General features: G+C 36.7%; 10 protein-coding genes and 1 long non-coding RNA gene across 18 annotated transcripts; 5 read left to right on the top strand and 6 right to left on the bottom strand.

The window, feature by feature from the left end:
* The first annotated feature begins 30617 nt into the window (after positions 1–30617).
* LOC145789914 (uncharacterized) lies at positions 30618–31507 on the top strand. The gene is made up of 3 exons (XM_082867538.1): positions 30618–30985; positions 31062–31129; positions 31227–31507. The coding sequence occupies exons 1-3, from the start codon at positions 30919–30921 to the stop codon at positions 31335–31337; spliced, it is 246 nt and encodes an 81-aa protein (XP_082723664.1). The 5' UTR covers positions 30618–30918; the 3' UTR covers positions 31338–31507.
* A 10783-nt stretch (positions 31508–42290) lies between these two features.
* Positions 42291–43313, top strand: LOC145789912 (uncharacterized). The gene has a single exon (XM_082867537.1). It carries the CDS (start codon positions 42441–42443, stop codon positions 43101–43103), a length of 663 nt encoding a protein of 220 aa, XP_082723663.1. The 5' UTR covers positions 42291–42440; the 3' UTR covers positions 43104–43313.
* Positions 43314–45986: 2673 nt separating this feature from the next.
* On the top strand, positions 45987–47209 carry LOC145789913 (uncharacterized). 2 transcript variants are annotated; one of them, XR_014328408.1, is made up of 4 exons: positions 45987–46125; positions 46266–46387; positions 46703–46828; positions 46944–47209. It is a non-coding gene; the product is annotated as an uncharacterized LOC145789913 (long non-coding RNA). The 2 variants fall into 2 exon arrangements; XR_014328407.1 differs by having other exon boundaries at positions 46689–46828.
* A 711-nt stretch (positions 47210–47920) lies between these two features.
* Positions 47921–66423, bottom strand: LOC145789911 (granule-bound starch synthase 2, chloroplastic/amyloplastic-like). 4 transcript variants are annotated; one of them, XM_082867535.1, is made up of 9 exons: positions 65877–66388; positions 65636–65786; positions 53160–53661; positions 51974–52038; positions 51424–51501; positions 51221–51331; positions 50779–50823; positions 49944–50117; positions 47921–49179 (listed from the first exon to the last, which is right to left on the bottom strand). In XM_082867535.1, the coding sequence occupies exons 1-9, from the start codon at positions 65945–65947 to the stop codon at positions 48223–48225; spliced, it is 2154 nt and encodes a 717-aa protein (XP_082723661.1). In that variant the 5' UTR covers positions 65948–66388; the 3' UTR covers positions 47921–48222. The 4 variants fall into 4 exon arrangements, with proteins under 4 accessions (XP_082723661.1, XP_082723662.1, XP_082723659.1 ...); XM_082867536.1 differs by having other exon boundaries at positions 65648–65786; positions 65877–66357; XM_082867533.1 differs by having other exon boundaries at positions 65636–66423.
* Positions 66424–78155: 11732 nt separating this feature from the next.
* Positions 78156–81349, bottom strand: LOC145789910 (uncharacterized). The gene is made up of 4 exons (XM_082867532.1): positions 81029–81349; positions 79767–80879; positions 79131–79527; positions 78156–79017 (listed from the first exon to the last, which is right to left on the bottom strand). Exons 1-3 carry the CDS (start codon positions 81276–81278, stop codon positions 79250–79252), a joined length of 1641 nt encoding a protein of 546 aa, XP_082723658.1. The 5' UTR covers positions 81279–81349; the 3' UTR covers positions 78156–79017; positions 79131–79249.
* On the bottom strand, positions 78435–78998 carry LOC145824439 (uncharacterized). The gene has a single exon (XM_082924099.1). It carries the CDS (start codon positions 78996–78998, stop codon positions 78435–78437), a length of 564 nt encoding a protein of 187 aa, XP_082780225.1.
* Positions 81350–83097: 1748 nt separating the features above from the next.
* On the bottom strand, positions 83098–89323 carry LOC145789909 (beta-1,3-galactosyltransferase GALT1-like). The gene is made up of 8 exons (XM_082867531.1): positions 89007–89323; positions 86149–87309; positions 85745–85950; positions 85370–85651; positions 85084–85212; positions 84833–85012; positions 83971–84078; positions 83098–83671 (listed from the first exon to the last, which is right to left on the bottom strand). Exons 2-8 carry the CDS (start codon positions 86948–86950, stop codon positions 83456–83458), a joined length of 1923 nt encoding a protein of 640 aa, XP_082723657.1. The 5' UTR covers positions 86951–87309; positions 89007–89323; the 3' UTR covers positions 83098–83455.
* A 19870-nt stretch (positions 89324–109193) lies between these two features.
* On the top strand, positions 109194–110176 carry LOC145789908 (putative calcium-binding protein CML46). Its single transcript, XM_082867530.1, has one exon. It carries the CDS (start codon positions 109471–109473, stop codon positions 110044–110046), a length of 576 nt encoding a protein of 191 aa, XP_082723656.1. The 5' UTR covers positions 109194–109470; the 3' UTR covers positions 110047–110176.
* Positions 109378–113186, bottom strand: EMB2744 (Pentatricopeptide repeat (PPR) superfamily protein). Its single transcript, XM_082867529.1, has one exon. The coding sequence runs from the start codon at positions 112899–112901 to the stop codon at positions 110823–110825; it is 2079 nt and encodes a 692-aa protein (XP_082723655.1). The 5' UTR covers positions 112902–113186; the 3' UTR covers positions 109378–110822.
* A 1239-nt stretch (positions 113187–114425) lies between these two features.
* On the top strand, positions 114426–119928 carry LOC145789907 (uncharacterized). 4 transcript variants are annotated; one of them, XM_082867526.1, is made up of 6 exons: positions 114505–114565; positions 115635–115716; positions 116304–116542; positions 117195–117433; positions 117875–118023; positions 119489–119928. In XM_082867526.1, the coding sequence occupies exons 3-6, from the start codon at positions 116364–116366 to the stop codon at positions 119696–119698; spliced, it is 777 nt and encodes a 258-aa protein (XP_082723652.1). In that variant the 5' UTR covers positions 114505–114565; positions 115635–115716; positions 116304–116363; the 3' UTR covers positions 119699–119928. The 4 variants fall into 4 exon arrangements, with proteins under 4 accessions (XP_082723651.1, XP_082723653.1, XP_082723650.1 ...); XM_082867525.1 differs by lacking the exon at positions 115635–115716 and having other exon boundaries at positions 114426–114565; XM_082867527.1 differs by lacking the exon at positions 115635–115716 and having other exon boundaries at positions 114426–114565; positions 117875–118027.
* Positions 119929–124282: 4354 nt separating this feature from the next.
* Positions 124283–128841, bottom strand: LOC145789905 (uncharacterized). The gene is made up of 3 exons (XM_082867523.1): positions 128408–128841; positions 127242–127718; positions 124283–124846 (listed from the first exon to the last, which is right to left on the bottom strand). Exons 1-3 carry the CDS (start codon positions 128742–128744, stop codon positions 124485–124487), a joined length of 1176 nt encoding a protein of 391 aa, XP_082723649.1. The 5' UTR covers positions 128745–128841; the 3' UTR covers positions 124283–124484.
* Positions 128842–144179: the final 15338 nt, after the last annotated feature.

Raw genomic sequence — 144179 nt, 5'->3', positions numbered from 1 at the left:
CGTATACTGGATAGATCGGTCAGGACCTTGCTACTCGGTAGCTTGGTCCCAGCACACCATGGTTCATACAAGGGAGAACCGAGATAAGGCGTAACGAGAGACAGAACCGAACCAATGATAGTTCGGCTTATTCTGCGGCTGTGCATAGCCGTAGGTACTTCGGTCAAATGGTAGTTCGGCCGTGGTAAAAACCATCCCACTTGGTTTAAGCAGTGGGGGGGTGTAAAAGGATAAGCATTATCCTTTAGGAGTATGAATCCTAGGAGGACTCTGCATGGAGGAATAAAAGTCCTACTAAGATTGTGCCACTCGAAACCTATAAAAGCTCACAAGCATCACCTTGGATGAGGTAACATAACACAACATACAATTTTGCTTCCTGAATACATTGAGCTTTGTCTATTTGTCAAGTTTTCTGACTTAGGCATCGGAGAGGTTTCCGGCACACACCCGCCGGCTAGCTCACGTTTGTGTTTTCAGGTGACAAAGCGACGTCGTACGGAGGAGCGTGGACTTAGTCAACAGGATTATACGAGGAGAATTATTTCTTTCCCGTACATTTATTAATATTTGTCTCACTACCTTTAAATCTAATAATATCAAAATCTAAGTAAGAAATCATATAATTTCAAAATTTAGGTCAAATCATAACATATATTTCATTAATATAGGATGTTTTGTATAAATAATTTTGATGAAATGTAATTAAAGAAATACATACCTCAAATCGTCAACCCTTGATGCTTTCTATTTTATGACGCTCAAAAAAGCAGTTGTTGACCCTTTTTATTTTTTATTTATATTTAATAAATTAATAATAATATTCTCTTTTTATTTTCATCAGGTAAAACCTATAATATAATATGACATTCCAAAAATCATATTTTAGTATTAACTATCAACTCCACCTAGTGTGTTAAAAGTTAATATGGCATTAGGCATTAATCATTCATGTCAATTTTAATATATTTTTGTGGGAGCTGAATAAATAGAAGAGTCGGAAAGTGCGTACCCCAAAAATCAGATATTATTCGGCTCCATATTGCGTGACTAGGATGCCGAATACGTTAGGAAGGCCGAATAGCCGGAGATCAGTAGCTCCGAATAAATAAAAGGGAAATGGGATAAACGTAGGCTCAGGCCCCGAGGCCCAAAAAGTAAGTATAAATACAAGAACCACAGATTTAGAAAGGTACGTAAGAATCACTTCACTTAACTTAGTAAACAAGTTATCCTGAGTGTCTGAACTGACTTGTCCGTCGGAGTACTAATTCCGGCACCCCCGACCGGGGTGTTTGTATCTTTTCAGGTGACTAGCTGAGGATCACTAGCGTCTCCCAGGATCTGAAGAGTATTTCCAAACCACTTCTCCACAATTTGCGTCGTCTGTGGGAATACTCAAATACATCAATGGCAGGCGTGACTGAAGATCCTCCGATAGCTACTGACGAGACCACACAGAGAGATGACCTCACTCCAGCAAACTCGCTTGGACCAAAAACCATCGCAGGCAAACCAAACAGAGGTTGGACAACATCATCGCTAAGAACGAACGCCTTCGTCGTGATCTGGCCTCGGAAATAACAAAATCCAAACAAACAGTGCGCCAGGCTTCTGAACGACCCCCGAGGGCAGATGATCGACGATCTCGAGCCCGACAAGAAGAAACTGACAGCCACTATGCCTCAACAGATCATCTTGAGGAGTTGGCAAAGGACGAACGTCTCCAATAATGCGTCCGGAGGAATGCGACCAAAACACCTGCCTTTCCAAAGGATGCATTTCCGCTTGACACCGTCCACATGATATACAGCCTGCCAGCAGCCCCGGCCATGCATGCAATCCAATCACATCCAGGGCCCTAACAGCAAATCACACCAGCAAAGCGGCTCCGAGAAACGCCCAGTATCACCTTTGACGACTCTGATTTGATCGGTTTAACACTCCCTCACATCGATCCATTGGTTGTTGAGCTACGCGTAAACCGGTTCACCGTCGAACGCGTTCTTATCGACCAGGGCAGTACTTCGGAGGTTATGTATTATAAAACCTTCATCAAACTCGGATTCAACGAGTCAGACCTGACTCCGGCTCCTTATCTACTATTCGGTTTCAATGCCAATCCAGAGTACCCATTGGGAAAGATCAGCTTACCCGTTCAAGTAGGTTCCAGAACGGTGGATATGGAATTCTTGGTCGTCAAGCTGCCATTGCCGTACAATCTCATCATGGGTCGATCGTGGTTACATACCTTGCAGGCCGTCCCAAGCACCTATCATCAACTGCTACGTTTCCCAACAGAACACGACATTGAGCAAATCTGCGGCTCCCAGAAATCGGCACAAGCATGTTATCTCCTTGCCGCCAAAACGCCAAAGGAACTGCAAGTAAACTCCATTGAGGTGCCGAATCGAGAGATCCTTGATGACATTGGGCGGCATCCAAACGAGAAGGCCATGAAAGGTTTAGACCGAGTTGACATCGATGGAAGCCCAGAAAAGTTCTTCATGATCGGCGCTTCTCCGAATCAGGCCGACAAGCAGCAGCTGATCTCTTTCTTGCTCAACAACCTCGACGTCTTTGCGTGGACTCCGTACGAAATACCAGGAATAGACCCGTCAGTTTCACAGCACCATCTGAATGTTGAACCCAAATGTAAGCCGATCATTCAGAAAGGCCGACGGTCAGCTGGGAGCACACTGCCGCCGTTGTTGAGAAGGTAGACAGACTGCTTGAAGCCGGGGCAATTAGAGAAGTCACTTACCCTACGTGGCTCTCCAATACAGTGGTGGTGAAGAAGAAAAATGGGACTTGGCGAGTGTGCGTCGATTTTACGGATCTGAACAAAGCTTGCCCTAAAGACTGTTTTCCTCTACCCAGAATCGACCAGCTTGTCGATGCGACAGCACGACATCAACGCATGAGCTTCCTCGATTCTTACAGAGGCTACCATCAAATCGCCATGCATCTAGATGACCAGGACAAAACCGTATTCCTCACCCTAAGAGGAATCTACTGCTACAAAGTTATGCCTTTTGGGCTGAAGAATGTAGGGGCAACCTACCAAAGACTGGTTACCACCATGTTCAAAGAGCAACTCGGCCACACTATGGAAGTATACATCGACGATACGGTGGTCAAGTCCAAAGAAGAACAGAATCATATAGCCGATCTAGAAAAGACATTCAGCATCTTATGCACATACAGAATTGTAACAACCTTCGTCACTGTTTACCGATTAACCACTGATTACTGCTAAACTGAGACTGATTATGTTTGGTAACTGAATTGATTGAAGTACTGAACTGACTGACTAAAATCTGGAACTGAATTGATTAAGTATATCTGTTTAATTGTATGTCTATCTGTTGACTGTTTGATTATCTGTTCATGCCTTTGTGTTTAAATTATGAATTGAAGACCTTATCGGCAGTCGAATCTGAAATTGATTGATGATTTGTGATCTTTAGAATTTATATGATTTTATGGCATATTCAGTTAAAATGTAATTTGGTATGATTAAATTAGATTGAAATAAGCTTAATGTCAAGAGTTGACGTAATTACCATTCTGCCACATGAGTGGCCCACTACCTAGACTATATTTGAGCCTCACAACACTTTAACAAAACATTTCATCAGTCCATTTCTTGTTCTTGCTGACTTGAGAGAGAGAGAGGTAGAGAAAGCTTGAGTTCTTCACAATTTGGCTTAGAGTCTTGTAGAGATTGAAGGATTCTTGCATATTGAGCCTCTAGACTTGTAATTGAGGAACCTAGGTATGAATTTCATCCTCCTTATTGTGTATTTAAGTTCTTTCTAGCATGGATCATGGTAGTTTAAAGAGTTAAGTCAAGAATTGGTTCAATAGTGTTGAATTAGAGCTCAATTATTGCATGCATGTATATGTATTGAAGTTTTGAGGTTGTAGTCCATAATTCCTCACAGGCGTGTCCATGTTTTGAGAGTAGACCACGATTTCATCATGTTTTTGTAAGAGTTAGCTCATTTGAGCTTATATTGAAACTTTGAATTGGTTTTAACTCATGCATGTTCAATTGAAGTTATGTTCTTGAGTTTGGTTTGAAATTGAGTTGTTTGAAACACTCTTGGGCTTTGATTTTACAATTGAGCTTTGGAATCATGTTAAACTATGAGTTTTGGGATGTTTTCTGGAAAATTGGCCCAAGAGGATCGAAATTTATGTTTTAAAACTTGGAGTTGAGCTTGAGGTTCAAATCTGGGAATTCCAGATTTTGAACTCACGCTCCAGCGGGGTGACTGGCGCTCGAGCGTGAAATTCGTGCTCCCAGTACTTTGCACTGTTTTGAAGTCCGCTCGAGCGGAATAATTGATACTCGAGCGGGAGATTGTGTCTCATGCTCGAGCGCCCAATCGAGCGTGATTTTCACCTATCCAGCACTTTTGACTGTTTTGTAGAACGCTCGAGCGGGTAAGTCTACGCTCGAGCGGAAACCTTTGTCTGCATGTCCGCTCGAGCGGAGTAACCTACGCTCGAGCGTGACCCATGTTTTTTGAAAATTCTGAAAATGCTTTTAAAGTGCATCTTTGCATCCTCATCCCATCCTAGGCATTCTTAGGCCTAGTTTAAGACATCTTAATGAGGATATAGATGTAGAACACACCGAGGAAAATTAGGGATTAAGTTATTATCTTTCCTAACTGTGTAGCTTAGTGTGTGTTCAATCTGTAATTGTGTAGGGTTGGCGACTAGGGATGCGCTCTAGCTTTACTGTTGCCCAGAACTCTGTGAGTAACAACTGTGTAAAGATATGTTCAAAATGATTATCTTCTGAACAATTGAACTGTACTGCTTTCTGAACTGATACTGTTAATTGAATGAATGTATGTCCTATATTCTGAACTGTATTGTGGCATCCTTAGCAACTACTGTTTACTGTTACTGTTACAGAGATCTCTGTCGGTTCCCTTGTTGGAACCACTACTGTTACTGATTGATGGCCATCATTTACTGTTCGGTCTTTTAAGACCTACTGTTTACTGTACTGTTATGCTAATGGATGTACCACATATGACTGAATGACTGATATACTGAATTAACGAACTGTTTTCATTACTGTAAGGGCATTTATTCTTAACCTCTTTACGCATTACGTTATTCACTAGGCTTTAGCTCACTGCTTATATATATATATATATATATATATATATATATGTAGGTATATAGGCACCAGACCGTGGTTAGAAGCATCGGGGTAAGCTCCAGTTTTGTCAAGACAATCACTGTGCCTCACTACGAGGTTCCGAGCCCGTCAAGTTATGGCTTAGGGGTGTTTTAATTTCCCCGTCTGTCTCTGTATCTGCTTGTATAACTGTATAGACTGTCACCGTACTGTTTAATAGGGATTAGGTCCCTAAACTGAATGATCGTATATATGTACATACTGTTTTGTCTGACTGTATATATTTGAATGAAAAGTCTTTTTGCATACAGACTGTCACAGCTTATTGGACATTGGTTATTTACTGTTTTGGCTTCCGCCATGCCCCTGTACTCTGTTTTACTGTATTACTGTTAAGCAGGCCTTCGGTAATCTTGGATTACTGGCCGGTTACGGTGCTAAACCCATAGGGGCGGGTTTGGGTCGTGACAGAGTGGTATCAGAGCGATACTTACCACGAGTTATACCGCACACACGTGTCCCAATGAGCTATAGGATGTCCTAGAAAAGCGATTAGGGCATTACATAAGCGTGATAAGTGTGTGGCTATGACATGACTGAATGTGTGCTAATGTGTTAATCTGTTTAAACAAATGACTGCCTATGTTGATAACTGTTATAACTGCCTATAGTGAAATGGATAATGCGAGAACTACAAATGAATCTGAATCCTCATCCTCTAAGGCAAGAATGGCAAGACTGGAAAGAATGATGGAACTAACAACTGAAAGACTAGATCAACAACAGAATCAACAGCCCCCACCTCCTCCTCCGGTACAGCCGGAACAGAATGTGAATGTTAATGATGGGGACATAATTGCCCTCACCCATAAGTTCAGCAAAATGAAACCGCTATCCTTCCAGGGAGGCCGTGAACCGTTAAAAGCTGAAGCATGGGTTCTGGAGACAGAAAAATTGTTTGAGGTCTTTCCGTGCTCCGAAGCACATAAAGTGCTATTGGCCACCTTTACTCTGCAAGAAGAAGCTAGAAGGTGGTGGATGCTTATCCGTGATGACAATACTGTTATAACCTGGGCTCAATTAGCCTTCTTTGAAAAGTACTTCCCTCAGTGTGTTAGGGACAGAAAAGTAACTGAATTTGAACAGCTGAGACAGGGCACAATGTCCGTTGCTGAATATGAAACGAAATTCACCGAGCTTGCTAGATATACACCACATATGGTTGACACTGACTACAAGAAGGCCAGAAAGTTTGAAGGCGGCCTTAATGTTGCAATACTTGACAGAATAAATGTTCTGAAATTACCAAATTACGTAAATGTTCTTGACCGAGCCTTGATGGCTGAATCGAACATCGAGGCACTGAAAACTGAAACACCAACATCTGAATGGCGTGGTAAAAGGCAGGGTTTTAAATTCAAGAAAGGCAAGCATAACCCATTAAACAAGAAACAGAATACGGGGTCAACAACTAGCCCCAACTAAGGGAGTGGTTTCATACCACCCTGTTCTGAGTGTGGCAAGAAGCACAAAGGGGTCTGTTACAAAATATCTGGAGCCTGTTACAGGTGTGGCAAGGTGGGCCACATGGTTAAAAACTGCCCCTCTGCTCCACAAGCCAATAGTAAAGCTGCACCAAGCGTGGCAGCATCAACTGTTGCGCCAAAACTGAACCCCAAAGCTACCAGAAAAGAGCCCATGAGGCAGGGCTGAGTGTTCGCCCTAGTACCGGGAGACGTGTAGAATACCGAGACCGTTGTGTCAGGTATTCTCTCTATTTGTACTCAAAATGTTTATGTACTGATTGATTCGGGGTCTGCGCATTCATATGTGTCGCATGCTTTTTCGCGAAAACTGAATAGACCATTAGAACCCATGAATTATCTGTTAGCTGTATCATCACCCATTGGGGGATCTATGACCTGTGCATATATGTACCCTGCTTGTGAAATTATTGTTGGAGATGCACATTTGTTTATTGACTTACTACCCCTGAACATTGATCATTTTGATGTAATATTGAGAATGGACTGGTTAACGAAATACCATGCTACCATAGACTGTGTAACGAAACAAGTAGTTTTTCGTCCACCGGGTTTACCCGAATTTGTGTTTAATGGGGTTGGAGTAGTACCTCCTCCGTACTTGATTTCATCTGTGAAAGCTGTTAAATTGATTAGAAAGGGGTGTAAGGGATATCTGTGTTCTGTATTGACTGTGTCTACTGATGATAATGCTAACGTGAATAGTATTCCTATAGTCAGAGAATTCCCAGATGTTTTTCCAGATAATCTGCCAGGGGATTTGACTGACAGGGAGATTGAATTTACCGTTGATGTGATTTCGGGAACACAGCCAGTATCTAAAGCTCCTTGCCGAATGGCCCCAACTGAATTGAAGGAATTAAAAGTGCAACTGCAAGAACTGCTAGTTAAGAAGTTCATCAGACGTAGCACTTCGCCATGGGGCGCTTCTGTTTTATTTGTGAAGAAGAAAGACGGCTCACTGAGACTGTGCATTGACTACCGTGAACTGAATAAGGTAACTGTGAAAAATAAATACCCATTGCCATGTATTGATGACTTATTTGATCAGTTACAGGGTGCTCAAGTGTTCTCTAAGATCGACCTCAGATCAAGATACCGTCGGTTGAAAGTTAAACCAGAAGACATTGACAAAACTGTTTTTCGAACGAGGTATGGACATTACGAATTTTTAGTTATGCCTTTCGAAGTTACCAATTCACCTGCTGCATTTATGGACCTCATGAACAGAATCTTTAAACCATACCTTGATGACTTTATTTAGTATTCATTGATGACATACTGATTTACTCCAAAAGTATAGAGGAACATGAACATCATTTGAGACTTGCCCTACAGACCCTAAGAGAACAGAAACTTTATGCTAAACTATCTAAATGTGAATTTTGGCTTGATCATGTTATGTTTTTGGGGCATGTTGTTAGCAAAGATGGAATTTCTGTTGATCCGTAAAAAATTGAAGCTGCAGTAAACTGGCCTAGACCAACAAATGTGACAGAAGTCCGAAGCTTTTTAGGACTAGCCGGGTATTACAGAAGATTTGTCAAAGATTTCTCCAAAATTGCCTTACCGTTGACTCAGTTAACTCAGAAGGGGATATCATTTGACTGGATTGACCAAAGGGAATCAGCATTCCAAGAGTTGAAAACTCGACTTGTAACTGCACCGATTCTTACCCTACCTTCAGGTACGGATGGTTTTACTGTATTTAGTGATGCTTCTCATAAGGGTTTGGGATATATTTTAATGCAGAATGGGAGAGTTATTGCTTATGCTTCCCGACAACTGAGACCGCACGAAAAGAACTACCCGACCTATGATCTGGAACTTGCTGCAGTAATATTTGCACTGAAAATCTGGCGTCACTATTTATATGGGGTGACATGTGAAGTATATACCGACCACAAGAGTCTGAAATATTTCTTTACACAGAAAGAACTGAACATGAGACAGCGGAGATGGCTAGAACTGATTAAAGACTATGACCTACAGATTTTGTACCATCCGGGAAAAGCCAACACCGTTGCCAATGCACTGAGCCGGAAATCGATTGGAAATTTAGCCTGTTTGCTTACCGGACAGAAAGAATTACTTTGTGACCTTGAAAAATCTGAAATTGTAATTTTTTTACGAGAACAAGGTGGAACAATAGCTGCTATTTCTGCTCAACCAGTACTGATTGAAGAGATTAAAGAGAAACAGCAATTGGATGACTTCTTGAAGAAGATCATCGAAGAAAGGGAAACTAAACCGAGACCGGGTTTCAAATTTGAAAATAATGTACTGAAATTTCAAGAAAGACTGTGTGTACCAAATGATATTGAACTGAAAAAAAGAGTTCTGCAAAAAGGCCACAATTCAAAATTTTCCATCCATCCGGGAAATACGAAAAAGTACCAAGACCTGAAACTGAATTTCTGGTGGCCGGGAATGAAGAAAAAAATTACTGATTTTGTATCGAAATGTCTTCATTGCCAACAAGTTAAAGCCGAACATCAACGACCCTGTAGACACCCCATTTTTGACCGCCCTTAAGACTTGGGCACTACTGATGGTTTGCTCGGTGTTGAGAGATGTGCAGGGCAAAAAAAAAATCAGTTTCTTCGGCTAGAAGAGAGGCAAATCTTTCAAAACACTTTGTTTAGGGTTTTGGAGTTGAAGAAGAGAGGAAAGGAGAGGAGAAAACTAGTTTGGGAGAAGTTCGGCATGAATCCGGGTAGAAGCGAGTCGAGCAGCCCTCGCTGAATCGGGCTTATCTGTCTGTACACTTGGAGTTTATCTATGGGGCCACCACCATCGGAAAGCTTACTCCCGGGGCTTCATTTTGCACTAAAGAATCTCCTAGAGCCAAGTCCGGGTGGAGGAGATATGATTGGTTGAAGCTGGGCATCATCCCGATTTGATCGAGTCTGCGCGGCTTCACCGAAAAGGGCATAACGTTTTGCACAGGAGGAATTTTGATGCAAGGTTTGCGCCATTGGAAAGCTAACTTCCGGGGCTTCAATTTGCATACCCACCGGCCGTTTTTTGACCTTGGAATCATCTATCGGCAATCTATTTTGCCGACCGGCAAAATATTATGCCGACCGGCACTTTATTTTGGCCGACGACCAAATTTTCTGGCCGGTTTGCACCATTTGCACCCTCCAAGCCTGGTGCATCCCAGCTGTGCCAGTTGGAATGCACCAGCACACTCCCCCGTGCATATATGTTGCTATTTTGAGCCCTTGACCACCTTTGGACCCCTCTTTTGCACCCTTTGCTCAAGGCTTCTTGAGGAAGCCTTGACCCCTTATCTTGGCTTCCTCAAGAAGCCTACCAGCTGTCCAAGCTTCTCCAATAAGCCTTGAACCCCTTTGACCCCTTTCCCTTTACTTAGCTTGTAAGTTAAGTGCTTTCCTTGCCTTATATAAGCACCTCTCCTCCTCCTTTGTCTAGGTTAGAGATTTGAGGCAAGAAAAACCAGAGATATACCACATATATCTGATATACATACATACAAACCTCCATCTCTCTCCATATCTCTCTCATTCAACCATCAAACACCTTTGTTCTTGGGCCATTTCTTCATCAACTCATAGCACAAGGCATCCAACGCCCATTCCAGCAGCTTGAGGCTGTCCTCCAGAGGTTAAAAGCTCCCAAACTCAGTCCAAAGGTTCCTAAAGATTGGTTCTACAAGGGTGAGTCTCATTTTCCCTCTTTTGTGCATTTTCTTGGCCTATATCTTAGTTCCTTGTGGTTACATCTTTGGGCTCCGACCCAAAATTCAAATCATCATATTTTGAGGTCCTCTTCATGTTTGATTGAGGACCTCTTGCTGTTTGAGGACAGTAGCTTGCACTTGCTTCAATATCCTCCTTGAATGCCATAATCTTGCATAGAATTTTTGGCTTGCGTGTGATCTGTTTTAGAGCCTGATGTAAACTGAAAATAGGCTTATTTTGAGCCCCTCTTCAACATTGAAGAAGGACTCAACACTGTTTGGGACTTCCATGTTGTACTTCCCTTTATATCCTCTTTTTGGTCCCATTTTTGTATGTCTTGGCAGCCCCTGATGTTGCTGTTTTTGGACCTTGGTCCGAACTAAAAGTGGCTTTATTTTGACCTCCTGAACATGTTTTATTAAGGGTATTTTCTTGTTTGGTGAATTTTTTGTATACCTCATGTTATAGCCACTTTTGAGCCTCATTTTGCATTGTATTTCTAGCATGTTTGTATACTGATTTCGGGGCTGCCATGAACTGTAAATGTGCATGTTTTGGGCCCCTCTTCAATGTTGTTGAAGGGCCCTAACATGTTTGGGGACAGCAGCTGTGAGTTGCTTCATAATCTCATGTTTAGGGCCGTTTTTGTATGCCATTGTTGCCCTATCTTTGTTTGCTTTTTGGCCATGAGTTGTACTAGTAAAATGCTAATTTTGGGGCTGCCTTGCTACTGTCTATTCATTGCATATCCATGTTGTGCATGTTTGATATAGCTATAGGCCATTTCGGGTGCCAAAGTCCATGTTTCGGGACTATTCCATGCATCGGGTGTGCTTTCGCCTCATTCCGGGGCTGTTTTCCCGCATATTTCAGTGCTGAAATCCCATTGGCATGTTTGCATATCATTTTCCATGCCACTGCATTGCATATGCCATTGCCTCGGTTTGCGTGCCCGTGTGCACGCATTTCAAGGCACTTCATTTTCATCCATCGGCCTCTCATGTGAGTGTGGCTGAGGCTCTCTCATGTTAGTATAAGTCCATGTTGCATTCTATATGCCATTTTAGCCGTTGCATTGCATATGCCATTGCCTCGGTTTGCGTGCCCGTGTGCACGCATTTCGAGGCACTTCATTTTCATATTATGGCCACTGTTTTGGGCCTAACTAGAGCTGCCTAATTCATGTTTAAGACCATCCTTTGCTTATTTGCATGCTCATCTTGCATGTTTGCTTGTATCGGCATGTTGCATCCTTAACTCGTATGCCTAAGTTGCATTGCATCTTGCATGCATCACCTTGCCTCTTGAGATGAGTATGATAGAGGTTAGGCCTCCTTGTGTGTTTATTTGGTCTGCATTGCATTTGAAATCAAAGTTGCATACTTGGTTCTTTGGGCCATCATGCATGGAAATGCGTGATTGGTGGTCCGAGAATCGAGGCACATGTCCCTTTGAGTCATTACAATGATAAGAGACATGGTTGGTGCATATATGCCTTGAAATGTGCTGTCATGCTTTGCCTTGTCCTCTGTTGCTATGGGTTGCAGGTTCTGCAGGAATACTCTGCCGACTGGCAGTGTAAGGTGCCGGCCGGCAATCTTTTCTCTGCCGACAGCTTCAATTTTGTGCCGGTGACAACATCTCAGTGCCGGTGGCAATTTCACCCAGCCGATGGTGTCTCCCAGCATCCAAGGAAGCAGTCCTGAAATTTTGGCAGCCTCCAGAGGAGCACGGGAAAGAAAACAGAGGCAGCCTACGCATGGCGGCGCGCTTCCCGAGGCGGTTTACTGTTTTCTTAGAATAATTAATTTGTTAATTAATTTGTAATATTTAATTAGCTCGCGTAGTTAATTAATTTGTAATATTTATTTGGTCCCTCCGAGCGAGGGCAAACTTGTAATAAGTGTGGGTGTGTGTGTGCATGTCTTCCAACCCCCACTTCTTTCTCCTTTTTATTTACCTGCTTATGATGGTAGATTAGGGCACATTTATTTTAGCATACCTTATGCTATGCATGCGTGCATCCATACATTTGTACTGCATGCATTAGGCTCGGTACATCACGCTAACTGCATTCGTACTTCAATTCAAAAATTGACTATGTGATAGTTGATCGCATTTCATATGCCATGTTTAGGGCTAGCCGAGCCTGCCTAGATCGCATTTTGCATGTGATGCATTAGCCACTTTTAACATGAACTAGGACACGCACATTTTGCTAACTAGTTTACTGTTTTGGCACGGAGTACTAGGTAAGCTTTTATGCTTTAGCATATCGCATGCGTGTGAATGTTGCCATGATAGCATGATTACCATGAGGCTAGCTGCTTATGTGATATAACTGCTTGAATGCCTGTGGATGGAGGTTGAATTACCTAAAATGGAATAACACATTAAAACTGTGAATTTTAAAGCCCACTAGATAGTGGCAAAACCATCTTTTCTAAAAGCCCACTTGAGGGTGGCAAAACTTGCATTTTAGCCTACTTGCGAGTAGCAAACCATTTTCAAAACAAACATGAAATGTTTTGTTCCAATTTAGGCGATTTGGTCTATACTTGTTTGCTGCGCGCATAACATAGTAATTCTAGGCTAACAATTGGTTTAAGAACACATAAAGTTTTCAAAAACGGATATCACGGTTAGTAGAGGCCGGTCTTCGGACCGGGCGAAAGGGGGTGCTCATAGCTGACCTTCCCCGATCGTACCCAAGCTCCCGAGCCGAGACAACTCCGGTGATGACGGACATGTGGCCTTCAGCACCGAGTCAGGGTTTCCTAAATTCTCCTATAAAAAATATTTAGGTGGCGACTCTGTATCTGGCAAAGCAGTCCATGTTTGGCACTACTTTTTCAAAAATTTGTTTCTCAAAACGATTTGCCAGATTTGGACACTTTGGTTCAGATTAAGAACCGTGACACAAATCGAGTCCGAACTGTAGCATGAGGCCCACGGGCGCGTCTACAGACCCGCAGGCTTATTGCAGCCCTTACCCATACCGGAGTGGAAATGAGAACATATCACCATGGTTTTTATTGTGGGATTGCCTCGCTCCAGTAAAGGTATGGACTCAATTTGGGTTATTGTTGATAGACTGACTAAATCTGCTCACTTCTTACCTGTTAAGACAATTTATAATGCGGACAAATTGGCTATACTCTATGTTGATGAAATTGTTAGACTGCATGGAGTGCCTGTGTCCATTGTTTCTGACAGGGATTCGAAGTTTACATCGAGATTTTGGCAAAGCTTACAGACTGCATTGGGTACTGAATTGAGACTGAGTAGTGTTTATCATCCTCAAACCGATGGCCAGTCAGAAAGGACCATCCAGACTCTGGAGGATTTATTGAGAATGTGTGTCCTTGATTTTCAGGGAAACTGGGAAAGTCATTTGCCCTTAGCTGAATTCGCCTACAACAACAGCTATCATTCAAGTATTGGTATGGCGCCTTTCGAGGCATTGTATGGCAGAAAATGTAGATCTCCGATTTGCTGGGCAGAAGTTGGAGATGGGCCTTTGCTTGGGCCCGAGATTGTATACGAAACGACTGAGAAAGTGAAACTGATACAACAGAGACTGAAAACCGCACAGAGTAGACAGAAAAGTTATGCTGATGTCAGAAAACAGGATAGAGAATATGAAGTGGGTGATCACGTGTTTGTGAAAGTGACACCGATGAAAGGCCAGACTCGTTTTGGAGTCAAAGGCAAGTTAGTGCCGAGATACGTCGGACCATATGAGATTATTGAGAAAATCAATCCGGTGGCGTATTAAGTTGCGCTTCCTCCTGAGATGGAGCATATGCACAGCGTCTTCCACATTTCTATGTTGAGGGACTACCTCCGAGATCCTTTCCACGTGATAGAGCCTACTCGTGTAGTGCTGAGTGATAACTACACTTACGAGGAACGGCCTATTTAGATTGTAAACAGACGGATCAAGAAGTTGAGAAACAAAGAGATCCCGTTAGTGAAAGTTGACTGGCAAAACCATGGTGGCTTGTATGCCACTTGGGAGAGGGAAGATGACAAGGCTAAAAGATATCCTGAACTGTTCCCACTGAATCCTGTTTTCTTCCAAAACGAAAGTAACTCGAGTTTAGAAGATTAAACTCTTTTTAAGGAGGGGAGACTGTAACAACCCTCGTCACTGTTTACCGATTAACCACTGATTACTGCTAAACTGAGACTGATTATGATTGGTAACTGAATTGATTGAAGTACTGAACTGACTGACTAAAATTTGGAACTGAATTGATTAAGTATGTCTGTTTAATTGTATGTCTATCTGTTGACTGTTTAATTATCTGTTCATGCCTTTGTGTTTAAATTATGAATTGAAGGCCTTATCGGTGGCCGAATCTAAAATTGATTGATGATTTGTGATCCTTAGAATTTATATGATTTTATGGCGTATTCAGTTAAAATGTGATTTGGTATGATTAAATTAGATTAAAATAAGCTTAATGTCAAGAGTTGACGTAATTACCATTCTGCCACATGAGTGGCCCACTACCTAGACTATATTTGAGCCTCACAACACTTTAACAAAACATTTCATCAGTCCATTTCTTGTTCTTGCCGACTTGAGAGAGAGAGAGAGGTAGAGAAAGCTTGAGTTCTTCACAATTTGGCTTAGAGTCTTGTAGAGATTGAAGGATTCTTGCATATTGAGCCTCTAGACTTGTAATTGAGGAACCTAGGTATGAATTTCATCCTCCTTATTGTGTATTTAAGTTCTTTCTAGCATGGATCATGGTAGTTTAAAGAGTTAAGTCAAGAATTGGTTCAATAGTGTTGAATTAGAGCTCAATTATTGCATGCATGTATATGTATTGAAGTTTTGAGGTTGTAGTCCATAATTCCTCACAGGCGTGTCCATGTTTTAAGAGTAGACCATGATTTCATCATGTTTTTGTAAGAGTTAGCTCATTTGAGCTTGTATTGAAGCTTTGAATTGGTTTAAACTCATGCATGTTCAATTGAAGTTATGTTCTTGAGTTTTGGTTTGAAATTGAGTTGTTTGAAACACCCTTGGGCTTTGATTTTACAATTGAGCTTTGGAATCATGTTAAACTATGAGTTTTGGGATGTTTTCTAGAAAATTGGCCCAAGAGGATCGAAATTTATGTTTTAAAACTTGGAGTTGAGCTTGAGGTTCAAATCTGGGAATTCCAGATTTTGAACTCCCGCTCGAGCGGGGTGACTGGCGCTCGAGCGTGAAATTCGTGCTCCCAGTACTTTGCACTGTTTTGAAGTCCGCTCGAGCGGAATAATTGACGCTCGAGCGGGACATTGTGTCTCATGCTCGAGCGGGTGTCGAGCGCCCAATCGAGCGTGATTTTCACCTATCCAGCACTTTTGACTGTTTTGCAGAACGCTCGAGCGGGTAAGTTTACGCTCGAGCTGAAACCTTTGTCTGCATGTCCGCTCGAGCGGAGTAACCTACACTCGAGCGTGACACCTGTTTTTTGAAAATTCTGAAAATGCTTTTAAAGTGCATCTTTGCATCCTCATCCCATCCTAGGCATTCTTAGGCCTAGTTTCAGACATCTTAATGAGGATATAGATGTAGAACACACCGAGAAAAATTAGGGATTAAGTTATTATGTTTCCCAACTGTGTAGCTTAGTGTGTGTTCAATCTGTAATTGTATAGGGTTGGCGACTGGGGACGCGCTCTAGCTTTACTGTTGCCCAGAACTCTGTGACTAACAACTGTGTAAAGATATGTTCAAAATGATTATCTTCTGAACAATTGAACTGTACTGCTTTCTGAACTGATACTGTTAATTGAATGAATGTATGTCCTATATTCTGAACTGTATTGTGGCATCCTTAGCAACTACTGTTTACTGTTACTGTTACAGAGATCTCTGTCGGTTCCCTTGTTGGAACCACTACTGTTACTGATTAATGGTCATCATTTACTGTTCGGTCTTTTAAGACCTACTGTTTACTGTACTGTTATGCTAATGGATGTACCACATATGACTGAATGACTGATATACTGAATTAACGAACTGTTTTCATTACTGTAAGGACATTCATTCTTAACCTCTTTACGCATTACGTTATTCACTGGGCTTTAGCTCACTGCTTATATATATATATATATATATATGTAGGTATACAGGCACCAGACCGTGGTTAGAAGCATCGGGGTAAGCTCCAGTTTTGTCAAGCCAACCACTGTGCCTCACTGCGAGGTTCCGAGCCCGTCAAGTTATGGCTTAGGGGTGTTTTAATTTCCCCGTCTGTCTCTGTATTTGCTTGTATAACTGTATAGACTGTCACCGTACTGTTTAATAGGGATTAGGTCCCTGAACTGAATGATCGTATATATGTATATACTGTTTTGTCTGACTGTATATAGTTGAATGAAAAGTCTTTTTGCATACAGACTGTCACAGCTCATTGGACATTGGTTATTTACTGTTTTGGCTTCCGCCATACCCCTGTACTCTGTTTTACTATATTACTGTTAAGCAGGCCTTCGGTAATCTTGGATTACTGGCCGGTTACGGTGCTAAACCCATAGGGGCGGGTTTGGGTCGTGACAAGAATGAAATTGAATGCTTCCAAGTGTGCGTTTGGAATCGGCTCTGGCAAATTCCTAGGTTACATCGTCAATCACCGAGGAATCGAAGCCAACCCGAGGCAAATCACAGCAATCTTGGAACTCGGCTCCCCCCGTTCAGTAAAAGAAGTCCAAAAGTTGATGGGGATGGCTGCTGCACTCAACAGGTTCATTAGCCGGTCTACAGATCGCTGCCGATAATTCTTTTAGACACTACGGCAGGGTAAGGCTTTTGAATGGTCCGCCGAATGCGAAACATCTTTCAACGGACTCAAGACCTACCTCCGCTCAGTACCTCTCTTGATAACACCCGCCGCTGGTAACCCGCATATTTTATATCTGGTAGTTTCCGATAGGGCCGTCAGCGTCGTACTGCTAAAAGAGGAGGAGGGGGAGCAACGGCCAGTGTATTATGTGAGCAAGGCAATGGTTGATGCCAAAACACGCTACCTTCCACTGGAAAAACTCATCTTAGCCCTAGTCATGGCGGCAAGAAAACTGATGCATTACTTCCAGGGACATAGCATTGGGGTGCTAACAGATTATCCCCTCCGATCAGTACTACGGATTGCAGAAGCATCAAGACGTGTTTCAAAATAGGCTCTTGAACTCAGCCAATACGACATTCAGTTTTTACCTAAAACTGCAATCAAGGGGCATGTGTTGGCCGACTTTGTTGCCGAATTCACCGGCGAGCTTGCCAACCTCAAACCTGACGAAGCTAGACCAAAGCCGAACTAGAGAATTTATGTCGGGGATATTTGGCAATTATACTGTGATGGATCGTCTAACCAAAGGGGCAGCGGCGCCGGAGTTGTAATCATGTCTCCAGACGGCGCAGTAATTGAGCAGGCCGTCAAGTTTGGCTTCGAAGCATCAAATAACGAAGTCGAATATGAAGCCCTTCTAGCCGGTCTGCAGAATGCGAACCTTCTCGGCGCTCGGCGTCTGCTTATGTTTTGTGATTCAAAATTGGTAATCAGTCAGCTAAAGGGGGAGTATGCGGCAAGAAACGACCGTATGGCGGCCTACATGAAAACGGCCAATTCCTTGCTAGCAAAATTTGACCATCACGAACTGAACCAAATAACACGCGACCAGAACACACACGCGGATGCCTTGGCGTGCCTAGCCTCCGCCATCAATTCTGAGATCAAACGGACCATCGAAGTAGGTTTCATCCCGGAGCCGAGTGTTGGTCCTTCGGAGGAAATCCATGTCAATGTTATAGAATCCGCACCAAGCTGGATGAACCCCATTGCTGCATTCCTCTCTTCTGAACAACTCCCAGAGGACAAAAAGAAGCACACAAGCTGCGAAATAATGCCCTGCGATACTATCTGGATCTGCAATGAAGGCTTTATAAAAAGTCTCTCTCTGGTCCATATTTGGAATGCGTGCACCCCGACAAAGTAGAGGAGCTTCTGACAGAGATACATGAGGGCAGTTGTGGTGCCCATTCTGGCGGACGCCCCCTGGCCCATCGAGCTATAACACAGGGGTATTATTGGCCGACAATGAGAGCTGACGCGGAGAGTTATGTAAAAAAATGCGAACAGTGCCAAAAGTTCTCCCTATTAACCCATTTACCTGCCAAAGGGTTGAACTCTATCACCAGCCCCTGGCCGTTTGCTCAGTAGGGACTTGATATCGTAGGACCATTGCCGAGGGCCCTAGGGAACAAGCGATTCTTAATTGTCGCAACAGATTACTTCACAAAATCAGTCGAAGCGGAGGCTTTAACACATATACGAGATGCCGACATTAAACGCTTTGTATGGAGAAACATCATAGCACGATTCGGCATTCCAAGAGCTCTCATCTCAGACAATGGCACCCAGTTCGATTGTGGTGTATATCAAGAGCTATGTAGAAAATATGGCATTCGACCTTACTTCTCTACACCGGCCTACCCCCAAAGCAATGGTCAAGCCGAAGCCTCTAATAAATCCATCTTGGACGGCATCAAAAAGAGGCTGGAAAAAGCTAAAGGCAAATGGGTCGAAGAATTACGGAGTGTATTGCGGGCTCATCGTACTACGCCGAGGAGATCCATTGGAGAAACGCCGTTTGCTCTATGCTTTGGAACCCAGGCAATCTTATCCCTTGAAATCGGCCTCCCAACTCTAAAATCGCAAGTTTTTGATACGGGCCGAAACGACATGATGCTTGCCCTGGATCTGATTCTAATCGAAGAACGAAGAGACCGCGCCCTGGCATCCATGGCACGGTATCAGCAGCAGCTCGCCAAGTCGTATAATCAGCGAGTTCAGTTGTGCCGATATACGCCAGGAGAGTTGGTCCTAAATAAGGTACTTCTAGCCAATCGGAGATCAGCCGATGGAAAATTAGGTCCAAACTGGGACGGCCCCTATCAGATAGAATCCATCGCAGGAACAGGGGCATACTGGCTCTCAGACATGTCAGGAAGAAGCCTGCCACGGCCTTGGAATTCAACACATTTACGTAAATTCTATCATTGACCTGACTTGTGGGCTTGATACTTATACATATTCCACCGTTGCAATACAAAGCTTCTCGTTTTCTCAAGCTCGCTCCCAAGCCTTTAAAGGCCGATTAAGCCTTCTAAGGCCAAAATAAAGTCTCCGGATTCGGAGCCCCCTTTTAGTGCATGACACCTTAGGGCCGATTAAGACTTCGGATTCGGAGCGCCCTTCGTGGATATCACGATTGGCCAAATTAAAGTCTCCAGATTTGGAGCCCCTTTTGGTGCATGACATCTTAGGGCCGATTAAGTCTCCGGATTTGGAGCGCCCTCGTGGATATCATGATTGGCCAAAATAAAGTCTCTGAATTCGGACCCCCTTTTGGCGCATCACATCTTAGGGCCGATTAAGCCTCTTAAGGCTAATTAAGTTTCCGGATTCGGAGCGCCCTTTGTGGATATCACGATTGGCCAAAATAAAGTCTCCGGATTGGGAGCCCCTTTTGGTGCATGACACCTTAGGGTCGATTAAGACTCCGGATTCGAAGCGCCCTTCGCCAAATTAAAGTCTCCAGATTCAGAGCCCCTTTTGGTGCATGACACTTTAGGGCCGATTAAGTCTCCAAATTCGGAGCCCTTTTTGGCGCATCACATCTTAGGGCTGATTAAGTCTCTTAAGGCCGATTAAGACTCCGGATTCGGAGCGCCCTCCGTGGATATCATGATTGGCCAAATTAAAGTCTCCGGAATCGGAGCCCCTTATGGTGTATGGCACCTTAGGGCCGATTAAGACTTCGGATTCGGAGCGCCCTTCATGGATATCACGATTGGCCAAATTAAAGTCTCCTAATTCGGAGCCCCTTTTGGTGCATGACACCTTAGGGCCGATTAAGTCTCCGGATTCGGAGCGCCCTTCGTGGAAATCACGATTGGCCAAAATAAAGTCTCCAGATTCGAAGCCCCTTTTGGCACATAACATCTTAGGGCCGATTAAGCCTCTTAAGGCCGATTAAGACTCCGAATTCGGAGCGCCCTTCGTGGATATCACGATTGGCCAAAATAGTCTCTAGATTCGGAGCCTTTGTGAGAGATGCATTCGGACCACTTCACTGGCCGAATAAATATTCATTGAGAATTGTTCTTAATTCGAGCCGGTCAATGCATGTTTAAACATTCGCACCACGCAACACAAAACATGCCAGTAAGTTGAAATAATACGTTTAATTAAGCACTTAACATTTCAAGACCAAATACGAACGTTGAAAATAAAAGAAATTCTATTTGTTCGGTGAGAAGTCTGTTCTCGCGTTCCAAAGTCTATCTATTCGGCACCCTCATCGTCGCTCTTCTCAATTTCAAAATCGGAATAGGGTAAGTAGTGATGATGATATAGGGGTGAAGCCGAATCAATGCCTGCGGCTTCGAGAGCTTTCTCGGTTTGAAGGGCCTTGATCCAGCCGTGCTTGAATCCACGATTTTCACATCGGCAGACCTCCTCGGCAAGGTCTCGTTTGGTCTTCTCTATCCCGACCTTCAGGTCGTCCTGAAACCCCTTTTCATAACCCGAGGTCCGTTGGGTCACTCCCTCCTCAACGACCAATTTAGATTGACCGGCCACCACCGACGCACTCGTTTGAACATTCTTCAGCTCCCGAAGCTCACGCTCAGCCTTTTCCGCGCGAATCTCCAGACTGCGATTCCTTTCGTCCTTTTTCTCCCTCTCACGTCGCGTTTCCCGTAGATGCATGCCAACTTCGTAAGCAGTATATAGTCCTTTCACGGTCTCATGTATGCCGTCTCGAAATACTTCGAAATCTTGACGTCCGACCACAGATTATTGGATTTTCGACGGGAAAATCTATCGAGCAAACTCGACTGCCACACCTGGGTCTTTAATGATAGAATCCGCCTCCGTCATTGGTCTATTCCTCACAAAAACTGCAAAACTCAACGGTCGTGGCGTCGCATCAGGCTCGATTCTCGGTCGCGGGCGCGGAAAATTTCCCCGTTGTTGCCTGTCCTTTCGGGGTGATCTGCTTCGACGGCTAAGGGGCTGCTGTGTTTCCCGATCCTTAGACGTTCTTCTTCTCATACGCATAGGCTCGCTACTGCGACTTACTACGGCGTCTAATTCAATCAATCTTCGTCCCTCCCAAGATGCCTGAATAGAAATAAGTAGGGCCTGTAGCGTGCACCCGCCCCATTTATCCTTCGATGTATGCAGCTCTCCCGAGGCAACGTCAGTAATCCCAAACGTCAAAAGACGGATGACAATTGCCCAGCCCACGAGTTAGGCCCATTCGGTTTCCCAAGATTCGGCTTCCCAAGCTCGCGACCTGGCTAAGGCAAGGGCAGATTTACTAATCTGGTCGGCCATGTTTTCAAGCGCAAGCGTCGATCAATCTGTGCCTCAGCCAGCCCACGAGTTAGGCCTATTCGGCTTCCCAAGCTCGTGCCCTGGCTAAGGCAATGGCAGATTTACTAATCTGGTCGGCCATGTTTTCAAGCGCAAGCGCCGATCAATCTGTGCCTCAGCCAGCCCACGGGTTAGGCCCATTCGGTTTCCCAAGATTCGGCTTCCCAAGCTCGCGACCTGGCTAAGGCAAGGGCAGATTTACTAATCTGGTCGGCCATGTTTTCAAGTGCAAGCGCCGATCAATCTGTGCCTCAGCCAGCCCACGAGTAAGGCCTATTCGGCTTCCCAAGCTCGTGCCCTAGCTAAGGCAATGGCAGATTTACTAATCTGGTCGGCCATGTTTTCAAGTGCAAGCGCCGATCAATCTGTGCCTCAGCCAGCCCACGAGTTAGGCCCATTCGGCTTCCCAAGATTCGGCTTCCCGAGCTCGTACCCTGGCTAAGGCAAGAATAGATTTATTAATCTGGTCGGCCATGTTTTCAAGCGCAAGTGCCGATCAATCTGTGCCTCAGCCAACCCACGAGTTAGGCCCATTCGGCTTCCCAAGCTCGTGCCCTGGCTAAGGCAATGGCAGATTTACTAATCTGGTCGGCCATGTTTTCAAGCGCAAGCGTCGATCAATCTGTGCCTTAGCCAGCCCACGAGTTAGGCCCATTCGGCTTCCCAAGATTTAGCTTCCCAAGCTCGCGCCCTGGCTAAGGCAAGGGCAGATTTACTAATCTGGTCGGCCACGTTTTCAAGCGCAAGCACCGATCAATCTGTGCCTCAGCCAGACCACGAGTTAGGCCCATTTGGCTTCCCAAGCTCGCGCCCTGGCTAAGGCAAAGGCAGATTTACTAATCTGGTCGGTCATGTTTTCAAGCGCAAGCGCCGATCAATCTGTGCCTCAGCCAGCTTACAAGTTAGGCCCATTCGGCTTTAGAAGCTCACGCCCTGGCTAAGGCAATGGTAGATTTACTAATCTGGTCGGCCAAATACCTAAGCTAAGCAGCCGATCTAACCATAACCGAAAGCAATATCATTCATCAACAACATTTTCCCTAGCAAGTTGAGCACAACTCATGAAATTTTATATATGCAAATTACTAAACAAAAAGTTACAAGCCCGCATGAAAATGCCTAGCAAAAAACTATGACTGTAGTAACACATGAAAAATACCAAATTAAAAACTGTAAAAATACATTCGACATCCTAAAAACTATGTCAGTCGCCCAGATCAGTCATCGGAATCAGACTCCAATGGCTCAACATCCACTTGCTCATATGGTATTGGCATGATCAACAAAACTTTAGCAGCAGCAAAGGCTTTGTGCCAGCCATGTTTGAATCCCCGATTTTCAAACTTGAGGACTTGGTCCAAATACTCGGCGAGTCCAGCATTTTTCCCGGCCTCGAATACTTTGGAAGCCTCCGAGTCGGCTATTTCCTTCGCCGCCTTCATTTCAGCCAACTCAGCCTCGAGTTTGGAGACCGCCTTCTGGGCCAATTTGAGCGTATCTTCACTCGCGTCCGCCTCTTTCTCAGCATCCGATCTCAATTGATCCGCGCTACGAGCCCTCTCCACCTCGGTGTCGGCCCTTGAGGCTTCCTTGTTCGCCCTCAAAGCTTCGACCTTGGCCCTTCTCCTCTAGCCTTCAACTTTCTTTCGTAAACGACCAATCTGTTTGATGGCGTCACGATGGCGACGGCCCATATCGGTTATCCTTCCGACGGTCTGCAAAATAAGAATTAAAACCATAACTTCAACAGTATTTGGATTAAGTGAAGCAAAGTCCGAATATGTACCAAAAGTGCCGATTGGGCGGCTAGTGCTGTCGCATTCAGATCTGGTTCCATCCGGAAAGCCTCCTTGTCAGATGGCAATGACACGGACGTAGCCAAGCTGAATGCGACTTCTGGATCTTTAAGCGCCGAAGCATCAGAAGAAACCGGCATGTTTTTTATCATCGGCTGAATGATAAAAGGAACGATCACATTCGATCCCTCTAATCGAGGACGTTTGCCGCCTTGTTCTTCTGAGCCGGCCTCAAACTCGGCAGGATGTTTCTCTGCCTCTTCCTCAACTTCTTGGCAGGCCTGCACGATCAAAGTATATTCGGCATTCTGATTTTTTGCCATCTCCACCTCAATAACGCGCAAGGACTCTGATTCGCTAACAGGTAGGGAGAGTTGAGATTCGGTGGCGGGTGGTACTTTAGACGAAAGGGCCTCCGTTCTTCGCCGCGCGGCCAACCTTTCCGCATTCGCCTTCCTAGCAAGTTTTGTCAGGCTTAACCCGGCCATGTCTTCGGGGCCTGTGGCGAGAAGATCCTCTAAGCAGTGAAAAACACCGTCAAGTGAAAGATCCCCTCGGCCCGAAGTGGATAGAGGATCGGCCGAATTCAATACCTCGTCAAACTCGGTTTCGTACTGATCTGATTCGATAACATTAGCTACATCCTGCTCCGAATCAGACCCTTCAAAACCAACTTGCCTCAAGTTTTTGAAGTCGGACAAAATAAGAGCGATAAGAGAATCTTCACCCTCCGGAACCAGGATATTTTCCGCTGTCGAGAAGGTCATATATGTCGGCTCGTAACGAAGCAAAATGTGGGTCGCCCTCCCTTGTTTCTGAAGACTTCGACGGCCGAAATACTTGAGCGCGACTTTGATATTTGAAAGAACGGCGTCGTCAGTCGAAGACAGGACTTTCTTCAAATCGTTCCCTGCGCAAGCCAAGTCATAACATTTCAAAGAAGAGGTTTTACAACAAAAATGAACAAATAATAAAAGCGAGAAAACAATCGGCCACCTGGCTCGCCCCTCCGTCTAAGAATAGGGTTGACGTGATCCTTCCCTTCGCCAAATTCCCAGTTACCTTGGACAACGACCATAACATCATCAACTCGTTTCCCAGAATTGAAAAGCATAGTAATTAGCTGATGGTCGATATCCTTGGCCCTAAGGAAGAAACGCCCGTGTCGACTAGAAGACTTAGCCAAGTCATAGCAATGCTGGATGACTGGAATGCCAAGGTTAATTCTAAGGCGACGGTTGAGCACTATAACCCCCATTATAATTCTAAAGAAATTCACATTGAATTGGGAAGGGATTAAACCCCAATGGCGAAGCACAATCCTAAGAAACGGGTGAAGGGAAAAACGGACTCCACCCTCTGCGATTGACAAAAGAGGAAAGACAATCGTGGTTTTGTCCTCCCTCTCCATATCAAGAGTGCCGTCTGCCACAAACGACAGACGGGCATCATCAGGAATGGAGAAAGGGTGTTTAAAGCCAGCAATTTGATCTGATGAGAGAAGGTCTTTTAAATGTTTCGCCATACCCTACAGTTTATAAGAATATGCCAAGGAAAGAATAAACCAAAAGAGTCTTCGAAGTAAGGAATGAGAGAACTTACAAACGACGAAGAGGATATCGGAGAAGAGAGTTGCAGGGACGATTCAAAAGGCAATCTAGCGACGAGCGTCATAAAATACATACTCGAAAGGACGTCAAAATTTTAAATCGCAATAAATAGACACGTACGAGGGGACGGGAAGTCGACACGACAATCGAAAGTGGTGCGCTAAGATATCCGCATGAGGATGAGGCCCACCGCCGAATTTTGGCTCTGACATTTCGAAATTCGGAACCAAGCACTCCAACCAAACTATCGTTGGTAAAGTGCTTGGGGGGCAATTGTGGGAGCCGAATAAATAGAAGAGTCGGAAGGTGCGTACCCTAGAAATCAGATATTATTCGGCTCCATATTGCGTGACTAAGATGCCGAATACGTTAGGAAGGCCGAATAGCTGGAGATTAGTAGCTCCGGATAAATAAAAGGGGAATGGGATAAAAATAGGCTCAGGCCCCGAGGCCCAAAAAACAAGTATAAATACAAGAACCACATATTCAAAAAGGTATGTAAGAATCACTTCACTTAACTTAGTAAACAAGCTATCCTGAGTGTCTGAACTGACTTGCCCGTCGGAGTGCTAATTCCGGCACCCCCGACCAAAGTGTTTATATCTTTTCAGGTGACTAGCTAAGGATAACTAGCGTCTCCCAGGATTTGAAGAGTATTTCCAAACCACTTCTCCACATTCTTGCTTCATGCCTTTTTTTGAACTATAAGGGTTTCATATAAAATAAAAAAGTTTAAATTTAAAAAATAATAAAATAATAGATTTGATATATCAGGTTGAGAGTTTTTATGTCAAATTGACATATGCCAATTTGCTACCTAACCTTTCAAAAAAATATTGGGGATTGGGAGTGGGTGCTGTGACAGCACCCATGTTGTCACACCCCGTATGATTTATTCCGACTCTATTTTGATAATTCGAACCATTCATATTATAAGATTTTTTGAATATATTATTCTTATAAAAAAATGAAATTAATCAAACAAATAAAATCACATGATCAAGATAAATAATAACTCTAAAAAATTATTAAAATCATACTAACCGTTTATTTTTTTAAACATAAACATAGTCTTGTTGTAAGTTACAGATGTCTAATTAACTTGAATTTTTTCATAGATGATCAACTCAACGGACCCTACACTATGAATATTTCGGATCATTAAAATAAATTTAGGACATGCCTTTACAGGCTCACAACACGGTGCTATGCCTATAAGGCACACCACCAACCTCATTTCCCATATTTGGAGGTTTGGATGAAAATGCTCCCAAGGACATTTATTTATTAATCCTTCTTTATTTACTTATGTTCCATTTAGTCTAAATTATTATTTTTATATTTTAATAAATCTTATGGGTGACATAGTTACCAAAATTCTCATAATAATAATATTCACATTGACAATGTAAATATTCCGTGATGTAAACATTCACACTGGCAAATATGAATGTTTACATTATTAAGTTATTAGGCGTTCAAAAAATATTTGTAAGGGTAAAATTATTTATAAAATACCTAAAATATGAAAATTAAAATTAATAGATCACATATCCAAATAATAGAATTATTAAAATATAAGAATATGTTATAAACTAATTGAATACAAACATCTAAAAAATAATTTCTTATTAAATCCCCCAATCAAGAATACATATTATTAGGTCCACAAATAAAATAAAATAAAAAGTCAAAAGACAATTGAATTATTTTTAGATGTAAATTTTGAATATTATTAGATGTAATTATTATGTATTATTTTATTCTAATATTTTAATAACACAAATAAAATTCAAATTTTAATATCAAAATTTGGTCAACCTGAGGAAGAGTAATCAAAATTAATTTCAATTTCTCTTATAGACCCATATTTAAGATCGTGAATCAATTGAATTAGTTTAATTGGTCATGCACTCTTAATTGAGAATTTGGCAAAGTTTAATTTTGTTTTCTCATTATAATTTTGTTTTTATTTTTTTTATTGAGTTTATTTGAATTAGATGTCAAAGCACCAATAAATCTCAAATTTGGAAATGTTAACCCATTTAGTCCCGAAAGTTTTTTGTTGGACTAATAGGTCCTATTTTCCAAGAAGCTTACTATAGGCCTTTTTATGATTTCCCTTCTTTTCAAACATCAAACATTATTCATCAAACATCAAACATTAGCAACGTCCGGATTATTTATCAAACATCAAACATTAGCAACGTCAGGATTATTCGTATCATGTCGGTGAAAACATTAGCAACGTTAGAATTATTCATCCAACATCAAATATTAGCAACGTCAGAATTATTCATCAAACATCATCATCAAAACAACATTAAAAATAATGATTAAATAATTTTTTAAATAACGATTAAACATCAAAATAACGATTAAAATAACATCACACATCAAAAATAGCGATTAAACAATTTTTTCTGATCAAACATCATCATCATAACAATTTTTTTTGATCAAACATCATCCTAACAATTTTTTTGATCAAACATCATCATAACATCAAAAACATCTCAGATCGAAACCCAGATCTAGTTCGAAACACATCTCAGATCGGCTCTGATTCAGAACACATCTCAGATCTGATCCGGAACACATCTCAGATCGAAACCCAGATCTGATTCGAAACACATCTCAAAAACCCACATCTCAGATCGGCTCTGTGAGAAATAGAGAGAGAGAGAGAGAGAGATGGGTTTGGAACCCAGATCTGATTCGCGGAGTAGGAATGAGGCCTCGTACTCCACCGCCTTCATGTTGAGTGCGATTCGAGGCCTCATCACGAATGGGCTTGGCCATGCTCCCAGAACTTTCACTTCGCTTTTCGCCATTGTTTCCAGAGAAGAGAAGTAAACCAACAGTGGATGAAATACTGTTGACGATGCACAATGGTGTGTGCGTGTGAGATGTGTATTTGGTTTGCATAAGCAAGCATGTTACGATGAAGATTCAAGACCACATATGTTTGATGTTGTTTGATGATGATGTTGTGATGTTTGATGTTATTATGATGATGATGTTGTGATGTAAAAAAATGACTAAATGATTTATAAGAAAACACTCAGGACTAGATAGAGTAACATTTTTCAATACGGGATTTATGAGTAATTTTTCCGTTTATAAACATATGTTGTTGGCTTATAATTGTCCATATTGATTTAAATATATATATATATATCCTTGACTAATATGTTTGGTTACAACTAAAAAATCATATTTTTTTTTCTAAATTTTTTTTTTTTAAAAAAAGGGGGGTTTTTTTTTAAGGTCAAGGGGGGGTATTAAGATTTTATAGCATAAAGGACATCTAATATTTTCATAATGTCTAAGGTCCCTCAATTTGATCTAGAGAAATTTTGTCCAGAGAAATTCTGGACTTCCCAAGAATTTCTCTGGGTTCAACCCAGAGAAAATTCAAATCTCTCTAGTCCAGAATTTTCTGGAACTATAAAACTCTGATTTGATCAATTTGTCTTTGGTTCTGCTGCTGCTGATTCAATCACAATTTCCTGCACAAACAAATTAATAGTTCTTCTATGAGTTTGTGATAGATTTTCTTTAAATTTAATGCTATGAATTTCTCTGGGTTCAACCCAGAAAAAATTCAAATTTCTCTGGTCCAGAATTTCTGTGGATAGAATTTTTTTGCAGAGAAAATGAATGAAGAATTTCTTTGGATCACTTTAAGCCAGAGAAATTCTCTCAAAATCAATGAAATTCCTAAAGAAACATTTCCAGAGAAATTCTCTTTAACTCAGAGAAAATTCAGGAATCCACATCTGAATTATCTACAAAGAACGAATATATGTTGTCTTCACAATCTTCAGATTTCCTGATGTATTCAGAAGCTATCTCTTGTGGCATTTCAAATTGAAGTCTAGATCTCTTCAACTCCACTTCAGGTTAGCTCTTTGATTCTAGATTTGTAGAACTGGAGTCAATCAAATGAAGATCCATAGAACTGGAGGCAATCAAATATGAATCGGAGGAGCCGATTGAACAAGAATCAGAATTGCTGGGGTCAAATCGCACCAAAGTCAAAACAACAGAAAGAGGAATTGAAGAAGTACTCGACTTCCAGAAATGAACACAAGACTGAATTTCAGATTTGCAAATTCTTCACAATTTAAACCTTCATGACAACTTGGAGAGAGCAGCAAGTTTTCATGAACAATCCGGAAGAGTTCGTAACTCTAAAACTCAACTTTAGATTGTGCGGAAGGCTAGTTCGCACAAGATCAAACACCAAAATAAACTCTTCTACTTTCAGAGTTTGTAATCAAACCAAGAACAACAGCAAGTTGGACTGATTCACTCCAGGTCGTGCGTCTCTCACCTTCTTTCTCGGCGCTGTCCGAATCAGTGTTGAACAACCCTCTGAATCGATGTTGAAACGGTTCATGGTTGATCGAATTAGAGAGAGAGAGAGAGAGAGAGAGAGAGAGAGAGAGAGAGAGAGAGAGATTACATCTAATGGTAGAAGTGAAAAACTTAGAAATGTGTTCATGTGTGTAGAAGGAGAAAGCAAAAGACTAGAATTTATCTAGATATATGGGTGTAGGATTAAGGGACCTTAGACATCACAAAATAATATTGTGGATCCCTTCCATCACCAAAAGTAGAAAAGGAACCTTAGACTAATTTTCTCAAAAAAAAAATCAGTGATTTTTTTTTTTTTTTTTATTAATTTAGCCTGTTTTAGGTATAGGTTAAAAGTCACTTTTTTATTTTTTTATATGTTTTCTTCAAAAAAGTCAAAAAAAAAAAAAAAAAAACTAACTTTTAACCTACTTCCCAAAACAAAAATGTTACACATTTCCTATCCTCTTAATCTAAAAGAATCTAAAAATTTTAAAAACCCAAAAAATAGTTTCTAATATTTTTTAGCCTTTCCTTGTCTTCAATTAATTTTTTAATTTTTTTTTAAAAAATTAGAGTCTCCTAGTTTAGAAGAATAAAATATGAAACTTAAAAAAAAAAAAAAATCACTAAAACCAAAAAAAAAAAATAACAAACAAGACTGCTAAAAAACAATTATCAAATCTCCCAAAAAATAAAAAGAAAAACTGATTATTTAAAAAATGAAGAAAGAATATTTTAACAGTAAATCTATAGATCATAAAATAAATATCATGAAAAGTTTCATGAAAATAATCCAAGAATGATTGCATAACATATAATAAAACACGACAAACATTATAAACTAAACTAATCCAAGAGTAAAGAATCTTCATGAAAACTTTTCATAATATTTCTTTTATGATACTTAATATTAATATTATTGATATTTTAATTATTACTTTTTAATTATCAACTTAACTTATAATAACCGCACCAAACAACAGCATAGTAATAGGAGTGTCGACTATCTCTATCGTCCATCTTCAAAAGATGAGATTCTAGGGTTATTTATCATTTATCAGATACGAAATCAAGCTCTCTCTAGTGTTTATGAAACTAAAATATATATACTCCATTGGATCTGAAGCCATGGACGGGGGGGTTTCTATAAAACAGTGACTTGGTGGCGGTGCTTTTTCTGTGTTTTTTCAGCTCTTATCCTTCCTAAATCTCCGCCACAACCCACATAATCTGAAGCCTAGATCCAAAATCTAACACCAACCCATTTCCAAGATTTCCAAAAGAAATCATGGGTCGGTCTTTTTGTCTTCCTCTTCTTCTTATTTCATCTCTCCTCCTCCTTTCCTTCTCTCCTGGTAATGCTCTAATTTTTCTTTCTTTTCTCTGTTCTCTCTGTCTCTTTTGATGCTAATTCGTTCTTTTGATTTCTAGGGTCCGGTAGAAAATTGATGCAAACATTTGATAATCAAGAGAGCTCTGCTTCTACTGTTGTATTGGAGGTTTTTTTTGTTTTTTTATATTTACTTTTTTTGAATTTGCATGTTTTGGTAAGGGGGGAATGTAATTAAGTGATGTTGCTGTGTGTTTGTTTCTCAGGAAAATGTTGGATTGTCGAGGGAGATGATTGAGTTGGACTATGTTTACGCAGGGCCAAACACTAATACTAAATCGGGATACATACCCCCTTCTCCTCCTCCACAAAGCTAATCCAGAACGTTTTACATTTCAATAAAAAAAAAAAAAAAAAAAAAAAAAAAAAAAGGTTTTTCATTTCTTTTCTATGGGGTTTGTCTTTGTTGTTATTATGAGGATGATATATGATGATGGAATACAAATGTAAATTTGACTTCTTTGATTTGATTAATTTTCTTTGGATAGTTGTTGTGAGTTGTTTGTGATTACTCTTTACCTTTTGGTATATGCATATGTGTGCTAGTACATTACAAATTTTAATGAAATTAATTCCTTACTTTCCTATGAGCAAGTCCCTTTGATTACTGTTACAAATTTGTACAAGTTTTATGGTTACTGGTGTGTAAGGTTGTGAAAAAAATTGTCAAATTCAACATCTAAAAACTGAAATATTTTTTGGGTAGTGTAGTTAATGTTTCATATTTACTCCAAGGTTTGTGAATTAAAAGTTTGAAAATCGAATATGTTATTTGTGAGGTCAAGCAAAATTGATAACAAAAATAATAGGATGGAGTAAGCACCAATTTCAGTGCTCTAGTATGGCTACGCTGGGCATAAGTTTTTTGGGTTAAAATAGTTTTTAAAAAAAAAGATAAAATAAATTAAAAAATCAATAAGATAGAATGTAACATTCAAACTATCATTTCATTTTTTTTTTCCTCAAAAAAGTCAAAAAAATCGGAAAGTTCATCCCAAATAGGTCTTTTTAGCCTCAAAAATAAAAAATAAAAAAGTCAACTCATATCCCAAACGAAAGCTATATAAAAAATGAAAATTCTCTTGGTAGACATCCTTAACTTTATTTATAAATTACAAGTTATTATAATTTTATTTAAAAATTATATAATATTTACGATACAAAAAAAACAAAAAAAAAACATAATATGTATAAAAAAACAATGCACAACAAATATATATGTATTAAAGGTTCCCGTAAAGATAGAAGAAGAAAATCTATTGGTCACTATCATTGAATTCGTGCAATTCATTTACTCCGCCATTCCTCCGATTATATTTAAATCGTTTAATTATATTTATTAAATTAAATATATTTATATGTATATAATATAATTTTTTTAAATATAACACAATAAGAATAAAATATTAAATTTGACATTCATTTTCAGTTTACTTTTCATCTTACATTTTATAACTTTAATTATTTATAAATTCTTATTTGTAATATACTATCTCAATTTTTCAGTCTTTAAAGTCATAAAGTTTGTCTATCATCAATCCGCCCCTAATATCTATGAAGCATGGACACTCCAAAAATGGTGCCGTGGCAGTGTCCGACACGCGGACACGCCGGGGACACGGGGACACGCCGGGGACACGTACGGGACACGCCAGATGGCGTGTCCCTTTAATTTAATAATTTTTTTGGAAGGGGACACGGAAGGGACACGGCGGGGACACGCGTGTCCATATCTGGACACGCCAAGGGACACGGCGGGGTTCTTTTTTAAATTTTCTATATTTATTTGGGGTCAAAGTATAATATTTAACAAGTAAAAAAAAAAAAAAAAAAAAAAAAAAAAGAAAAACACTAACGGGCAAAGCCCTAATCGAACAACTGAGGTAAGAAATACTAAAATCAGACCTCTCAGTCGAAGTCGAAGCTCTCCTCTCTCTCAGTCGAAGTCGAAGCTCTCCGAAGCTCTCAGTCGAAGCCCTCCGAAGTCGAACGAAGCTATCTCTCTCAGTCGCAGCCCTCCGACGTCTATCGAAGCCCTCCGAAGTCGATCGTAGACCTTCGATCCACTCGTCTGTGTCTCAGTTTCAGTCGATCCAGAGTCTTCGACCTTCGATCTGGTCGTCTTCGAAGGTAAGCCCCTCTCTTGCCTGTCTCTTTCTCTTTCGCTCTCTCTCTCTCTCTCTCTCTCTCTGCTCTGCTTCGGTTCGACTGAACTGTCTTCATTTTTTTTTTCTTTTTTTTTTTTATACGTTCGACCAGACTTGTTTTTTTTTTTTTTTTTTTTTTTTATTTGTTTATACATTTACATATATAAGACCTTTTTTTTGTTTAATTATATGTAAAAAAAATTGTATTTAAAACTATAAGATTTTTATGAGTATATATTAAAAACTGTAAAAAAAAAATTTATACAATATGTAAACTCTTTTTTTTATTTTTTATATATAAAATTGTATTTAAAAAATAATAATTATAGGTTTATATATATACATATATACAGTATGTAAACTCTTTCCTTCTTCTTTGCCTCTTATTTAGTGCTTTTGTGACAAATATTGTTGGATGTTGGATGTTTTCCCCTTATATTTATTTCAAGATGTTGGATGTTGGATGTTGAATCTTTTGCCTCTCTTATATTTATTGAATTAATGATTACTATGTTAGTGTTTGTTAATTTACATAACACATACAAATATATATATTAAAAAAAAAAAAAAATTCGCCGTATCCCCCGCCGTGTCCGTGTCTCCCTTTTTTGAAAATTGCCGTGTCCCGTGTCCGTATCCGTATCCGTGTCCGTGTCCGTGTCCGTGTCCGTGCTTCATAGCTTAATATGATAGGAGGTTAGAACAGAACACTAGTATTATATATGCCTTTCAAAAGTCAAAACCAACCCAATTTGTATTAGAAACTTTGATATGAGGTAAGTTTGCCTAACATTATTGATTTGCTAGTTATTACCAACCTGATATGATTTGTCTTCTCATTGCCAGACCTGATTGCAAATTGCACTCAACAAAAATCTGTTTTGAGTTATCTCTTCAAGCCAAGTAGTTGTGGATGTGGGGGAGTGCACAAAAATATCAAGCAACTATGCCTGTATTTCGAGAGGTTATCGAAAATGACATAAAAGTCACTCAGCTAGTAGGATAAAGAATCCTAAGTTCAATTCATTCGAATGTCTGCTCAGTCGTTAATTTTAAAATCATAAATTAATTGAGATATGTATAAATTGACTTGTATAAATCCTAAGTTCAATCCTGAGCTGTTTGCTCAATGTTTGGTGGGGCTTTTTTGAGCTAACTTATGGTTGTTAAACTTATTTCAAACAGCTTCTGATTCTAACAACTTATTTTAAGTCAAAAAAGTTGTAACCCAAATTTTTAATTATATTGTAGAATTTATACTAATATTATTTAATCTCAGTCAAGAAAATATATAATTTATTATATATTATTATTTTGTGAAATAATATAATTTATTAATCAAAATGTAAATAAATAAGTCTTAAAAAGCTTGGTTTAATTTAAATAAATTTAAATTAATAAAAATTAACAGGGGCGACACGTGTCGTTTTAGCTTGGGCGTCACGAATTCAACCTTTATAAATAAGGGGAAGTTGACTCTGTGAGAGGGAAGTAAAAAAAAAAAAAGAGAAAGGAAAAGCCAGAGAAGAGAAGGAAAAAAAAAAGAGAAAGAAAGAAAAGAAGACCAGGAAAGAAAAAGAGGAAAGAGGGGAAAAATTAGTGGAAGCTAAGAAAATCTTTAATAATGGAAAGAAATAGTAAGGTATTTAAGTTAAGGTGAGTTATATTATACCTTGAGTTACCAAAATATATTTTATGTATGTTTTAATTTACCAAAATCTATTTTATACAAGTTATCTTTTATTAGTATATTTATAAAAGTTATGTTTTATAAAGATTTCAGTTACGTGATTTATCTTCTGAACCCTATTTGCTTAAAAGGAAACTCATGGATATGTCTGTTTTACTTTTTAAAGAATATTTGGCTATGACCTTATATGAAAATATGTTTTGTAAGTACCACCACGGGAGTCACATGCCTTGGGGGACTTAAATAACCATTGACTTAGTAAGTCCCATGCCTTGGGGACTTAAATAACCATGGGCTTAGTGATTGACCACTTTGTGGTCCAGTGTTTGTCGTGAATCCATTGACCAGTATAGTGCTTGGCACTTAGTGATGTACCGTGGTTATGGTTGTATAGTGATTTCCGTACTATGTATGTTATGTATCAAACTCTTTTTGGCCTAACTAATTATCCATGGTGAATTTAATACCTTATACTCTTAGTATAATATTTCTCACTCTGCCATGAGCTTATAGTTTTTTATCACTTTCAGGTGACATGTCGGAACCAACGTGTGGGGTAGGTACAAAACACCTTTTATTGATGTATTTTTTTTATGTAAATATTGGCTTTTTTGGTCAATACATTTTGTAATAAAAATAAACGCTCCAATGATTATTTTTAGTACCCTTATTTAAATATTTCTTCCGCTTGCGTTGTTGATTTGTTTAAAGATTTAGCTGGAGGTAACCTCGGTTACTGGCCATCACGATACTTAATCCTTGGGTACGGGGGGCGGGTTGTGACAAAAGCTGATTTTGAGAAGCTGCTCACCCTTTACTTCTGATTATCAGCTTCTGCTGTGGACATGTTAACTCACGGTTATACTCTTAGATTTTTTTATTTTTTATTTTTTTAAAAATAGAAAAAGGCCCAAATGAACTATAAAATATTATTATTATTATTTATGAGAAATGTAGACAAATAGTGAATAATAAAAAATAAAAGTTAATTGAAAAAGGTATTTCACAGTTTATTTAACGAACACTATTCAGCAACTTAAATCTATAATCCAACAGTTATTCCAAACAGATTAACAGTTTCTGATTAAAGTCATAATCTATAATCTGTTAAGTTATAATGTATAATCTGTTTTACCAGCTACATCAAACAGGACCTATACCTATTTTAAAAAAATAAAAAGAAAATAGACCAAGGCCTAATGGATAATAACAACAATGCATATCTAACAGGTTCAGTTCACCGCATGATCATAGATCTAAGTAATAATATTTGACAAACTTCCTATTTGTTACTACATTTAAATCAAAAGGGTCTCTAAAATATATTAACCAAGTCTGGATACTTTAGAGAAACGATATAAAACAAGTCTAGCATAAACAAAACAAAATTGGGCATATTATGAAGCTTAGGAAGAACATGCAGGCAATTCTGTAGGAGCCGACCGATTCAGCCTCTTCATGGTTTGTTTTTTCTAGAAAGAAATTATAATGAATCAAAATCCACAAGAAGATGAAGATATTTGGCTCCATTGGAAAGTTATAATTCAGTCTTAGAACTCAAAGGCCTCATTTGGGAAGTCGCTATTTTAGAGATTTTTTGATTTTTTTAATAAGCTATTTTAGTTTTTGTATTTGGGAAGATGAGATGAATTTTTAGTTGAGTTGTTGCATTGAAAAGTATGTTGAAATGATGTTTGAATTTAAAATGACAAATTTGTCCCTAAATTATAATTTTTTAAATTAATGTAAAGGGGTAAAATGGTAATTTAGCTATTCATGATGACTTTTGAGGCTGTGACAGCCTACACTGTCCAGCGCTGAGCCTATTTTTTTTTTTTTTTGAAAAACTTTGAACAGTTTTACTTTTTAACTTATTTCTTATTTCAGGCTATAATAACCTCAACCCACCATTCCTAAACAGCGCCAAAATTTTAAACAATATTATTAGAAAAATGTTAGGGATCCCAAATGTTTTACCAAATTATAAGACATTTTGTAGAACATTTGGTAAAACATTTGAGATTCCTACCATTACTCGTATTAATAGTTGATCCCATTGCATAAGCAGGTTTGTTGAGGAAGCCTCAAAAATTTCTTTACATAATTCAGCTATCACAACTTCTTCTTCTTCAAATATGAAATAGCATATTTTATTTTTCTGATTTTTGAAATGGGGTAATAACTGAAGGAGGCCCAATATCAATCAACTCTAAACTCACAAGGTTAGAAAAATGCAATCTGTCCACCACCAACAAATATGAATGTTTAACTTAATCCCCCTAAAATTATGTTGACAATGTTGTGTACCTTGGTGGACCACTGTGGATTGAGGTGTCCTTTTCCCGAAAGCTCAATTCCACGGTTGTAACACCAAAACTATACTAATTTCTTGAGTCTTGACAACTTCCTCTTTCCATTGGAAAGTAATAATTCCATGGAGAGGAATTTAAGAGGTCAATATATAGTGGAGAAGTAGTGGTAGACTGATGGATTTCCTCACCAAAGTCGTGCCATTTGTAACATATTTCTCTCCTCATACCTAGTCAAGTCAATCCGAACATAATGAGTATTTTAAAATTTAAACCCGTGAGTTAAATTTATTCTATACATAATTCATACATATTAAATTTAAAATAGATTACACATTTCATTTTAAAATACTTTTTTAATATCTTATTTTCAAAAATATCTAAGACTCCCTTTTTTTCTCACCCCCTTTGACCTGCTCTCTCTCTCATTGGTTAGATTTTATTTTTTTTATTTTTTTGTTTCCCTTGTCCTTCAATCATCACCTATCACATGTTCGTGAAGGTAGTAGAAGTGTTGATTAGAAGGGGTCTCCATCACTCCTCTCTTATTTTAATATGCGTGGACCAAGTAGCCTTCAAAAGGTTTTCAATCACAATAGTAAAGAAGAAAGCTAGTAAGAAAATACACTGCTTCAGTCTTATTAGTGGATCAACCACAGATATGCTAGTCTCCAAGTGGAGGAATGAGATATATGATGTTGTAAGTCATTTACTTCTTGACCACTTTTTTCTCATCAATTTTTCTCAAATTTTTTATTTTAAGGGAGAGTTTATTAATTGCACCAGATTGTATGTTCTTCTCAAGATTTTTACTTCTCCTACTTTAATACACTTTCAATTATTGAATCATATATTGTATTTTATATCATTAAAGAGAACTGTTCACAGTGAAAATCAAATCTAAGCCATCGAATCTAAGCCATGGAGATGAAGAGTCTTATCATTATCGAGTCAACCAACCTCCATTGACATGTGATTCAATAATTAATAATGCATTAAAACAGAAAGACAAGAATTTAGAAATAGAAAATCTTTGACCCTCCTTTTGTACTTTATATATATAAGAAATTTGAGCAAATTATACAAATAGTCCCTATAGTTTGGGGCTTGTATCACTTTGGTTCCTGACTTTTCAATTGTGACACATTTGACCTTAAATTTTGAATCTTGTTTCAAATAAGGACAATTGAAGATATAATTAGATTTTTCAAGGGTAAAATTGTCAATTTGATAAAATATAAACTAATTTGACAAAAATAAATGTCAAACAAATATTTTTAAATTTTTAAAAATTATTTCTACCTACTAAAAATAAAATTATGTAAAATTGATAAATCTTTTAGACATTTATTTTTTTTTTACCAAATTAATTTTTAATTATGTGTTTGGATGATGATCATATAATGAGTGGTTTTTTTGATGATCATATAATAAAAGTAAAGTCGTTAATTTGATCAATATAAACTAATTTGATAAAAATAAATGTCAAAAAAATATTTTTAAATTTTTAAAAGTTATTTCTACTCACTAAAGATAAAATTATTTAAAATTGATAATTTTTTAGACATTTATTTATTTTACCAAATTAATTTTTTATTATGTATTTGGATGATGATCATATAATGAGTGGTTGTTTTTATTTTCATTAAATTAGTTTTTATTTTTCCAAAAGTCAAATATAACAACTTTGATATTATTATTAAACCAATTTATCAAATCGAAAAATTCAAAATTGAAAATATTTCATATGTTAAATATATCAATTACATGTTAAAAATTTAACAATCATCCATTACATGATTATCATCCAAACACATAATAAAAATTAATTTGATAAAATAAATGTCTAAAAGATTTATCAATTTTACATAATTTTATATTTGGTGGGTAGAAATTATATTTAAAATTCACAAATATTTTTTTGACATTTATTTTTGTCAAATTAATTTATATTTTATCGAATTTACAACTTTGCTATTGAAATTAGGTAATGGTATTTTCAATTATCTTTATTTGAAATACAATTCAAAATTCATGATCAAATATGTCACAATTAAAAAGTTAAAAATTACAATCACATGAATTCCAAACTATAATGTAATTCTACTTGTAATGGACAATTTGTGTGTGAACCATTTCGGCACTTTGATATGTGAGTTATCTTTTTGACTTTTGGATTACAGGTTGAATGTGACATTTTATCATATTTAACTAAAATAACATACTTTATCTTATAAAATTATTTTAATCCAAATATGTATCCCAAACGGAGCCTTACCAAATGCTGAAAGATGTCATGAGTTTCTTATATTAGAAGTCAAAGGTCGGCCACTTCAAAAGTCTACACATTACCTCAGGGCACGGTTTGTTTGGATTTTCTTGTAACAGGTTAAAAAAGTCAGTTTTTATTTATTAAAAAAAAAAAATTGCTTATTAAAAAAAAAAATCACTTAATAAAATTGATTAGTAGGTGTCCCTAGAAAAAAAAATAAAAAGTTGCCAAAAAAATAATTCCAAACGCTTACTAAAGTAATGGATTTGTGTATTAGCATTTTTTTTTTTAAATTTAAAGGTTTACTTATTGATCCATTAAATATTGAGCTGATTGTTACATTAATCCATTACAATATTAATCTAATATTGTAAGTAAGTAAGTAAATAAAAATCTAAACTATTAATTTACAAAAAGTGTCTATGCAGAGAACAATTTGGTTTTATTTTTCAAAAAAACAGTTTTTAAAAAATTTTACTTCTTTATTTTTTGTATTTTAATGTTTTCAATGAATTTTTTTAATATTTTAAATTTTTTAAACACATCTAACATAAATACACTTAAAAAAAATATAATATTTGTGAATTTGTTTTTAAAAAAATAAACTAAATACCAAAAAATATGAAAATTCAATACATTTTGTGTATTTATTAATTTTTTAAAATATTTTTTTACAAATATTTTACTATTTAGATATATCTAAGTAAGGCGCATCTAAAAAAGTAAAAAAATTACTTAAAATTTTAAAAATATTCACTATAAACAAAAAAATATGAAAAATAAAAAATTTAATTTTTAAAAAACTAAGACTAAACACACTAGTTGCTACACAGACCAAAGTCGTGAACTGAAGGAGAGCTTGGTCGTAGTTTTACTATATTAGATCATTGAGAGTTGCCACATAAACTCTAACCCATTTAAAAAATAGTTTTGTTTATTTTTTAGGTTTAAGTATGTAAATTATTTTTGAAAAATTCAAATTGATTTGATAATCCTAATCACATTATTTCATTATATTTGATTTATAATTTATTTTTAAAATCATACTTCCATATATTTTTATAAACAAATATGATAAAATTATGAGACAAGATTACTCCTATTAAAATTTTAAAATATTTTTCATAAATGATATACAAACACCAGCCTAAAAAAAACATAAAAAGAAAAGATCATCAAAATATACTGTGTGACAGACCCACATGACCTAGTTGCACGGTTCAATCCAGTTTCAAAATGAGTTCAATAATTATGTCTTCGTTTGGGAAGAGTCCATTTAGGTTAATTTTTTTGACTTTTTGATTAATTTAGCTAGCTAAATTAGCTCTATTCGGAAAGAATTTTTGATTTTTTTTAGTTTAGATGTGATGATTATGAGAGAAAAAATAATTGATTATGATTTAAATGTGACATTTTATCTTATTGACTTATTGAACTTATTTTGTGTTTTTATACTTTAGCTATTGTCAAACGAAACTTATATACTCAAAAAAAATTATTCAAAAAGTACGTCTATGAACTACAATCACTGCCTTTAAGACTTATTTTGAGAAGTGGGTCAAAAGTCAATTTTTTACTTTTTTTTTTCTTTTTTTTTTAAAAAAAAGTGTAAAAAAATAAAGAAGGGATGTGATTAAAAAACTAAAAGACAAACTTTTTAATTCAAGGCTCTTTTGGGAAGAGCCAAAAAAAGCTAAAAGTTAATTTTTAATCAATTTTGGATCATATCATCTCTCACATTTTTTATACGTTTTTTTAAAAAAATTAAAAAAACCAAAGAATTTACTTTTAACAATCTTCTCAAAATAGGCCTCAATTGTTAAAATAGGCTTAAATCTCTACCGTACAATTCACTGACCTAGTTTGCCAACTATATATTTTAGTTAAAAAATCAAAAAGTTACTATAAATTATCATATTACTCTCTCTACTTTTCTATACATTTTTTCATAAAAAATTAAAAAATTACTAAAATAGTATGTTTTCAAACGAAACGTAACATTTTCCTAATAAATTTGTTTGAATTGAGATAAGAATTCTCTTTTTCTGGTATATATTGCCTCATTTGAGATGAATTTTTTAATTAAAATAATCAAAAAATAAAATAGAACATCCAATCATATCATTATTTTTATTTTTTACACTTATTTTATAAAAAAAATTAAAAAATCAATTAAAGTAATTTATTCTCAAACGGGACTTACATTATAAATTAGGATTTCGTGTTTGAGATGTAAGTTGATTTTTAAATTTTTACTTTTTTGAAATGAACTCTTTGATTTTTTAAATTTTTATAAAAAAAATATATAATAATTATAACTTAAATATAATAATTTGAAATTAAAAATTTATTTTGTATTTTTATAATTAAAATAGCCTCAATCTAACCCAAACTCACATCGCAAACGAGTACTAGGTAGGCCAGACTAGGCTCAGCCCAAAATCATTACCAAATCATTCAACCAGTTTACGAATGCGAGCACACAGCTCCCATTATAGTTTTTCAGCCCACGAAAGTCCATCACAACCAGCTTCAACAAGAAAACTCCCTCTCCCTCTCTCTCTCTCTCTCTCTCTCTCACTTGGCGTGTCTGACCCTCTCTACATCTATAAACCAAGAAAATCAAACCATTGAGATGAGAAACTTCTACAGATTGCTATGCGATGTACGTTTTGATGTCCATTCAATGACTTAGATAGATGACTCTTCCTTTTCCTCTCTCTCTCTCTCTCTCCCCCTTTCAATCTCTGCTTTTCTATTCTTTTCGTCAATCTTTATAAGTTTTTGATTCAATCTCACAGCAATACTAGGCCACCGACAAATTTCTGTATTCAGGTGCACTCAATCTCTCTATTTTTGCGGTTTTTTGAAGGTGGGTCGATCTCGATTTGAGTTTAATCGCCTTGGTTTGATCTACAATTTGGGTAATTTACGTGGGTTTTCATCAAAGATCAGTTTTTTTCTTTTTTTTTTGGTTTTTTTAATTTCTCGGTTCAATCCAAATGGTCTGTTTCCATAGCTCAATTACGGTTGACCAACAGATAGAAATGGCCAAATCTGTGAATTCAACCGAACTTTGCTCGAAATTGAGGAATAAAAAGTCGCCCAATTCGCCGAATCAATTGAGCATTCCATCTTGCGGACAATCTCGATCTGCTTTGATCGATGTGGTGATCTTGATCGCAGTGATGGGTGCTTCTGGGTTTTTACTATTTCCTTATATAAAGTTGTTAATCTTCAATGTCATCGAGATTGTTAGAGCAATGGTTTGTGTGGTGAGAGAGGAAATTTCAAGGACTCCGATGATTTATGGGTGTTTAGGACTTAGCATTTCATGTGCAGTGATAGCTGTATTGGCAATCACAGTGTGTACTAGTAGAAAATGTGGTAAACCGGGTTGTCGTGGGCTGCGAAAAGCAGCAGAATTCGATATCCAGCTTGAAACAGAGGAGTGTGTGAAGAATTCAAATAGTTTAACCAAAGATGGATTAAAGAAAGGGTTATTCGAATTGCCACGTGATCACCATCGAGAATTGGAATCAGAGCTTAAGAAAATGGCACCCCCAAATGGAAGAGCTGTTCTGGTTTTTCGAGCGAGGTGTGGGTGTTCTGTGGGAAGAATGGAAGTTCCGGGACCGAAGAAGACTCGCAAGATTAAGAAGTAGTGCTGGAAATGGGGGCTTTTCAATTTTACAGGAAGCATATTTTGATACAGGACTAGTTATATAATGCAGAGAGGAGTGCCTTTTCTGGTTAATCTTATTTGAACTATATATTGTCTTTAAATAAACTCATATCAATAAGTTGTAAGGATAATATCATAATATATATACAGCTGGCTATGGGAAATGAGAGAATCATTCCTTTCATTAGCATCACTTTTGTTATGATATTTCTTTCTTTCAATTGCTGATTAGTTTTAGAATTATTCATCTTCTTTTGGGTAATGAGTTGCTAATATGTTTGGATTTAAATATAGGTTCCGACTCATTCTTTTGTTTATGCTTCAACTTTTTTATCCGGTTGTAATCCATGCAATAACTTGAACTAGAAGATTTACCCATAATTATTTAACTTAACTTAGTTGATGAAATTTGAAATTATGGTGCCCCACCCGTCATATGGGATGGAAATTGTTTCGTACTTCTCTTTCTTGATTTGTACCGAAGTGTTTGTTCAATGATGAAACTGTGAGATGCCATTCCTTCATAATGAGGTATGTAATAATGTAACTTCTGTTTTGACAATTTTGTTCTTGTTATTGTTCAGGATGAATTATGGCAGCTTTAACACTCGTAACTTCTATGAGTTGTTACAATACTCTCTTACATGATTTGCAACATATATCTGGATTCTAAACTCTTTTCAACTGCCACGCATTTCCTTCTGGAAGCATTAGATTATATATAATTTTGGGAGCATATTTCTTCCATTGATTTGGGAGTGTATTTTTTATTTTTTGCAGCTAATCGAAGAAGAAAGTGGGGAGTTATAACTTTGGTGTATCTGTGTTCTTTAAGATTTGACCCACTTCTTACAGGGATATGGAGAACCTTGATGTATACCACTCTATTGTTTCTTCAACTAAAATTGATTTTATGATGGATGTCTCTGACATGGAGATCCGATGTATTATGCTTCTTTTTTTCATATAAGTTGATAAAAAAGATATTTTACTTTTTCAGTGTTGTGGATTTGGCTCAGCTAAATGATTCTCCAAACTGTGCTCAATATACTGTGAATGCATTTTTATTATCAATGAGGATAAAACAAGGTTCTCAAGTCAAAAACAGCTTTTCAGCCATTCCAATTTTGTGTTACCTTCCAAAATTTAACAGAGTTTAAATGAATGGAATATGAAATCCGCAACACTGAAAAAGTAAGTTCATGCTATTCAGATATAAATGTATTCTTGGTCTAAGTTCCTTGATGGTATTCAAAGGATTCCGCAAGACCACCACATTCTGTGTTCATGCTATTCAGATATAAATGTATTCTTAATACGATTCCCATCAATAATGAAACCAAACGCATGTGCCTTAAGCTTTTCCTTGTGATTTGAGTTACATGTATGAGTTTCGCATATCTGGAAATGTTTTTGTCACAGGGAAAAGTAGATTTAGTAAACTTCTGCAGTCCAGAAAATGAGCTGTATGTTTACTTCATATTTATTTTTGTGATTGTGATGGCATGCTTTGAAGTGGAATTATTCTCATTGAGCTTGAGAACCATTTGTAAAGTCAATTGAAACAGAACCTTTGAAATTTGTTCGAATAGCATTTGGAGGTGAATTTTCCATTTATATTTTAACATAATTGAATGGAGTCTATTTCATTGCTTGTACATCTTAATTTAGAACTTCTATAATGTCTGTTTTCTTTAACTATCCTAGGTGGATGAGCATAAGATGGCAAAATTTTAGAGACATTAGATCTCGAATCGATGTTAGTTGGGCAATCATAAATGTAGTTGAAATTGACATCTATCAGTAGAAGTCCTCTCCACCTCTATTTTTTCTTCGTTAGTAAAAATTGATGCTTTTGATTAGTGATTGTATTTGATGCCCAATCATTTATGTAGTGGAGCATGACACAAACCTAACTGTGCACAAATGCAACATAAGAGCAGATCAAGCATGGTTTTCTAGCTATTATAATGACAAGCATCATTATGATTGTGTGGCTGTATGTAATTCATATCGTTGTGTGGCTGTATGTAATTCATATTGTTGTAGTAACATAAGTCATTATTTTTGTGGGACACTTGGTGTTTTCTTTTTCATATAATGTGAGTTGTTCTTTTGGTGGGACACTAAGTATATCTTTTGATTTATTCCAATAATATGTCACTTTAATTTTGGTGGACATTATTATTTATTTAATCCACATCCTTCTTTCATGATAACTTTTCACTTTACATCTCATCTAATGGATCCTTTGTGCAATATAATTGATGGACTACATTTACTAATGACATTTTATAGATAGATTCTATGGACCTTCACATACTAAATGCAATGTACCACTGGCCATTTGAGTATCTCTTGTTCTAGGATATTTTGAATTGAGAAAGCAGCTGCATCTGGAGTATAAGATAATCAGTTGATTCCTTTTTCCAGTTTTTTGTTTTTGTTTTTGTGTTTTTTTTGTCTTCCTTAGGTATGTATAATCACTAGATGATTTGCTGTAATCACTAGCCGGTTTTGTTTGGTCCAGCAGGCTGATTTTTGTTTGACCAGCTACCCAACATGGGTCTGACTGGTGTTTGTGTTGGATCCAGCAGGTTGATTGACCTGGCTACCTTAGTGATGTGGATCGTCACTGCGGTATTTTCAAACTCCTAGTGATATGTGAAATACCTTATAGCATAATGATGTTGGAATTGAGTATATTGAATCATATTACAAAGATGATAGACAAGACGAACATTGACAAACTCTCTGTATGTAAAGATTTTGACCCAATTATTGCTGAAAATCTTATAATTACTAGTACCCTTGTGTATGCTATGAAGCTGCTTTATTCCTTTTCTTTTCTCCATAATCCCCACCTTGTAGTGTCTCTCGCCTTTCAATCTGTGGAGGATTTTCTCAATGCAGCAATCAGCTGAATGCAAGCTGACATGACATCTCTGTTTGGAACTGTAACATACCAGTCAAATCAATCTTCGAGTGTCTTCTTGGGAAAGGTTATTTTTGTTTCTTTCCTTTACATTAGGTGTGGATTTCATGCTAACGCTTGACTGGGTTTTGGAATAAAGTGACCCCTTTTTGATAAGTAAAACTTTACTTTGATAGTTGATCTGATCCTTCTTAACACTACGTGCAGCCTTTTTCTGCAAAGTTTCAAGCAGGAAGTACATAGGGCCAACTCAAAGATCACTGGTTATGTTTCTTCCTGCAGTGCGCACACACACTCACAGAAGCCGGATTCTGTGTTTCCCTCCCAAGGTATGCATTGAGCTTTTATTCAGCGTCTGATGTCATTTTCCGAAGCTCAAATAGTGCAGAATGAAAAGCAAGCGAGCTAGAGGTCTGTACTGTCAATTTTTTAGTTTCTTACTCACTCTGGTTGCAAATTATCTTCTCAAAGCTGAGGTAATGTGCAAAAGAGACTGATAGATGTTAGTAACAAGTGCTAGTGGATGTAATAGAAATGGTAGATGATCATTAGAAGAGACAAACTAGACCATCGTTTGATTAATATTTGAATTTTTTTTGGAATTTTCACTTATTTTAATCAATCTCACAGATTTACTTGAGCAGGATCTGTTCCATTAGGCTTGTTCCTCCGTCTCCTTGAGTTCCAAAGAGAGCTCAATGCAACTAAAGTTGGGTGAGCGGTTGATGAACATCTAAAGAACAGCGTTGGAAACACATACAGTATTAGAGGTATAAAAAATGAACCAAACTACTTGAGCTCAACTTGTGTTCATCTTGTTTGAGATAAGTTTGAACAAGTTCTAAAACTTGTTAATTTTCTAACGCTAACTAGACCTTGGCTCAGACTTAGGTCACTGACAAACTGGTGAAAAGGGAGGACAATGCATCAAATGACTGCATGGAAATTGGAAAACACATTGGCATGTTAGGCTGCTCAAAGTCTGTGTGTGCTGTCGAAGGTTGTCGAAGGTTGTCTATCCAAGGGCTTTGCGGGACTTTTCTCGGTTCATTCCTATTTGCAGTTTGATATAGAAAGGAGATTCTCCTATCCATGTCTTTGCTGTTTGTAACAATATATATATATATATATATTTCAATTTCTTGGAGTGATTTTTTTCTTTTTTTCTTTTTTTCTTTTTTTTTTTGGGGGGAGGGGGGGTCTGATTAATTTTTGGATGAGTTAATTCTGAGTTGTTTTTGATTGACAAAAACAATAAAACAAGAATCAATCAGTGTGTTTAGTTTGAGTTTTTTGAATTAAGTTTTTTAAAAATCAAGTTTTTTTTTGTGTGTTTTTTTTTTAGTGAATAGTTTTGAAATTTTAAGTATTTTTTTCAACTTTTTTGGACACATCTTGCTTAGATGTGTCTAAAAAATAAAATATTCGTGAAAAAATATTTTAAAAATTAATAAATACACAAAAATATGAAAAATGTATTGAATTTTCATATTTTTTTTATATTTTTGATATTCGGTGAATTTTTTAAATTTTTTTTCACAAAAATTATACTTTTTTAAGTGTATTTATGTTAAGTGTGTCTAAATTTTTTTAAAAAAAAAACTGATTAAAATATTAAAAGAATTCAATAAAAACAAAAAACAGAGAAAACAATAAAGTAGAATTTTTTGAAAAGTGTTTTTAGAAAACTCAAACCAAACAAAGTGAATGATTTTATTTGTTTATATCATTTGATAATTTTTTGATGGAAAAGACTGTTTGGTTTTGCTTTCATAATATGTTTTTTTAAAACCAAACAGATAGCAATGCAAGCTCAATATGTTGGGGAAACAGAAATTACTTTTATTCTTGCCAATAAATAATTCGCACAGAGAAAATATAATCTTATTTATACACAACTGTGAAATTTCTGTCAACACAAGGACAACGAGAGGACAATTAGCAAATGCATTTGTTCACTTATTTATACACATTCTCTCTTGTCAAAAAACAAAAAAAAACTAGCCTAGGAAAGGTCGGCGAAACGAGCAGTTTGACAATATTTACCCAGCAAACCAACCAAAACTACTAAGTTTTTCTTTCTAGAATGCTTGATCCCAAAACATAACAGCCTAAGCAAAGAGATATCCCAAAAACCTAAATCATAGGTATCGAGTACTGAAACTCACCACTGGTACTTGGCAGCTACAAGCACTTCTTCATACTTCTGAGCAGCGTTGTCCCAACTAAGGTCTTGCATCATTCCCCTTCTCTGAATCCCCTCCCAACTGTTTTTGTACTCCCGGTATGTCAACAAGCAGTTCTCCAATGCGTGGGTTAGCTTACCTGTCTCCGCCCTATCAAAAGTCCACCCAAGCCCTGACTCATTATATGGATCAAAAGGTTGCACCGTGTCACGTAGTCCCCCCACCGCATGAACAACTGGAATAGTCCCATAGCTCATAGCATAGAGCTGGTTCAGTCCACAAGGCTCAAATCTTGATGGCATTAGTAAAATGTCAGCACCAGCGGTTATCCGGTGAGCCATCTTTACCGAGAATCCAACCCATCCCCTGATTTTGTTGTGATGTTGAGACGCGATATGTCGGAGCATCTGTTCTAAGTCGGCTCTTCCCGTGCCCAACATGATAAGCTGCACGTCCTGACCCATCATCCAAGGAATAGCCTCCACTATTATATCAATGCCTTTTTGGTTATCAAGCCTCCCTATGAAACCAATTAATGGGACGTTACCGCGAACGGGCAAACCGAGCTCCCTCTGTAATGCCTCCTTGCATTGTGCCTTGCCAGTCTGGAGGGTCTCGAGGGAGTAATTTGTGTACCCATCGGATTTCAAGTGAACATCCAATTGCGGGTTCCACTCTATTGTATCAATGCCGTTCACAATCCCCGTCAGCTTCCAGTCATTGTCATTGATTATCCCATGTAAGCCCCATCCACCTTCAGAAGTTTTCAACTCCCAAGCATATCCGTGACTTACTGTAACCACACGATCGGCTGTCTTTAGACCGGCTGCAAAGATGTTGAGGTGCTCACCTCCTACTGGATCGTACAGCTTAAAAAGGTCCAAGTAGTGTGGTGGAAGATCCAAGTAGGAAAAATCATCCACTGGACCACGACCCTGGATTTAAAATTTGGATTAGATATAACAAGAAATAAGGACATCTCAACAACAGAGTAATTCTTGGAATTTAGGAAACAGTTTTGAGTGACAATGATTGGAAATTTGCTTGAAACATCATGTATGAATTACTCAACACGATGAATTTACTCTTTCAAAAGTAACAACCAACCAATTAAATGATTTGGTTCCTGCATACCAAACATGTTCTTAGTTCATCACTACTTTCAATATCACCAAGAGAATTTGAACAGGATTCTGATATAAATATATCAAGATTATTAAGAAATTGACAATTTGACAGTAACTTCAACTGGCTATGTATAATAAGGAGTTTTGTAGAGAGATTTTAGGATTGTCTGACATTCAATGCCTAGTTTAAATCATATTTAAGCATCTGTAGATAATAAAACAGTCAAGAAAACGAAAATAGCATCGTTGAGGAAGATTATCTATGCTAGGGATGTCCACTCCATATTTCATGCATGAGTGTCAGGTTCTCTTTAAGCTCTTTCTTTTTTTTCTTTTTTTTTTTTTTTTTTGGGGGGGGGGGGGGGGTGTTCCATGACCAAAAAGTAACTTTTTTCCAATTACGAAATGTAACAAGTTTTTTGATTCTATAAACCAAAGAGCAACTAAATGGAGTGATCAAGATGATTGGTGAAATAAGGTCAAGTTGATCATTTTCGCATATATTTAGAGAAAGTTTGTGCTGAGTGTGCATTAGAGTTATCTCAAAAATTTACAATGTTTAGGGAACAAACCTGGTGAGCTATATTATGGATCACAAGGACTGACCGAGTATATTGCATTGATCCATGGTCACGATAGTACGCTTTCAGATAAACCGGTAACAGTGCAGTATGCCAATCATTGGCAATGAAAACCAAATTTCCGTCTCCATAGCAGACCCCACCACACGGAACATACCAAGGAACCTGAAAGTAACTAGTTATCTACTACTTCATTTAATGTTTGGGCCAATAAGGAGGTAAAATGAAAAATATCACTAGGGATTAAAGCCTTACATAGACCATTCCATTACAATTTCCAGACTTAACCAACCTTTTTTTTCTTTTTCATTTTCTCGCCCCTCCTTTTATTTAAAAATAAAAATAAAAACAAAAGACTTACCTGATTCGCTTAAAGGCACATTCTCCACTTATCTATATATATATATATATATTTTTCCCTTCTTTTTAATATAAAAATACAATTTTCACATACAAACTTTGAAAAAGTAGGAAAGTGAGGGATATGTCTCATGAGTTAATAAAATGGTCTACAACAGAGTAGTAGCAATATAAACACGCACTGAGTCTGACAGATGTTTGTAGTTGTTCTACCATGCCATGTGGATGTAGCGAGACCCACAATCCCATGAGTTCTGAAGGAGATCCATTGAGGCCAAAGAAAAAGAAAACTCTCTCTCTCTCTCTCCCCTTCCTTTTTTTCCCTTTTGCTATTGTTTCCCATCTAAAATCATTTAAATTTATCATGAGATTAAGCATGGTAACAGCATATTTGATTGTTTTCCCTTTTGATTAATTGGTACTTACATTCATGTGACTGCAAAAAAAACATGATCTAACATTATACCTCAACAGCGGCTTTGCAAAACAAAACCATGCGTTTCAAAATGTCCTGCAAAAAATGAGGAAAAAGGCAAAGTTCAAAAAAAAATAAAATAAAAAATAATCTTTAACCCTCAAAAAGGAAATTGGGACATTATTTATCAAAATACCAATGAAGCTAACTAACGGTCAGTACACAGAATCAAGACATGGCATATTTGAAAGAACTCATCTACAAACTTGTTAGTTGATTCTAGATTCATAGTGATCCGTTTATACTTTTTGAAATTGTGATGGAAGATTAGAAGAAATGTTAAGAAATAGGGACACGTTGGTCACAAACAATTATATCTGGGACAAAAATACATGACAGTCCTACAAGACATAAAAATATTAGAAAAGAGATAACAAAGTAATTATTTCTCTTGGAGAGTATTATAGCTACATCACATGAAAATAAATCTTACCATACGGTTTCCTCCATATATATCATTTTCTATATGCCTAAATTTAGGACTCTCGATAAAAACAAAATCTACACCATCGATGTAGGTTTGGAAGTAGACCACCTCCATGTCCTGCAAAGTTAGACAACAAAGTTGCAATGAATATTTAGTTACATAGACCATACACCAACAACAAATGAGTTACATCTAATTACTGCTACTACCTGCCCATCCACCTTATACATTTTCCTAACACCAGAATCTTGAGGTTCACCATAATTATCATAACGAGGTGCCACAACCTAAGAGTTTAAAACGAGTTAGTAAATATGGGAATCACAATTTATTTTATGCCATCTCAACCAAACCAAGAAATTTGTAGGATGTTACTGCCAATTAAATCTTAGGGACTAATAAGGTGAATGCTCTTTTAAAATCCTCTAGAACATTTGACTCCCATCATCTTGACAAACAAAAAGAAAATTTCGTCTTTTTTTTTTTTCTTTTTTTTTTTTGTTCTTTTTTTGGGGGGTAAGAAAGAAGCTCGAACCTTCTAATACATTAACTATAGATAGTCAAGGTGATTAAGTATTGGCATGACGAAATGGGAGTATAACAGTAACCAAATTATAGTCCAGTTCAGCCAGGATCCATCTCCAAGTTTGAAATTTAAAAATAAAAATAAAAATATTATTTTTATCCATATGCAACAACCAGTTTTCAACAAGGCACTTCAGCATGCCATGTTATTCAATGATGAAATTACAAAGTTACCATAACCCTGTGTCCACGCCGAGCTAAAGCCTTTGGTAAAGCTCCAGCAACATCTCCAAGCCCACCTAAAAGAACTCTCCATAAATCAGTAGACAATTATGCATCTATACATAACAAACACATGCGCGCACACACAAATAGGGAAATATATTAAATAAAATAAACAACATAAGTAAAATAAATATGAAGTAGTGGAGCCCGTATTCAAAATGAACAAATTCAAACTTCAGATGGAGGCTGGCTTGTATAAGTGCATCTATGGAGCCATGGATTGTTTACAAATGGTATCCAAACGTTTATCTTGCAACTATAGCTGTGTCTTGTATAGCCATCATTGACTAGTTTTCAAAATAGTTATCTTTTAAGCCTATATTTGTATTAGAATGTAAATATTTTTCGTTTTAAAAACCAGATACATTTTGGAGACAACTGAAACACAAGTCTATTGCCTAGGGCCCTAGGCACGTGTGAGACACGTCTAGGGTCATGGCACAAGTTTGGAAAAAAGAAAATCAAGGCCAAAGAATAAAACAAAAAAGTACAAATTTATCATGTTTATCCCTTCATGTTTTTTAAGATTTTAGCTACCCGTTTGTTTTGGGAGATAGAATTGAGTGGATTGATAGTGAGGGGATTAATAGTGAGGGGATTGATAGTGAGGGGATTAGTAGTGAGGGGATTGATAGTGAGGGGATTAGTAGTGAGGAATTGTTAAATTATTTTTATATAAAATAATAAAACAAATAAAAAAATATAAAAAATTAAAAATTATATTTTAAAAAAAATTTCCCATATATAAAAAATAAAAATAGTAAAAAAATTTCTAATTCCCTCACTATTTTTCTAATACCATCTCTACCTCCTCCTTACCAATCCCCTCTCCAAGGGTATTAGTAATACCAAGGGACTAATAGTCCCAAGGCCTTCTCCCAAAACAAACAAGGCTATTACTAATACCTTGGTATTAGCAATCCCAATACCCTCTCTTTCACCCAAAACAAACGGGAAAGCTTTACAACATCCAGTTTGTTACAAGCCACAAAACAACATTAGTTTTTTGTTTGTCTTAATTAGGAGGGAAACAAATAAACAAATAAATAACAATTTGTTATAACTAGAAGTTCATATGTAACGAGGGAGAAAATTTCCCAATTCTATTTCAGTTCACGGGCTTATGTTAAAGTACCTGTTTTTGACCAAGGAGCACATTCAGCAGATACAAGTATGACATTCATAACATTGGCCCCAGCCAACGGAGGGGGCTTCACATCTTCACTTGTAGGCATATTTGCCTCACCATTCACCTCCTGTAAACTTGATTCTTTCACATCTTCATGCTGTTCATCTTTTGGACTGGATGATGCAGATGAACTTGAAAGAAAGGATGGCAGCTCATCAGACCAAACTCTTTCTGAAGTTGTGTCTCTCATCCGTTTGTGGGAATCTACATCCAAGGATCTTATTTCATGAGACAAGACCTTCTCATCTTCATTTTCTCGTGCATCATCTACTGTCAAGGGAACATAGCTGCTAGATAAAACACCACTAGTATAATCTTCATTAGTATCACTACCATCATTTGAAGTGGTATCTAGACTTGGGAAAGAGCTATCCCTCTCTTTATAAGAAGCACCATCACCTTCTGAACTAGTTTTTATAGATGTAACTAGTTTCCTTGTTTCAGCAATCTGCCATGGGAAATGAAGATTAATAAGAGCATCACATTTCAACAGCTTATGAAAAGAAATGAGTGAGATGAGAAATCTGTAGTGCTTGAGATGATCAAATTTTGGTTCCTGATAGAAAAGAGAAATAACCCATTTCTTTCCTTTCTAAATAGAAAGGAATTGAGAGAAAATCAATGGCTTTGCAGACCCATAACCAGCAGCTGCCAGACAAACAAGCCATAAAGGCATTGTCAATTGTCACCATTCTTCCCTGGCCTCCACCTTAAGCTCAAGTTGGGCTACCTCATGAGTCGAGACCATTACAAGTGAAAGAACATACAATCTGCAGCCTTTTTTATTTAGTCTAAAATCTAAGAAACAGACACAACTTAAAAATATATTTTTAAAAAAAATACCTGAATTCTTGAGATAGATTATAAGAGTGGACAGATGCAATATTAAACACACAAGCAAGCCCCTACTATTATGTATGTAACAAGAAGCAATTGCTCATGGCGGAATGTTACAATTGTACAAAATCAGAAATGAACTGGAGGTTAGAAATAAAGATGAAAATCAGAAATGGCAACACTGTTACAGGGATAAGAGGTTAGAAACAAAGATGAAAATCAGAAATGTATGCCGATTTGAGAGGTGGAGGTAGAATCAACTGCTGACAACAAGAGACAATCTGACTTGATGGTAATCATTGTTTTACCTTGTAAGCATCAGTCAACATCAATACGTCTATATTGACATGCATTGGTTTGGGTGGAATCCTGTTAGAACAATTCGTCTTGAATTTTTTAGTTGGGGGTCTTCGAGTCTTAAAAACTTGGCGATGATCTTGTCTATGTTAAACAGAAATTTAGTGCTTCAAGTCGCGTCACATAGTCACTTTCTTAAAGACAATATTTGCACCCACAAAAAGGTGTGCAGGGGATTACAGCAAATTCGCCTCTAGGATACAATAAAGCCTGATCTAAAGATCAAATCTACCGGCACCTACATTGACGACAGTAGATCAGAATACTCTTGATATAATCAAGAAAACCAAGACACTAATAATCAAGTCTGCAGAATTTGATTACCAATAAGAAAAGCAGAAACTTGCTTAAGAAACTCTTGATCGAAAACTCTAAATCAAGAGGGAGGGAGAGAGAGAGAGAGAGAGAGAGAGAATTGCAAGAATGCTTTTTAGGATTTTGGATGGATTGAAATGGCTGATTTCGCAGCTTATTTATAGGCCTTGACGCATCTGATCAAATGGTCATGTCCCTTGATCGTATCCAATCATATCTGACCGTTGGATCAACGATCTACGGTGCAGATCATTCTCACACCGAATAGATGCCTTGACTAATCACATCTTATCACGATTGGGTACCATCTCATCCGTACAATCGCGCGCATCTCCAATCAACGGCAATGATCAAACCGCTCCACATCGAACACACAACCGTTCGGTCGATTGGTTGACTCATCGCCAATGGATGCCACGTGGAGCTGATTGTATTCCACGTCACCCATGCCATGTTGGATCTACGTCATCGCTCCAACCTGTCCGATGCAAATAGAAAAGCGCCTTCATGGCACCTTGCGCCGATGCATCTGTGCTAAGTGCAAAGTGCGCCATCAAACGCCACAAAGCCCACTCCACGAGCGCGCACGTGTGCATGTGCATGTGCGTGTGCGTGTGCGTGTGCAAAGCACTATCCTAGCGGTGTGAGTGCATGTACACTAGCATCCATCCCATAATATCATATTCAAAGAAATATTTCATGTAGCACTTTATTAAGTGCTCCATGTTTTGCTCTCTTTCCAATATGCTTTCAAAGAAAAACATGGAAGGTTTTGAAAACACCCAAAACTAAACAATAAATTTTGAAAACCCATTTTGAAAATTTCCCAACATTCCCCCACCATTTTCTAAATATCAGATGATGATTCTTGGTTCACTTGGCAGCCTTATGCATAGGTGAAGATATCTTACAATTTGAATCATTCACTTAGTGAAGACATCTCAAAGTTAGTCAAGATGGCATAGTAGACTTGTCTTTGAACTAGCGATCTTATACGACTAACCGGACATGTCTCGTGCACAGTACAGGTTACCTCAAGTATTCAAACAAACCGATACGTGGATTGGCCTTGTGTCTATATCCTGTTTCATGAGCACTCTAGAGTCAAGCCCTTGGACTCATAGGAAACAGCACCACCTCCTACACTCACATAGATAAGCTTACTGAGAGTACCTCTATAATTTACAGTACCCTAACAACCCAAATGTAAGCTTTTTAAGAGTTTGCCAACTCATTCTCGTCTTTCCACATTACAGGTACCAAGCACTTCAACCTTGGAATGAAAATGAAATAAAACTAAGTGTTTGCAATCACGACATATGGTGTACTTGGGCTCATTGAACTCAAGACTTGATATTTTTTCAAGCATTAAGTCGAGTTTCCACTAGGAGTGATTATGTTAAGTGGGCTTAAGACCCATCCCCTTTGATGTTTTCCACACCAAATCCCTTGCAAGTCCCTTTTGTTAAGGGGTCAGCCAAGTTTTCACTTGACTTTACATAACTAATGGTAATCATACCTTCTATGATTGCTTGACACAGCTATGTCTCAGTCCTATATGTCTGGACTTTCCATTATAGGCATGGCTATAGGCCCCTTTCTGTCTGTCTATGATCTGGACAAGAATGTGAATAAGATCATGTATATGAATATGTTTCTGATTAAAATTTGATTGCGTATAAGACTCTGTTTTGATACGAACCCTAATCTCTGTGTATGATTTATGATTTTGTTTCTGTACGAAGCTAAGGTCGAGATTGGGTTATGAGCATGTTTATGAATATGGTTATGCTTCTGTTTTGAAAAGAATTGCAGTTATATTCTCGATGAATGTCATTTCTTCTGATATAAGATAACTTGAGTTTGGAGGATCAAACTTTTTAAGGTGGGGAGACTGTAATAACCCCGATCCACAATTAGCCACTAATCGGTAATTAAGGATGTTAATTAAGTGAATAAAATAAATTATGGTTTATTATGTGATTTGCATGATATTGGGCTTACTATCTGTTACTTGTAGGAATATCTGTTTGGAATTTCACTTTAATATGTAAATTGAAAGCCTTATTGGCATCCGAAACCGAAATTGACTACACCGATATGTTATTTGGGATTTTTAGAACCTTATGGCAAGTTTTATTAAAAATTATTTCAGAACGATGAATTGGGTCATGTTTGGTTAGCCCAATATTCTAATTAATGTATTATAGCATCATAAATATAAATATGAGCCCCTTAAGCCCATTTGAGCTCATCCTTGCCCATTTTGAGTGCAAAAATCTGAGGAATTATCTTAGAGAGAGAGAGTACAATTCTAGAGAGAGAAAGGAAGAGATTAAGGAGAAATTGAAGATTTTGCTTGAGTTCATCAATTTTGTGTAAGAATCTAGCTAATTGAGGACTCTAGGTAAGATTACAACCTCTAGATTGTGCATCTAAGTCATTTAACATGAGATTTCTTCAAGATTATGTGTTTAAGGGTGTGTGTTGAGCTTAGAAGGAAGATTTGAGTGGCAATTCATGCATGTATGTACATTTTCTTACAAATTGAGCATGATTTCCATGAATCCTCTCTTGCATGTTTGAAATTCATCTTCATTTGGGGAAATCATCAAGTTTTAAGTTGTTTTGTGGTATTTGATCATGATTTGGGAAGCTCAAGACCAAGAAAACCCATGCATGTTGTGTTCGTGAACATTCATCATGTTTTAAGTTGAAATTGTGAGTTTTTAACAAACCCTTGGGCCATAATTTTATGAAATAATCCTAAATTCTTCATGTTTTATAAGTTTACTATGTTATCTCAAGTTTTGGGCCCCAAGAGATGTGTTTTGGATGGTTGAATTCAAGTTTTGAGCTTGGGAGGTCAATCTGGATTTTCCAGAAATTTGACCCACGCTCGAGCGGGGACTTTCACGCTCAAGTGTGAACCTTGAATTCATGCACCACGCTCGAGCGTGGGTTGAACGCCCGTCGAGCGTGAAAACCTTGCATCCAGTACTTTTTAGAGTTTACAGTCCGCTCGAGCGAGGAAGGTCACGCTCGAGCGGAGCTTCATTGTCTGCATGTCCGCTCGAGCGGGGAAACCCACGCTCGAGCTTAGACCTCATTTTCAAAAAATTTGACTAAGTGTTTCAATTCATGTTTTGGCATCCTCATTGCACCTTAGGCATTCCTAAGCCTTACTTAAGCCATGGTAATGAGGTTTTAGACTAGAAACACACTAAGAAAAGAATGTACTAAGTTCTGGGACTGCAAGTGCGTGTGTTTTAGGCAATGTGATAAGAAAGATTAAGAACTAATGTAATGAAAGCTAAGCCTTAATGGCCACTTGAATGTGTAATGATAAGACATGCTTGTGTTATGTATTTTGTGAATGTAGGTCAAGACTCGAGGATTGATTGGCCATTGCTGGAACCACTGTGAGTAACGTTATCGTAAAGATACGTTTATATGAAATTATGTTCCAAATGAAATGTGATAAACTATGATTTCTGAAATGATATCTGTTTACGTGAACGAACATCCCAAGTTTGAAATCTATTATGGCATCCATAGATAGTCCCAAGTCATGGGGGACGGCATGAAAATGCGGGTCCATGACATACAAGTTTACGAGATCTCATTAGCCACTTCATTATGGTGATATGTGTTTAATCGGTATCCGGAACCGATTACTCTAGTCGGAAGACGTTCTGTAATGTGTTCTATGGGATGTACCATTATTACGTTCTGATATGAGAATGACTATGCTCTGATCTGTTTTCCGCTTATGATATGTTCGGATTTCGTTCACTAACCCCTTTACTTTAAGGTTATTCACTGGACTATAGCTCACTGTTTGTATATATATGTATATCGGTGAGCATTCTGGAGTTCAAGCCCGAAGGCTTTTGTTCGGATCTGTGTGTTTGTTGTCAGCCAACCACTGTGCCTCACGTGGAGGTTCCCGAAGTGTCCTATATTCAGTCCCTTGGGTCCTATATATGTATAAGACTTGATTTGATGTTGTTGGCTATACTTAAAATACTGTAATGTGTGTGAGTATAACGTATGGTTGACTACCGGTTATGTGTATAAAGTTTTAATTATTCTGTTTCATATAAGTCAGCACAGCTCATTGGACAATTATATTTATATATTTGCTTCCACTAGCCCCTTAATTTTGTTAATCTGTTCAGAGGCCTTCGGTAATCCAAGAATTACTGGCCGGTTACGATGCTAAACCTATAGGGGCGGGTTTAGGTCGTGATAGCTACAAACTCAGACGCCATGGTTGAGTCTGTTATGCATGTTTGTCTCTTAGAATTCCAGGAGACAACTCCTCCTCCAAGAGTAAAAATCCAACCACTTGTGGACGAGTTATCTTCACGGTCAGTTATCCAATTGGCATCCGTGAATCCTTCCAGCACTGTTGGATAGCCATTATAGACTATTCCATAGTCTATTGTTTTCCTCAAGTACCTAAGTACTCAGTTAATAGCATGCCAATGCACACTACTAGGATTACTAGTGTATCTACTAAGTTTTCCCACTACAAATACAATATCAAGTCTAATGCAAGTCACAGCATACATCAGGCTACCTATCACTCTTGAATATTCTAGCTAATCAACAGCTTTTTAAGTATCAAGATACAATTTTCAAATTTGAATCAAAATGTGTAGACATGGGTGTAAAATTATGTTGATTAAATTTCTTAAGAATTTTCTCAATATAGTGCGACTAGGTAAGAATCAAATTATTGTCCTCTCGTTTGATCTTAATACCCAGAATTACATCAGCCAAGCCCATGTCTTTCATACTATAACTAGACGACAAGAAACTTTTAGTATTTTCAATGACATCATTGTTAGTACCAAAAATAAGCCTGCCATCTACATATAGGCATATGATTACACCTCTATTGCCAGTAAACTTACTGTACACGCACACACACTTATCAGATTCAGGTATCCTAAAACCATTTGACACTATTACTTTGTCAAATTTCTCATGCCACTAGTGACTTCACGTGTTTATACACTTTGTGTTCTTAATCCTGTACAACAAATCCTTCCGGTTGTTGCATGTAGATTTCCTCATCTAACTCTCCATTTAGGAAAGCGGTCTTAACATCCATTTGATGGATTTTAAGCTTGTAGATTGAGGCTAAGGCAATCAACACTCGAATGGTGGCGATTCTGGCCACCGGAGCATGTGTATCAAAATAATCGATAACCTCTTTTAAGTAAAACCTTTAGTAACTAATCTTACTTTGAACTTGTCAATTGTGCCATCAACTTTCATTTTCATTTTGAAAATCCATTTACAACCAATTGGTTTGGATCCAAGTGGCAAATCAGCAAGTATCCAGGTATTGTTACCTACGATTGAATCCATCTCATCGTTTATTGCTTCTTTCTAGAAAGCAACATCTTGATACTTCATAACCTCCTCAAAGAAATCATTGTTTGCTTACAATAAGCTTTCTTAGTTCCTTTTACAAGGTTAACTATAAAATCAGGGCCAAATGACTTCTCAGTCCTAGCCCTCTTACTCCTCCTCAACTCAACAGGCTCATTAGGTTCATTAGGCTCAATGGGTTCATGTCGTTCACTTTCCTCTGTAGACATCAAAGGAGTTAATTTATTTCTTTGATTAGAATCCAACCTTGGAATGGTTGTGAAACAATTATTATAAAATACCGCATCACGTAATTCAATGATGGTATTTGTTTCTACTGAACAATTAGGCTCTACTACCAAAAACCTATGTGCTTTGCTATGTATAGCATAGCCAAGGAATATGCATTCAATTCCTTTTTCACCTAATTTCTTCCTATTAGGTAAAGTTGCTCTACAGCCCCATGTTTTCAAGTAACCAAGATTAAGTTTCTTGTTTTTCCAAAGTTTATAAGGAGTAACATTTCTTCCATTGAAAGGAATTCTATTGAGTATGTGACAGGCAGTGAGCAGGGCTTCAACCAAAAAACTAGAACTTAAACTAGAGTAAGAAAGCATAGCATTAATCATTTCTGTTAATATCCTATTCTTTCTTGCAGTTATTCCATTTTGTTATGGTGTGGAGAGTGTAGACTTCTCATGAATAATACCAACATTTTCACAATATTCTGAAAAATGGTATTCACCGCCTCTATCAGACCTAAGTCTCTTTATTTTGACATTACACTGATTTTCTATTTCTATCTTAAAAATCTTGAATTTATCAAGCACCTCATCCTTTGAATACAAAAGATAGATATGACAGTACTTAGAAAAATCATCAATGAATGTTACAAATATTTCTTTCCATCTCTAGTGGAAGTACTATGCATGTCACATACATCACTATGCACAAGTTCAAGCAAAGATGTGATTTTATCTACTTTAGGAAATGGAATACGAGTAATTTTAGATTGCACACAAAATATGCATTTTCTAAACATATCAATGTCATACTTAAGAATTAAATCTAAATTAACCATATCATGCATTTTCCTAGTATTAACATAACCTAAACGAGCATGCCAAAAAGAAAGAGAATCAACAATATAAGCAGAAATAGATATATTATTGATAACGTTAAGTTTGAACATTCCTTGATACATGTAGCCCTTCCTAACAAAAATCTCACCCTTAGACAGGACAAATTTGTCTGACTCAAACACTAACTTGAAACCATGCTTATTAAGCAGGTTTCCATATACAAGGTTTTTCTTGACATCAGGTACATGATAAACATCATTAAGACTTGAGACTTTTCCAGATGTGAACTCTAGATCCACTGTCCCTTTGCCTTTGATAATAGTAGTTAAAGAGTTGCCCATTTGGAGAACTGTTCCATCACTCACTTGTTCATAAGTAGTGAAACGGTTCTTGTCATTGCAGACGTGTGTTATTGCTCTTGAGTCAATTCACCAGTCAACAGCATCTTCGAGCATGTTCACCTCGGATACAACAACCACGAACTTGTTCTTGGCATTTGATGCTTCTGGCTTCTTCTTGTATGACCGGCATTCATTTCTGAAGTGTCCTGGCTTTAGGGGTGTACACGGTCCGGATTGGTTCGGTTCTGAGAAAATCCAAGAACCGAACCGATCCTAACGGTTCTGTGATTTTGAGAACCAGACCAAACCGTTACACTTGTAAAACCGGACCAGAACCAAACCGAAAAAACGGTTCGGTTTCGGTTTGGTTTACGGTTCCAAAAATTTCTATTTACAAGAATAAATTGTTAATATTAGCAAAATAATTACTCAAACTAATTACATTTAACTCTTGATAAAACTAATAATATTAAGGCATTACTTAATATTACATATCTATACCATCCTAATATCATTAAAATTATAAAAAACCAATTAATAAAAATAAAACTTGATAATATATTATATATATATATATATGTTTTAAAATTGAGTTCGGTTCGGTTTGGTTCGAACCGCGGTTTTCTCATAAAATCCATTAACCGAACCGTTTTTATGGTTCTCATATTTTTTAATCCGAAACTGAACCAATTCTTAATGGAACCAAACCAAACCGTATGATTCGGTCTGGTTCGGTCCGGATTACCGGTTTGAACGGATTTTTGAACAGCCCTACCTGGCTTGCCACATAGCCAGCAAACTCCTTTCGGCTTCTTAGCATCTTTCTCAGGTTGGGGATCGCACTGACGCTTCTTTTTGTCGAACCTGTTACTATCATCCACCACATGAATCTTGAAAGTCTGAGCTAATTGGTTTTCATAACTTTCAAGAAGTCTTGACTCTTCCTCAACTTGGAGGTGTTGAGCCAATTCCTCTAAAGTTAGATCTTCTTTTTTGTGTTTAAGAGTTTTCTTAAAATCCTTCCAAGAAGATGGCAGTTCTCTATTATAGACGAAACTACAATAGATTCATCCATGTTCATTTTCTTTTGTCAGAATATGTTGGATCTCATGGAATTATTCCATAATGGGCTTTGTATCAATCATAGTAAAACGCATAAAATCACTAACAAGAAATTTTTTACTGGTGGCATTCTCGGTGAGGCACTTTGACTGTAATATGTCCCATAGTTGCTTTGTCATTTCCAGATATTGATACACATCGAACAGAGAGTCTGATAGCGCATTCAGAATGTGTTCTCGGCAAATGTAGTCGTCATTCTCCCATGTGGTTCTGGTACGGGTTTGCTCTATAGTCTCGTCTTCTTGCTCCACCAGATAGGGGGTAGTTAGCACATAGACCACTTTGAGAGTGGTGAGCAAAAAGTGCATCTTCTTTTGCTAGCGTCAGAAATTTTCGCAATCAAACCAGTCAAGCTTCATGAAATCTTGAGTCATTTTTTTGAATAGACATTGTCATATCTAAATATTGTCTTTAGATTGTTAGAACAATTCGTCTTGAATTCTTCAATTGGTGGTCTTCTGGTCTTAAAAACTTGGCGATGATCTTGTCTATGTTAAACAGAAATTTAGTGCTTCAAGTCGTGTTACTAGTCGCTTTCCTAAAGATAATATTTGCACCCACCAAAAGGTGTGCAGGGGGTTACAGCAAATTTGCCTCCAGGATACAATGAAGCCTAATTTAAAGATCAAGTCCACCGGCGTCTGCACTGACGACAATAGATCAAAATACTCTTGATACAATCAAGAAAACCAGGATATTGATAATCAAGTCTGCGGAATTTAATTACCAATAAGAAAAGCAGAAACTTGCTTAAAAAACTCTTGATCGAAAACACTAAATCAAGAGGGAGAGAGAGAGAGAGAGGATTGCAGAAACGCTTTTCAGGATTTTGGATGAATTGAAATGGCTGATTTCGCACCCTATTTATAGGCCTTGATGCATCTAATTGAATGGTCATGTCCTTTGATCGCCTTGATCGCATCCGATCAAATCTGACCGTTGGATCGACAATCTACGGTGCAGATCATTCTCACACCAAATAGATGCCTTGACTAATCACACCTGATCACAATCAGGTGCCATTTCATCCATACGATTGCGTGCATCTCCAATCAACGGCTATGATCAAACCGTTCCAGATCGGACACATAACCATTCGATCGGTTGGTTGACTCATCGTTAATGGACGTCACGTCACTGCCACATGGAGTTGATTACTAAGTACAAAGTGCGCCATCAAACTCCACACAACCCATGCCACGCTCGCGCGCATGTGCGGATGGTGCGAAGCACCATTCTTGCAGTGTGAGTGCATGTACACTAGCATTCACCCCATAATATCATATTCAAAGGAATATTCCATATAGCATTTTATTAAGTGCTCCATATTTTACTCTCTTTCCATTTTATGTTTTCAAAGAAAAACATAGAAGGTTTTGAAAACACCCAAAACTAAACAAAAAAAAAGGGATTTGGTGATAGACCCCTCACTGCCTAATTTGTCTTTCAAAAAGACGAGAATTATATAGATCCTTTCAAAACCCCCTAATATTTTTAAATTTGTTTCTTTCACTTTACTACCCTCATATATATATATATATATATATATCAGTTATCCTGTAAAGTCATCCTCAGAGTGTATTTCAAAGTGAAATTTTACTTTGAATCCCAATAAACTTTACTCTGATTCAGAGTAAAATTTTACTTTGAATTCAAAGTAAAATCGTATATCGTTAAGCACATATATTGCCTAAGAGGTAAAATTTTACTCTCATTTTATCAAACAAAAACAGAGCATATACCAAAGTAAAATTTTACTCTCATTTTATCAAACAAAAACAGAGCACATACCAGAATAAAATTTTACTCTCATTCTGTCAAACAAAAACAGAGGACATAACAGAAAAAAATAGAGAAATTGAGAGGTAGAGAGAGCACATATATTGCCTTAGATCTGGTTCAAATCAGAGTAAAATTTTACTGTTTGAAAAACAGAGCATGATAAGGGGACAAAGAGAAAAAGAGGGAGAGAATATAGATCTGAGATAATAGATCTCAAATCTGAGGTCATCAATCTCAGATTTGAAGTCTTGGACGCTAAGGATGACTATGGTGGCATCGAATGGCGCTGGTGGTTGAGATGCTAGTGGTGAAACGGTGGTGATGGTAGCGGTGGCGGTGACGAACAGCGTCAATGGTTGAGACGGTGTTGGTGGAGACAACGAAAGTGGTGGAAACGATGGTAGTCATGGTAATTGTGGTAGTAGAGATGGTGGTGGTGGTGTAGACAGTGGTAGTGGTGGTGGTGGTGGTGGTGGAGAGAACTCTTAGACAGAGATGGAGAAAGAAAGAGCTGAGAGAGAGATGACAAATTGATGGAGAGAAAGAGGAGAAAGATAGAGTGTGTGTGTGAAGGGATAAATTTGTCACACAAAACATAAATCTGAAAATTTTTGTCTTTTATATAAGACTTTATAATTATGAGGGGATTTTGAAAGTATAATTTTTTTTTTTTTGATCCTTTTAACAAGAAAAGGAAAGTAAGAGGGATTTATGACCAAATTTCCCAACAACAAATTTTGAAAACCCATTATGAAAATTTCCCAACAAATCCAAATCAAAATACTGAACAAGTCCAATAAATAACCATTTTTGGTAAGAATAGAATCTAAAGGCAGCTCTCCAAACAAAAAAGAATCAGTTGGATAATCTTAAAATGATTGCATTACACATGGAATCTTTTTTCTGTGCAAGTATGAGACACACAACTTGCACCAAACCCGCATGAAAATGAGAATTTTTTCCTGATGTCCAACTGAAATGCAATTTCCCCAACAAAAACGCCACCTTTGTTGTCACAACAACAAATCAACAAGATTCATTACTAATAAATAAATAAATAAACAACAAAAAGAGAGCATATAAATGTAATCAACGGACATTTAAATAGTATCAAGATTCATAATTGATAACAAAAAAATCATAAATAAAAAAAATAAAAAATAAAAAGAAAAGAAAAGGTGATATCAACGAAGAAAAGGACCTGTTGCAGTACTTCTCTTTGCATTGCTAGAACCTTCTTGCTCTTTTCAATGGTGGCCTGAAAAGCATCCTCTGGTTCATCTCTTTCCTCACCTTCCCCAGAACCCTCACTTGTTGCTCTCAAACCCTTGATCCTCTGTGGCCGTGTTACTCTGCATCCATTAATCGCACACCCAAATGTCGATTCACTCAAACCCGCGTAACAAATAGAGCTCCTCAACCGAAAAGCAAAGAAAGGTAACCTGAGTCGCCCATGATTCCCGCTATGGAGAAGAACTGGAGTCTCCATTGTGAGAGATCCAATTGACGCCATTAAAGTGTTCGACGATTTGCTTCACAGAACTAGTAATGCTTCAAGTGCTCAAAGAAATGAGAAGCATTGAGAAATTTGGGAGATAAACAAAACCCAATTGATGGTTTTGGGAAAGGACGAGATCAAAATTAGTGTTTGGTGGATTTGGGAATGGATTTGAAGGTGAAACCATTGACAAAAGAACAAGAATGTCTGTGTCCTGGAGGGTCGTTGAAAAGGGTTCCACTTAAGGGGAAATCATGGAGATGTTGGTTTTGTGAGGTTCAGATTGACTGTGAATTGCACTGTGGATGATAAATTGGCTGACCACAAATCTTTCAAATCGGTGCAGAGATGATTGAGTGCTTTGACAAAAAGTGAGCCTGTTTTTGGCCTAAAAGTTAGAACAATTAAAAAAAAAAAATAAAAAATATTAACACTGCCTTTGGATAGAGGAGTGGTAGGTGAGAATAGGAAATTTCCTTATTTATTTGAATAGTTAATAGGTGGGAAATGGTGAAAGAAGATGAAAGATGGAGAGGAAAAAGATTTTCACTAAATTCATGTTTTATTTTTTATAAAAAAGTGGTGAGATTCGGTGGGAAAGAAATTGAGTTTAATGAAAAAAATTTAAAATGTCAAAATTATTCTTATGAAAAACATAATTTATCAATATGGAATGTTTTTTTGATAAAATAAAACATAACACTTTCATTTCCCTTATTTACTCTATTCAAATAAGATAGGTAAGAAATTACATTCTCTTTTCTTTTATTCAACTAAACATAATAGTAAAAAATTATAATAATTTCTTTTCTTTTCTCAGTTGAATGAGAAATCACGATCATTTCTTTTCTCACATCCCCTCCCAATCCAAACGGAGTGTAAATAAATTTAACTTTTTCGTAAAATGTTTGACACTTAGAAAAAGTTTTCATAATTTCACGCATAATGATGTGGTATGATAAATGTTATCTTTCGATTTGTTATATCCGAATGATATAAAGTTTAACTCTTTTCCTATATCATGTGAGTAAATTTATAAATCTAAAAATTGTTGATCTTTATCATTTCTCAACTTTTTTATGTAAAATTTTTGTTGAGTCTTTTAATAATAACTCTTTCAACTAGTGTTAATTGAATTTAATAAAAATTTTCTAAATAAATAAATAATATATATATGTATATATATTTACTAGTAAATCTGTTAGGTCCAGTTAACAAATTTTAGAATTTGAAAAATTACCACTTGAATGATATGATTAGAATAACTCACTCGTGATTAAAATTTACTATGTTATTAACACTTCCTTTTTTATAAAAGAAATTTTATTCTTATTATATAATTTGCACAAATGTCAAAAAAATGTCTCTTTCTCCCGTACAGAAATTGTAAAGGGCTGAACATTTGAGATCATTCGAAATATTTGACAAAAAAGTAAAAACAAAAAGTAGAGTGCATCTAGTAAAAACGGTTGTGAATATGACCACCCAGTGAGTCAAAAAAAAATATGACCACCCACTAAAATCTGTTTGTGAATAGTATTTGATTGTATGGTATCATCATTGGAATTATTTGTATAATCTGATACACTGATGCGATGCGATGCGATATTTTAAATAGTAAAAAAAAATGATTATTTAAAAAAAAAATGATAATGACAATCTTATTTACAACTAAAAGCCATTAAAGTATGTCAATTCAATTTCATTACTTCCTAACTATTGTTGTCATTAATTAGACTCCAAAAGATTAATTGAGCCATACAAATTGACTAATTTCACTAGTGATTTAGGGTAAACAAATGGTTTAACTTATGAGTAACTGACCCATAAATTTCATAATGTGACCATATTTTAATTTGAACACACAGAGGTCCTATTATGTTTTGTTTTACATTTTTATCTTCACGAAATTGGTTTTTTGTTTTGGGAAATAATGGTTCATTAATTGGGGTAGATGTAACGTTATGAAAAAACGCACTATAGGGTTTTTGTGATTTGGGCTGACCCACATTTATCCATAACACAGACATTTATTTAGTTCTCCCTCCCCACATTTGTAGCTTTTGGCGTTCAAAAAACTGAAAAACTGCGAGTGCTTCTCGTAATTAGGGTTTTGCAAGGTAATTTGTGAGGGCCTGATCCATTATTGCAAGAATCCACGTTTGGGGAAATTCATCAACCACACGTAGTAGTTGATGTGGATGCGATCGGTATTGTAAAGGTGTGCGATCGTTTGCATCACGAAATCGGTGGTGGAATAGAAGGAAGAGGGTTGTGATTTGTTGTAAATCGCGCAATTACCGTGCTTGGATCCTAGATTTGGCGATGTAGATATGCAATCAAAGCGTGGAAGTGTACAACAACCAAATAACCCCCAATTGTAATCCAGTCTGTAGCGTCAAACGTAACGTCGTAGTTCAGTAGCGAGGGTTTGGTGTAGTGGGCGACATTAATACGTGTGTGTGGTATTGCATTCAAGATTTGGCATTTCAAATCTGATAACGACTCCATACCACAGTAAATGTCCACATCTGTCATTTTGATTTTGTGTATAGTGTTAGTTTTGAAAGTGTTGTCATGCAATATTTTACAGGTGTAGTGTCTGATGTGTAAGTGTTGGTAGTGATAAGTTGTTAGAAATGATGATGTGTTGTTGTTTAATATTACAAGAATTTTGCGTGTGGTACTGGTGTTTTGAGTATTGGGTTTTTTTGGTTGGTGGTTGTACTGTAGGTGTATGGAGTGTGGTAACATGGAGGGCAATGTGTGTATGGATTGTCGCGGAGGGCTGGTGAAATTTGTTAAGAGGAGAAAGTTTATGTATTTTGGGAGCAGAGGTTTCAAGTGGGATGTGTGTTGGCGGTGTGGGAGTGTGGTGATGTCGGTGTTGTAATGTTAATGCGCGTGGACGTTTATTTGTTCATATTTATTTGTTATTGTGTGTTTGTTGTTGTTTTGATGTATGCGTGGATATCGGAATGTGGTAGTTAGGTGGGTGTGCGTGTACACACACGTGATGGTGTCGTGTGGGGGTGTTGCGGTTTGCACCATATGCGTGTTGACTTTGTTGTTGCTATGTAAGTTCATTCTGTGGGGTGTTACGAAGTGAGGTGCGTTACGTTTTTCGAATTTGGGTTGTAGTACTATTGTGCGGTGGCATGGCGTGGCTTTGATTGAATGTTTGTTGGTGGCATTCGTGAATAAAAGTGGCAATGCATGTGTTGGGGCGTGTGATATGTGTTTATGTAATTGTGTTTGTCAATGAAGTTAGATATGCCTTCAGAATGTGTAATGTGGACTGAAATATGAATTGTTTTTTGTTTGGTTTTGTAATGCAGGAGGTATGGTCACATCGAGCCCTCGTACACGTTCAAGAGACAGACCCTGCCTCTATGTTGTTCCTGGGTCACCATCAAAGAAGATTGGTCCAAGGATTCAAGGGCGCATATTGTTCAAGCAAGTGAAACCAATTAAAAGTGTGCCTGCAGCTGTGGAACCTCGGAAAATGCGATTAAATTATAGGTCCAACATCGCAGGGATCGTTAAAATTGTTTCCACGTCAGGATTAACAAAGGCCCATCGTGTCCTGCTACGGAGGACCCCATTCTGATTGATGTTTGAAGCCATTTTGGAGAATGATCTAAAAGCGCACGACTTCAGAAAATGTGATGAGTTAGTATGTAAACTGATACAGACATACGTGCCAGATACTGTAGACACCCCATTTTTTGACCACCCTCAAGACTTGGGCGTTACTGATGGTTTACTTGGTGGAGAAAGGTGTGTAGGGCAAAGGTTCAGTTTCTTCGGTAAGGAGAGAGACAAATCTCAACTTCACACCCCATTTTGGACCAAAGCTATTTTGGATGGTTTTTAGACCTTAAAACCGTCTCTTTCAAAACTTTTTTGAAATAAAGTTTCTGCGATGTTCCGAGGCTCGCATTTCGTCAAACGTTGCCCTTTTCGGTAAACCGAGCAGGGACAAAATGAAAATGAATGAAAGAGAGATGAAATCTTTGAAAAATCTTTCAAAACACCTTGCTTAGGGGTTTAAAGTTGAAGAAATGAGGGGAAGAGAGAAGAAACCAAGTTGGAGGAGAAGACATGCATGAATCTGGGTAGAAGGGAGTCGAGCAGTTCTCGCTGAATCGGGCTTATTAATCTGCATACTTGGATTTTAGCTATGGGGCCACCACCGTCGGAAAGCTCACTTCCGAGGCTTCATTTTGTATTCAAGAATCTCTTAAATCTGAGTCCGGATGGCGGAGATATGATTGGTTGAAGTTGGGCATCATCCCGGTTGGACCGAAACTGAGCAGCCTTCACCAAAACAAGAATAACTCTTTGCACAGTTGGAATTTTGATGCAAGAATGGTTCCATTGGAAATCTTACTTCTGGGGCTTCACTTTTGACACAAGATTGACTTGAAAAGGAGTTCATATGAAGAAGTTATGCCTGTTTGAAGTTGGACCTGCAGAGCAGATTTTTCCTGCCGACCGCCCAAAATAGATGGCCGACCGACCAAATAGATGGCCGACCGGCCAAATAGATTGCCGACCGGATAGTTAAAGTAGCCAACCGACCAATTTTGCTAGCCGACGACCTTCCGGAGTATTCTACAGATTGAATGGATTACAGCTGTGCCAACTGTTTTGCATAAAACCCACTGTCCGAAGGTCTTCCCTTTTGGGGAGAAATTTGAATTAGTTTTTCCCCCCTTTTTCTCCACCCCTCTCCCTCTATATAACCAGCCTCTCCCCTTCATTTCTGAGGGTTACAAAACTTGGTTAGGGCATTATACATACAACTTCCATATCTCTCCCATCCAAGCCCCAAAACCCTAATTTCTTGGCCACTTTTACCCTACAACCCATAGCACCACACCTATACACTCTATTCCAGCACTTTGGAGGATATTTGAAGAGGGTGGAAGCTCACAAATTTGGTCCAAAAGCTGCTAGTTTGCTGCTCTTCAAGGGTGAGTCCTTCTTTTCCCTTTTCTAGTCTTTTCTTGCTTCATCTATAAGCCATACTTGCAAGCATTTTTGGGCTCCGACCCAAACTGTAAATGATCATATTTTGAGCTCCCTTTCATGTTTGATTAAGGACCTCTTGATGTTTGAGGTCTCCTACTATCACTTGTCTCTTTATCCCCCTTTTAGGCTTTTTTCTTGCATGATAGTTTAGCTTCACTTGTGCTAATTTTCGTGGCTTGATGTAAACTGTAAAGGGTCTTATTTTGAGCCCCTCTTCAAATGTTTTGAGGGGCTCATCACCATTTGGGGCCAGCTGCTGTCCCTTTGTGTTTAATCTCTCTTTTAGGGCCATTTTGCATGATAGATTAGCCCTATTTGCATTCATTTTTGGGACTTGTTATAAACTGGAAATATGCATGTTTTGGGACTTTCTTGCATCTGTCTTCATGCTTCATGATCAAATAATGCATGCTTTGTATAGCTATAGGCCAATGCGTATGCCTAGTTTTGTGTTTCGGGGCCATTCCATGCATCGGGTGCCATGTTTCCATGATTCGGGGCTGTTTTGTATCACATTTCAGTGCTGGAATTACATGCTTGTATACTATATTTCATGCCTTGCCATGCCTTGTTAGAGTTGCATACTATGCTTTAGGTTTGGTCCTCGGTTTGCGTGCATGCGTGCACGCATTTCGAGAGTCTCATTTTCATCTAATGGCCACTGATTTTGGCATGCTTGCGAACTATCCATGTTAGTTTAATTCCATCATCGCATGTTGTTGTATGCCATGTTTGCTTACATGTTTAGGTTGCGCGCCTAGTATACATTGCTCATTTGCATATTCATGTTGTATACTTAGCCTCTATGCCTAGGTTGCATTTTATTGAGCATGCATCCCTTGTCTCTTGATCAATCATGATAGGGATTGGAGCCCTTTGATGTGTTTTGTGCTTGCATTTCATTTGATATCGAAGTTGCAAAACTTGGCCTCTTAGGCCATCATGCATAATTGATGGCCCGAGGGTCGAGGGTCATGCTCCCTTGAGTCCCTTGCATGATAGGAAGTGTGCCCGCGCATACATTTACTTGAAATTTCATGCCATACACTGTCTGTCCTTGTTGCTTTCAAAAACCAGTTTCTGCAGGGAGTTTTTGCCGACCGACACTTTAGAATGCCGACCGGCCATGGGTTGGTGGCCGATGATATGAAACCCCAGCCGATGGATAAGTTACATGGCCAGTGGGTATCCCCTTCAGCCGATGGTGTCCTACAGGGTTTAGGGAACCTGTCCCAGGATTTCGGCAGTCTTCAGAGGAGCTAGGGCAGTGTAAACAGAGGCAGCAGTGGTATGGTACGGGCTTTCGGGGCAAGACAAATCCGAGCATGCATCATTCACGCATTCCGAGGCAGGGTTGTGGCCCCCTCCCTTTTGCATTTAATTTGTTAATTAATTAGAAGTTCTGTAATAATTAATTTAGTATTATTTATTCGGACTGTAATATTTATTTGGACCCTCCGAGCGAGGGCAATTGTGTAATAAGTGTGCGTGAGTGTATGTATGTCTTCCAATCCCACGTCTTTCTTCCCTTTTATTTACCCGCTTATGATGGTAGACTAGGGCATATTTAAATTAGCATACCTTATGCTATGTATGCGTGCATTCATACATTTGTCTTGCATGCACCGGGCTCGGCACATCATTCTAACTGCATTTGTATTTCAATTCCAAATTGAATACGTGTTAATTGTAGCATTTCACATGTCATTGTAGATTAGCCGAGCCTATCTTAGTTGCATTTTGCATGTGTTGCATTAGCCATCTTAACACGAACTAGGATCATACATATGATTACTAACTAGTTTTTGTTTTGGCTCGGAGTACTAGGGGAGCTTTTATGCTTTAGCATGCTGCATGCGTGTGAGTGTTGCCATAATTGCATGATTACCATGAGGCTAGCTGCTTATGTGATATAACTGCTTGAATGCCTGTGGATGGAGGTCGAATTACCTAAATTGAAAAAATGCATTAAAACTGTGAGTTTTAAGCCCACTAGATAGTGGCAAAAATCATCTTTTCTAAAGCCCACTTGAGGGTGGCAAAACCTGCATTTTAGCCTACTTGCGAGTAACAAACCATCTTCAAAATGAACATGTAATGTTTTGTTCCAATTTAGGCGATTTGGTCTATACTTGTTTGCTGCGCGCATAACATAGTAATTCTAGGCTAATAAATGGAATAAGAACACATAACGTTTTCAAAAACGGATATCACAGTTAGTAGAGGCTGATCTTCGGATCGGGCGAGAGGGGGTGCTCATAGCTGACCTTCCCCAATCGTACCCTAGCTCCCGAGCCGAGGCAACTTTGGTGATGACGGACACGTGGCCTTTGGCACCGAGTCAGGGTTTCCTAAATTCCCCCATAAAAAATATTTAGGTGGCGACTCTGTATCTGGCAAAGCAGTCCATGTTTGGCACTTCTTTTCAAAAAATCTGTTTTTCAAAATGATTTGCCGGATTTGGACTCTTTGGTTCAGATTAAGAACCGTGACATCAATTGAGTCCGAACTGTAGCATGAGGCCCACGGGCGCGTCTACAGATACTGGTTGTTTTCATGTTAGAAATGGCAAGCTTACACTGAGGGACAGCGACATCAGACTGATATTTGGCTTGCAATGTGGTGGTCAGCCGTTACAGATGACTCCCGGGCCTCGGCAACCATCTGACTTCATCCAGCGAAGATTTGGGTCAGAAAGCCGTATCAGTTCAAAACTTGTGAAGACACTTTTCTGTGACGCAGTAAGAGGCACATCTGCGAGAGACGTTGAGGATGCCGTTAAGTTGATAACGTTGTATGTCTGCGTGAAAGTGTTCTTCTCGACATCGGGCGAATCTGTGAGCTGGACATTAATTCGTATTATAGATAAATTGGAGACAATGAAATTGTATGATTGGATGGGTGCGATACGGAGCGCGCTGCTAGGATCAGTGAATGAGTTCCATCGTACACTTGGAAAAGTTACTGGATGTGTCGTCGTACTGTTGGTAAGTGCAATGCAGGTCATATTTGGGTTTGGTTTTTTATGTGGGTGTAATGTGTTATGAAATGCATGGTCATATATTTTTTTTGTTTTTCTAATGCAGTATTTCCTATGTGAACATACAACGTTGGTGGTGGCTAACAGGCCCGGAGTGTTTCCCAGATTTTTGAAGTGGAATGTTGGGACGTTATTGGCGAGGTTGCGAAGTGTGACGCTAGATGATGTTGACAAGTTTGAGGTAATCCGTGACTTTTACGCCTTATGTATGGTGACAGTTTGCGTGGTTTTGTGAATCGTATATGCGTTTGTATGTAATTATATGGTTGTGTTATGTATGAGCAGGTGCTACCGGGTAGACTTCAAGTGTCAAAGTATGAAAGGGACCAATTGCTGAATGAGAATAACGTGGTGGACGGTAGTGATGATGACTTTGTGGATAGGTTTGACATGATTGATGACGTACACAGAGATGATAATACAATAGACGCAAAGAAATCCGTTATGAATGTGGTTGCCGGGGGAGACCAAACTGGAATGCAGGTAAAGGCAAAGTTAGCAGATGAACTGCCAATGGGTAGATTGAAAAGGGTAGCTGAAACGGGAGAAAGTAGAGTTAGTTTTATGACAAATACTGATGAGACATCGGTTCCAGCCACCCTTAAGGATGCACACCGAACAATTTTTGTTCTACAGTCGGAGAACAAAATTAAGGATTTTGTTATTGCGAAGTTGGAGGAGCAGGTTTCAAAACTAACGAGTGCACTTCAGCAGCAAGCCTCGAATATGTTTGTTGGGTTCAACAGTTGTCTGAAGGTGAAAGATGACGAAATAGCATGCATGACAGGTGTTATTAGTGATCTGAGAAGTACCATAACTGGACTTGAAGATAAACTTGCGTTCTCGGATGCAAATCCCACTGGAGAAGGTGCATGTAGGCGTGACACCGAGGACGAGACAGGCTCATTTTGCCTTTGTGGATGAGAAAAAAATAGAGGAGTTGATCCATGATGTTACACAGATGGCTGTGGGTCGAGACAGTGTTGGGACTAGAAGTCGGACGGACATAGCATCGGCAAGTGAGAAAGTGTTGCATGCAGAAACGTTTGCTCTTGATGGTGGGAACCAAAAGGATTTGCAAATGGTAGGGGGAAAAGCTACTGAGGCCCCCGTGGGATCTGCTTTACAAAACTCATTTGTCAAGAAAATCAAAGAGAAGGTGAGGCGAGAAGCGAAGTTGCCGGAATTTGAGTATCCTATGCTTCAGGGGCGCCTTCGTCGGGTGGATGGAAGTGAGGGGTAGCGTGCAGTTAGCGAGGGTGGTATTACCTTTAATATTGATTTATCCGAGGAAGTTAAAGTTGTTAACGACGTTGATGAGCATGACAAGAAGAGGTCGGGATATGGGCTGAATAACCGGTTTGCAGTGTGGAAGTTAGTGAAAGACGATGTGAAACGTAAAATTAGCACAACGTATGAGCGGGATGGAGACGAGTAAGTCGTGATTTACTATTTTCAGTGTTTTTTATTATGTTGCTCTGTGTTTATCTCTGTCTAATATGTGTGTTTTTTTTTCAGTGCTGTCATATGGACCGGTGGCAAAAAAGATGTGTTTGTTTACTTTTCCGACATTAAAAATTTAGTCCGCCATTCTGTAACTAGGGGAAATGTAAGTGTCAAATAATTACATGAATTCGCTGTGCATACGTTATATATGTACACTATGGGATCTTATTTCAAACGCTTGTTGTGTCGCATCTCTTAATGTTGTAGTGTAAAGGTAGTGAATATAGTGTCATGGTAGTGAATATTTGGGCTGAATGTGTAGCTGGTTGGTAACAGGTGGTCGACGCATGCGCAGAGCTTTTGGTGAGCAAACAGAATGTGCTTACAGCAGGAATGGTTTCCCCGGAGAAGTCATATTTTTTCAGTGGCATATGTCTGGTATGTGTTTTTTTTGACACGTGAGTTGTAATTCTGGTATTAGGGTATGTTGTTGTTGTTTGAAGTTGTGGGCATGTCGTGGAACGCAGGATATGGTGGTGAACATGAGTGATACGTCAAGGGATCGATACTTGGAGGCTAACTTTTGCGCATGCGTTGGTTGTAGATACTTACATTTCCCTATATGCCACAAAGCACACTGGACGTTAGTGGTGTACGATACGGAAGATGGGTTGTGGAACATTACAACCCGCTTATATCACGCACTGGTTCGGAAGACATACATTACAATGTAGCATCGATTTTGGTATGTGTATCCCAAAACTGTTACAGTAATAGCCTAATTTTGTAATTTTACTGTAAAGTCGTGTCTGCATGTGTGAACGGGGAGGCGTTGTGTGAGACTTGATTCTTGGTTAATGTAACAGAAACGAAATGTGTTGGATTACATTCAGCGAACATGCCTGGCAGCCAGGGACAATGCGATTGTTTGTACCGAAGATAGGAACATGGTGCTAGAAGCAGTTAGTGATTGTCCACAACAGCGAGCAGATGCGTAAGTAATCTGAGTTTTAAATTTTTTTTCGCCATAACATTGGATGCTATAGTTGATGACTTGTTTTTGACTGTGTGTTATGTCCATCCACCGCAGACCTGACTGTGCAATCATCGTTTGTTACATAATGCGGCAATATGTACACAATGTCGGGATCTATAAGGCAATGGAAGGTACTACTTGCATCAGAGCACGTGCAACTATGGTGGAGGCTTTTGTGAATGACCCACAGAAAGGGCTGGAAGTCATGGGAGGCAAATAATGAGACTGGCATTGAACCGTTATGTTTTTTTTGGTGTTGGAACTTTTTGGTTTTGTATGGACATGGTAATTGTCCTTAAGTTTAGTAAGACAAGTTATGATGATACATTTGCTTCATATTAAAATTGAACTAGTGGTTTTTTAGGGAGTTACCGGTCTGATGTGTCCGAGTTATATGGTCAATTTGCTGTCGACAAAATGTAATTTTTTTGTGATAATGTTTATGCTTATTTGGTTATGTTTCTCTTACAATAAGCTTGCACGTGCAGTTTTATTGATTGCTACTCGATGCTGGACATAAATGTGGCAAACCCACAAATGCATGTGACTTGTTCACCATGTGTAAGGATACTTTTGTATTAAATCCCCACAGTGGGTATTGGGTATTGATTTGTTTTGGTTGGTGGTTGTACTGTAGGTGTATGGGGTGTGGGATGTGGTAACATGGAGGGCAGGTGGAATTTGTTGAGAGGAGAAAGTTTGTGTATTTTGGGAGCAGGGGTTTGAAGTGGCATGTGTGTTGGTGGTGTGGGAGTGTGGTGATCTTGGTGTTGTTATGTTAATGCGCGTGGACATTTCTTTGTTCATATTTAATGGATGTGATTGAATGTTTGTTCGTGGCATTCGTGAATGAAGGTGGTAATACATGTGTTGGGGAGTGTGATATGTGTTTATGTAATTGTGTTTTTCAATGAAGTTAGATGTGCCTTCGGAAGTTAGATGTGCCCGTAGTGGGTGTCATGCCTCCATGATGCATGGTCTGTGTGCGTTTGAATAACATTCCCAGCGTGCACGAACTTGTAAACATGGTTAGTAACGAAGAAGGTAAATATGAAAACGAAGTATTATTCCAATTCTGGTGGTATTGCAGAAGTCATATTTGCAATAAACACATAATGTATTACAAATTCATGAAGGATGTATTCCAACAGGAAACATAAATTTTTTTTTTCATGTTAATTTGAAAACGAACTAACTAATATGATTGGTAACAATGGAAATTAAACGAAACCATAATATCCTTGCCGGGTAGGAAATCCAACAAAAAAAACATAACACCAACCATGAATCAAAGTAACCAAATTTAATTTTCAAACAAAATTAAAAACAAACTAACACATATTATTGATAATGACAGAAAATTAAAAAGAAAAAATAACACTTCCCGAATTAGCCAAATTTGTGTTGCACATAAAATTGAAATAGGACAAGCACATAGGTTTTGCAATGTGGGTAATTAAAAATGAACGTTAAAAACTAGTGGAAAGGGTAGGTAAACCAACATCAAAACACCACACGTGAAATCGGCTAACCACATTGCTATTTTCACATCAATTTTAAAACAAACACACACCAATGTTTGTTAAGAACGGAAAGTAAAACAAAATGTAACGGCATTGTGATATGAGTAAATATTAAAAAATTTAAACATAACACCAACCATCAATCAAAGTAACCAAATTTATTTTTCAGGCCAAATTGAAAACGAACTAACACATATTATTGATAACGACGGAAAATTGAAAAGAAAAAATAACACCAACCATGAATCGAACTAACCAAATTTATTTTGCATGCCAAATTGAAAACGAACTAACAAACGAACTAAAAATAAATAATAAAAGCCTTGTGGAATGGGTAATTTCAGCGCACAACTTGTGAACCTGTAATGGTTCGGTACATGTTTTCCTGTTATGATTTCCCAAACATCTGCAACGGCCACATCAGATCTGTTGCACTTCTTCACCTTTTGACGGTATCCTCTTTTTCTTTGGCCTGTCGGGTGGTCGCCGCACAGTCACAGGTAGAATACCATAATGTCCCGGAATGACCTGTGGTTTCTCAACTGTTGGTATCGGAAATATAGCTTCGGAGTATGATGATTGGTAGTTGGTGACGTAGAAATAAGGGTCAACCAACGCATTCAAATCACTGCCGCTGTTGCGGATAGCGACCACTACATGTTCGCAAGGAAGCCCATTGATCTGCCATTGGAAACATGAGCATGTACGCCTACCAATGTCCACCAGAACAGATAGGTGTGAGTGGACCTCGTACACGTCATTGTTGGACTGACTGACAGTCCATGATCTTCCTTTCTTATACGCCATCTCTAGTTTGTATTCCATCTTCGGACATATTACACCAGCCCAGGAACTTGACACTCCCCTATGGTCGAACATCTGATTCATAATCTGTGTCCTAATTGCGTCAACCATTTGGGTGATTGGTAAATGGCGTGCTTTCTTTATCCAATTGTTAAATGATTCGGCAGCGTTCGAACACATCTCACCATAACGGTTGCCCCTGTAAATTTGTGAGTTTGTTATCATATGTAATGTTCGATGTAATACGGAGAATAATAAGTCATGAACATGGTGGGGGAAAAAATTAAATGAAATGTCTATGCGTTCCGTTACCTGAAGTACGCGTTGGCCTAGTGGTACGGCTTTAGATCTTGTAAAAAATTGACAGTAATGTGCCTTCCGGACTGTATGAACGCCTCTATTTTTTCATTAAAGTCAGCAATGGTCGGTGCCTATGCACATTCCCGCAATTTACTTACCAACCCAATACGGTACAATTTGTTCACGTACTTCATCTTGTCCTTCAAATTCCTCTGTAAATGTTGCATACAAAAAACGTGGTGGGCAGACGGGAACACAGTAGGCAAAGATTCGATGATACCGACGTGGCGATCAGAAACAAATGTCAAGTTCCGATCCCCATCAACTGCATTAGCCAGATTTTGTAAGAACCAAGCCCAATTCACTGCATTTTCAGAATCAACAATTGCAAATGCGACCGGGAATAGACCTGAAAAGAAGTTTTTAAAAAAAAATAAAAAATAAAAAAATTGATCAATGCCAATAGCTCCACTCTGTGTGTAACACTCCATAACCACAAAGTATGAACCCACCATAACACAGCTTTTAGGAACAGCCTATAACGACATTACCATGTCATGCAAAACAAACACAGCTGTGTATAATCGAACACAGCTTTGAGGAACCCACCATAACCATGTCATGCAAAACAAGTATGAAGAACATTACCTTGGTTGCCATCTTTCCCGGTAGCTGCAAACAGGTTGCCTTTAAATCTACCTTTTAGAAAAGTACCATCGAGAAACAATAACGGACGACAGTGGTTAAACCCATCCATGCATGTTTTGAATGATATGAACAACCTATTAAAACGACGTGTGTTGTGTTCATCGAAGTCAAGATTAATATAACTTCTGGGGTTATATTCCATAACGACATCGTTGTACCAACGCAACTGGTCAAATGACACGGAATGATCGCCATAAAGTTCTCCTCTGGCATTTTCAACACCCAACCAAGCTACACGGTAACTAATTTGCAACCCGTATGCTTTTTTGAAATCATATTTGACATCAATAGGGCGAGTCAATGGTTTATCATGCACACGTTCCACAATAACATCTGCAACAAGCACGGATCCCCTCCTCGGGTTTCTGTTAGTGCGCACAGCGACCCCACACGTGTGGTCGCGACACCACTTTTTCAGATAAAAAAATCCATTCGCATTCAACACCCTCACATGGATAGACCACAAACACCCCCTCGAGTTGCTAAACATGCATTCCGCTGTAATACAAACTGAGTCATTCTTTCGGAACCTAAATTGAAACCCACATTCGATGGCGTATTTGCTGAGTACCTTGCGAAATTCAGCTGCCCCACCCTTGAAACATTGCCCGATATGAGTTATGCCACCCGCCCAATCCGCCGACAATAATACCTTTCCAGCGTGTTGGCAAATATTTGGTAGCAAATCAGCCTCCTCATCAATATTTGTGACCATTTCCCCACCGTCCCCACCTGTGTCTTCGTGCCCATATGTTAAACTACGTCCACGTTTGACACCCCAAGATGCACCACAAACTATTATATCGACATCAATGTGATCTAGCCGAAACAACTTGGCAAGACATAACATGTTTTGGAAGTCTGCCTCACTCTCCATTTTGAAATTATTGTAACCTGGGATCTTGAATGATAGGGAAACCAAAGTAGGCGTCAGTCCATCAAAACGTTCGCACACATGAGTGATGAATCTGCTAAATGTTAAATCATCACACACCACAACAACAACGTTCTTGTTATCGTACGAACACAACAACATTATATAGTCACCCATTCCTACATGGAAACAAGGAAAAAAATAAATTAAACATGCAAATCAAGTTCATGAAGTACGCATTAAACGTATAATGTTACAAAAGTTTCTGCCGGAGCGTAACCAACGAATCGATTTGCACAATTGAAAAAAAAATAAGAAAATAAATTACCGTCGACGAACTCGGAAAATGCTACACCACGGGCTCCAGAACACAACCACGAGCGAATATAAAACTCAACCACACTTAGAACACCTTGCCTCCCCCTCAAGAAAAAATACTGATGAACCTTGCAATCCCTACAAGTCTGGCAAAATATGCTCTTCCATAACGTCCACACACCAACGTAATCCAAGGGATAAATATCAAACCTTACCAAAAACGTATTCAAATACCAAACATAAAAGGGTAAAAACGTCATGTGCAACACAATTTCAAAAAAATAGGACTCCCACGTCTATTATTCTAGAAGGAGGACTTATTGGACTAAAACTCTCCTAAATGGGATTTTTCAATAATTTCCCCTTAACTTATTAGATAAAAATAATGTAAATAAACTAAAAAAAACATTAATTAACCTTAAAAGTTGAGAGATGAATACTTTTACTTTTATTTTTTAATTATTATTTTTTCACTTGCAAATAAACTCCATCAAACATGCCCTATGTTACTAGCTCAAGTACAATATTTAGGCTCTATTTGGCTATAGAATTTTTAGCCACTTTTTGGCGGTGGGCAGTAGCATCTGTTGTGCGGTAAAATGGGCCTATTTCGGGACTCATTTTAATAATCCGAACCGTTTACATTTTAGAATACATCAAGTAGAACATGCCTGCAAAAAATCAAGTTAATCAAATATCGTTTGCCTATTTATCCACTCACATTTGTATTCATTTTAATACTTTAAATCACAATTATTATTTATTTTTGTAGATAGAAAGGTGAGTGGATGAATAGGTAAACGATATCCGATTAACTTGCAGGCATGTTCTATTTGATGTATTCTAAAATGTGAACGGTTCGGATTATCAAAATGGGCTCCGAAATATGCCCATTTCACTGCACAACAGATGTTGCTGTACACCCCGCGCAGCAGCATCCTCAATCCCTTTTTTGGCTAAGAGCATCTCCAACGATTCATCAATTTTTTCATCAAATCTGAGTAAAAAAAAAAGACAACTTTCTTAGTCTGATATTAGCCACTCCAACGGTTACTGTAGCTTTCACCAAAAGACACGGGACGTCCGGCAGGACAACCGGCCGGTCGACCAGACAAGGCAACTGATTTTTTCCCCCCCCCCTCCATTTCTGTTTCTCAATTCGTTTCCCATTTCTTTTTCTTCCATTAAATTATTTCCAAACATCACATGTATTTCAAAATGTGTTAACAATGATGCTGCTTCTTTTGACAATTCTCACAGAAAAATTTTTTGTGGACAAAAAAATTGAAGGCAACTTCTATAAAATGTCACCACCATCATCACAAATTGCACAAACATAATCAAATAGGTCATCATCAGACAAATCATCTTCTTCAATTTCATCTATCATATTTGTTGTAGCTCCAATGTCCTATCAAACCAACTTTTGAAGCAATTCACAGGCCAAACCCTAAGAGCATTTTCTGTATGTACGGGACGATCGGTGGGTCCGACCGGTTGACTGGTGGGACCCACTTCCAACATAAACGCACAGTGAAATGGCAAAATCTGACGCAGGTCCTCAGTTTGGTAAAACTTTTACTCCGTAATCAATTTGATATCAGTTTGATGAAACCATTGAAGAGAAAAAAAATGACTTTTTTCATCAAATTCAATTTTGAAGCTCAATATGATGTAACATTGGAGATGGTCTACAGTTACATCATTTGGCTACAACTTTTTTACCTGACAATGGTGGAAAAGGCAATTTTTTTAAATAAGTCATCTCTATTTGACAACTATTAGATAAGTCACATATCATTTTCAATAAATTTTATTTTTTTTAATCTCTAGTGAAGTTTTTAATAATTTGCATTGATTTTATTTTTAAAATTTTTTTTTTTAAACTTTTAAAGTCAGTCTGGTTTAGAAAATATCTAAAAAGAAAAAAAAAAAAATAGAACTCGAGTCAATTGAGATTTTAGTGTGAAATCTCAACAACTTTCTAGTGGAACCCAAGAGGAGTTTTGGAAGGGTCCACCTTTGTATTGTCAGCCATGGCTGATCGCATGATCCCAAACCCATTGACCAGAAAAAGGCTTTAAAAACAAATTTCATCTCTGTTTAAAACAAATATATACAGAACAGCAAATGAAAAAAATACACGAACACTATACGCCATATCTCAAATTTCGGCTTCTCTATGTTACATGATGATATGTAAACTCTCTCTCTCTCTCTCTCTCTCTGTGACTACTTATTTTAATTAACTATCTCACAACTAGCAGCCGAAAATAAAAATTACAAGGCTGGTCATCTTTAATTTATTTCCTATCTTTGTATTCTTTCTTCCTTTGAAGGTTAGTTGGGTTTCTTCAGCTGTATATCATCTAATATGTAAAAAAAAAATCGAACTTTGGCCCAAATTAACTCCGGTTAAGCACACAGAGAAATTTGCTTACTGATCATCCCCACAGCATTTAGAGCCTTTTCCTTGTTGCAAGTTCTGCCACAAGCAGAGCATCTTTCTAGGGCTTTGGTAGTGTGCGACAACATACCCGTCCTTGCAACCTTCAATGTGTACCCTCTCTTCGTTTCTATAACTAATTTCCATACCTTCCTTCCTCATCTCTGCTATCCAGATCCCCGTTGCCACGTCTTCCAGCTTGAACATCTGAACATATCAAGCATTACAATTTTTTAAACCAAGTACAAATTTGTCATTTTGATTCTCGTTAAGCAATTGAACATGAATATCTAATCATCATAAACTCTGCAAAAGCTTCATATTAGATGAATATTTCTATCAAGTCACGAAAATCAACATCTCCACAAAAAAAGAGAGGATAAGGTTGTCTACCTATTAGTTTTGGCGCTATGTCCACTTAAATTACTACCTTATGTGCTTGAAAAAGTATAATTAAAAGAAAAAGATTAAGAAAAATGAAGAATCAGAAAGTATTTATCACACACCCTTAAATGACCTCCTGTATATCTCTTGTAGACCGCCTCGGCTATGTCCTGTGAGACTACATAACCAGGGCCATGAGCCCAAGGGGGATAACTTCCTTCTTGCCACTCCTGGTAACAATATAGAAGGGAACATTTAGCAAAAGAGCATGTTGATGAAACAATATTCCATAAAACAAACACAAGTGCTTACGCGCGCACAGTCCCTTTTAAACCCAAAACTAACTATAGACCCTTTTAAGATCCAACTTAATTAACTATGCAACTTTTATGAATTCCTCAGGGATCCACTGTTTAGTGTCCAGATTAGTTTCAGTTATTTTGGAAAGGTTCTGTAACATAAACAACTTTATAAATATATCCATAATTAACATTAATGGTGCAAACCATTTTGAATATCCCTCAGATTCCAATGAAATTCCAATAAAAAAATGCAGTATACATACTTGGGACTCCGATCATAGCCAGAGTAAGAGAACTTTGCTAAACTAGAAGTTTAATCATCAGGGTTAGGAATCACATGATTTCACTTCTGAATTGAGTTCATTAATCAAACTGTTATTTTTACCCATTAACATCTGATCAAAAAATATTAACGGACTATAAGAATTACCACACTACAGTGTGCAATTGAAGAGATTGTGGGTGAAAGTGGAGAGGGAGTAGTGGGAAACTCAACAACAGTTTTTTGGTTAGTTGATTTTACTTTTTGGTCCTAACAGTAACTGCTACGCAAAGGTAAATATTTGGGAAAATCCAATGTTACTGGGTTATTTTTAGAATCAAAATTGAGTGACAACGCTTCAATCCCAGTGAGTTGTGTGCTTTGTTAAAAAAAGGTTATAGATGCTGCTAAAAGCCTTACCTCGGGGCTGATATACCATTTACTGTCCCTGTTGTGTTGAGGCTTGTCATTGGAGTTGATGAGACCATACAGCAATCCATGAGTCACGTTGGCCAGTTTTAATGAAGCAATTATTTCATCCACACGAATGAATGAATCATCATCAGTCTTCATGACATACTTTGCTGAAACCACCTGAGTCTGTTAAAAATCAAAGAAAATTAGAGAACATAATAAGCTTCCTTGGTTTCGGACGAGCTGAAAAAACTTACCCCAAAGGTGCAGATCGCCACAGTCTTCCATGTTATCAGACTATAATAGTCGACGAAAGGCATCAGCTGAATGTCTCCATAGTTCTCGATTTCGTTCCATAGTTCCTTGTTCACAATCTGGTTTTTATGCTGCAGCATAACAACCTCAGTATTTGCTTTCAAACAAATATTTACGCTGATAAGATGGTTTGAAGCTTTGTAATACTATTTTCTTTTCCAATAATGCCCATAAAATAACTGCTAAATGGGTTATAGTAACTTCTAAAAATTTCCAAATGGTACTCACCAGGCCAACAAAAAAGCGCACCGCGACTGCTCCCGACCTCACTGCGCCATATTGCATCCATGTTCTCCGAACAGCCATCCTCCGCTTAAAATTGTTTGCTGAAGAGAAGACACCAATAAAGAGGTCCAATGGCTTTTGAGGTGAAAGTGGACCTGATCTAAGTGCTTCCAAGTCAATAATGTTCTCTAGATCATCCGAGGTGGGTAAACCACTGGCAAGGACAGAAGTCAACTGAAAGTCTCCAGAAATCTTTACTTCGCTAACAAGCCAGGGTTCCAACCTCTGAAAATGTCACATGCCAGGAAAGCAAATAAATTGAAGTGAAAAATAAATAAAATCAAGACTAGTAATGTAAATGAGAAAAAAAAAAATTACTTCACGGTAAGCGAAAGATGTTGTGTGCTTTCCATCAACTGTCATATGGAGCCCTTCTTCTCCTGCCCTAAGTGTCATAACAGACATATACCCTTGCTTGAAAGGAAAATATCCTTGAGGTTTGAATCTCTTTTGTGTCATAGATGCCCACATAGAAACATTACCATCTTTACCCACCATCTGATTGCATTGGTTCAACTCATCCACTGTTTATCACATAAAAGGAAGACTGAATGAAGAAACATTGTTCAGAATTTAGTCTCTCATGCAGTCACCCAAAAGATACAGAATAATGAAATTATTGCACTGCAAAAAAAAAATAATAATACTAAAAGAAACAGATAATAGCAACAATTACAAACTTTAAAATGCTAGCAAACAGAGTATATGATAGGTAATGTTACCTTTCTTATTGCCAAGAACTGCAGAGGGGCACCGCTCCGCTTCACCCCACCCATGAGCTGCTGTCCATGTGTTTTGAACAATTACAGGATCCTCAGTTACTTTATCACCATTTAGTCGGACACCGTATTGTAAAACCAAGGGAGGGTTTGGCTCCTCTGGTAGAGGTTCTCCCATCAAGTCAATTTGAAAATTTCCAAGAACATTAGGAAGCCCAATGATTGTAATTGCCGAACCCTGAATCAACCCACATGGAATTCTCAACCTAAAACTTTTGTCACTGAATTCAGTAGTGTTCATCTTATTAACAAAGTAGGGACATTGTTTCTCCTTTGTTTTATCAAGTGAAACTTTATCTGCATCACCTTTTTGTTCAGTTTCATTGATATTCAAAAGGGTATCCCATGCAACCACAGCTTCCCTGATAGCCTCTAATGCATTAGGCAAGCCTTGAGCGTAATCAATAATGTGCTTCATATGACTCCATGTATGTAATGAACTTTGTACCTTGTTGGATAAATTTCTTTGAACAAAGAGACTAGACACTAATATATCTGCAGAAATCACTTGACTGGAAGCTTTCGGATCTTGAACTTCAGGCAAAACCCCAGCTTGCAGAGACTTCAACGAATTAAATGTATTGTTGACAGAGATGGGACTTGAAAGTGGACTCTTCCCGATTGGATTTTTCATCACAGAGTACCTTAGAACCATAAACATAAATAGGGACACAAAAAAAGCACCACCAGCCCATTTTTTAAATTTTTTGGGTAACATTTTCTCATCAACGGTCCTAATATCCATAAAGTCAACTGCTTACAAGTTACGACTAAACACTTCACCAAATGAGTAGTTCAAATCCTGGTTTGATTGCAGAGTGTACTAACCAATGAGGAAATGCAGAAAACGTAGTGCATACCAGGTTAAAAGCAAAAGCTAGAATTATTTGGGATCAAAAAACATCTATACAGAACCAAATAACCTAGAGACTTGAGGGATCAAGTTTTAATCACCAATCACCAACTTTATCTATCTTCGACTTTACCATCTGCTGTTTGATCAAGTCACCTGCCACATTACTTAGATTCCATGGTTTTGTTTTGATGGGCTTGCAAGGAGGACTATGGACTCATATCAGTCAACCTTTCGTGCTGTGAACCATGCTGCAAAGGCTCAAAACGGAAACAAAAAAGAAAATAATAAACAAATGCTTTACAATAGAATTCAAAAAAAGAGATGGAGCATTTACGACTAATGAATAGTAAGAACACAAAAGAAGTATGTTGCCAATTGTTATGATCTACCTAGGAATAAGTGGCATTGTATGAGTATCATGAATATTGTTGAGAAAAAAAAATTATTATATCCCATGTCTGATTAAAATTGGCATGTCCTTATCACAAGTCTCTCTCCTCCACTTAACAATACAACCACAACACAAGTTCATGAAGGGGTAAAATTGTGAGAGAGAATAAGTAAACTGCAACCAAAAGATTCATATCAAAACCCCCTAACAAAAGAGTGATTCAATACTTAAATTTCAAAGGGTTTGGCTCCTCTCATATTCACAATTCAACTTGAGAGAGTATTTGGGCTTAGTGAGCCCATTGTGAACCTAATCTCGGTTATCCAAACCGTTTACTTTTTAGTACTCATTGAGAAAAATATTCATGTAAAAAATCAAGATAATTGCACTTTAGTAACTATATGTTTGAATCACATGCATCTTTAAAAAATGAACGGCAAATAAATCTTTGATTACTTTTAGATCTCTGAATGCAACGAAAATAGTAATCTTGACCTTTCAGCAGACTTCAACATTCAAAAAATCAGTTAAAAGTCCATGTTATGACAAAAAATAGTCCTTCAAAACAGTTTGGCGGAGAAGATTTCAATGAAAACCTCCTTACCATTAATTTGATAAAAAATTTTGAGACCCAAAAAAAAAAAAAAAAAAAAACTTTAAACCAAAAGGTATGCTTCACGTGAAAAGTTTTTGCTGGAATCATCTTCAGTTAGATCAAATCGATCCACCAGAAACAGAAAAGTGCCAAAAAAAAAAAAAAAAAAAAACTTAGGAAAATAAATAACATTTTTTTATTGAATACCCAACCAAAGAAAAGTAGATAATGAACTGCATTACTTTGCCTTCGTTTCGTTTGGGATGTGAGTTGATTTTTTGATTTTTAACTATTTTAGCCTCGGTTAAAATGCCTGATTTACCATGAACTTTTTGGCTTTATTTCTACTTCTGTAAAAAAATAAAATAATAATTATGATTTGAATGTAACATTTTATTTTATTGATTTTTTAACCTATTTTATAATTTTGTGACTAAAATAGCCTCAAACCAACTTCCCAAGCATAGCCTTTAAAAAAAAAAAAAAAAACCTTCATAAACCCTCTGTGTTGCCAGGAAAAGAAATTGCAAGTTCTGCTGTTCAATTACTGAGAAAATTTAATTAAAAATAACAATACAGACTTTTTTTTATAATATATATCTTCTTTCGTCGGGGTTAGAGATCGAAAATCTTTTCGTTTTCTCTGCTTTCCCGGCAACCAAACAGAGCATAAATTAACAAAAAACAGAGTAAAGCAATTGATATGAGTTTTCAACCGCATTTTAATCTGGAAACCCACTTCAAAACCCTACTTAATTTTTTTTTTTTTTTTTAATTTTAAACCTCGGTCTTTACCCAGAACTACGTAATAAACAACCCCTCTCTAAAACAAGCACTCATAGCTACATTTCACAGAACACCATGCGTACATACATAAACATGCTTGTAAAACTAAATAATTATACATATATCGAAAACAATTGACGGAAAAGAGTGATACAAATTATCGAAATACGTACCCGGGAATTTTCTTTCTCGAGAAACCGAGCGAGAAAGCGAGTAGAGAAACACAGGTATCGAAGAGAAGAGCGATTGATCCAACAAAAGTTAGTGGGAATCGAGGTCGAAGAAGAGACGACGAGGAAAGTTTGGTTTGTGTTTTGTTGAAATGTACGCCGAGCGCGGTTGGAACATCTGAACACTGATCGATGCTTCCACCGGCAGTTGAAAACTTGGAATTTGTTTTTGCATTTTCCTCCTCCGGTTTTAACGAAACAGCAAAATATTTTCCATATAACACAACCCAAACTTTTGAATAATGTTTTGGGAAAATTTCATTGACCTCTCCTGATAAATAGACAAATTGCAGAGAACTCCTTAGTTTCAAAATAGTACTTAGGTCTCGTTTGAAAACAAGTTATTTTAGTAATTTTTTGACTTTTTATAAAAATATGTATGAAAAAATAGAGAGAATGGTGTGACAATTTATAGTGACTTTTTGACTTTTTTGTTAAAATAGTTACTTCTCAAACAAGGCTTTAGTTACCATTTGTCAACAAATAAAATATGAATGTGATGACGCCAATTCTTAAACTAAAATGTTGATTTTGTCAATTCATTAAAAAAATCATTATGAGTAAGATTTCGTTTGGGAACAAACGATTTTAGTAATTTTTTGATTTTTTATTAAAAAATATGTAAAAAAAAGTAGAGAGAGTAATGTGACAACTTATAATGACTTTTCAGTTAAAACTGAAAGTTGACAAACATATCATGATAATCTAATAATTCATTTATCTCTTTAAATTCAATAACCTTACTCTTTCTAAAATTTATTAAGCCTATTTTGGGAAGTGAATTAAAAGTCACTTTCTAACTTTTAACCCACTTCACTCTCTTACAAAAAGTCAAAAAAAATTTAAAAGTAATTTTTAATCATCTTTTCAAAATATCCAATAATAGTGCTCAATGTAGTCGATTAGGAGTCAAAATAAATTAGTGGTGATTGGACGTGAAAAGAGTGATAAAAGGTAGTGAGTCGATATTGGCAAGTAAAAGTAAAATGAATGTAGTATATGGTAGGTAGAGCAATAGTGTGTAACATTGGCAATGGCCTAAAGGTAGAAATGTAGTAATTGAAAAACAACAAAGGGAACAAAGATAAGAGGAAATGACAATGTGATGCATTGGTGACGTGTGGAATAATGAGATGAAGCAAAAGAAAGGAGACTAGAAAAATGGAAGAAGAAGGTGTTGAAAGTGGTGGAGAGATGAAAGATGAAGATAGTGGTAAATACGGCTGCAAATGAATTGAGCTGTTCATGAACAGGCTCGGTTCGGCCCGTTTAGTAAACGAGCCAAGCTCGAGCTCGCATAAGCTCGGCTCGTTTATTTTTATTTAAATTATATAATAAATATATTATTTATATATTAAATAATATATAAATATATATAAATACATTATTTATATATTAAAAATATATAAATATATATATAAATAATAATGTAAATATATTTTTTATATATTAAATAATATAAATAATATTAAAAAAAATTTATCGAGTCGAGCCGAGCTGAACTCGAGTTTCATTAAAATTAACGAGCCGAACCGAGCCGAGCCGAACTCGAGCCCAGTTCCTTATCGAGCCGAGCTTGAGCTCAATAAATGAGCTCAATAAGTAAACGAGCCGAGCTCGAACTCAGTAAAACTCGGCTCGACTCGATTCGATTCGTTCGCAACCCTAGTGATAAAAGAATATATAGGTTAAGGGGTAGAGGTGAGTCATGATTCATGGGTAATATGTGATTAGTGAAGCATCGGTGGTATATATATGGCACGGCAATGTGTTCGGAGTCAGATGTTGCACCTCGTGGTCATGGTTGATGTATGATTGAAATATCCATGTCTACTCTCTAAAGGGTGATATTAGGGCTTACAAGACTTAACATGGTCTCACTCTCATAATGTAAATAATTTATTTAGTAGGATTTTATGTATAGATCAATCATAATAAAAAATAAATTGGTTTGATAATCATAAACACGTTATTTCATTAATAATTTTGAAAATAATCAATTTATTTCTTAAAAGACAAATATAATGAAATTGTGATTATCATGTCAATCTATTTCTTAAAAAAAATTTATTGATCTATACACATAATTTAATAAATAAAAAAAAAAGTTAAAAATTCACACTTTTAAACTCACAAATTCATCTACAATGATGTAGCGAGGGAGTTGGATCTCATATCATTAAAGATATATATAACAAATCATAAATTGACACCTACTATACCAGTCATTATGGATCAACTTGTGAGAATTTTTTGTGAATCTCAAATATTTTTTATATAATGTCGTTTGGAAATTAAATATTTTAGTTAAAAAATTACTATAAATTTTTATATCATTTTTTTTTATTTTTATGCATATTTTTTTTATAAAAAATTAAAAAAAATTACTGAAAAAACATATTACTAAAAGCAAGAATCATAACGAGCTCCACTAACCAAACAAAGAGGATCCTTTCCCAATTCGGATTATGTATAATTTTTTCTATTTAATGTACTGCAATACTTTTTGACCACATTTCTTTTTCCGCTGGCCGGCCATGGAGGGAGTAAAAAAGTCAGGAAGAGCTCAAAATAAGTAAATAGAGCTAATTTTTGACCTTTTATTTGTTGGTTTTCATTTTTTTTATGTCATTGATAATGATAGACCATAGGGATCTCCAAAATCAAACGAATGTCCATTTCATTTTCAAGACGTTAGGAACTTTGCTCTTTCATTTTTGCCAGCCACATTACAACGGTTATGATGGGGAGATTTTTAATTTAATCGAAGTAGTATCACTTTATTTTTTATAGTTTTAATTTAAATAATTTAAATATTATATTTTTAATTTTTAGTTTTATTACAGTGTAATCCATCAGTTATGTACTGCTAACATTTTAAATGAAAAAAGATCTCGTGCAAAATTATAAAAATCAAAGGTGTAATAAAAAAATTATATTGGTAATCTATATAATTTATTTTAAATTTTACTTTAATGTCTCTAGGTTTGCATGTTATTTTTTGTGTATAAAATTTTAACGATAAGTGACAGAGGAATCAGATTACAACAAAACTAAAAGTGTAAGATTTAAATTATTATAATCAAAACTATGAGGAATGAAGCAATAAACTATAAGAACTACTAATAGAATTTATCTTTCTATAAATGTAAGTGTACGAGTAAGAAATATTCTTCTCATATAATCCTGTTGACCAAGTCTGTGCTCCTCCAAACGTCGTCGCTTTACTCCTTGAAAACACAAACGTGAGCTAGCCGACGGGTGTGTGCCGGATACCTCTCCGATGCCTAAGTCAGCAAAATAGACAAATAGACAAAAGTTCTGTGTATTCGGGAATCAAAGTTGCGTTACTTCTCCACAGGTGATGTTATGAGCTTTTATAGGTTCCGTGTGGTACAATCCTAGTTGCACTCTTACTCCTCCATGTAGAGTCCTCCTAGGAATCACATTCCTGAACGTTAATACTTATCCTTCAACACCCCCTCGCTGCTTAAACCAAGTGAGATGGTTTTACCATGATTGGATGTCAATACGACCAAGATAACATAGCCATGCTAAAGCCGCAGACTAGACCGAGCTCCCACTAGCTTGGTTCTTCCTTTCACTGCGTGTACCTCGGTTTGACATATTCCAACTGTGTTGTCTGAGACCGGACTAATCATTTCGAGCTTGGACCGAGCTAACAAATAGCAAGGTTCTGAAAAAAGCTCAACATACTTCGGCCCAATATAGTACGACCGAGCTAACTGTTACCGCACCGACCGTAGTGACCGAGCTAACTACCAAGCTCCTTCGGACCGGGCTATCTACAAGGCTCCTCTGGACCGGACTAATTACAAGACCCTTTGCTCTGCCCTTCTTACCGTGGCCCACAGAATGACCCTTTACCCAGCTCGACCCAATTTATATATAAATTACCCTCTCAATAAGAGATATCTCTATTTTATAAAATATAATATTTGAACTCCTATTTTTTATTATTATTTTTTAAATTTAGCTTATAATGACATGCTTAGGCCTCGTTTGGGAACAGGCTAATTTAGTAACTTTTTGGCTATTTGGCTAAAATATGAGCTAAAAAAAACTAGTATGTTTGGGATGACTTTTTGGCTTTTTACGAAAAGATGTGCAAAAAGTAGAGAGAAAAGAGAATCTTTGACTTTTTGGTATGGGTTGTTGGCTTTTTGGCTAATTTACTAATTTTTTAACTTTTTGGCTAAAAACGAAGGTTCCCAAACGAGGCCTTAGTGTCAATTTTTTATTTTTTAAAAATTTAACCATATAAAGCCTGATTTTCTTATTAATAAATATTCAATCTAGGAATTACACTTTAATTAGAGTTAGATTTCCGTTATTAGAGATGACAACGGGACAGGATGGAACCAGCTTTTTAGTCCACACCCGACCCCTTGAACCCACATAAACCTAATTAAAAATGCTTGCTAACAAAAAACAAATCAAGTGAATAGAAATATTTGTGAAATTTCTTTTTATTTCATGTGAAATTTCTTATCAAATCTTCAGTGTATTCAAAGAAAGAATTAAAAAAAAAGAGAAAGACAGTTTAATTACAAAATCCAAAACAGTATATATATATATATATATATATATAAAGATTCTTATTTTGTGCAAAAACAAAATTAAAATTCAAAAAGAAAAGAAAAATTAATAAAACAAAAAAGTAAACTAATTACTTACCTAATTATTTTTTATCAAGTCCAGTGTTGAACACTGTCTCTTTAAGACATGTTTGTCCTCTCCACGGTGCTATCAGAATGTAGACATCTATCTTGCAGGATAAAATGATCGACAACAAATAGTAGCAACACTACAAACTATTCGCACAACAAACACACATTGTGTTTATATTCTTTCTCACAAAAAATAAATGCAGTAAAGTGCAAAGATTGAAAGCAATAGAGAAGAAGGAAAATTCAGTGAAAATCCAAATTAGGGACTCGTCTATCTAAAGGTGCACTGGTGGCTTTTCAGATTTGATTCAAACAGGTAACAAACTTGTTTGAATAGGTATGGTACCTGTTCGGTACTGTTTGAACAGATAAGGAACTTGCTTGGTTTCAATTTGAATAGATACTGAATCTTTTCGAGTTGAAGGAAAAAACCGGACAGGTGTGGGTCATTTCAAATTTTATTCTGAATTTAAAACAGAAATTCAAATTTGAAATGATAAGAATTTTAGAAAATATAAAATTCAAATGTTTTTAACCTACAAAAATAAGCATTAGGTCGGATAAGCCCAAACCCAACCTCATATCACGCACCTGCGCCCAAGCCCAGCCCGCTCGGACGAACGGCGGTGTATGGGTTTGTTTTGGGTCCAATGGGACTAGCCCACTTTGCCTATAACCTCAACCTTTTACAAAACTTGGGTACCCCTTGGGGCCCTCCCCAAGTTGTAAACTCAAGGTTTATAAACCCAACATTGTTAGCCTAGCCAAGCAATGTGGGACAAGCTTTAATTTTTCCAAATTTGGGAAACCCACCAAAACACTATTTTCATGGAGCTTGCTTTGGCATTAATTTCTCATTCACCCGATAATGGTTTTGAACAACCAAATATACTACGTGAATCACAACGCGACATAGAAAGTGTTACCACCAATACCCACCAACCTCGGCACATGGGTCCCACCTAAAAATTATATCAAAGTTTAGAAAAAATCTGGGTTGCGTTTGGTAGAGTTTTGTAAATATGATTTGAGAGTATGAGTTGTATTTTGAGTTTGTGAGTTTTAGAATTATGATTTGAGTGTGGAAAATTTGTTTGGTGAAGAGTTTTGAATTGAGTGGGAAATTTTTGATGTGACATATGATGTTTGATACAAAAACTTACAACTCATAACTAAACATACAACTCAAAATTCTATTAAAACACATAAAAAAATTAAAAATTCGAAAAATATTTTTTTTGAATATATAAAAATTAATATATGTAAATTGTAAAATAATAATAATAATAATAATAATAATAATAATAATAATAATAATAATAATTTTGCACTGTTTCGGTCAACTGGTGGGATGACCGGTTAGGCGAAATTTGAAAAAAAAAATTACGAAAACCGCGCCTGAGACAGAGTGTTTTGTGCAGAGTTTTGGAAACGTGATTTCAAAACTCTAACCAAACATCATACTTGAATGAAGGTGTAGAATCATGATTTGAAGACACAACCAAACACAACCCTGTTTTTTCCAAACCATTTCTTACAATCCCCCACATGAATGAAATTTGATGACAATGGAAATGTAACAATATACAGAATTTATCGAAGGAGTATAAATTGAAAATATCTTGCATCAGGATAGGTAGTTTTCGGTTTTGAACCTTCCCTAGTGATAACCTACCGGACTTATTGGCCAACCAATGGATGCGATGTCTTGAATTGTTCAATCCTTAGTGTAAGCCAAGATAATAGGTTTCACACAAGATATCTTCTGACACATCGTGGTTCTCACGGTTGTGTTCATTTTGGCATTGAACGCTCCTAGTTGTTCGTGAATGCTTCTAGAGAATTTAGCATCTTCATTCTCATAGAATCGGCCCCAATTTGGCACTCACATAGGTAATCATGTTGTGAGTATCTCTTATATTCGTCTTGATTTTTATGTCTAAATCAAGATATAAGTAATCATTAGAAGGAAAGTTTATCCTTAAACCCCTGCAATAACACATGTTGCAGATATCACTCTCACTATAGGAATGGGTATGAAATTTTAATCCCTTGGTAATTTCTTGTGAGTCACACATAACTTAGTAGTCTCTTTGAACTTAGTTCTTGGGATCTACAGTCATCTAAGTAGGGTTACCATTATGATGACTCTTAAGTAATAGGCTTTAATCTCATCCCCTTTGATGAACTATACACTTGCTCTTTTGTCAAACCTTTCGTTAACGGATCTCCAATATTTTCTTTAGATTTTATATAATCTATTGAGATTATTCTATTTGAGGGCAATTGCTTTACGGTATTATGTCAACGACGAATATGCCGTGACTTACCATTATATATATGACTCTGTGCCCTTCCTATTGTAGATTGACTATCACAATGAATGCAAATAGCTGACACAGGTTTTGGCCACATTGGAATGTCTTCTAAGAAGTGATGAAGTCATTCTGCTTCTCACGTTTTGTCTAAAGCAATGAACTCAGACTCCATTGTGGATCGTGCAATGCATATTTGTTTCGGGAATTTCCAAGAAACATCAGCGCTTCCCAGAGTCAAGACATATCCACTGGTGGATTTTGAATCTTTAGTATCCGATATCCAATTTGCATCACAATAGCCTTCGAGTACTGCTAGATATCGAGTAAAATTTAAGCCATGATCACAGGTAAATCTTAAATATCTAAGAATCCCGAATGATCGCTTTCCAATGGTTTTCTCCGAGGTTACTAGTGTACCCACTCAATTTACTGACAGCGTAAGCAATATCAGGATGCGTACAATTCATTAGGTATATTAGGCTTCCAATGATTTGAGAGTATTTTAACTGGGACACCGCATCACCTTTATTTTTTGATAAATAAAGATTGATGTCTACTGGTGTTCTTATTACATTCACATCATCCTTAATATATTTACCAAATTTTTTTTCAATATAATGAGATTGTGATAATGCACATTCATAAGATATTTTAGTAATTTTTATTCTTAATATAACATCTATGACCCCTATAAATTCATATCAAATCTTTTGTTCAGCATTTGCTTGGTTGATTTGATCACGTTTTGACTACTTCTAATGATAAGCATGTCATTCACATAAAGACAAACGATGACATAACCTTTGTCAGTGTTTTTAACATAGACACATTTGTCACATTCATTTATCTTGAAACCATTAGTTAGCATAGCATGATAAAATTTCTCATGTCATTGCTTAGGAGTTTGTTTTAATCCATAAAGAGATTTTACAAGCCGACAAGCTTTCTTTTCTTGCCCTAGCACTACAACCCCTTTGGGTTGCTCCATATAGATCTCTTCATTTAGATCACCGATTAAGAAAACTGTCTTAACATCCATTTGATGTATCTCTAAATCATACAACGCTGCTATAACAATAAGCATGAGGATGGATGTTATTCTTGTCACAGGGAAATATGTGTCAAAGGGAAATATGTGTAAAAATAGTCTAGACCTTCCTTTTGTCTGTAACCTTTTACCACAAGTCTTACTTTATACTTGTCTATTGAACCATCTGCTTTCATTTTTCTCTTGAATATCCATTTATACCCAAAAGGTTTAGAATTGGGTGAAAGATCCACCAATTCTCAAGTATGATTTTGTATAATGGATTCAATTTCATTATTAACAATCTCTTTCCACAAAGGTGCTTCAGGACTTGACATTGTTTCCTTAATGCTCTGAGGTTCATTTTCTAACAGATATGTCAAAAATCCTGGACCAAAAAATTTTGATATTCTTGCTCTCTTACTTCGCCTTGGTTCATCATCAGTTAAATTCTGTTGATCGAGACCATTACTAGTCTCTTGCGGTTGACTGTCATTAGTCTCTTGACTTTGTGTATAATCATAAGTTCTTTTCTTTGAACTTAATTCCTATCATTTCTTGTAAGGAAAAATATGTTCAAAGAAAACAACATTCTTTGCCTCTATAATAGTGTTCACATGTATATTAGGTATTTCTAATTTATAAGTCAGAAACCGATATACACTACTATTATGCGCATAACCAATAAACACACAATCCACTGTTTTTGGTCTTATCTTAGTCTTTTTTGGAACAAGAACTTCTACCTTTGTCAAACACCTCCACACTTTTAAATATTTGTAAGAAGGTGGTCGACCTTTCCACAATTCATAAAGAGTGCTGTTAGTTTTCTTGTGGGGTATTCAATTAAGAACATAATTAGCAGACAATATTGCTTTCCTCCACAAGTTTTACGGTAAGCCTGAACTTAGTAACATGGCATTCATCATTTCTTTAAGGGTTCTATTTTTACTTTTAGCAATTTCATTTTGCAGTAAAGAATAGGGTGCTGTAATTCGGTGAATAATGCCATGTCATGTACAAAATTTATTTAAAGGTGTATCATATTTACCACCCATATCACTTCTAACCATTTTAATAGTTTTACCAAGTTGATTTTCAACTTCAGTTTTGTAAAGTTTAAACATTTCCAAGACTTCATCTTTACTTCTAAGTAAATATACATAACAATATCTTGTGCAATTATCGATAAATGTTATGAAATACTTTTTGTCTCCTCTAGTTTAAACAAATACAAGATCACATACATCAGTATGAATTAATTCTAGAGGTTCAGTTTTCCTTTCAACCGATTTAAATGGAGCCTTAGTTAGTTTTGCTTTTATACATATCTCACATTTGTTATTAGGATCTATTTCAAACTTTGGTATATAATCTAAACCAATTAGTCTACGCAAAACATCAAAATTCACATGTCCTAATCTACCATGCCATAAATTTGACTCAAGAATATAAGCAAAAGATGTGCTATTCTGATTAATAGTAGATTTTGGTGCAATAGTCATTATATTTAACTTAAAGAGACCATCGCTTATGTATCTCTTACCCATATACGTACCACTCTTTATTAATACAAATTTATCAAACTCAAATACAAGCCTAAAACCATTCTTACTTAACAAAGAACCAGAAACTAAATTCTTCCGGATGTCTAGTACATACAGCACGTTGTTGAGGGTAAGTTCATTTCCTGACGTCATCTTCAAGACAAATTTCCCTTGTCCAGCCACAACAGAAGTAGACAAATTTTCCATGAATAGTTGTTCACTATTTGCAGCCTCATTATAAGTAGTGAATATCTTTTTGTCCTCGCAAATACGTCGAGTTGCTCCAATGTCAACCCACAATTCCTTGGGATTTCCAACCAAATTAGTCTCAGACACTATAACAGAGAGATTAATGTCATTTACCCTGTCAAAGATGTAATCTAGTTCTGTAACATTAGCTTGATTGGTAGACTTCTTACTTGTACTTTCGTGATCCTTCTTAGGACGACAGCAATCAGAAGCACGATATCCAGACTTGCCATAGTTTTAGCATTTTCCTTTGAACTTTTTATTGCCATTGTTGTCGCCTTGTTGAGGAGCATCTCTAGTAACTTCCTCCTCTTGTTATGTGGTTTGGACACTTGTTCCACTACATTAGCCTAGGACTTAATGAGATTTTTACTATTCATCTTTTCAGCTTTACGGTTATCTTTCTCAATTTTCAGTCTTACAATAAGTTCATCCATGGTCATCTCTTTGCGTTTATGTTTTAAATAATTTTTGAAATCTTTCCAAACCGGTGGTAATTTTTCTGCTAACGCAATGACTTAGAAAGACTCGCTAAGAAACATACCTTCAGCATGAATATCATGCAAAATTAGGAATGGTAACGAGCCAGGGCGGGGCCGGAGATCACACTCCCTGTCCCCGATCCCCGACGGGGAGTCTACCACCGCCTCCATCTCTGCCCCTGAAAATTCCCCAACCAAAATAAAAAGAAACAACAACAAACATATACATTCAACAACAAAGATTCATCAACAACAACAAAAATTATATCTATTTATTATTATCATCATCATCATCATTATCATCAACAACAACAGAACTCTGAGCTCAAATGTATATTCAACAAATCTGAGCTATGAGTTCAAATATGTATTTAACAGCTCTGACATCAAATATATATTCAACACTAGATTTAACATATATATTCAATAGATCGAACAGATCTGAGCTCAAATGTAAAAAATAAAAAATAAAAAATCTAACACATTGAGAGAGAAAGAGACGATGGCAATCGGTTGCGATGGAGAGGTGACGAACTTTGACGATGATGGAAAGAGGGACAGCAGTGATGGAGAGGAGGGATGACGGCGATGAAGGGGGGGAGCAGGACAGCGGCGATGGGGAGGGGGGAGGAAGACTGCGGCGATGGAGAGGAGGGACAGCGGCGATGGAGGGACGACGGCGATCGGCGGTGATGGGAGGAGGGAGATCAGCGATGGAGGGAAGACTGCAACGCTGTGAGCGCAGCTGTGTAAAGAGAGAGAGAGGGAGAGGGAGAGAGACTGAGACTATGAGAGAAAGAGAAACGAAATATATGTGAGTGAGAGAGGCAGAGTCAAACATATATATATATATATATATGGGAAATATTCGAGGAGTTATGTAGGGATTATTCGGGAAGTTATGCAGGGATAATTCGGGGGCTGGGGAACCTATCCTCGTCCCCCGCCTAAAAACATTCAGGGATTCAATTTTTAATACCATCCCTGGCCCTATAGGGATAATTTTCGGGGAAAACCCGTTCTAATTGGGGTCGGGGGATCGGGTCTCTGTCGGGCCGGGTTCAAATTGCCATCCCTATGCAAAATCAATTGAAAACTTTGACTTGAGAAATTATTGTTTGGGAGTCTACCATAACAAAGTCTAGAAATTTACTGATAACAAATTTCTTTATGTCGGCATCCTGTGTGTAATAACCCTCATTCTTGTCTTAGCCATGTTCATGTGCATTTGCATGATTTTGTCTTGTTAAGCTTGCATTTGTAGACTTTGACTTGTTTTGCGTAAGTAAAGGTCCCTGTCTTGTTTTGTGCTTATGTGTTTTGCCTAAGTGTTATATGCATGCTTTGTTCCTTGCTTGCCATCTTAAGCCTAGGTCATGTCAAGCTTAGGTCATGTTAAGCCTAGGTCATCTCAAGCCTAGGTCATCTATCCTTGATGTCTCAAGCCTAGGTCACGCCTTTGAACCTCTCACACCTAGGACTATCCTAGAACCACTTTGGTTGACGTCTACCATCACCTAGGCATATTGCCCGAGATGGCATCATCTAGGCCGAGGTGTGCATCACCTAGGCCGAGATGTGTATCATCTAGGCTGAGATGTTATCATCTAGGCGTCCTAGATCTTTGATCCTTGCACCTAGTGATCTTGTTCCTGGACTGGTATGACCTAGACCGAGGTGTGGCACATTTAGGCCGAAGTATGGCACAGCTAGGCCAAGTGTTATCCTTCCTGGCCGAGATCAGTGAGACCTTACTTGCCGAAGCCTATGTCCTAATCCGAGATCATTGCCTTGTCAGAGTGCCCATGCCACCTTACTTGTTATACACACTTTGTCATACTCGTGTCTTGTCATTCTGGCACCTTTTTTAGGAGATCCAACCATACGTTGCCACGTGTCCCAGCAGAGGGTTAAGTTAACTAGCAGTAGAGAAAACATATCATTTGCTATATCTTTGCCCTAGAAGAGAGAGAAGCTCTAGGAAAGAAGAAGAAGTTCTTAGAGTGAGAGAGCTAGATTCTAAGCTTGATCTTCACACATTGAACCGTTAGATCTGTGTTTTGAGGTTAGATTATTGATCTACTTTTGTTGTTCTTTATGTTAATCTGATCACATTGCATGATCTAGCATGATTCATGAGCCATGCATCGATTTAAAGTTTGTTTTAGAAAGAGAAAGTGATGTTTATGTGTTCTTGAAGAAAAACCATTTTTTGATCTGAAAGTTTGTATCAAGATCCATATTTTCGTATTTGTTTTCATGAAATCTCCAAGTACGGGTACCCAGGTCCATGTTTTTGAACTCATCTCATGAAATTTCAGATTTTGGAATAAAAGTTATGATTTTAGCATTCATGTTCTTCATGTTCGTCATGTTTATGTTCTTCATGTGTCTTCAGAAGGAAACCCAGATTTCCAAACTTCATTTGCCTAATTGTGGTCACCGAGACCCACTCTTGCCTAGATCTCACACCTAGGCCAAGCATTGTATCTCACCTTGGCCTACCTTGCATGATCAATTACACCTTAGCCTATCTTGCATGCACACTTAGGCCAACCACCACACACCTAGGTCAACCACTACACACCTAGGCCGACCTTGGTACACCCTTGCCGGCACCTTGTAACATCTCGACAGGCAGCCGCACACCGAGGCCTAGGAGACCACACCTCGGCCAAGAGGTGTGGGACCTCAGCCAAGACCCCCTGAGTTCACCCAGCTAGGCCACTTTTACCTAGATCATTTCTGTGCATCCATTCCAAGACCTAGTTGGTACCAATTATGTTTTCCCTAGAAGAAAAATAGTGTTTTGACTCCCAACATGTTTTCCCTAGAAGAAAAACAGTGTTTTGACTCCTAGCACATGTTTTGCTTTGTCTTGACTTGGTTTTGGAAAGAAATGCCGGGATCTTTACCCTCATGTAAGGCTTGTTTTGAAAGTGCATTTCATAACCATCTTTGAGCATTCCTTCCTGTCTTTTTGAAGTGCATTCGGTGGACTTTTATTATGTATTTGTAGGTCTTGGATCCTTACCTTAATCCCTACACCCGAAGAGCTATGTGAGTGGTATTTTTAATAAAGCTATATTACAATATTTTGATAAAAGCTTTGCTTTGTTTCGTTTTGAAAAAGTATTTGTTCAAGTATGAATGATTATTCCTAGTTTTTGTATCAAGTATTATGTTTGTTTTGATGACATTCTTGGAACGTCTTTTCGTGCTAGGGGACGTTAAGCCTATGTAGCACCTTTGTTGAGATATCTCTTTTGCCACTGACGGTCTTGTACGGGTGGGTTTGTCTAATCGATTTCGGGTCGGCCACCAACGGTCGTGAACGAGTGTGCTTCGATTCTGAGACGATTATTCTCTTGTTTTGCCACCGACGGTTTTCCGGGTGGGTTGTCTAACAGATTTCGGGTCGGCCACCGACGGTCGTGAACGGGTGTGTTTCGATTCCGGAACGATTTTTCTCTTGTTTTGTCCGGAATGTCATCATTTGGTATTATGTAGATGTTATTAACATCCAAGAAGCTTTGAAAGACTTTGATTAATGAACTTGATTCATCCTATGCTTTGTACAAGTTATTATATGTATTGTTTTGATAAAGATCTCAGATATCATTCATTCAAACCTTTATTAATTATATCATTCACTAAGTATCCAAGCTCACCCCCCCTTTATATATATGTATATGACGAGCAAGAAAACGGTGACGCCTAAGATGTTATGTGCAAGATGTTTTGATTCATGTTTTGTATCATCTTGAAGATTATGCTTCTTAGCTTTGTAACTCATGTCTTTGTATATTTCGGCTTGCGAAGCCTTTTGATCAAGATGTAATATTTAGTTTTAATTCATTTGTATTCAAGTTGTAAAACCATGTTAAGATGTATGACATTTCATTTGATCTATGCACAGCTCTTATGGACTACTTAGATTTAAATTTGCTTCCGCATATGCAGGCCTCATATATATATACTTTGATTGTGTGAATTTTTATAAGTTGGCCTTTAGTAATCTCGGATTACTGGCTATCACGACACCATTCTACAAGGGACGGAATGGGGTCGTGACACTGTGCCTTGTATTTTTTCTCCAAAGTATCCCATATGGTTAGAGTTTTCCAAAAACACTTTTCAGAAAATTCTACTTTTTTGTTTTCCGTATTTTTTTGTTTTTATTGAATTTTTTTAATATTTTAAGTAATTTTTTTTTTCATTTTTAGACATACCTAACATAAATATACCTAAAAAGTAAAAAAATTGTGAAAAAACATTTTAAAAATTCATTAAATACCAAAAATACAAAAAAAAAATAAAAAATTGAGAATTTAGTACATTTTTTGTATTTATTAATTTTTTCACAAATTTTTTACTTTTTAGATACATCTAAGTAAGATGCATCTAAAAAATAAAAAAAATGTTTAAAATTTTAAAAATATTCATTAAAAATAAAAAAACACGAAAACCAAAAAACTCAGTTTTCAAAAAATTTAATCCAAAAAACTCAAACCAAACACATTGATAATTCTTTTGCTATTTTCAAAGGGCTGTAAACAAAATACAACATATTGTCTAGGCCATTGAAGATGTAATTTTTGCAAAGAAAATCAAAATGCTTCCACGTATCCACTGCGACAACAACTTGCCGATCACTTTCATCCTCTTTAAACACTGGAGCATCTTTACGGAGAAATTAGGCAAGATTAAGAGATATAAGATAGAACAACATTTTTTATTGCCATCTCTTAAACTCGGTGTCATTAAATTTTTTCGATTATTCTTCATGACTTATTGGAACTTGAGCATGGTTTTGGGTAAGGACTGGAGTCGTTATAACAATCAGATTTGGAGTACTATTTTTAGAAGCCATAATATATTATTACAAAAATCAGAAAAAACCAAAACCAAAACACAAATTAATTTTTTAGTTACTAAAACTAGAAAATAAGTTATAATACAAAATAATTTTACTTTTCTAGTTACTAAAACCCCAAAAATAAAATACAACACAATAATTTTCTTGTTACAAAAACTAAAAAATTATTTTATTGGATTCAAAATAAAACAAGTTTATAAAATGAATTTTATTAATACAATGAAGACTTATTAAATAAACAAAATCTGTCTTAAGATTGTTGGACAATTTTCATTGTATTCAAAGAAAGAATTAAAGAAAGGAGAAAGACTGTTTGATTATAAAAATCAAAACAGTATATACATAAAAATAAAAATAAATAGATTCTTATTTTGTTACAAAAACAAAATCAGAATCTGAAAAGAAAATTAATAAAACAGAAAAGTAAACTAATTACTTACCTAACTGTCTTCTTAAGACAGATTCATTCTCTTTACGGTGCTATCAGAATATGGACGTCTATCTCCTAAGATAAAATGATCAACAACGAATAGTAGTAGCACTACAAACTATTCGCAAAATGAACACACTTTGTGTTTATACTCTTTCCCACAAAAAATAAATGCAGCAAAATGCAGAGATTGAAAGTAGCAGAGAAGAACGAAAATTTAGTGAAAATCCAAATGAGGGACTTGTCTATTTATAGGTGCACTGGTGGCTTTTCAGATTTGATTCCAACAGGTAACAAACCTGATTGAATAGGTATGGTACCTGTTCAGTACTATTTGAACAGATAAGGAACCTGTTTGGTTTGAATTTGAACAGATATTGAATCTGTTCAAGTTTGGGGAAAAAACCGAACAGGTGTAGGTCATTTCAAATTTTATTTTGAATTTAAAACTAAAATTCAAATTTGAAATGGTAAGAATTTTAGAAAAAATAAAATTCAAATGTTTTTAGCCCCAAAAAATAAGTATTGGGCCGGACAAGCCTAACCCAACCTCACACCACGTACTTGCAAACAGCCAGCCTGGACGGGCGGCGGCGACGCGTGTATTTATTTTGGGTCCAATGTCTAGCCCACTTTGCCTACCCTTTGTGGCCCTCCCCAAGTTATAAACCCAAGGCTTATAAACCCAAAAATGTTAGTCTAGCCAAGCAATGTCGGAAAAGTTTTAATTCCTCAAAATTTGGGAAACCCAACAAAACACTATTTTCACGGAGCTTACTTTGGCATCAACCTGATAATTGGTTTTAAACAACCAAATATACTATGGCTTAGTTTGGGAAGTGGGTTGGTTTTTTAGCTTTTTGGCTTTTTTGACTATTTTAGCCTGGGCTTAAAAGCTTGGTTTGGGAAGGGCTTTTTGGCTTTTTGACTTTTTTGAGTTTTTTGTGAGAGAAGAATGTAATGATTATGGGTTGGATGTGATGTTTTGTTTGTTATGGCTAAAATAGCCTATTTTGTTTTTTGTGACTAAAATAGCCAAAAATGCCTGCAAACCCACTTGCCAAACACAGGTTATGTGAATCACAATACAATATAGAACGCATTACCACCAATACCTGCCAACCTCGGCGCCTGAGTCCCACTTAAAAATTAGATCAAAGTTTAGAAAAAATCTGTTTTTTCCAAACCATTTCTTACACTTTTTGAGGAAAAAAAGGGGGATAATAATAGAGGTTTCTTATCTTCATTTCTCATAATTTATAAACTAAATATGAGAGAAAGACTCGTCATTTTTCATTAGGTTGTTTGATTTGAACAGGTTAATTGCTTTTTTTATTTGAAATAAAAATTTTATTTATACCAATCTTTTGGTATAATTGATTACAAAATGAAAATATGTATTCCATGTATGAGAGGAAGACCTCAGAGGAACACCATCTGGATCAAAAATTGGGCTGTTGCATTTGCTGGGAAAGTTCCAAGGTAAAACCTGGAGTTTTTCTCCCTCTTTGTCTATCTTATCTCCTAGTCAACCTAAGACTAAGGCATGTTGTTTCACATTCAGATAAAATTATTTTTTTTTGTCTTTAGCATTTGTTTTAAAAATTTGTGTCAAAAAAATATACTTTTCCTGTTTATCTAGTGTAAAAGAATTAAAAAAATGAAAATAATTTTTTTAAAAAAAGTTCACTAAAAATATATATATATATATATATTTTGGTTTAGTCAAGTAGATTCTTAATTTTTTTTTTCCTAAATTCATTAAAAATAAAAAATTTAAACAAAAAAATTATTTAGAAAAGTCAATCACAGCGACGGAAGCATATTTCTTTGCAAAATTTTTGCCTAGTGAAGTCTTGGCCTCGACCATTGCCATTTGCTAGTATACAGCAACAAGTTGTGCTTATTCGTCGGGTCAATTCCAATTTTTTTTTTTTTAATTTTCAAAAACAAAACAAAAAAAATCAAAACTATACACAACGCATACAAGTCCATGTAAAAATTGATATGAAACAATGATAAAAAAATCAATGACATACAGGCTCCGTTTGTGAACTACTTTTGCACAAAAAAATATATTTATATTTATTTTTTGTGTTTTGTTGATACATATTTTTTGATTGTTCAAGTGTTTTGTTGATACTAGTAAGTCATTTTTTGGATTATTAAAAATATTTTACTTACTTTTCGTTCAATCAAATAATAAAAAATACGTAAAGTATTTTGAAACAAATTCCCTTTTAAAATTCAAAGCCCGGCCACTTGATTAGACTTGAGAGGACAATAAAAATAAAAAATAAAAAAGTTAATATTGAATGAGAAAAGAAGTTCTTCGAACTTAAAAGTGAATTTCCCCTCTGAATTAATTCCTTGACCAACAAGTCTTTAATAAGTTGTTTTGAACTTCTTTTCTTCTCAAATTTAGACTACTTTATACAAATGCTTTACATGAATTCAATAAGCAATGCATGTATTGGGTTTGTGCCTTCATGTAAAAAAAAAACTATTTAATAAATAAATAAATAAAATAAAATAAGCTACGTGTGGCATTAGTGGGAAAACTCAAAAGGTTCCAAGAAGCTTCACTGTTGTTTCCTTTCTCCGAATAATGGTCAACTCATGCCCACAAAATGGCAAGTACCTGGAAAGCCCTGTATAAAACCAGACTGTATGTGTACACTTTTTTTTTTGGTAAGTGTAGAAAAATCATCAATTGAAAGGGAGATTCAACAATACACATTCTTTAAAAAATGTAGTGTTGTCGAGTTATGATATTTTATAAAGTTGATATCATTTTGAGTCAAAATTAAATTCTTTCAGTAATAATCAAAAGAATTACAATTAAATACCATTTGTAATATAACTCAATTATACAAACATTGTAAAGAGGTAATAATCAAAGATTGAAAAAGGTCATAACCGTGACGTATAGTAAAGCCCTTTTTTGGTGTATGTATTACTTGACAATTTGAGAATTTTTTAACATGCCATTGCCGCCAACTTGACCATTCTCAAAATTGACAGATTAGTTAAATATTTTAACAGTTTTAAACCAGCAATTTGAGTGGATTGGATGAATTAGAATTATGAAATGGGAAAGAATATCAAAGAACATACAACCTTAATTTTTACAATTTCAACTAATTTTTTTTTTTATATTTATTCCAAATCCCAATACAAAATCTACAAACTAGTCAAATGCATAATTTTATTTAAAATCATATTTCGCAAATCAATAAACAAAATAGTTAAATTTTAAAAAAATGCGATGAGAATGAGGGCAAATGTCATCTGATTAACAGTAAGATTGTGTGCGGGTTTAATGCAAGGTAATTTTGCATATGTACACATAAGCGGTTTGGGTTGGGTCAATTGATAGACAAGTTGACAAATTTTTAACCCGTCAGCCAAACTACATAAATTGATATTGATTAGGGGTGAGCAGCGGATATACCGATCCGCCAAAACTGACCGAACCGAACCGATCCGCCACATTTTGGACGGATGCGTGATGATGAGCGGACGGTTGCGGATTGATTTTCTCCAATCCGCCAATTTGGCGGACGGATGGCGGATTTGAGATTTTTTGGCCGCAACCGAACCACCAAACCGCCAAATCGCGAGCACCTGTAGTAATTTATAAGACTTTGTATTTTCAATTTGTTTAAATATTATGTTTGTGTTTTCAATTGAAAAAGAGTTTAAATATTTTGTTGAAAAAAAGTTTTCAACTTGAATATATTTTTGAATTGAAAAAAATAAACATATTATTCATCTATATTTTTTAGTTTTTAAATCTAACTCTAAAAATAATAAATAAAAAATATGATATATGCTGGTTGGTTTTTGTTTTCAAAAACATATGTAGATGTAACAATATAGAGACATTCAATCTCTACTACTGCTCTGTTTATGGTTTTGGTGGTTTGAATTGTTATTATATTTTAAGAATCACAGATTGTAATACTTTATAGGGATGAATCATGCTGTAATTGTAATATGTGGATGAAGCATACAGTGATCGTGATATTCTAAAGTTTCAAACTTTCTTTCTTTGGATAAGGCATACAGTGATTGTAATACTTTTTTAAGTCATTGACTGTAATATTTTTTTTTCTTTTTTTTTAAGGAAGTGCACAAGTTGAATTATGTTGAAAATTTATAAAATTTTAAACCGCCAAACCGATTCGCATCCATCCGCCAAACCGCCAATCCGCTCAATCCACATCCGCCGGATTGGCGGACGGATGCGGATTGATTTTCTTCAATCCGCCAATCTGACGGACGGATGGCGGATTGGAGGTTTCGTGGCCGCAACCGACCCGCGCCCACCCCTAATATTGATCAACACGGATTGATAGGTTGATAGTTTCTTTTTCTTTTCTTTTTTTTAAATATATTTTTTTTTACACCAACCCAGATCGGATCACCAAATACTGATGGAGACAACCAGAAAAGCAGGCCAGCCGCCTCCACTCAGATATACAAGACTCCAATAATACAGGACCTGAGAAACTTCCCCAGAGATTTCCTTTCATTGACCATTTCTATATACCTATAATTTAATTCACAACACACACGCAAGCACCTTCTCTACCTCCTTCCAAAGCTAAACCCTTTTGATTCCTTCAAACACCAACTTACTACTCAATCGTCCCATATAAACCACCCCCTCCACCTCTCCATCCCTCATATCATCATCATTCCATGCCAACCAGCTTCTATCTATATCCTTCCCTACTTAGAATTCCTAATTTGTTTCCTCACTGGGATCCTTATTCACCATGTCTCAGAGCAATCTAAACCTGTTTCCAATAGAAGCAGTATCATTATCACCGAATACTATTCCAGTTTTTTGCTGGGTGTTTTTTGTGGTTGAGATAATTTATAAATTTTTTTCTTCCATCCAAACCCAAGTTGGGTTGTGTGATGAAGAGTTGGAATTTGAGGTATTGAACGAGAACCAAGATTTTGAGTCGTCTTGCTCTGGTGGGAAGGTCGAAGAAGATGGACATCTACGCAGAGAAGATGTGGAGGTAGTGATGAACAGCTTGGGGATTTTTTGCCACCCTGAAGGTGAGAAACTTCAGGAGAGGTTGGGTTTTAATGACCTCTCGAGCCTTTTCGAAGAGAAGGAGCCGAGTTTGGAGGAAGTGAAGGGAGCTTTTGATGTGTTTGATAAGAATGGAGATGGGTTTATTGAAGCAAGGGAGTTACAGACAGTTCTCTGTAATTTGGGTTTCAAAGATGGGTTGGAGATGGAGAAGTGCAGGAGGATGATCAGCTCGTTCGACGATAACGGGGATGGGATGATAGATTTCAATGAGTTTGTTAAGTTCATGGAGAACTCCTTTTGTTGAATCATTCTTTCAGAAAGAGTTGGAAACCAATATAGCAGACACTTCAAATTCATTACTTCATTTTTTTTTGTTACTTATTCTTTGTACTGTACTGATGTCAATTCTATTCTAATAACTATTACTATTAAAATTGGCTTCATCAGCAATAAATCAACCTGATTTGAATCTCTGGGTTAAGTCATCCAGACTAAAACTATAAATTTACCAGGAAAGCGTTGATTTTGAAACAAATTCGCCATAAACACTTTGTACCTTGAACTCCTCAAGGAAAAAAAAAAAAAACAAAAAAGAAACAAGGAAAAAAAACAAAAGGGAAACACAACAAAAATAACAATAAGAATTGAAAACAATCCAGCACACAATAATTTGTTTGAAAAAAAAAAATGTTCACCAAAGAACAAATTTCATTATCTTAATTGGGATGCTACATAAAACTTGTACATACAATAATTATGTTTTTTCTTATGAGCAGAAACTACAAAGCAAAATAGGAAAAAATAAATATTTGTCAGTTTGCATCAGGAAATGGATCCGTTTCCTCAGGGAAGTGGTTCCTTGTGAATAAACTTATATCGTGCTGCTAGAAAGCAACACAATTGTTCTCCCTCTGGCTTCTTTTATCAAAGCAAACTTGAGTACTATCTTGACAATACATTTACAGAACAAACTGATTATCGTTGAGCAGCCACAGTGGCGAATTTGATGCAAGTGACCTATGCTTTCCACAGATTCTTCTCTTGTCACCATTAAATTTCCAAGTATGTCCATTAAAATTGTCACCAGTAATCTGCACAGGAACAATATCCATCTCGAAAACAATGGAAACGGTTGACATCTCTTACAACTATTACTCTGTTTGTGGCCTTGGAGATAAGCTTCACTGCAGAGTGGCAATCATCACAAATCCTTAGGTTCTTAATGACGTGGACTGGTGCTTCTGAAGGTGTTTTCATAAGGGCATATGCTATGGCCAGCTTCTCACTATGATAACTAAGATAATCTTCCTTTTGTTCCTCCTCCACGTCATGGAGTACACTAGAAATATTTGGAACATACCCCAATGGTTTTATCTCAGCCAATAGTTGCCTAACCTTCTCATAAATCTGACTGATTTCTGGGTGTTTATTGTCATCCGAAACGAATACATGGGTATGATTTCTTATCTCTATCCAGCTCACCCCCGGTTCTTTCTTTATGTTTCTTTCTCTCATTAGCTTGCGAATCTTCACAACTCCGTCCCACCTCTTTGCCTTGGCATGCATATTAGACAATAGGATATAAGTTCCCACATCATCGTCCATACGCAAGACAATTTCTGCAACTTTCTGCCCTAATTGGTATTTCCGATGGACATGACAAGCACTGAGCAAAGTACGCCAGGCGACAACATCCCATTTGACTGGTGTAGACCTCATGAAATTTTCAGCTTGATCAAGTTGTCCAGCTCTACAAAGAAGTCCAACAATACAGGTATAGTGCTCCAATCCTGGCTCAATATCTAGTTGATTCATTAATTGGTGTAAATAGTAGAGCCCTTCCCGGACCCAACCTAGCTGTGCACAAGCAGAGAGAACTCCAACAAAAGTTATGTAGTTAGGATGCTCTTCCGCAGCTAGCATGTCCTGGAACACAATCAAAGCTTCCTTACCAAGCCCATGATGGGAGTATCCTGATATCATCGCATTCCAAGTAATAGAGTCCCGATATACCATATCAGTGAAAACTTTACTTCCAGATTCAATGTTCCCACCCTTTGCATACATATTGATCAAAGCGTTCCCCACAATAACATGGTTCTTAAATCCTGACTTCACAGCACGTGCATGTACTGAATTCCCATGTCCAAGTGCAGACAAACCAGCACAAGAGTTCAGCAATACAGCAAAGGTATATTCATTTGGCATAATACCCTCAAATTCCATGTGAAAGAATAGTTTCAAAGCTTCCTCAAAGCACCCGTTTTGAAAGCAAGCAGCCAACATTGCTGTCCATGAGACCACATTTCGAGTTTGCATTGCATCAAAAACACTCCTTGCCATTGAAATCTCACCGCATTTTCCATACATGTCGATAATTGCACTACTGACAAACTCATCAAACTCAACATTGCTCTTCAACATCCGGTTGTGAACTTGCAAACCCAGTTTCAAATCTTTAAGACCCGTGCAAAGGCCAAAAACATTAACATAAGTGACAATGTCCCAAATCACAAACTCACCCGCCATCCTACCAAGAACTTCTAATGCTTCACTCAAGTACCCATGTTCTACAAGTCCATTTATAATGGAGTTATAAGTAAAAACATCTGATCCAGGCACTGAATTCAAAACACTCATAGCCCCTTCCACATCCGAACACATCGAATACATGTAAGTAAGTGAATTCTTCACATACTGATGAAACACCAACCCAGACTTCAACACATACCCATGACACTGCCTGCCCTCTATGAACAATACAGTATCAGAACAACAAGAAAGAACTGTCGCTAATATGTACTCATTTGGGCGCAAAACTTCCTCCAATGCCAGAGCTTTGAACAACCCAAAAACTTCAAGAGGAAACCCAGAATGCAAATAACCCGCCATCAAAGCACTCCAGGAAACTACATTTCGTTCGAGCATTCTATCGAACATTCGGCGAGCAATTTCAATTTGGCCACATTTTGAGTAGAGATTGATCAAGGAATTGGTTTGGATTACATGGTATGGAGTGGTTTGATTAGATATGATCAAATGGGCATGAATTGTTTTGCCGAGCTTCAAGTTCTTAGTATCAGCTGATGTTTTTAGGAGCTTGATGGTGTCTTTGACGAGAAGCTTGTGGAAGTTTGTTGGCAGTTTGGAAGTGGGCATCTGCTAATAATGGTGGCCAGTGCTGGTGATTGTGTGCGTTGGCGGTGGGAGAGAAGAGAAAGAACACTCTGTTTTGATAAGAGTGATTTGGTAAAAAATATTAGAAATGAAAAAAAAAAAAAAATTAATTTCACTTGTTTGGTTTATAAATTAGATGAGAACTGATAAGAAATTGTGGGAAATAAAGAGATTTGATAGAAGCTAACAGGGATTCTCTCGTATCAAGCAACTCCTTTCTCAAGACAGCAGCTTTGGTTTTCTTTTGTTTGGGGGGTAATGGGAAAATGTCTCGTAGCTTAAATTTTGTGGCTCAAAAGTGGCTCAAATGGCTAAAACGACGTCGTTTTGGCCATTTTTATGTTGTTCTGTACTCAAAACGACGTCGTTTTGACCATTTGAGCCACTTTTGAACCACAAAATTTGAGCTACGTAGCATTGTCGATGAAACATGCCACGTGGTGCTCCAAAGCATTACTAATGAGTTGATAAATATTTTAAATAAATAAAAAAAAAAAAATACAAGCAGTGGGTCTTGCCCACTACCACATTACTAGTGGTGTTTTTAGAGTATTACTTTTAATAGTCTCAAGCATTATTGTTTGTTTGGCCAAGGCCGTCTCCTTTTGTAACCAAAAGAAAATATGAAGAAGAGATTTAATAAGAAATAACTTTTTTTAATTATGTAATTTTTAATTCTTAATTTTAAATTTTATGTTAATTTAATTCAATTGATAACGTCATTAAAATTTTTGATAATTTTTTTTATTGAATTGGTTAAGTTTAAGTTATTATTGATCAAGTTTATAATTTTACTTTTTAAAGTACGACATATATCCAACATTTATACACTTGAGATAAAAAAAAGAAAAATGAAAATTTGTTAGAAAATCTTATTTTTAAGTGTTTGTATCCCAATTAATTCATAAGATATTTTTATATTTCAATAAGTCTTATTATTTGAACATTTGATCTATCAATTCTTAATTCTCATATTTAAAATATTTTATGGACATTTCTACCCTTACAAATATTTTTTGAACTGTTAACAATTTGGTAATGTGAACATTCATATTTTATAATGTGAATATTCACATTGACGGTGTGAACATTCACATTACGGAACATTCACATTGTAAATGTGAATAATATTAGAAGTATTTTGATAATTATGTCACTTATAAGATTTATTGAAATATAAAAAAATAATATGAACTAAATAGAACATAAATAAGTCAAAAGATATTTATAAAAAAGTGTCCCTAAAAAATACTAACAATTGAAATTAATAGTCAAATTTTGAATAGAATAAGAAATTTAAGATCAAATTTGATTCAATTAAAATTATAAAAACTAAAATAACCTAATAGTCAGAGTATAAAGATTAACGGTACAATTTCTTCAAATATAAATTGGAAAAAAAAAATCATCAATATCCGTTACAGTTGGTACATGTTTTGTTTTGTTTTTTTTTTATTCATTTAAACATTGCAGTACAAAGGATAAAAATAAAAATAGAAAACATTTCTTTGCTTTTCTTTTCTTACCCTCCAAACGGGTAACGGAGTATATGGACAGGTATTCTGCTCTACGCATGATGATTTTTTTTTTTTTGGGCTCAAAAGTTTCCGCTTCAACGGTTCGACTGTTATCGAACGTCTGTCCAGGTTTCGCGCTCTCTATTCCTCTTTCTGTCGTGTGTATGTGTGGATAAATATACGTTTGGATTTTGTGCAATGTATTTGTACTATTTTCAGAGATTGTAATCATAATCTAATCTTAGAGTTATCTCAGATCCTCTGTTTCATCATCTTGTTCTAGTGTCTATGGCGTGTGTGCGAATAGGGAGATAATAGCATTTCAACATTAGGGTTTACAACAATGGCTTAATTTGCTTTAATGATATGAGCCCAAATTGATAGACGGGTTATGAGTTGCAGCAGAGTAATAGCAGGATAGCAGACCCCATGCGATGTCGTTTCGTGCAGAATGTGATGATTGAGTTAGCATGTTTAGCAGTTAGTTAGTTGCGATGAGTTTGTTAACTCTGTTTGATTTGTATTAGCTGTGTAAGAGCGTCTCCAACCCCTTACTCAGACTTACGGACTCACTTTTTTTTTTTGGGCGTCTACAACGCTGGCGTCAAACCCATGTCAAATGAGGGAAAAACCAAAAATTTCATCAAATGAATGGAGCCTTTCATCTTTCATCAAATTTAAATTATTACCGTTGGGCTGAACATCCTCCCGGATGTCCACCCAATGTCCGGATGACCTCCATGACATCCGTCCAGACATCCTCCCGGATAACCGGGGGTTGTGAAAAAATCTGATAAAAACTCTAATTCAATGTTGGAGTGAACAGTATCAAATCAAATCAAAGTTCTACTGCAATTTGATGAAATTTTTGATTCAACGTTCGAGATGCTCTAACTGAATTGATTATATTGCTTTCGAATTTGGGGTTGTTCTTGAGTGAAGGAGAGTAAGCTTTTTTAATCTTTTATTCATAATTAGACAGATTGTTTATTTCAAACTTGAAGGGATTGTGTTTCTTCTTCCACAGCTAGTACCCTTTTCAGTTTACTATAACTGTCAAGTTCTTCTGTCTATTTTTTTGTTAGCTCGTCCATTATGTTTAGCAGCTTGGCAATATAAGAGGTGCAGCAGTGGCAGTGCAGTGGTGATTTTTAAGCTATGGATTTTTTTTTTTTTTTTTTTTTTTCTGGGTTTTCAGAGGCTGATTCATTTTTGGAATGGAATTACTTTGCGCCCTTTCTCCTGTGGTAATCGGCTGTGGGATCTAAATGCATAAAAAGGTGGGGGGCTTTTTGTCACTTTGGGAACCGTTGCAGTATTAAGGGCATCTCCAATAGCTAAAAACCATTTTGGCCATCTAACGTAGCTACTAAACCCAAAATTGGCACATAGTTTGCCATTTGTCAAACATAAATGGGTGGATACATTTTGGGTTTAGCAGCTGCTTTGGAGGTTTTCTAACCTGCCCATGAAGCGGTCAGGTTAACAACACCCTTGAAGTGTATGTGTTTCTCTGTAGAGAGAGACGGAATAGTACAAAGAGGGAAGGCTCAAATCTCTAGCTCTCAGCAGTCAGCGAACATCTTTCTCCTCAATCAGTACCTGTAGATTGATTTATGCAGTCATGGAGTAACAACTTGATAAAATTAGGATTTGTTTTTTATAATCTACTTTTGCTGCAACTGTTTAGTATGGTTTTGAAATTTAGCTAAGTTAGAAAAGCTTTTTTTTTAATTTTTAATTCCTGACCATTCATTTTGTATATCATATATTGCTTCTTAAAGTCTATAATTAAAAGATGACATTGCTTTGATCTTTTCATCAAACATGAGGAGTCCATAACATTTTTATGATAACGAGATGGCAGATCCTGATCAATTTTAGGCGCAGAGGGAAGGGGTTGGTGACTTATCAATTCTAGTGATCAATGACTGTACCTCAAGCTAGAAAAGTGGGCCTTCCATTGATGAATCTTGTTAGATTTAAGGGAGTACCCATTTTAAAACAACTACACTTGGAGGAGCAGCTGCTTCGGATCTCTTCTGATAATTGGTGCATCATAAATGATGGAACAAATGCTCCAACCGTTGTCATGGGGCTGTCTGGGTAAATGAGTTTTTTGTGATGGTTTAAATGATGTGTTCTAGGTTTTGATTGCTAAACTTTTTTTCTCTAGTGTTTTATTCTAGTGGAGTGATTTGTTATTTTATAGAGACATACTGTAGCTTGTTCAAGCCAAGCTGCTTTGACCATAGAGATATATGAATACAAAATTGAATTTGGTTTCTTCTTGTGGTAGTCAATGCTAATAAGTTCATTCTAAGGGTTGGGAAGATTTAACTCCAAGATCAAATTTTTTTACCATAAGCTTATGCCTTGGATGGATTTATCAAAAAAAAAAAAAAACCGTTTATGCCTTGGATGGAGTTTTAAGATTGTCCCAACATATAAATAATTGTGATCAATTTGCAAATTGGAATATATTAATAGCTCTGTTGTTTAAATATTTTATATGGGAATCAAGTTACTTGATTTTATTATGTTTACTTGAACCAGTCACGTCATTGCAATCGTTGTATCATGATTGAATTCTTTGATTTAATTATTAACCCAGATTGATGATGTTCTGGTTGCTGAACATTTCTGTTTTAATAGGGCTTAAAATCGGTGTCTGAAGCATGAGCCAGATCCCACAAAAATTTTTACTGTTTATTTTCTTCTGACTTAAGTATTTAATATGATTAGTGGTATTTTATAGGAAACCATGTGAACTTCTTGAACTCGGGTCTGTGTTACAAGATCAGGTTCCTGTGATCAGAAGGTTTACTGGGGGAGGCACTGTTATTGTTGATCCTGGAACAACATTTGTCACTCTTATATGCAACAGGGATGATGTTCCAGGGGTGCAACCATATCCCCGCTCTATCATGCACTGGAGCGGCCTGCTGTACAATAAAGTGTTCGAAGGAATTGGTGACTTCCATCTCCGTGAAAATGGTACGGAGACTTTGCTTTGCGTTAAGAATTTTCTGCTTAGTTTAGAGTTTGTACTCGAAGATTTGCATGAATGTGGGAGATACTTCTTATTGTAATCACTATCAGTGCAATAGATTGTGATAGATGACCTTTTGTTGTCTCAAACCAGCACATAGACACATACACTGTCTTCTTCAAAGGACATACACAAGTATACATGTCTAGCCATATGCTTAAATTTGATTGTGGCTAGTTTCTTTTTCTTTTCTTTTCTTTTTTTTTTTTTTTTTTTTTGACACTGCTATATTTATATATATTTCCAGATTCTGTCTGATGGCTGCAAAACGACTACATTAATTTTTAGTTTGCTTCACATTTGGCTGGTCTATGAAGAATTGTCTTGAGAATTTGTACTAAAGTAGACAATTTAAAAGTAATTTTTCCCTCTCATTTGCAATCTAGATTATGTCTTTGGTAGTCACAAATTTGGTGGGAATGCTCAATCCATAACCAGAAAACGGTGGATTCACCACACATCATTTTTATGGGATTTTGAAGCTACAAATATGGCTTATTTGAAGCTGCCCAGAAAGGCTCCTGAGTACCGATTGGTATGTATGTAATTCTCTTTTCCTCAGTAGTGTCATATTTTTCATACATTAATTGTGAGTATTATGTTTTAGTGGTCCTTAAAAATAATTTCCCATGATTGTTTATCTATTGTCTATATGATTTAGCTTATTGCTTGGAATTATTCTCGCCTTATTAGTGATATGATGTCTTTGTAAAAATGTTATTTTGATTATGATCATTGCTAGAGATGCCTACAAATTGAGTTGGGATAAACCAAACCAAACCAAGCCTTAAGTCCCATCAAATGGGGTCGGCTGCATGAATCTTTCCTCTCCACTCGACTCTATCCAAGGTCATTTCATTAGTCAAATTAAAGAGATTCATATCTCTATTTATTACATTAGTCCACGTCAATTTAGGTCTACCTGTTCCCCTAACACTACCATCTACCGTCACTTTATCGTATCACTTCACTACTGCCTTTGTTGGTCTCCGTTGTATATGACCAAGCCATCTCAATCTATTCTCTCTCAACTCATCTTCTTTCGGTATTACTCTCACCCATTTTCGAATATACTCATTCATAACTCAGTCTTTTCTACTCTTACCACACATCCACCTTAGCATACTCATCTCAGCAACATTCATCTTATTTATATGTTGTTTCTTAGTTGTCCAACATTTTGTCCTATACAATATCGTTGGTCTAATAGCCGTTCTATAGAACTTCCCTTTTAGTCTAATAGGTACTTGTTTATCGCACAGTACTCCAGATGCACTCCTCCACTTAAACTACCCCGTCTTAATTTTATGGACCACATCCGCTCCAATCTCTCCAGTCGTTGTGATAATCGATCCTATATAATGAAAATGTTCGCTCCAATCTTCCCAGTTGGGATGCTACTATAAATCCATAATAGATTATCTGTTTTTGTACGTTCTCCATTTAACATCCCTTTGTTCCCTTCTACATGTTTTAAGATTAGTTTATGTCTAGGTAAATTCGAGGATCACAATTTCGTTTTCGAAATGGTTGGTGGTGTTTTAGAGAGAAAATAGAGTGATTGGAAAAAAAAATTGGTTTTATCCATTTATATATAGAGCCCATTTTCACCAAGTGAGTGGATATCATGTGAAATTACTTTTTATACCCATACATGTGTGACATTTGCGTTTTTCATTAGCAAATGGATGGACCATATTGAAACTCACTTGAAATTGTAAAGTAGTATGTGTTTAAATTGAAAGTCTAGGGATTAAAGTGAAAGTATTGGGACGATTGGTGTACTCTTAATCTTTTCTTAGTTTAACTGATAGTTGGTTACTAAGAATTAGTGTTCTCTTTTACATATAGAAAAAAATGAAAATTGAATACCCCCTTTTAAAGTGTTTTTGAATTTTATAGCTGAAAGAAAAATACAGCATTTTACAGTTTGAAGGTTCATTGACATCTAAAATTTAACATTTTCAAGAAAAATCCACTTTCGAATTTTGTATCTGCAGGCAAGGAGCCACAAAGAATTTGTATGTCGAATGAAGGAGTACATGCCAAGATCAGTGTTTATTGATGAGACAGTGAAGGCAATCGGAAACCATTTCTCAGTAAATCGTGTGGACTTGGATGTAGATGCTGCTGCTTATGATGCAGGGTTTAATCACTCCAGTAGGCTTTTGATGAAGCAAGAACTCGAGGAAGCTCTGTCAAGTAGTTAAGTTCACGGTGCAGAAAAAAAATTTATCAAGAAAATTTATTTTTAGACATTTATTATCAATTCTTGCAGGTGAATTTGGCTCTAGCTTTGTTGGGGTTGAGCTCTTTTTTATTTTTATTTTATTTTATGGGTGATAAACCCTTAACAGTAGAAATAGTGGAGAAGCCTTTTTGTTCGAACTTTCCATGTGCAATTGCTTGGATGTATTAATGAAATATTAATTTTGAGTGAGACCCACCCATGTTTTTGGTTGATTTCGAGCCCGAAACACGCCCATGTGTAGTGTGCTCTGATTCCCCCATTCAAACGAGTTTGTATTGAACAAAGTATATGTACTTTTGACTTTCTTGTGCTAGAATTGTGGCTCGTATATACACTAAATTATCGAACGTGCTTATTTGAAAAGATTAGGCTTGGAATTTTTGAAAGAACTAGAAAGAACAGAGGTTTTTTGTATGACCTTCCCAAAAACTTATTCTACTTGAGGGTTTTTAACATTGTTCTAATTATTTGAGGCCGGCTGTAGAGATGATTTTGTAAAGGTCATATCGGATAGTAGATAGACACTTCTATTCTCACTTGTTTTGTTTTTGTTTTTGTTTTTTTCCCTTCATTTTGTTTTTTAAATGACTTTTCTTTAGATGTCTTTGATTTTGATATGCTTCAATTTTCATGTGGATATGAGAGTAGGGGAGATAGACAAGCGCTGTGAATGTGGTCACCATATTAACAGACTGAGCCCAACAACCTTGTCGCCAAAAGCATCCTAACAAACTCACGTGAGGAGAGAGCATAGATTCTCAGAACATTATGCTCAGACCAGAATGAATGAATGAATGAGAGAGAGAGAGAGAGAGAGAGAGAGAGAGAGAGAGAGAATTAATTGGCATAATGAATGCATGGGAGAGGAAAGTTGGGTCTCACAAGTAAGATCTGTACCTGAATTCTGCAGTCCCATGAGAATGGGGTGTCTGAAAAGTCCACTTTGTTTTTGGTTTATTATGTTGTGGTCATCTCTACAAAATTGAATGAGTTAATTAGCAAAACAACAATGTTAGAGACCTCTAAAAACACACCTCTAAACACATCTTTAATGAGGTGGAAAAGAGAAAAAAAAAATAAAAATCAAGACACATGACTAACAGTGGCAGTGGGTGGGATCCACTGCCACATCACTAGTGGTACCTCTAAATTAGTGGTTCCAAGCATTTTTCATTAGTAGAAAGTAATAAAATGGGGTTCAGTTAGGTGTATTACAAAAAAGGGACAATTACTTGACAGTTGAGGTAGAAAACAAAAATTCCAAATTAATAAAAAATTATAATATTAATTATTAATTTTTATAATATTTTTCACTTGTTGATAAATAAGTTTCACTGGTACAATGTTAGTTCTCCCTTAAAAAAATTGTTAAATTACGGAATATACAATAGATGGTAAAATGTGTGTTAAGTAAAAGTAAGACTTATTTTAATGTATTCAATTAAAAAAATATATTGTAGTTTTTTTTATACAAGTTGAATTTCTTTTTATATTTTAAACTTTAATTATTTCATATTATATCAGTTTTATAAATAAATAAAAAAATTGGATGAATTACACTACTCTCCCTGATGATTTGAAAAAAATGTAGTAAGTTCTATTAGTTTAGCATACTTACAATTCTCTCTCTTTTCATTTGTTAGTCGTATAAATAAAAAATGATATTGTCACCTCTTTTACATGAAAATGTATATTTTACTTTGTGTCTTTATATCATTTGTATTAATTTTGATCTCTTTAATATTAATAAAAAGAAAGTTAATTAATTATGTCAAAATTGTGATACTTGTTTTATTTTTTCCAAACTTCAAGAAAGGTAGTATAATTTACTAAAAAATTTATAAGTATAAAAAAAATTTCAAATAAATTTACTACCTCAGTCAGAGATGCAATGAGAGATCCTTCCTTGCTGGTGATCTTAATTTGTGTCTTGATTTGAAGATGAATGAAACATGCATGCACGCGCACATGATATCTCAACTGTTGATTGATATAAATTTCATATTAGTGGCAGAGCCACATGGGACTGGGGTCACGTGCCCCTGATTTTTTGATTTTTTTCTTTTTTTTTAACATATGTATATAAATAAAATTTTAAATAAAAATAATATTTAAAATAAAATGTCAAGAGTATTTTCAAATTTATGAAAACAATAGTCATTGTTTTATTGAAAATGAAATGACTACAACAAATTATATTTTTATATATGAAAATTTTATGAAAAAATCTCAATATAAATATAATATCTATCATTATTTATATGCAAATATAATTAATCTTGAAAAATTATTCAATAATCCCGAAATACCACGTGGTTATATTCCAAGCTAATCACCAATTACTTAGTCCCCATGTTATTCCTCATCTCTAACATAAATCGTGGGTCCCTACCTTTCTCTACCAATCAAAATCTTATGAAGCATCACGTGTCCATACTCCGGAAATATTGAATAATAACCCCTATATATATGTAAAAATTTCATACTTCGAGAACACTGAATAATCATCCTTATATATATGTAAAAATTATTAGAGTGTTAATTATATTTACATGTAAAGTTCACCCTTCATTTATTGTTTTACTATTGGTTGGTGATATCATATGTCAATAATGATGTGATATCATTATTATATGAAATTTTTACTCAAATTTTGTAAAAAATTGATTTATCTTACCATTATATAATTTATTTTAAGACTTAAATATATGACTGTTTTTACATTATCCATGATATAATAGTTACATGCAATATTTTCTTTTCGATTTTACTCGAAGTTAATTGTAAAATTTTATGTGAAATACTTTTATAATAATTTATTAAGTTTTTGTACTTAATATTAATTTAAAAATTATTATTACTTTCTTATTATTGGTTATGGGAAAAAAAAATTAAAGTTGTAATCAAGAAGTGCCCCTTCTGATTTAGTTTCTTGACTTCGCCACTGGTGCCACTATTAACACTCCATCAATTATTTTGAATTTTTTTAGACTCCCACTTATAAATAGTAAAATCCTTAAATTTTATTTTTTCCCCCCAAATAATATAAAAATTATCATTATAAAAATATTTCACCCATTCAAATGCACACCCCTCACACTTCCAAAAGCATCTCTCTGAAAACCCTAACAAAACTCACGACGATGGAACCTCCCAAAATCAATGAAATTAAGAAGTTTTTTCTTTATTTCACTACGAGAATTGTCAATTTGTTTGATTTTTTTTTTCTATTACGTCTTTTTACACACACAACACAATCCACTTTCATGTTTCTTTAGTTAACTTTTTGTCATTCATCCATGGCCTCACTGTACTTGTATGCTCTCTGTGTGAGTAAAATTGGGTAAGATTTCACCACCCGATCAACCACCCTAGGGTGGTCCAACATTCTTTGTTTGCTTACTTCTACTACTGCTTCAATTGTAAGTTCCCGAACAAATAAGAAATGTTCGATTCCGTGTTTCCAAACAAATAAATAATGTTTGGACCTGTGTTCCCGAATTTTGATCATATGCGTTTGAGAGTTCAATCCCGAAAAAATAATGAATAGGTTTTATTATTTTTGTTATTTTTTTTTTCAAAAAACTTACTCTTACAAGACTAATCTTCTTTGAGCCAAGAACATCATCAAAGCTATAAACATCTTCTGAGTTTTTTATTTTTGTACTCCTCTCGTCATAGAGTCGTGATTGCCCGAAAAATGCCCACTTATTGTCATTACCAGATAAGTGTAAGTAATTAATTGGTTGTTACCGTTGCTGCCGGAATATTACTGCCAAAGAGTTTTTAAGATTTTAAGAATGGATAGATTTTGAAGGTGAGATTTGAAAAAGATGAATGGGTAGAGATGGAGGTGAGTGCTCTCATAAACTCTAACTTATGACGTAATGGATGTGTGAACTTAACTGTGAAATAAGATGTTTCAAAATTATTGAAGTCTATTTTAATAATTTCATTATTGTAATAAAAAAAATTAAAAAATAAAAGTCCAAAATAATTGATACGGTAATAATAATCATGCCCATCACAATGATGATCGGATGAGATATGTGTGCTGCTTTTTCTTGTACAAGCAACATTTAAGCAAAAAACATTACCGTCGTGTTTGGTTTGGGTTTGAGAAAAAGATTTTAGAAAAAAATTTTGGAAATTTTGTTTAGTTTGTAATTTTTTTTAAAATTTTTTCAAAATTACTTTCTCTCTCCTACACATCAATCAATCACTTTTTTCATCTTCTCTTTTATTTTCAATCATTTTTTCTCTCTCATATATCTACTCAATTATAACAAAATATCAAATCATTTCAAATTTCCAAACTTCAAAACTATTTTCAAAATATATAACTAAATAAACTACAAAAAATTTTAAACTCTTTTTCCAAAATATTATTTTGAAAATTTATCTCCCAAAATCAAACCAAAGCTTAAAATTAAAAAAAAAAACAAAGTCTAAGAACACATAAATCTAGACACAAACCGCTCAGGATTTTACCTTTTTTTAATGAGTTTCACACTATATGAAAGGATTCCGAATCTGTGATTGATTTTTGTACGAATACGAAAAATGGCAAGACAATGACATTTCTTTATCAGTTGCATCATTGAAAATGAGTTCTGGTCAGGATGGTTACAAGGAAAATGGAAAGAGGGGTTACAAGGAATTGATGCTCTCTCTCTATATATATTTCTTTCTCTATCACCGCGTATCAACACAAACCTCTTTTTTCTTTTTTTTGTGGTCTGAGTTCAAGTGGTTCCAACTCCAAGGAAGTCTATAAATGGTGGTGGAGATGGAGAAACAGTGGCGGTGGTCTCACCCTCATGAAAATGGCTTGTTGCTGTGTTATCTGCAGCAATAAGTGATGGAGTTGGTGATGGTTCAGTGACTGAGACTTGATCAGATGTTGTTGATACCATGTTCTCTGATACACATGAAATTAACATATGGTTGCAGCAGCTAGGTGAGTGTTGCATTGCCATCAACTGTGAAGGATGGTGGTGGTGACAGTGACAAGGATATAGACCTGTTAAAATGGTGGAATCATCTCTTTTCATATCCCAAAACCTTCTCTCCCTAACAAAACTAGTCATGCCATTCCTCTTTACACCTGCAAAAATGTATAAACAAATGAAACTGTAAACTAAACCACAATCCCTCCGTCCCAAATTAATGGTCCCTTTTGGGGAATCCAACTTTTTTTTGGTAGTACAATTATTGTACTTTTAAAAAGTTGGTTTTCCAAAATTACCCTTTGATAGTACACCTTTTTGGGAATATCAATGTCATAATTGTACTTTTTATATTATTTATGAATTTAAAAGAAGGACAAAATGGGAAATTTATATTATTTTTGTACTTGATTTTTGAAGAGGGACAAATATTTTAGGACAATGAAAAATGGAATAAGGGACTAATATTATGGGACGGAGGGAGTAGTAAAAGGCATACTTTAACACTACTACAATGTATAAGAGTTTTAGAAATTAAATTTTTTAGTTCTTAAAAATGAAAATTTTGTTATGATTTAGAGATCAATTTTTATCATCATGAAAATAGTCGTTAAAAAGTCCTCTCGAAAAGTCAAAAACAAGACTTTTAGAGATAAAATTTTGAAAATGTCACTAATAAATAAATTTTTAGAGACAAAATAATTTGATCTCAAAATAGTTTATTTTTTGAGACAAAAAATTTGTTCTCAAAAGGATAATAATTTGTCACTAATATCCAATTTTCGTTGTTAAAAAATATAATAACGATACTTTTGTAACAAAAATATTTAGTTCTTAAAAATTAATTTTATCCTCAAATTTTTGTCTCTAAAATCTTAATGTTTTTTATAGTATAACAAGTGTTGGATACTGATTTGTATTGAGATTGAGGTGAAAAGTGTGTTTAAAAATAGTTGATAAGGTGAAAAAGTGCTTTTGATCTTTCCTTTGAAGATTAGAATCATATACTTGCGCTATATTTGATTGAGAGATTTGGAAATAAATTTAAAAAAAATAAATAAAATATGAATAAAATATATTTATATTTCATATAATTTTACACACATTTTTTCTTTTTCTTTTTTAAATTTCTTTTTAAATCTCCTAACTAACAACAGAGTTAGTGTTATATGGTGTATGTAGTGCCGAAAGAGTTAAATGTGAATGAGTTTACTAATCAGGGTTATCGCAAAACTTTCTCCATTTAGGGCTTAAAAGATGAAAATAAGACTTGCCAATGAGATTCGAGTACGATGGAAGGATTACTAGAATATCAAGATATTAAATTAAACGAAACATTGGATATATATATTTTTTAAATGAAGTGGTAAATTCATACATTTTAATTTCTTTAACAATAATATATATATATATATATACTTCATTTTTAGAAGATAAAGTGTCATTTTGAGAACATAGCAAAAAGTTACATTTTTAGACAAAATGTCTAAAAACGCAAGTGCCAAAAACGTCAGAAAATTGATTTGGCATGTGCTAAAAACGTAAGTATAAAATTACAAATTAGAGCCTATGAAAAAATATAAAAAAATAAAATTCTTATGTTGGTAAGGGTATTTTGGTCATTTTAATTTGATTTGATACCATAAATAAATATTAAACTAAAAAGTAAAAAGTCAGCCTTTTACCAACTTTTCAAATCACTTTTCAAAAATCTGAAAAGCTTGGTAAAAAGCTAAAAACTAACTTTTTACCAACTTCCTAAAACACCTCAAAAGTAATATTTGTATAGTTAAAAAATATTGGGTCTTCTTTTATGTAATTAACCTTAAGGCCTCGTTTGTTTTTAGAGGTAGAATGAAGGGGATTGACAGTGAGGGAATTAATAGTGAGGAGATTAAGTAAAATTGTGTTTGTTTTGAAGATAATTGTTAGTGTAAGGATTGTTAAATTATTTTTTATATAAAATAAATATAAAATAATAAAACAAATAAAAAAATATAAAAACATTAAACATTAACGTTTTAAAAAAAATATCCAACACGTAAAAAATTTTAAAAAAATAAAAATAAAATAAAAAATTTTCAGAAAAAAATAAAATAAATAAAATAATAATTTTTACTTAACAAAAAATATAAAAAATTAAATATTAATGTTCAAAAAAAATACCCGACATGTAAAAAATAAAATAAAAATAAAAAATTTATAGTTCGCCAGACTATTTTTTTAATACCAAATCTTAGAGATCCAAATGCCTTTAGAGAGGTCCATCTTAATCTGAAACTCACTATCAATTCCCTCTCTATCTCTCAAAACAAACATAATATTAATAGGTCTCACGTCAGTATCAATTTCTCCTCTAACTTTCTAAACAAACGGGGTAGGGGTTGTACTTGAACCGTGTTGAACAGACACTGGACTTAATAAAAGACAAAAATAAAAGATGTGTGTGTGCGTGGTTTTTTTTTTTAATGATTAATCACTGAGAAGAGAAGCACAAAAACCCAAAATGCACACAATATGTGGGGCGGGGGGGAATGGATCTAAAAGACAAACCAGTAAAGAAATCAAAAGGTGTCTGGTCTGCAAAACCTCCACAACCCTCTGAAGCATGATCAACCAACAAATCTCTTTCACCACTGGTGATCATATTGTGGACACCATTATTAAACCCACCAAGACCAAGAGAAGAAGCTCCAAATTGGAACTGTGTTTGTGTTGGTGGGTGGTTGTTGATGATAAAATTTCCATTACAGAATCTGAAGCTGTTTTGCCTTGTTGTTGACTCAGTTTGACTCAGTTTTCTTCTCCTGTGAGCAGTCGACTGGTCTCTGAATTTTCTAGCCATTAAAACATGCCAGTGGTTCTTGACAGCATTGTCAGTTCTTCCAGGGAAAAGCCTAGCAATCATTGCCCATCTGTTTCCATACACTCTGTGAGCTGCCATTAGTCTCTCTTCTTCTTCTTCACTGAATGCTCTTCTGTTGATCTTTGGGTCCAGTTGATTAAACCATCTTAATCTACAGCTCTTACCTTCAATTCCATCAAAGATTAATTAATAAGCAAGAACAGAAAAGTTAACATGATTTATATACACACATGCAGTTTGTTTGTTTGATTGTGTTTTCATAAAACAAAATAATGGAAAAGTTCAAAATAGCTAATTTTTATGATTTTCATTTTTTATATGAAATTGTTTTTGAAAGTTTGAAACAAACTTTTCAGTATTTTCTAAAAAGTTGGTTTCAAAAATTGTTTTCACAAACAAAAAAAATAAAAAGTTAGAAAATAGTCATTGTTTTTGTATTGATACCATTTTTGTAAGAGAACAGTTTTTGAAATTTCTAAAATTTCTCTTTAGTATTTAAAAAAAAAAGAATTGTAGAAACTGTTCTCAAAAACAGTTGGACAAACAAAAAGCACACAACTCAGAAAAATCTTTGTGATGGTTTTTATATACCCTTATACATAGTAATTGTCATGATTCTAATATTTTTAATTGTTTCAAATAATTATCATAATTATTTTAAATTTCACATACATAGTGTGTATACACCCACAGCACACCTCTAATATATATATAGAAAAAATTCAAAAATAACTTTTTGTTGTTTTCTAAGAAGATACTCTTTGAAAAGCTATGTTTTGAGAAAATAAAAACACAAGCAAACATCTTACATAGACATACATGTATATATATATAGATAGATATAGATATATACCTGATCTTCCTTCCAAATTCTCAGCAATATGGTTCCAATTCTGAGGGCCATAAAGAGCAACAAGTTCTCTAAGTTTAGAATCCTCAGCTGGCCTCCAATGCCCTCTTCCACAAACCTTTGAATCCATTTCCTCTTCCATACTAGTATCTGTTTCATTAGGTTTCATTTCTTCAGACCCATGATGATGATGATGATCACCTCTCTCACTTTCACAGCTGGTAGTAGTAGTATTAGCAGCACAGTTTTCCATTAATGGAGGAGAGTTGTTGTTGTTGTTGTTGTTGTTGTTGTTGGTGTTGTTATGGTGAGGAGTTAAGAAACTATGAAGAGAACCCATTGATGATGGAATTGAATTAGAGATGATGAGGAGGAGGGAGGGAGTTGTATAAAAATGAGAATGTTGTTGAGCTGTTGGCCATAGCCATCATTTTCTTGAGAGAGAGAGTTGAAGTGTGTGTGGGGGAAAAAAGGGTTTGTTCTAACAGAAAAAAGGCACTAGACACACACAGTCTACAGCTAAGTCACCTAAATCAGCCAGATTGGGTGGGGCCGGTGGGCGAACTTTGGTCTGCACTCGTTGACTGCCACTTATTATATTTATTTATATTTTTGATAAATTATAAATACACCGTTTAAAATTTATTTAAAATATAAATTATTTTTTGTAATTTTAAAAATTATAAATATTTTTTTATCAAAAAAAATTATTTAATAGAATTAACACAAAATAAAATTTATAATTATTTTTTTATATAATAATAAAATAACATAAATTGTTAATTAATTTGATTATTTATTGATAATAAGGGTTATTTTTTATATAATTATAAACTTTAAAATTATAGAAGGCAATTTGTATTTTGAACAAATTCAAGAATTTATTTATAATTTATCCTTATATATATATATAATTTTTTTTTTTTTAGGTTTGAAATGCACCGGAACAGACCACCTAAGTAACGCACACACGCATGGGTATACGGTAGCAACAATATAACTAATTTTCTACATTTTGCTTTTACTTGCATTGTTATTCAAGTTCTGACGTTACTCACTGGATGATGGGATAATAAATTAAAATATTTAAAATAATTTTATTTTTATATTTTTTTAATCATTAATATCTCATACACAAGTGAGTTTAAGAATTAACTTATATACATATATATTTACACATATTTTCAAATGAATGTGACGTTAGCAAAGAATGTAAGATAATATATATGTAGAAAAATAGATACTTGTATTTTCATATTTTGTTTTGAGCAATGTTTGAATTTTTAATATACATAATATATATATATAGATATAAATTTAATAAAATACTCACATGAATATGAATATGAATATGAAATTTTTTTTTTTTTTTTTTTAGGTGAAAACAGAGCAGCATATATTAAAATAGAGAAACAGAAACAATTCTGGGATATAAAACCCCTACACCATCATCATACAATTATTTAGATAAACAAGGAGGAGTAGAATCTAATATAACGAAATTATCTATGGCATAGTTGCCTTGATTAGTTAAAATGTTTACACACTTGTTGGCTTCCCGAAAGCTTTGATCAACCGTCGAGATCCTTAACTGCTTCATGAGATACCTGCAATCACATATGAGATTACTAAAATGGTGCCGAGAAGATTGTTCATGCATTAGTAGGTTGATCATTTCTTTTGCATCAAATTCAACATGAATTTCCAACAAATTTAAGTCTGCTGCTAGCATCAACCCATCTCAAAGAGCTCATAATTAGCCTCTAATGCCGAAGCTGTGCCTATATTTCTCATGAATTTTGTTACCCATCTACCCAAATTAACTCGAATAATGCCACCTTTCCTTGCTCAATCAGGGGATTCTTTTGATGCTCCATCTAAATTTGTAATACCTTATAAATTTAAATTGTTTCTTAAATTTTATATTAGTATATGGTTATATGTGATAATATATTATTAAAAAATAAATAAATATAACCGTGGTAATAATAATAATAACAAATCTATGATAATAATAGCAAACTAAGCGCGAATCCGGGTGTGTATTTGCTGGACCACTAAACCTTAGCCATCTGGACAGTCTAGGATCAAGGAGGATGAATCAGCCAATTTAGATCATTAGTGCACCTAGGCTGTATATATATATATATATATAAATATAAAGGGATGAGTGAGGCTTTATAGAGAAAGGAAAAAGAAATAGAAAGAAAAAGGGGAGCGTTGGAACAGCCTTGAAAAGGTAGTAAAAATAAGAAGAAAATAGTAAGGATCAATATTAAGGTGGGTTATATTATATTTTGAGTTATCATAATTTATTTTATATAAGTTATGTTTTATAAATTATATTAATATTTCAATTCTGTGGGTTATTTTCTGAATTCTGTTTATTTAAATGAAACTCATGGATATGTTTGTTTAAATTTTAAAAAGTATTTTAACACCTTATAAACAATTATGTTTTGTAAGTACCACCATGGGAGTTCCACGTCTTGGGGGATTTAAATAATCATTGGCTTTTGTTTGGTGACTTTGTGGTCTCTATTGTCATGGATCTATTAATCTCTGTTTTGTGAGGAGCAAAGTGTTGTGCGGAGATAAGTGCTACACTATTGTGGGAGCCACCTCTATAATCCATACGAGCCATCTTTTGAATCTGTGCCTCTGTATTGTTATGAATCGATTAACCTCTTTTCTGACTGTCACTCCTGTGACCTCTGTTCTGTTCTGTTCGGTACCATGGTTATGGTTATTTATTTACATAATCTCAATTTTCACTACAAGAAAAGTAACTTATAGTGAAGAAAAGTAGTGAAGAAAATAAATTTCGTCACTAAATAAGAATAATCTGTGACAAATTATAAAATTTTGTCGCATATAATAAAAAAATCAAAATAATAGGTGACGAAATTTATTTTCGTCAACAAATACTTCTTTTTAAGTGAGAAAAAATTAAATTTCGTCACCGAAGGTTTTCTTGCTAATTTTTTTTGGTGGCGCCAAAATTTTGAGACTTTTGGTGAGAAATTTTTTTTGTCACCAATTATAAAATTATTAGTGAGGAATATATTTTCGTCACCAATAATTTTATATATATATTTTTTGAGAAACTTGATTTTAAATATTTTTAAGACCATTTGGTGAGAAACATATTTTTATCACTAATAATTTTTAATATTTTGAGACTTTTTAGTGAGGAAATTATTTTGTCACTAATTTTGGAGAGAAAATTTTGACATATTGGGCGGTAATGAAAAAAAATAGACTACTAACTCGCCCCTCTTTTTTTGGTTTATCAATTTTCCTCTCCACTCTTTCTCTCTTTCTCTCTCTCTCTCTCTCTCTCAAAACTAAACACAAGTTAATTAGCTCTCTAAGTAACCTATGGTGATGAAAAAGTAATGAAGAAAACAAAATTCGTCACTAAATAAGAATAATCCATTATGAATTATAAAATTTTATCATATATAATAAAAAAAGTAAAAATAATAGGTAACGAAATTTATTTTCGTTAATAAATATTTCTTTTTAGGTGAGGAAAAATTAAATTTCGTTACCAAAGGTTTTCTCTTTAATCTTTTTGGGTGATGCCAAAATTTAGAAACTTTTGATGAGAAAAAAATTTGTCACTAATTATAAAATTATTAGTGAGGAATCTATTTTCATCACCAATAATTTTAAATATTTTTTTAAAAAAATTGATTTTAAATATTTTAAAACTATTTGATGAAAAATATATTTTCATTTGTAACGCCCTCAAAATAATAACATTAAACCCATCAGATAAGACAAGCATTTACATATAAACTAACCACATTCCTTTATTTCATTGAGTTTCATTAAATAAATATTACATGTTAACCTCATAACAAAATGCTCTACGGGCTTACAGCTTTCCAAGTTAACACTTGGTTACAACAAGAGTTCTAACTCGTTTACACATTAAGCCCTTGGCTTGAAGTTACATGTAATACATCAAAAGTAAAACGACAAAACTATGCCCGCCACTAGCCTCCCAGCTAAGTCCTTGGAGGTGGCATGCTTCCTGTACCTGAAAATGATATTCCCATATAGGGTGAGCCACAGCCCAGTAGAAATACACTAAACCAACCATGGACAATGACTAAAACATTAGCAATTGATAGTTGGTCAACACTGATACAATCACATAAATTACATATTTATGTCAACGACTTACAAGTCCCAATTACTTTTCATTTTCCCTTTTTCAACAGATAAGCATGCTAGCTCTATCATCATTTCCACAGATATGTATAAAAACTATATCTCACATTCAGATAAGCATAAAAGCTATATCCACATTCTCAACAGATATGTATATCAACAATATCCACAGATAAGCATACAAGCTGTATCCACATTCTACAACAGATATGTATATCAACAATATCCACAGATAAGCATACAAGCTGTATCCACACTTCACAAAGATAAGCATATGAGCTCTATCTTCACTTCTCTAGACAAGCATATGAGCTCTGTCTACGGAGTTCATCCCCTATCTCCTCCCAATACCTATCCGGTTTAGAGGTACATCCCCTATCTTCCCCTAAACCGCGGAGTACATCCCCTATCTCCTCCTCTACACATAACGTATATAAACACATTGGTTCTATATACAATCACACAATACACACATTTAATGTATTCTATCAACCGTCAAGTTCCATGACACATTCCATTGATTAGTTTCCGTTTACCTAATCATCATGCATTGTCTACAACAATCTCGACTATCCTCCACCGATAGCCCAAAGCAGTTATTTCTAAAACAGAAAATAAATGCACAAATGGATATTCAATCAACATTTCATTTCCTCATTTCTCAACAATTAATTATCCAAATTAATTAAACAATGTAATTAGGCCATTTTCCATAATTACCATTTCAACCCTTAGGTCCCATTTTCATCAATGATTCAACAATCATTCTATTTTTCTATGCCAAACATGCATCTAGGTTTATTATGAATAAAACCCCAAACTTTCACAAATTTACCAAACCAAGCCCAACATCTCAAAATACCAAAATTTAAAGACAAAACCCATAGAGAGGAGTAGGTTATCCCTACCTCAAATTCGGAGTCCCAAATGAGAAGACGACAAAACCCAACGTGCTCCAAAACCCGAGATTTTCAGATTAAAATGAAGCCCTCGACGATCAACAACTTTTTTGTAAAGGCCAAAGGTGAGTAAATCACTCCTACTAGATCAAAACCTAGAGAGAAGGTAGAGTCTAGAGTGAGAGGCTCAACAATGGTGATTTTGGAAAAGTAAGAGAGAGAAGAGAAAGTGAAAAAGTGATTTGAAAAGTCACAATTTCGGGATTTAAACCCAGTCTTCCGCTCGAGCGTAAAACACCCCGCTCGAGCGGCCACTCACAGACTTCCGCTCGAGCGGCCAACCTCCCGCTCGAGCGCAGAATGCACTCGCCCAGCACTTTTGCAGAACTAGGCCTCCGCTCGAGCTCCCAATCCCTACGCTCGAGCGGCCACTCACACAGATTCGCTCGAGCGGCCAACTCCACGCTCGAGCGTACAACACTGCACAACAAATACTGGATGGGTGTATTATCCGCTCGAGCGCCAACACCTCCGCTCGAGCGTACAGGCCAAAAATCTGGGCAATTAGTTTTGGTTTCTAAACTCAACCAACCTGAAACAAATCCGCCCAACACATCCTATAACTCGATATACAAGGTACAAAGGATGCAAACACGATAATAAACAACAACCAACATCCACGGACACATGTCCGGATCACTGTACAACAAGGGTAAACCCGAGATCGCTATAACCTCCCCCCCTTAAAGAATTTCGCCCCCGAAATTAAGCACAAGTTTTCAAAAACAAGTTTTTCTCCAATTTAGACAATGTTACACTTGAACATTCAACAATTCGACCCATTACCGGTCATCCCATCCCTTTAACAAGAGACATATCACAATGTGTAAACAACATATGTATTTTCAACATGCATCAACATTATGCACTATCTTTCCAATTTCAACAATATACTTAACACATATAATGTTACATTCAACTTCCATATGAGGCAAGTTCCAAAACATACTTCCAATAATCAAAACATTTTCAATGTTTCACAACTTAAGACATATATAAAAGCTCTTAAGTTCAACAAAAATGTAAAATTTAAATATAAGATTACATATCAACAAACAAGTCCGGATATTTCTCTCGGACTTCCAACTCACGTTCCCAAGTGGCTTCCTCCACTCCGTGATGTTTCCACAAGACTTTCACCAAAGGAATGGTCTTGCCACGCAGGACCTGATCCCGCCTATCCAAGACCCGAACCGGTCTCTCCTCATACGAGGCATCCTCATCTACCTCTAAATCGCTCCAATCCAGCACATGTGATGGATCTGGCTCATACTTCCGAAGCATACTCACATGAAACACGTCATGCACTCCGGACAACTGCGGCGGTAAGGCCAACCGATAAGCAACCTCACCTATCTTCTCAAGGATCTCAAAAGGACCAATAAACCGAGGGGATAATTTCCCACTCTTCCCAAACCTCATCAGGCCTCGCCTAGGTGATATTTTCAGAAAGACATGATCACCTACCTCAAACGCCAAAGGCCTCCTCCTACGGTCGGCATAACTCTTTTGTCGACTCTGGGCTGTAACAAGCCTCCTACGGATAAGCTCAACTTTCTCCGTCGTCTCCCTAACCAACTCCGGACCCAACAAAGGTGCATCACCCACCTCGGCCCAACAAACTGGAGACCTACACGGTCGGCCATACAAGGCCTCAAACGGTGCCATACCGATGCTAGACTGAAAACTATTGTTGTAGGCAAACTCTACCAATGGCAAGTGCCTCTCCCACGTCCCACTGAAGTCCAGGACACAACCCCGAAGCATATCCTCGAGGATCTGAATAGTACGCTCGGACTGTCCATCAGTCTGAGGATGATAAGCCGTACTAAAGGTCAACTTAGTGCCCAAGGCACTCTGCAAACTCTGCCACAACCTAGCAGTAAAACGAGGATCTCTATCTGAGACGATCGTCACTGGGACCCCGTGCAATCTCACTATGTCCCGAATATACAAATCGGCAAGATGATCTACCGAATCTCTCACGCGCATAGGAATAAAGTGCGCCGACTTAGTCAACCGGTCTACAACCACCCAAATAGCATCACTACCCCGCTGAGTCCTCGGAAGACCTACAACGAAGTCCATAGTGACATGCTCCCACTTCCACTCGGCAATAGGCAAGGGTTGCAACAAACCCGCTGGCCTCTGATGCTCGGCCTTCACTTGCTGGCAAGTAAGGCACTTCGATACGAAAACAGCCACATCTCTTTTCATACCCCGCCACCAAAACTGGCGACCCAAATCCCGATACATCTTAGTACCTCCCGGATGCACCGCAAGGCGCGAATGGTGAAACTCTCGGAGTACTTCCTCACGGCAAGACTCCGGTACAAACAAACGGTCTCGGTATCTCACACTCAGGTCGGGATACACCGTCAAACCCTTCTCAACTTTCCCACTGGAGATCTTCTCTCGGAGGGATTCTACCTCAAGGTCACCTCTCTGTGCCTCTAACACTCTAGTCACAAGTGTAGGCTGCACCACGACAGAAAACAAGGCCGCAGCCTCAACAGATTCGCCCAGTAGCAAATCAAACTCGCCAAGTGCTCCCAACATCTCCCATTCCTGGATGGCTATACAAGCTACATCACTAATGGTTTTCCTACTAAGGGCATCGGCCACAACATTGGCCTTTCCCGGATGATAATGCAACTCAAAATCATAATCCTCGATGAACTCCATCCATCTCCTCTGCCTCAAATTCAAGTCTCTCTGTGTAAACAGATACTTCAAACTCTTGTGATCCGAGAATACCTCGAACCTCTCACCATAAAGGTAGTGCCTCCAGATTTTCAAGGCAAAGATCACAGCTGCTAACTCTAGGTCGTGTGTGGGGTAATTCTTCTCGTGTATTTTCAACTGACGTGAGCCATAAGCTACCACTTTTCCCTCTTGCATCAACACACAACCCAAACCCTCTCGTGAGACATCACAATAAACCGCATAACCCAACCCTCTCTCCGGAATAATCAATACCGGAGCGGTGGTCAATCTAATTTTCAACTCTTGGAACGACTTTTCACAAGTCTCACTCCACACAAACTTGACTCCCTTCCGAGTCAGTCTAGTCAACGGTGACGCTAACCTGGAGAAATCTTTCACAAACCGACGGTAATACCCAGCTAATCCCAGAAAACTGCGGATCTCAAACACACTCTTAGGCTGTGCCCAATCTTGCACTGCCTCAACCTTGGATGTATCAACAGACACCCCTTCCCCGGATACCACGTGGCCTAAGAATTTGACTTCCCTCAGCCAGAACTCACACTTCCCAAACTTGGCATACAGCCTATGGGCTCTAAGTAGCTCAAGCACCACTTTCAAGTGTGCCTCGTGCTCCTCCTCAGAAGACGAATAGATAAGGATGTCGTCCACGAAGACAACTACAAATCGGTCTAAGAACTCCCGGAAAATCCGGTTCATCAAGTCCATAAAGACTGCCGGTGCATTGGTAAGCCCGAATGGCATCACCAGAAACTCGTAATGGCCATACCGCGTACGGAATGCCGTCTTAGGAATATCTCCCTCCCTGACCCTCAACTGATGGTAACCCGATCTCAAGTCTATCTTAGAGAAACAACGGGAACCCTTCAATTGGTCAAACAAATCATCTATACGGGGCATAGGATACTTATTCTTAACCGTAGCCCGATTCAACTTCCGGTAGTCTATACACAATCTCAAGGCACCATCTTTCTTTTTAACAAAGAGTGCCGGTGCTCCCCACGGTGAAACACTAGGGCGAACAAAGCCCTTATCGAGCAATTCCTGGAGCTGAACTTTCAACTCAACCAACTCTGCTGGAGCAAAACGGTAAGGTGCCATAGAAATCGGTGCCGTACCAGGCACTAAATCAATAGAGAACTCTATCTCTCGGTGAGGTGGCAAACTAACAAGATCTTCGGGAAAAACATCCGAATACTCACAAACCACCCTCAGCAATACATGCTGGGTCTCACCACTCCCACCACTCTCAAAGCTAGCAAGTAGACTACTAAGCTCACTTCGCCCTCGCGAATCATACCCCGGTGGCAAAACACTACCAACCCGGTCTCCCAAGAAATGGAACCACTCCCCGCTCAAGGTACATAACGTGACCCTCTGGCGGTAACAATCAATAACAGCCCGGTATGACGATAGCTAGTCCATACCCAAAATAACATCAAAACCCTTCATGGGCATGACAACAAACGGAAAAGGAAGCCTATAATCGGCGACCTCAATATCACATCCTCTAACACCCTGTTTTAGAATCAACTCACCACCCAAAGGCGATACTACACAAATAGGAGATGCTAACTGTGCTAACTCCAATTCCAAAACAGATGCAAATGCAGCAAATACAAAAGAATGAGATGCACCCGTGTCTATCAACACATTAGCAACTGAGTTGTAAAACAGAAAAGTACCTCTCACTACTGATGGAGCCGGTACTAAATCCTGCGCGGTAACAGCATACACGCGCCCCGTAGGCCCCTGGTCTACCTGCTCACCTCTCGGAGCAAAAGACTGCTGCACAGACTGGGATGACGAAGCTCCCGGATTGGCCCTCGAGGCCTGCACAGACTGAGCTGGCTGAAAACCCTGCGTCTGTCTAGAACCAGACGCTCCCGAAGTGGCACTCAACTGCAGACAAAACCTCTTCATGTGCCCAGGTTGTCCACACTGAAAACAAGTCAAGAGCTGCCCCCTGCCTAAACTCTGACTCTGCGGTCTAGCTGAAGAAGAAGCAGCTTTCTGACCCCCACCCTTCTGCGGGCAAACAGATACCTTGTGACCCAGCTGGCCACACTTGTAACAGGTGAAATCCCCCTGACCACCTCTCCCGGAGCCTGCACTCGGCACTGGGAAGGTCGATCTAGCAACACCACCCTGCGACTGCTGAGGGTTAGAACCCCTCTGCCTCCTGCCATCACTCTGACTATCCTGGCTCCTCTTGGAGCCTCTCTGCCCCTCATCCTCCTCCTGCATCATGAGCTCCATATGAGCTGCAGCGTCCACTAGGTGTCTATACTCTCGAATATAAGACCCACCAATTCTCAACTTGAGGCCCCGCCTCAACTTCCGCTCAAACTCATAGCAACGGCGTTCCTCAGACGCCACCAATTCAGGTGCAAACCTAGACAGACTGGTAAAAGTAGCCTCAAACTCGGCCACTGACAAGCTCTGCTGATTAAGCCGGCTAAACTGATCCCTCAGCTTCTCCCTAGCTGCTGCTGATAAAAACCTCTCCTGAAAAGCATTCACAAACGCCTCCCAAGTACCACCAACACGAGCTTTCTCGTACTTCCACCATTGACCCGCATCTCCCTTCAGTTGAAAGGATGCCAAGGTCACTTTCAGTGCTCCGTCCTCGATGCCAAGCATCTCAAACGTCTTCGTTGTCTGTTCGAGCCATTCATCTGCCTTAAGCGGCTCTTTAGGATCCCCGATAAACTCATCCGGATTACACCGGAAGAACTCCCTCTTCAAGAAGGACGGCCCTGCCTCAGCTGCCTGATTCTCAGCCCTAAGAATACCCAAAGCTCCTGCTAACTCTCTGGCCAAGGCACCCATAGCCTGCTGACCTACTGGCTCAGCCACAGTGGCCTGACCAACTCCCTCCTGTACTGCCGGAATCTCACCCGGTAACGGTACTTCCTGCCTCGCAGGTCTACCACGCCTAGCACCTCTTCCTCGTCCTGACATCCTAATAAAGGCAACACAGAACGTTAGTACATTCACGAATGTGCCGAAACTAAACACTCACGTCCTAATGCATGGACAACTGTAATTCACTCCACATAAGCACATAAACACATAAGCACTTACGAATTTCATTTCCGGATAATGATAGTCCCGAGACGTTACTAGAGTTCCGGTTAGAAACAGCGTTGATCAAGTGCTTTTCCAACAAGACTCCCAGAAACTCAAGGATCCAATCAACATCCTAGAAATTAAATCCCATACCCACATAGTCACATAAGCATGTTATCAAATAAACACATAGCATATGGTACTACTTCTACGTCTCTATCAAGCGAGACAAACCCATTGTGATACTAATCACTTCCCACGTACCCAAAGTATTCGAACCCGGTACGCTCTGATACCAAGTTGTAACGCCCTCAAAATAATAACATTAAACCCATCAGATAAGACAAGCATTTACATATAAACTAACCACATTCCTTTATTTCATTGAGTTTCATTAAATAAATATTACATGTTAACCTCATAACAAAATGCTCTACGGGCTTACAGCTTTCCAAGTTAACACTTGGTTACAACAAGAGTTCTAACTCGTTTACACATTAAGCCCTTGGCTTGAAGTTACATGTAATACATCAAAAGTAAAACGAAAAAACTATGCCCGCCACTAGCCTCCCAGCTAAGTCCTTGGAGGTGGCATGCTTCCTGTACCTGAAAATGATATTCCCATATAGGGTGAGCCACAGCCCAGTAGAAATACACTAAACCAACCATGGACAATGACTAAAACATTAGCAATTGATAGTTGGTCAACACTGATACAATCACATAAATTACATATTTATGTCAACGACTTACAAGTCCCAATTACTTTTCATTTTTCCTTTTTCAACAGATAAGCATGCTAGCTCTATCATCATTTCCACAGATATGTATAAAAACTATATCTCACATTCAGATAAGCATAAAAGCTATATCCACATTCTCAACAGATATGTATATCAACAATATCCACAGATAAGCATACAAGCTGTATCCACATTCTACAACAGATATGTATATCAACAATATCCACAGATAAGCATACAAGCTGTATCCACACTTCACAAAGATAAGCATATGAGCTCTATCTTCACTTCTCTAGACAAGCATATGAGCTCTGTCTACGGAGTTCATCCCCTATCTCCTCCCAATACCTATCCGGTTTAGAGGTACATCCCCTATCTTCCCCTAAACCGCGGAGTACATCCCCTATCTCCTCCTCTACACATAACGTATATAAACACATTGGTTCTATATACAATCACACAATACACACATTTAATGTATTCTATCAACCGTCAAGTTCCATGACACATTCCATTGATTAGTTTCCGTTTACCTAATCATCATGCATTGTCTACAACAATCTCGACTATCCTCCACCGATAGCCCAAAGCAGTTATTTCTAAAACAGAAAATAAATGCACAAATGGATATTCAATCAACATTTCATTTCCTCATTTCTCAACAATTAATTATCCCAATTAATTAAACAATGTAATTAGGCCATTTTCCATAATTACCATTTCAACCCTTAGGTCCCATTTTCATCAATGATTCAACAATCATTCTATTTTTCTATGCCAAACATGCATCTAGGTTTATTATGAATAAAACCCCAAACTTTCACAAATTTACCAAACCAAGCCCAACATCTCAAAATACCAAAATTTAAAGACAAAACCCATAGAGAGGAGTAGGTTATCCCTACCTCAAATTCGGAGTCCCAAAGGAGAAGACGACAAAACCCAACGTGCTCCAAAACCCGAGATTTTCAGATTAAAATGAAGCCCTCGACGATCAACAACTTTTTTGTAAAGGCCAAAGGTGAGTAAATCACTCCTACTAGATCAAAACCTAGAGAGAAGGTAGAGTCTAGAGTGAGAGGCTCAACAATGGTGATTTTGGAAAAGTAAGAGAGAGAAGAGAAAGTGAAAAAGTGATTTGAAAAGTCACAATTTCGGGATTTAAACCCAGTCTTCCGCTCGAGCGTAAAACACCCCGCTCGAGCGGCCACTCACAGACTTCCGCTCGAGCGGCCAACCTCCCGCTCGAGCGCAGAATGCACTCGCCCAGCACTTTTGCAGAACCAGGCCTCCGCTCGAGCTCCCAATCCCTACGCTCGAGCGGCCACTCACACAGATTCGCTCGAGCGGCCAACTCCACGCTCGAGCGTACAACACTGCACAACAAATACTGGATGGGTGTATTATCCGCTCGAGCGCCAACACCTCCGCTCGAGCGTACAGGCCAAAAATCTAGGCAATTAGTTTTGGTTTCTAAACTCAACCAACCTGAAACAAATCCGCCCAACATATCCTATAACTCGATATACAAGGTACAAAGGATGCAAACACGATAATAAACAACAACCAACATCCACGGACACATGTCCGGATCACTGTACAACAAGGGTAAACCCGAGATCGCTATAACCTCCCCCCCTTAAAGAATTTCGCCCCCGAAATTAAGCACAAGTTTTCAAAAACAAGTTTTTCTCCAATTTAGACAATGTTACACTTGAACATTCAACAATTCGACCCATTACCGGTCATCCCAATTTTTGGTGAGAAAATTATTTTATCGCTAATTTTGGAGAGAGAACTTTGTAATATTGGCGGTAATGAAAAAAAAAAAAAACCTACTAATTTACCCTCTCCCTTTTTTTTTTGATGAAGTGCTTCAGTTTTCCTCTCACCTCTCTCATGCAAAACACACGTTCTCTACCTTCAGCCCCCCCTTTCCTCCTTTAGCTTGTTCTCCTCCTTCAGTGCTGCACTGACGTTACCCGTTCTCCTCCTTCAGTGCTACCACCGACATTACCCTTTCTTTTTTTTTTTGGTCGTTTATGACTATTTAATTTGTTTTATAAAAAAAATTAAATATTTATATTATACCTAACAAAACAAAAATTTTAATTTAAAAATATATATAGGAGTATATAATTCACTCCACCATTGAAAAATAAAAATCACTTAGAGATTATTGTTTGAAAAAAAAAAATTACTTAAAAATTATTATTTTTTGGATCATCAGGCCACTTGGTCTCTCTCTCTCTCTCTCTCTCTCTCTCTCTCCCCATCCTTTTCATTCTCTCGTCTCTCTCTCATCTTTGCTCTTCCAATCCAGAAGCTTCTCATCACCGACCCCCTCAGTCTGTCTCATCAACAACTGTGAGAGTCTCTCTCTCTCTCTCTCTCTCTCTCTCTCTCTCTCTCTCTCTCTCTCTCCATTGTTCTCTTCAATGAACAAGGGACTATCAGCGGGGGTCTCTTCTCGTTGTCGATCGGTCTCTCACAGTCGACATCCTACCCCCCGCTTTCTCTCCATCTCTTTCATCTCTCTTCGGTGAACATCAGTTGGCGAGGATCTAACATCTCAAACCCCTCTTCGGTAAACATCAGTCGACGAGATCAAAGATCACAAACCTTTCTCGCAAATTGCAACCCTATTCGTAGATCGCATATCACATATCACAAGCCCAAATTCGTAGACAAATTGAAATACAGGTATTTCTTGTTTAAAATTTACTTTAGATTTTGGAATCTTTGCTTGAGATTGCTTGAGATTGTTGTTGTTTGGTTGAGATTTGTAGAAATTTGTTTGAGATCACCAATAATTTTTTGAAATTGATTGTTGCTGTTGTTTTCAGTGAATTTGTTTAAAAAAAAAAAAAAAAGAGTTTGTATGAATCTCATACATACAAGCCTTTCCCATTTTATTGGAACTAAACCAATATATTTAAGTATTTGATGGGTCAACTTTAAAGCTCTATGTCCTAAACTTTACTGAAAATAAGAGTTGAGCTTGTTATACTTTTGCTGTGATGATTGGAACTTTTAACCAGCTCTTTTGGAATCCTTGTGGACTTTTTTAGTGTTCAACACTCTCATCTGTAAAAAAAAGAAAAATTACACATGCACTCATGCACTTCATTTTGGTTCAATGAACTTGTTTGGGAACTTAATGTCAAATGTCTGGTACCATTTTTACTATATTCACAACTAATTTAGAAAATACTTCTTTAATCTTCCTATTTGTCAAAACATTGATTTGTCAATTATCCATGGAGTTTATGTAGTTTTTCAGAATCATGCTAACAAGGTGGATGGTATTTCTCTTACAAAATCTCATCATTGACAACTCCATAATGGTTACACATTGCCAAATGCTACTTTTACTATCACATTATCTATGAATTTATATCATTCATTCAGTGTGATGAATGATACACATAACAACACATAATTAATCATCTGATAGTAAAGAGAAAAGTTAGCTTTTTTGTAAAACAATATTTAAAATAAAAAAAATCAATCTGTCAGTATGAGTTATTCCAGAAATATGAATTTTTCTATTCAGGCCCATTCTTTAGCCAAAACACACCAAGGTGATCAGTTGTGATCGGCTGTAGGTTTTGGGTCCCACACCTGTAGCCAATCACAACCGGCCACCAACTTGGCCGGTTTCAGTCCAGGGTGGGCTTGATCATTATTTACCTCCAAATATTGCATATCAATTGTTGATCTAATAGAACACAAATAGAAGAAACAGGAAGAATTAAATAAAATATTCATGATGACATATAAGAAATACATAAAGCCATACATTTTGTGCATGTTTACCACATGCAATGTCCTGCATGTTTTAAAAATTGGCGCTTTAGCTTGTAATGTGTCATGTCGTGTGTATGTGTCCATGTTTCTTAGGTTCAAAACTAAATTATCTAAGGTTATCAGCTCAATTTAAATTGAACCTTACTAGACTAGCATTAGATAAAAACCCACTAAATGACGCAAATGCAATACATCTTACCTTCTCAACAAAGTCTGTCTGTGTTTTCTAATTATAGTTTCAGTTTTCAAATTCAATTTTCTTCAAACTCAACTATAAAAAAG

This window comes from Camellia sinensis, chromosome 4, assembly GCF_055761805.1.
Source record: "Camellia sinensis isolate YWXY chromosome 4, ASM5576180v1, whole genome shotgun sequence".
In the NCBI taxonomy this organism is placed as follows: Eukaryota; Viridiplantae; Streptophyta; class Magnoliopsida; order Ericales; family Theaceae; genus Camellia; species Camellia sinensis.
Note: the sequence above shows the minus strand (reverse complement) of the source record. Positions and strands in the feature narration are given on the sequence as shown.

Bases quoted from the DNA above. Each gene is read 5' to 3' on its own strand.
- LOC145789910 (XM_082867532.1), bottom strand. From the start codon at position 81,278: ATGACGTTTTTACCCTTTTATGTTTGGTATTTGAATACGTTTTTGGTA. The intron at 80,880-81,028 runs GTAATTTATTTT...GTTTCCATGTAG, and splicing joins ATTTTCCGAGTTCGTCGACG to GAATGGGTGACTATATAATG. The intron at 79,528-79,766 runs GTAATGTTCTTC...ACTTCTTTTCAG, and splicing joins CGGGAAAGATGGCAACCAAG to GTCTATTCCCGGTCGCATTT.
- LOC145789908 (XM_082867530.1), top strand. From the start codon at position 109,471: ATGTCTCAGAGCAATCTAAACCTGTTTCCAATAGAAGCAGTATCATTA.
- LOC145789914 (XM_082867538.1), top strand. From the start codon at position 30,919: ATGGGTCGGTCTTTTTGTCTTCCTCTTCTTCTTATTTCATCTCTCCTC. The intron at 30,986-31,061 runs GTAATGCTCTAA...TTTGATTTCTAG, and splicing joins CCTCCTTTCCTTCTCTCCTG to GGTCCGGTAGAAAATTGATG. The intron at 31,130-31,226 runs GTTTTTTTTGTT...TTTGTTTCTCAG, and splicing joins CTTCTACTGTTGTATTGGAG to GAAAATGTTGGATTGTCGAG.
- LOC145789909 (XM_082867531.1), bottom strand. From the start codon at position 86,950: ATGGATATTAGGACCGTTGATGAGAAAATGTTACCCAAAAAATTTAAA. The intron at 85,652-85,744 runs GTAATTTTTTTT...TGACATTTTCAG, and splicing joins CATCTTTCGCTTACCGTGAA to AGGTTGGAACCCTGGCTTGT. The intron at 84,079-84,832 runs GTAAGGCTTTTA...TATTGTTACCAG, and splicing joins AATGGTATATCAGCCCCGAG to GAGTGGCAAGAAGGAAGTTA.
- LOC145789907 (XM_082867525.1), top strand. From the start codon at position 116,364: ATGACTGTACCTCAAGCTAGAAAAGTGGGCCTTCCATTGATGAATCTT. The intron at 116,543-117,194 runs GTAAATGAGTTT...GGTATTTTATAG, and splicing joins GTTGTCATGGGGCTGTCTGG to GAAACCATGTGAACTTCTTG. The intron at 118,024-119,488 runs GTATGTATGTAA...TTGTATCTGCAG, and splicing joins AGGCTCCTGAGTACCGATTG to GCAAGGAGCCACAAAGAATT.
- LOC145824439 (XM_082924099.1), bottom strand. From the start codon at position 78,998: ATGTGTTCGAACGCTGCCGAATCATTTAACAATTGGATAAAGAAAGCA.
- LOC145789905 (XM_082867523.1), bottom strand. From the start codon at position 128,744: ATGGGTTCTCTTCATAGTTTCTTAACTCCTCACCATAACAACACCAAC. The intron at 127,719-128,407 runs GTATATATCTAT...ATGGAATTGAAG, and splicing joins GAATTTGGAAGGAAGATCAG to GTAAGAGCTGTAGATTAAGA. The intron at 124,847-127,241 runs GTTTGTCTTTTA...ACATTTTTGCAG, and splicing joins ACCTTTTGATTTCTTTACTG to GTGTAAAGAGGAATGGCATG.
- LOC145789912 (XM_082867537.1), top strand. From the start codon at position 42,441: ATGGTCTGTTTCCATAGCTCAATTACGGTTGACCAACAGATAGAAATG.
- EMB2744 (XM_082867529.1), bottom strand. From the start codon at position 112,901: ATGCCCACTTCCAAACTGCCAACAAACTTCCACAAGCTTCTCGTCAAA.
- LOC145789911 (XM_082867533.1), bottom strand. From the start codon at position 65,947: ATGGCGTCAATTGGATCTCTCACAATGGAGACTCCAGTTCTTCTCCAT. The intron at 50,824-51,220 runs GTAAGATTTATT...CATTTTTTGCAG, and splicing joins TATATGGAGGAAACCGTATG to GACATTTTGAAACGCATGGT. The intron at 49,180-49,943 runs GTTTGTTCCCTA...TTTTAAATCCAG, and splicing joins TCCATAATATAGCTCACCAG to GGTCGTGGTCCAGTGGATGA.